Genomic DNA, 144,179 nt, shown 5'->3' with positions numbered 1-144,179 from the left:
CAAGAAACTTAGCATATAGCATGTTATGACTCGGACATAACTCGCTATGCTCGCGCGATGGTACAATGCTTATTTTTCATATATATGTGTCTGAAATCCATTATATTGCTACTCGTTATTTTTTATTAGTTCAAATTCAATAAATATAGAGGTGTTGTGTGTTGTTTCTCCCAGTATTCCCTACCATAGAAAACATGAGCGCCTGACACGTCAATGACAGAATACGATACCTGGCGCGGGGGACCTTACCTGTTCTGACCACTTATAGACCATGGTAAGCCCTTTTTTCGTGATTTTCCTTCATTTCTCAACCAAAGCGGAAGTTTTAGCCAAAAAAAAAAAAAATTCCAAAAAGGCTCGGGACTGGGGGATGTCGGAGGTGCGGAAAACCTCGGGACGTGACGGGTTAAGCGTGGTATCCATCTTGTAACGGCCCTTTGAACTTTTTCAATCTTGTCTATGTGTTTTTTGAGATGAGGACTCCAGACTACTGATGCATATTCCAGGGTTGGTCTAATGAGTGATGTTATTATCCTTCTTATCATGTCTTCATTTATGTATGTGAATGCTATTCTCATATTTGCAAGCAGTGTATACATGTTCCGTACCCTCTCGCTGATGTGGTCAGCCGGAGATAGTCTTCGTTTCGTTTCATTTTCGTTTTTAAAGGCTCCAACATCCTTGCATGTGTCGGCCTTGGTCACCTAATGGCGGCTCTCCACGCTGCACGATCCATTGCAGCCTCCCTGTTCAGTCCCTTAACCCTAAGGTCACACTTAATGACCTCATCCCATGTCTTTCTCGGTCTACCCCTCATAACCCCACCCCCAATATTAACACTTCTCACCTTCCTCACCCAATTATCATCACCCATCTTCTCCACATGTCCAAACCACCTCAATCTACCTCTCCTCATCACAACACCAATACACTCCAGTCCCATCCTACCTCTCAACTCTTCCATTGTAAACCCAGCCCCTCCAGGCCTTGGACGCAGGGACGCACTGCACATCCACTTAATCATTGTCATTTCTGTATGTCTGAGCTGGCGAATGTCTTCCTCCTTCACTGCCCAGGTCTCACTGCCATACAGCATTACACTCCTAACACATGCTGCATACAAAGACCCCTTAGCACGTAGGGAGAACCCTCTCAATGTCAGGAGAGGCAAGAGCTCCCTGAACTTCTTCCAACCACTTCTCACCCTAGCCACAGAGCTAGCTCCAGCCCCACCTCCAGCACACAACACCTAGGTCCTTCTCTCTTTCTGATGTGTATAGGGTTTTATTTCCTAACTTATAATCCCAATCAGGTCTTTTTCCACTTTTACCAAACTTGATTACATGACACTTGTCCACACTGAATTCCATTTGCCATGTATTACTCCATTCATGAAGTTTATTTAATTCTTCTTGTAGCTCTTTACAAGAGTCTGTGTTAGTAATTCTCCTTTGTATTTTTGCATCATCTGCAAACATATTCAGATAGCTCTCATTTCCAGTGTTACTGTTTATATCATTTATATACACTAAAAACATGATTAGTGCCAGCACTGAACCCTGTGGTACTCCACTAGTCACTTCTTTCCATGATGAGTAGTTTCCTCTTAGTACTGTTCTCATTTCTCTTTTTATGAGAAAATCTTGCATCCAACAAAACAGTTTCCCTCGAATTCCTCCTTGATGGTACAGTTTCCATAAAAGTCTTTGGTGTGGTAGTGTCAACAGCTTTCTTGAAATCTAAATAGATACTGTCCACCCATCCTTCTCTTTCCTGTATTGTGTTTCTTACTCAGTCATAGTAGCTCAACAGATTAGTAACACATGATTTTCCTTTTCTGAAACCAAACTGTCTTTCTGTTATCATACTGTGTTCTTCTAGATGATTTACCCAGGCTTTTCTTATGAGCTTTTCTAATACTGTACCTTGCTTACAACACTGGTCAGTGATACTGGTCGGTAGTTGAGTGGATTTTGTCTGTTTCCTTTCTTGAATAAGGGGACAATATTTGCTTTTTTCCAAATATCAGGTAGTTTACCTTGACTCAAGGATTTCTTGAAAATCAAAAATAATGGTTTACTTAACTCCTTTGCACATTCTCGTAGTACCCAACATGAAATTTCATCAGGACCACTTGCTTTTCCTCTGTCTAATTTACTTAACTCCTCCTGTATTACTTTTTCTGCTATTTGTATATCTGGTAGTATGTGTGGACATGCATGTTCCACATAGTCCCTCTCAAAATTTTTGTCTTCTGTAAAAACTAATTGGAAATTCTTATTTAGTGCTTCACAAATATCTTTCTCTTGCGTATAAGTGATTCCCTCGTCCGTAATGGATTGTATTACATCTTTTACTTTGGTTTTGCTTCTGATGTAGCTGTAAAACAGCTTTGGTTGATCACTACTTTTATTTATTGTATCCTCCTCAAACTGTTTTTGGGCTTCCCTCTTTATTCTTGTATAATCGTTTCTTCCCTGTTTGTAATTATTATACGCCCTTTCACTATTGTGTCTTCTGTATCTATTCCACAACAAATCTCTTCTTTCTTTTGATTTTTTACATTCTGTATTGAACCATTTCTGTATTTTCTTATCTGCTTCTTTGTGCTGTGGGATGTACTTCTGGACTCCTATTTCATAAAATTCACAAAATTTTTTATATACAGTATTTAAATCATGTCCTCTAACCTTATTTTCCAAATCAACTTCTAAGAAATACTTCTTTAGGTCTTCATAACCCTTTTTATAGTTTAGGCTCTTTTTGTAACTTTCATTGCTGTTAACTATGTCATATGCTATCCTGAAGTTGTAATTTAGTACTGCATGATCGCTTTTGTCGAGTGGAGGGTGATATATTAAACTGTCAATATCATTTTCTTGCCTAGTAAATATTAGATCTAGCATTGAAGGTACATCGAGTCCTCTTTTTCTGGTGGTTTCCCTCACATGTTGCATTAGGAAAAACTCTTGCACGAGATCCAGGAGCTTTTGGTCCTAACAGCTTTCTTGGCTAATTACAGTATATCTAGAGTATTCCAATTTATATTTGTATTGAAATCCCCAGTTAGTATAATTCTTTCCTATTTCTCTTCCATTCTATGTAATAATGATCCTAAATTCTGAGTTGTACTGTCTGCCAGGTCCTCATATTCGTCTCTTTCCCATGTGTTTGATCTGGGTGGCATGTACAAATTGGCTACAATTACTTTCCCTTTAGATGTGTTGATCTCTACTGCAATCAGTTCTACTTGTGATGGTATATCTAGTTTTATTTCATTGACTTTTAGATTTTTCTTAGTTAATATTATAATTCCTCCTCCCTTTTTTAAATTTCTGTCTCTTCTCCATATATTGTATTCCTCTAAGTTTAGTATGTCATTGGATATCCTTGGTGTTAATTTTGTTTCAGTTAGGCATATTATTTGTGGTTCATTTTCTCTGACATAATCATTCATCTCTAGTAATTTTGATACTATTCCATCCACATTTGAGTACATCAACTTTATCATCTTGTTTATATACTTGTCATGATATGGTTTTACTACCTTCCTCCTTTTTATTCCATCCTGTTTGTGTACCACTTTCGTACCTGCAATCCTATTACAGTACCCTCGCGTCCAACATGGTAATATTGTCATGTATGGGTCCCGTGTTGGACCAAAAATGTGTTTGACAAACAATAGAGCTTATGGGGAAAAATAAATTATGTCTGCAACCCTAGGAAAAGTCACCCTAAATACCTACCATATACCTATACATATATTGGTACTATTGTAATTATAATAAATGGTACTGTGCTATGAATGATAACTATCCTTTTAGGATAGTGTTGGTGGGCTTGCTGGGAATGGAAGGTGGTATCCAAGGCTGTAGGTAGTCCTACTGGGTCCCCGGAGGATGGCTGCTGGCGTCACTAGCGGGTAATGGCTGCTGCTCCTCCTCAACCTCCCTCATAAATCCTTCAAAATCACAATCAGAATCACTATCTTCGTCCACAGCCATGGAAGGTCCTGCTTCTGCCTGTCCTAGCACTCTGTAAGCCTTCACTGCTGCCAGGATCTTGTCTTGGTTTTTTATTATGGTCCTCACGTTGGCTTCATTCCTGTCGTAGGCCTTGGCAATGTCAACTTTCCTCTCTCCTTTCTTCTTCCTCTCGATGCTTTCTAGCTTGGTGGCCTGAGGGATGTGCCAACGCTTCTTGGGGTTCTCAGAAGGCTTCCTAGGCATCGTGAGCAGGGTAAAATGCAGTAACAAGGGCAGAAAATGGAGCAAGAAAAAAGCACCTTCCAATGCGAATTATGTGACTGAGTGGCGGGAGAAATTTAAACAAAACATCACGTGACAGCAGAAGCGTTTTTAATTGGGCGGCATCACAATCACGTCACGATAGCGGGCGGGGAAGGCTACTTGATCAGAAGTTTTCGTTGGCTATCATCATCATGGGAATGTCCAGTATGACCATGTTGGACCTGGGGTGATCGTGCTAGAGGTGAACTCTGCGGATTTCGCCCACTTCTCGGAGCTCTTTGCGTGTTATGCTAACACACTCGTGTTGCAGTAATTAAATCATATTAAATAATATAATTATATGCTCTCCGTGCTGGATGTGAATCGTGCTGGACTAACGCGTGTTGGACGCAAGGGTACTGTACTTTGTAAGTGTTCTTCTCCTCTTCTGATCTTCCCTCATTTTTTGTTTTTGCTTCCTCCCTCTTCTCTTTCAGTAATTCCAGTTCCTCTTGTGTTAGGCATCTTTTTATCCATACATTTTTGAACTCCTCTTTTTCCATAAGATTCTTTGCATTTTTTACTATCTCCTCCACAGTGTTTACACTCTGGAAAGTCACCTTTAGGGGTCTTGTCTTGCTTTTCTCGTATTTCCCTAACCTTTTGTGTTCCTCTATGTCTTTACTACAGATTTCCTCTGATACTTCTTTCAGTAAGCTCATTACATTTGCCATCTCCTTTTTGTCTCTTGTGATCTAGTTTTTTACTTCTTCCTCTTCTATACCAGTGATTACTATAGATTTGTTTATATCTACTGAATATCTGACTAACTTTGGATTGTTTTGGATTATTCTTTTCACTTCCTGTTTAATGCTTTTTTCCTCCACCCTTGTTTCTAAGTCTTTCTTTACTTTCACCATTTCAGCATACGTGGTTTCCACATCATTTTTGTAGCTTTGCACAGCTTCATTCACCTGTGTTATCTTCTCCTCAGTATCACTGCTTTGGTCTATCAGACTGCTTACTTGCCTAATTGTCTCTGTATCATTTTTGAACTCTTCCATAACACTCTTGTGATTGACTACTGTACCTGTACTTGCCATTTCAATCATTTTCTTCCTAAGTGTACTCAATTCCACTGTTAGTTCACTGATGGTTGTGTCTTTCTTGTTGGCCTCCCTTCGTAGTTTTTCTATTTCTTCCTTTTGCAAGTGTATCTGCTTCTTTATTTCATCAATTTCATTTTTGAAAGCCATTTCTAATTTGTGTACACGTTCAACCAGTCTATTGTGAGTCTCCACTTCAACCAGTTCTTGGTAGAAATCATCATTTTGCTATACTAAAAGCACAGTGTACTTACTGTACATTCCCCGGGGCAGTTGTAGTCTAAACAAACCTCAGCTGACTGAGCGCATTCTTTCGCCTCTTGGTTCTCTTTTCTGTTTGAACAAGTCTTGTTTAAACTTATAATTTTTTTTTTCTTTTAATAATGAAAAATCATTTAGTCTAACCTGGTACAGAGCTTGACTCATATAAAGATACTAATTTAGGTAATGCCACTGGCCGTGCTGGTCGGTACGGAGCGCCAATGTCGCACGTCTGCTACCTCTGACTCCCACTATTTGTGTGTGTGTGTGTGTGTGTCTCACTAGTCAGTGTTTCCTGTGCATCCATTCTTTTACTGAATGAAAACTGGTTAAATGATCATAATGTTCACCCAGCTCAAGCTGGTCATTAAAATCAAAATTTGTTAAAAGAGGGTTCTCTATATTGAGGGTTTACTGTACCATGTCCTGCAAATAACAAAACTCCACACACATTCAAGAGACTGACCAGCAAGATCAATCCTTTCATACCTCTCAATCTCTACATCTCCAATCGACACACCACATGCACAAAATCAGCAATATTTGCCGCCTACCTCTAATACCATTACATCTCTTATGAACCCATTTATCACATGGACTGCACAAGATGCAGTTACTGTCCTTCCCACACACTTGTGGTAAACTGCACATGACCTCATTTCCTTTGCTCTGACAGTACCAGCACCAGCCCTAGGTATCATCAATTTTGTTTTCTCTATGTTTGTTCTCAAATCCTTGTGCCCCATTCCATCTCTCCACCTCCTAAATATTTCCTCCACTTCCCTTCCATTCTCTGCAATCAACATAAGTAATCAGCATATAACATCACCACTGGGAGTCCATTTCTGAATTCACATGATAGAGCTTCAAGCATCATTCAATAAGGGCTCAAGACTGACCCCTGATGCATGCCAACATTCACAAAGCTCATTACTCTAATCTCAATTCGCTCTCACCTGCATCCGAGAACCCACATACATAGCCATAACCACTCTAACCTGCCACTCCTTAATCCCAAGCCATATCATTGCCCACTTCGCCACTTCCCTAGTGTCTCTGTCAAAGGTCTCCTCCAAATCCATAAAAACAAAGTACAGATCCCTTTCCTTTCCTGCATATTTTTCCTAAAGCTGTCAGACAATGCATATGGCTTCAGTGGTCCCTCTGCCTGGCATAAACCCAAACCACATCTTGTCAATACATTCTAGGACTCTTTCCATTACCTCCATTATCAGGTCCAAAAGCTGTATGCCTGGATAAATATCCTCTTTCCAGGGCATTACCCTTCCCTGTATACACATTTACAATCACTCTCTTTAGCCAGTCATTTGGGCCATACTATCTATCTATCTATTGCCAGACGCCTCAATCCCGTTTGGGGTGGCCACAAACAAATTGCCTCCAAGTCGCCCTGTCCCCCGCCATTTCACTGCCCTGCTCCCAACTCACACCCCCCTCTCTCATATACCTCTCCACCCCATCCCTCCATCTCATTCTCGGCCTCCCCCTCCCACTTCCCCCCTCCACCTCACTCACATACACTCTCTTTGTCAATCTTTCACCCTCCATCCTCTCCACATGGCCAAACCACCTCAGTGTGTTCCTCATAACGCTTCCTATCACATCCACATCCACCCCACAACGCTCCTTTATATCCTCATTCGTCAGCCTGTCTCTCCACGTGACTCCACAGGCTCCTCTTAAATAACTCATCTCCACTGCTCTCACTCTTGACTTGTGTCCTTCCAACAATGTCCAAGCTTCACTTCCGTACGTTAGAGTTGGTATCACAATACTGTCATGTAGTAACTTTTTCACTTCCATGCTCACTTCCCTGTTTCTTATCACTGCTTTCAAAGAACCAGCAACCTTTCTTCCCTGCTGCACCCTCCAAACCTCCATCCTTACTCATCACGCTACCCAAGTACTTAAACGTACTCACATTTTCCAATTCCGCACCATCCAACCTCGCTGTACATTCACTAACTTCACCTCTCTCAAAGACCATCACTTTACTCTTCCCTACATTCACCTTTAGATTCCGTTTCTTACACACTCTCTCAAACTCATCCACCAAGCCCTGCAGCTCCCCTTCGTCTTCACTCAACAACACAGTATCATCTGCAAACAACAGTACAGGGAGTTTCCAAACACTATCCTCTCTCACCAGGGCCACTCCAACATCCACTACCCTACCTTGTACCTCTTTTATTACTCCATCCATGTACAGATTGAACAACCATGGAGACATGACACATCCCTGTTTCAAACCAACTTTCAAAGAGAAAAATTCACTTAGTTCACCATCCACACGCACTGCAGCCTTCGCACCATCGTACATACTCTTCACAGCATTCAACAACTTCCCATCTACTCCATATATTCTTAACACTTTCCACAATCCTTGTCTATCCACCCTGTCATATGCTTTCTCCAAATCCATGAAAGCCGCATACAACTTCTTTCCCTTCTCTAGAAACTTTTCCACTAAAGATCTAAGAATGAATATCTGATCTACACAACCTCTTCCCTTCCTAAAGCCTCCCTGTTCTTCTCCAACTAATTTCTCTGTTCTTTCTCTAACTCTGTCTATAAGTATCCTACCATACACTTTTCCTATTATACTAAGAAGACAAATGCCCCTATGATTACCACACACTTCTTTTTCCCCTTTTCCTTTGTACAAGGGAATAATTATACCTGACTTCCAATCCTCCGGGACTCTACCTTCCTCCCAGGCCAATCTGCACATCTTCCACATCCATTCTACTACTATCTCTCCCCCATGCTTCAGCATTTCACCACACACTCCATCAATTCCTGGGGCTTTCCCCGGTTTAACTTTCTTCATTGCTTCCACAACTTCTATCCTATTGATTTCTTCCTGTCTTCTCACCTCCCTCCTTCTCCCAGCCATTCCCCAGCCACTTATACTCGCATTACTTCCATCCTCTACGTTCAACAATTTCTTAAAGTATTGTCTCCATCTGCTCACTTTTTCTCCCTTCTCCACTAGTAATCTACCATTTTTATCTTTCACTCCCCTGCTAACTTCACTTCCACCCTGTCTTACTCTTTTCACTTCTCTCCAAAACATTTTCTTACAGTCCCTCCACTTTACACTCAAATTCCTTCCAAATTCCTCATCCACTCTCTTCTTACTCTCTCTTACTAATCTTTTCACCTCTCTCTTTCTTTCCACATATAACTCTCTCTTCCGCCTCTCAACTTCTTCCACGCCCCTATTTCTCATCCATTCCTTGTATGCTTTCTTCTTTTGTGCCACAGCCTGCTTCACCTCTTCAGTCCACCATGCTGTTCCTTGCACCCCCCTCCGTCTTCTCTTCCTTCCACACACCACATCACATCTATCTATCTATTGCCAGACGCCTCAATCCCGTTTGGGGTGGCCACAAACAAATCGCCTCCAAGTCACCCTGTCCCCCGCCATTTCACTCCCCTGCTCCCAACTCACACCCTCCTCTCTCATATACCTCTCCACCCCATCTCTCCATCTCATCCTCGGCCTCCCCCTCCCTCTTTCCCCCTCCACCTCACTCACATACACTCTCTTCGTCAGTCTTTGACCCTCCATCCTCTCCACATGGCCAAACCACCTCAGTGTGTTCCTCATAACACTTCCTATCACATCCACATCAACACCACAACGCTCCTTTATATCCTCATTCGTCAGCCTGTCTCTCCATGTGACTCCACAGGCTCCTCTTAAATAACTCATTTCCACGGCTCTCACTCTTGACTTGTGTCCTTCCAACAACGTCCAAGCTTCACTTCCGTACGTTAGAGTTGGTATCACAATACTGTCATGTAGTAACTTTTTCACTTCCATGCTCACTTCCCTGTTTCTTATCACTGCTTTCAAAGAACCAGCAACCTTTCTTCCCTGCTGTACCCTTTCAAGCACTTCACCCTCCAAACCTCCATCCTTACTCATCACACTACCCAAGTACTTAAACGTACTCACATTTTCCAATTCCTCACCATCCAACCTCGCTGTACATTCACTGACTTCACCTCTCTCAAAGACCATCACTTTACTCTTCCCTACATTCACCTTTAGATTCCATTTCTTACACACTCTCTCAAACTCATCCACCAAGCCTTGCAGCTCCCCTTCGTCTTCACTCAACAACACGGTATCATCTGCAAACAACAGTACAGGGAGTTTCCAAACACTATCCTATCTCACCAGTGCCACTCCAACATCCACTACCCTACCTTGTACCTCTTTTATTACCCCATCCATGTACAGATTGAACAACCATAGAGACATGACACATCCCTGCTTCAACCCAACTTTCAAAGAGAAAAATTCACTTAGTTCCCCATCCACACGCACTGCAGCCTTCGCACCATCGTACATACTCTTCACAGCATTCAACAACTTCCCATCTATTCCATATATTCTTAACACTTTCCACAATCCTAGTCACATGCTGCACATATTTCTTCTGTAAATATCTTACACACACCTTCCACGTCTCCCATCTGCTCCAATTCATATTTGCCCAATCGTTCCTCCACTTCTCTCTTATATTCTGCCTTTTTCTCATCCTCTTGTAACCTTTCCACTCTCCTTGCAACTACTCCTTCCTCTCATCTTTCCCTTCTTCTATTCCTCCATCTTACTTGCATTCTAATTCTGGCCACCACCAAGTAGTGGTCAGAAAGTCCACTCCCCCAACCTCTATACACTCTTACATCCTTTACACATCTTCGCATCCTTTCATCCACACACACATAATCAATCATTGCCTTCCTTTCATTCAGTTCACCACCCACCTTTCTCATCACTCGCCATGCATACCTGTGGATCATTTTATGCCTGAAGAGGGTATTGGCTATCACCAACCCCCTCCCAGCACAAATGTCCACTAATGCACTCCCATTCTCATCTATCTCAGCAGGCACACCCCACTCACCAACTATTCCATCCACCTTCACATTCCCAACTTTACCATTCATATCACCAATCAAAAACACTCTCTCATTCCTTCCAAACTTTTCCATACACACTTCCACATTTGTCCAGAACTCTTCTCTCACTCTTCTAGCACGATCTTGCGTTGGTGCATACACACACACAATCGCCCACATTTGTATTCCAACTTTCAACTTTACCCACACAATCCTTGACCCAACTGATCCATACTGTCTTATGCTCTTCTTCCATCTTTTACTCACAACTGTACATACTCCTTCCTTTGCCCTCTCATTCTCACCTACTCCTGCACATATACCCCATCCATACTCCCATTCTCTCACACTTTCTCCTCTCCATTTTGTTTCAGTTATTCCACATACATCCACTTTCGCACCCTCAAGCACCTGGACAATCTCTCTCTCTTTCACCTCATCATTCGCTCCTCTTACATTCCATGTACTCATTACCAAGTCCTTTGTCCAGTCCTGGGTCGTCATCGTTTGGTCAGTCCTTGTCCGAGGCTTCTTGTTTGTTTTTTTAGTTAGTTGTTTTCCGGGGAGGGGCACTAACCCTCCGCCAACACTTTTAATCGCCTTTTACGACAAGCAGGGATACTGGGGGAGTATTCTTGAAAACCTCCCTACCCCCATGGGGTACACTCATATATAATCCAATTTACCAAATCAATAACTACACCCATTCCTATATCTCCTGAGCCCACTCCTATATCTCCTAAGGCCTTCAACATTTCAGCAGTCAATCCAGACACACCTGCTGCCTTCCCAAACTGCATCCTGCCTATATTCTGCTTACAGCAGTGGCGTCAATCAAAGGTCAAGGGCTAAACAATGGATCTGCTGACTCCAAACCTTCCCTATTCTAGCCAAACTCCTCATTCAGCAACCAGTTATAATGCTCATTCCAGGTGTCTTTAACGTGTATGTCAGGTGAAAAAAATGTAACCAGGAATGCCATGTGGGGTCTTGAAAGACCCCAACGTAATTTCTGGATTTCTATCAAATACACAAAGTTACCAATGTTAAATTTTGTATTTATGTTGTCCAGGACACGGCACGTGTAGCCAATCCACCATGTGTAACTTTCATGTTTTATTTATTTCTTTTTTTTTTTTTGTTATCTATTTTTTTTTTCTTTAATGAAATTAAATATTCATGATTTTCTTCAGAATTTTTGAAAGTCTGCATACATAATGAATAATGTGGCATATATTTTTAGGTTACATCGTTCTTCTTCATTCGGCATGCTCTTAACATAATAAAATAATTGTATTATCAGTTATAATACCATAGAAAAAAACACTATCATGAAAATAAAATGACACGAAAATTTGGTTGAATCTACATTCAGAACATAAACAAAAATGACATTTATACTGTGTTCAGAAAACCCGTGAATTATTTTAACATCAGAGAAATCACTGCAGGTGTCATTATCAGCATCAAAAATGGGAGAATCTACAATTATCCCCCACTGAAAGTGGAACATATCAGATTCAGAGGCAGGGTCAGTAATATCTATCTATCTATTGCCAGACGCCTCAATCCCGTTTGGGGTGGCCACAAACAAATCGCCTCCAAGTCGCCCTGTTCCCCGCCATTTCACTGCCCTGCTCCCAATTCACACACCCCTCTCTCATATACCTCTCCACCCCATCCCTCCATCTCATCCTCGGCCTCCCCCTCCCTCTTCCCCCCCTCCACCTCACTCACATACACTCTCTTCATCAGTCTTTCACCCTCCATCCTCTCCATATGGCCAAACCACCTCAGTGTGTTCCTCATAACGCTTCCTATCACATCCACATCCACACCACAATGCTCCTTTATATCCTCATTTGTCAGCCTGTCTCTCCATGTGACTCCACAGGCTCCTCTTAACCCCTACACCGCGGGCATGTTTACCGATGTTTTGCGTGTGCCGCGGGGTTATTCGGGCTCCGACACTCTCTCAAAAAATATTTGCCAAAAATCAGTTATTAGTCCTAGAATATTAAAATTACATATGCTTATGGCACATACCTTCAGCTTTCTCCTGGAATGTTTGTTGAGCCTTCGTCGTTACCGTAGGACTTGTGGAGACCTCTGAAGTTGGGTAACGAAGTCTCCACTTTACACTTCCCGACAACCCGTAATATGATTACCACAGCCAGATATTAACACTATAAACACTACTCTATGATTTTCAAGTAGTTTGGGATCCATACTCCAAAAAAAAACCCACTGTGAAAGCAATGAAAATTATGAGCCGTCTGACCGTCGCACTTGCGCTAGTTCGCTCTTGGTACTCTGTCATTTATTATTCATAAAACCCCTCACACTTTATATTTCTATTACTATATAACACTTATATATATCTACAGTCTTTATCCATAAGTTTCCTTCAGTAGTATTAGTTTATTGTCACTGTAGGGATTCAATTTCTTTCAGTAAAATACGAAGCATTCACTTTCTCGTCCTGTATACTAGCATTAAGAGTGAATGTCACTTTCATCTTCACTCTCATAACTCATAGTATTCAGACATGCTAGAGTGAAACTTTCACTTTCATTACTCCTAAGGTATACACTCGTACTCTTATAATACTACTCATTTACATTTCTATTTACGTTCTCTATTTTATTTACGTTATTTACATTTCTATTTTATTTACACTGTGTTATGCACTGTCACTTGAAGTAACTTATAAAACTATTTTCCATTGTTCACGTATATTTACATTCATTACTACCCCCTGGGGGTAGAGGGGTTTCCAAGAATACTCCCCCAGTATCCCTGCTTGTCGTACGAGGCGACTAAAAGGGTTGGTGGTGGGTTAGTGCCCCACCCCATAAAAAGAACTAACTAAAAAAGCGAATAAAGTGCCTCGGACCCGGACGGACCATATGTTGATGACTAAGAAACGGACAAAGGACATTCTGAGGGTGGGAACATGGAATGTGAGAGGAGTGAATGATGAAGTGAAAGAGAGAGAGATTGTCCAGGTGCTTGAGGGTGCAAAAGTGGATATAAGTGGATTGACTGAAACTACATGGAAAGGTGAAAGCATGAGAGAATGGGAATATGGTGTAGGTATATGTGCGGGAGTCAGTGAGAATGAGAGGGCAAGAGAGGGAGTATGTCTGATGATAAGCAAGAAGTGGAAGGAGAATATAAGAGAGTATGGAACAGTGGGTGCAAGGATTGTATGGGTGAGGATGAAAGTAGGTATACAAGCATGGGCGATTGTATGTGTGTATGCTCCAACAGAGGATCGAGTGGCAAGAGTGAAAGATGAGTTTTGGGCGAGAGTAGAAGCATGTATGGACAAGTCTGAGAGGAGCGAGAGAGTGCTGTTGATTGGAGACATGAATGGCAAAGTTGGGAATGTACAAGTGGATGGAGTGGTTGGTCAGTGGGGTGTCCCAGCTGAAGTAGATGGGAATGGAAGTGCTTTGGTGGACATCTGTGCTGGTAAGGGGTTGGCAATAGCCAACACCTACTTTCGTCATAAGATGATCCACCGGTATACATGGAGAGTAATGAGGAGGATGGATGGTGAACTTGTTGAACGAAAGGCAATGATAGACTACGTGTGTGTGGATGAGCAAATGAGAAGACAAGTGTTGGATGCAAGAGTGTGGAGAGGGTGGGGGAATGGAGTCTCGGACCATCACTAAGTGATGGCCAAGGTAGAGCTGCAAAGAAAGTGGTTGAGGAGATGAAGGGGAAGACAGGAGGAAGCAGCTCCTGTGAGAAGAGTGGAGAAATTGCAAGATAGTGAGAAAATGACAGAGTATAAGAGCATAGTGGAAGAAAGATTGGGAAGGTATGAGCTAGAGCAGAAGGAAGGGGTGGAAGACGTATGTAAGATATTCACGGAAGAGATAAGCACAGCGTGTGAGGCGGTTTGTGGAGTGAGGAGGAGATGCAAGGGTGTGCAAGGGACAGCATGGTGGAATGATGAGGTGAAACGAGCTGTGGAACAAAAGAAGAAGGCATATGGTGAATGGTTGGCGAGTAGAGGTAGGGGGGAGATGAGAGAGAGAAGAGAGAGGTATATGTGAGCAGGAGAAGGGAGGTTAAGAGACTGGTGAAGGAGAGTAAGAAGAAAGTGGATGAAGAGTTTGGGAGGAATCTGAGTGTGAAATGGAGGGAGAGTAAGAAATTGTTTTGGAAGGAGGTAAAGAAAGTAAGGCAGTGTGAAAGGGGAAATAGTAGGGGAGTGAAAGACAGGAATAATAGATTGTTGGTGGAAAAGAGAAAGAAATTGAGGAGATGGAAGGAGCACTTTGAGGATTTGTTGAATGTAGAGAGTGAGAGCAGTATGAGTATAAGTGGTTGGGGAATGGCTGGGAGAAGAAGAGATGAGAGGAAGGAGGAAGAGATCAGTAGGTCGGAAGTAGTGGAAGCGATGAAGAAGATTAAGCTGGGAAAGGCCCCAGGAATTGATGGAGTGTGTGGTGAAATGATTAGGTATGGGGGTGAGATTGTTGTGGAGTGGATATGGAAGTTGTGTAGATTGGCTTGGGAAGAGGGAAGGGTTCCAGAGGACTGGAAATCAGGTATAATTGTTCCTCTGTACAAAGGAAAAGGGGAGAGAGAAGTATGTGGTAACCATAGGGGTATTTGCCTTCTTAGTGTGACTGGTAAAATATATGGTAGAATACTCATTGATAGGGTTAGGCATATGACAGAGGAGCTAGTTGGAGAAGAACAAGGGGGATTCAGGAAGGGAAAACGGTGTGTAGATCAGATATTTGTTCTAAGATGTTTAGTGGAGAAGTATCTAGAGAAGGGAAGGAAAGTGTATGCTGCCTTCATGGACTTGGAGAAAGCTTACAACAGAATAGATAGGCAAGGTATGTGGAAGGTATTAAGAATATATGGAGTGGAGGGGAAATTGTTGAGTGCTGTGAAGAGTATGTACGAGGGAGCTAGGGCTACAGTGCGAGTGGATGGTGAGCTGAGTGAGTTCTTTGATCTCAATGTGGGACTGAAACAGGGGTGTGTGATGTCTCCATGGCTGTTTAATATATATATGGATGGGGTTGTAAAGGAGGTGCAAGGTAGGGCAGTGAATGTGGGGGTGGCCCTAATGAATGAGGGTGAGATTTGGAAGCTTCCGGTGTTGCTGTTTGCTGATGATACAGTATTGTTGAGTGAAGATGAATGGGAGTTGCAAGGTTTGGTGAATGAATTTGGGACAATGTGTAGGAGGAGGAATCTGAAAGTTAATGTAAACAAAAGTCAAGTCATGGTGTTTGAGAGGAATGAAGTCACAGAGTGTGCAGTGAGGTTGGATGGTGAGGATATGGAGAATGTGAGTGCATTCAAGTACTTGGGTACTGTGATGAGTAAGGATGGAACTTTGGGGGATGAAGTACGTGAAAGGGTACAGCAGGGAAGAAAGGTTGTTGGTACACTGAAAGCAGTGATGAGAAATAGGGAGGTGAGTATGGAAGTTAAGAAGTCACTGCATAATGGTATTGTGATCCCTACCCTGAAGTATGGAAGCGAGGCGTGGACCTTGCAAGAGGGGAACAAGTGAAGAGTGAGAGCAGTGGAAATGAGTTACTTGAGAGGAGCATGTGGAGTGACGCGGAGGGACAGGTTGACGAATGAAGAAGTGAAGGAACGTTGTGGGGTAGATGTGGATGTGGTTGAAAAGATTAGGAGAAATACACTGAGGTGGTTTGGACATGTGGAGAGAATGGAGAATGAAAGACTGACTAAGAGGGTGTATGTAGGTGAGGTGGAGGGAGGGAGAGGGAGGGGTAGACCGAGGATGAGGTGGAGGGATGGAGTTGAGAGGTATATGAGGGAGGGGGGGGTGAGTTGGGGGGAGGGTAGTCAAATGGTGGGTGACAGAGTGACTTGGAGGCGTTTTGTCTGCAGCCACCCTTTGCGGGATTAGGGCGTCGGGCTATAGACAGATAGATAGATAGACTTTCACTTGCTGTTTACACATTATTTACACATTATTTACACATTATTTACAATTCCACTTGCACTGTTTTACTCAATAGAAAGATCGTAGTCACTCTTTTATCAATTGTCAGCCCTTTACCTCTTTCCACACAAGGTTTAGTAGGGGGTAAAGGTCACAGGGCCCTTTGCATGGGGGTGAAAAAGTCCCTGAAGTCAGCAAGAGGAAACAGACGTACCTCCACTTCTGAAGATGAGAGTAAACTGATAAGGGAGGGCCGGGTGGAGGCCTACTTAGGGGATATGTTAGCTCTTGAAACAGCTATGTATAGCACTGAAATGACTGGCAGGAAATCTAGACAATACATTATAAATTAGGTAGTTCCAGGTGAATGTAAATATCACTTAGGCTTCTCCCTTCCCTCCTTATATGTATATTTATTACAAAAATAGATTATACGGCATATTTCAAGGGGAAAAAAACAGCGAAAATTAGCGAACGAGTGCACGTGAGGTGTTGTCAGGTGATAATTAGCCAATTCCAGGTGTATGGCACTCTCACTTACCTTATTTCTTTCTTGTATATATTAATTCGTATAAGAATAGGGCATAGGGCTTATTTCAATGGATGAAATCAGTGAAAAATTCCAGGGAAGATTTACATAGCGTAGCACGGCCGGGCAGACGAGAGGATAGGTAATGGAGGGGGGTAGGGAGAGGAGTCAAGAATGGGGAGAAATGGCTAAATTGTCAACAATGGATGGGAGTACAGATGAGATTAGGAGTGCTGACTAGTGTTGGACATTGGCAGTACTGATAGATGATACAAGCCCCCACTTGGAAGCCCGGGTGAATTCAAAATAACACAGAATCACAAAAGCGACGCCCCGCGGTATGATCCCTTGCTTCCAGGCGTCACGAAAGTGACGCCCCGCGGTTAAGGGGTTAAATAACTCATTTCCACTGCTCTCACTCTTGACTTGTGTCCTTCCAACAATGTCCAAGCTTCACTTCCATACGTTAGAGTTGGTATCACAATACTGTCATGTAGTAACTTTTTCATTTCCATGCTCACTTCCCTGTTTCTTATCACTGCTTTCAAAGAACCAGCAACCTTTCTTCCCTGCTGTACCCTTTCAAGAACTTCACCCTCCAAACCTCCATCCTTACTCATCACACTACCCTAGTACTTAAACATACTCACATTTTCCAATTCCTCACCATCCGACCTCGCTGTACATTCACTGACTTCACCTCTCTCAAAGACCATCACTTTACTCTTCCCTACATTCACCTTTAGATTCCATTTCTTACACACTCTCCCAGACTCATCCACCAAGCCTTGCAGCTCAATAATATCCAATAAAAAAAAAAAGTTACACAAAATGCTAGGTGGGGTAATGGATGACTCCCAGTGAAATTTGTGTCCTCCTAACTCCTGACCTATAAGTCTTTCCACTCAAATGTTGTGTACTTATACACTGGCCAAAGGCAAACAAGGTCATGGTTTGCCAGATCCCTAAAACAGTAAGTGGATGAATGGCATCATTTAAAAAATGTGTTGGGGTCAATCTGACCCCACATGGCATACGAACAGTTAATATCCTCACTGACACCGCTACCTCTCCTTCATCATTCTTCACATACTGCTCATCTATGATGGTTTACACTCGTCATCTGATCAGCCATCTTAAATACCATGTTCTTCCTTTCAGTGCTCTTTAGGTTATCCAGTAAATGTTGCTGAGACTCGTATTTTGTCCTGTAAATCTTTCTAGCCCTAAGCTTGGCAGCCAAGTACAGTATTCCTCTCTATTACCACCTCTTTTTCATTCCCAGAAAAGTATATCAGGGACGTTGGGGAAATGATGTCGTGTGAAATGATACAGGTTGACTGAGGAAGAGCATGAGGGGAATAATAATGACACCGCCAGCCTGCCACCAACCAACACACGAACACACAAACTGCTTGCCATGTGATTAAAGCTTGATGTCTTAAATATATACCTGTATTAATATTAATATTAATGTTAACCCATTTTCTAATTTTTTGGCATTTAGAAAGTATTTTATTGGTATAACTTAATTTTAAACACTTCAAATACTGTACTGTACACTTTATGCACCTTACTACTGTATTTACAATTTTACAAACTAAAGACATTCACTTTGTATATTTCACTTATCACTCGTCACCCTCGACCAGTACATCAGGGACTTCCAGAAAAATCATGTAAGTCAGACTGAGGCCTGAGCATGGGGGAACAATAGTGACGCGGCCAGCCCACCACCAACCAATGCACGTACACACAAACCACGCGGACAATATGGCCGCCCTGCCCTGAAGTTAGGCAGTCCGGACCACTTCAAGCTTTTTCGGAGTTTTCCTGATATATAAGAAATAATTCCGGTTGGCTCCTTGACTCCGAAAAAAGCGAATTCCGGTCTACTGAAGTCCATTGTAGTGAGGTCATACTTTGTATATATATTTATCTATCTATCTATATATATATATCTATCTGTCCATCTATATCTATCTATCTATCTATAAATATCTATCTATCTATCTATCTATATATATATATGTGTTTCACGTGGAGCTATGTTGAAAATTATGAGATTCTATGGTATACCAGAAATGTTTGTAAATATTATTAGAAGCCTGCATGAAGGTATTTTCTGTAAGGTAATGGTGGGTGGTTCTTTGAGTGATCCATTTCAAGTTAGGTCAGGAGTGATTCAAGGAGGAGTTCTTTCGCCATTGCTGTTTGTTTTGGTTATGGATTATGTTATGAAAAAGGTTGTAGGGAGAACAGGTGCAGGAATTAACTGGAAAGAAAATAAGAAGCTGATGGATTTGGACTATGCTGATGATATTGTACTGATTTGCGGAAGTATTTACGAGATGCAGAGGGTGCTTGATTGTCTGGTAGAGGAAGGACAAAAAGTGGGATTGGTAATAAATTGTGGAAAGACTGAAATTATTAATATGAACGTGGAGAACCAAATCAATTGTGTAATTGGGAATAATGTGGTGAAGAATGTAGAAAACTTTAAATATCTGGGAACGATTGTATCATCTAATGGATCATTAAACAATGAACTTGAGGACAGAATTAGACAGGCTTGGCGAGCAGTTGGAATGTTGAAATCTGTTTGGAATAATAATATGCTTTCGGTACATACTAAAGTGAAAATTTACAAGTCCATGGTTAGACAAATTTTAATTTATGGGCATGAGTCATGGTACAGTACAATTGCAACAGATCAGAAAGTATTAGGATTTGAGAATAAAATACTGAGAAGGATTCTTGGGGTAAAGTGGCAAGACAGAGTTACAAATGCAAGAGTAAGGGATATTACGAGAGTGGAACCAGTTAATGAATATGTGGGACTGTCTCGCTGGAAGTGGCTGGGGCACATATACAGAAAAGAAGGTAGTTTAATACAGGATGTGCCTGAGTGGACTGCTAGAGGAAGAAGAGGTAGAGGTAGGCCGAGGGAAACCTGGTTAAGGACAATGAAAAAAGAAGCAGGAGAGGAGTGTTGGTGGGACATGAAGGAGATGGCAAGAGACAAATATTGGTGGGTAAAGTTCATTGAGGCCCTATGCATCCCGTGGGGTGCCACAGGAAATGACTGATTGATTGATATATATATATACACAGTAACCTCTCAAATAACGTGAGGGTTAGGTTCCTGGAGAGGTCGCGTTAGTTAAAAACGTATTTTTTTAACATAATTTTCCCATAAGAAACAATGGTAATATTGGGGGTTACGTTCCTGGACTCTGGGAAAGTCTACCCATTTGGGGAGTTATGCTACTCTTAACTTAAAAGCAACAATATTAATTTGAAGGAAAATCCATGTAAAAAACAAAATCAGTATATCTGGGGAGAAATAAACAACATTTGAGCCCTAGTTGGCCCGAAGCGTTGTTAACTTCTCCCCAAATACATACTGTTTTCATTTTTTTACGTGGATTCTCTTTCAATTCTGCTTCATTCACGGCATTGTGAAAGTTCCTCAACATTATTAATGCATTAGTGGGTCATAAAAACACTACAGAAAAAGCAACATTTTCATTACAGTAAGTAGGTCACAAACAATAACAACACACAGCTTCACTTCATTTATGCATTACACATCGTCTGCTGCTGTCCTTCCTTACCTCGCTACCCCACCTCCCGCCGCTCCCCACCCTAAATTTGTTGTCCCTCCTCACTCTGCTGTCCTTCCTCTTCCTCTGACTTCCGTGCTACTGGTGATGAAGATAACTCCCTTAAGTTTTCTGTCTTCTTCATAAAGAACTGCTCTATCTTGGTCTGAGTGGTTTTCTTCTTTCTGTTCTGCAGCATCAAGTTGTAACAATGTAGATCTACCATCACTTTCCTGGCCAAATTTTGTCCGAAAATAGCCAAATTGCTCAGAATGGGGCCAAACTTCATTTTCAAATATTATAGTTCAAATAAAACCAGTTTAAGCAAAAGACATATAAAAAATTGTATTTATGCATAAACTGCCACACACGGTCTATCAGCTCGGGACTGTCAAAGGCGCGCGCGGCTAATCTGAAACCATCACGTACGTGTAAAGCCGCGTTAAATCAAGAAACCCTTGTTAGTTAAACATATCTCCTTAAATATTTGCTCGTGTTAAAATGAAAACGCGCTTTTTAAACTCGCATTAGTTGAGAGGTAACTGTATATATATTTACTGTACCGATGTAATTGAACTCTCACCAATTCCAGTCACTCTCCAGTCACTGTAATGTTGCACTGTGAGTCACCTTCTCTCTCAATAACCATATATATATATATTTATGTGGTAGGTGGGGACACTCACCATCCACTCACTTGATGTAGTGCTGCTCTCGGGTGTCTGCCCTTTCCTCTCCTCCATCCTTCTTTCCATCCATCCTCTTCTATCTTTTTTTCCTTCATTCTTTCCTCTTTCTTCTGCCTGCGGGTGATTTTTTTACACTCCCTCTTGTGTCTTTCTTTCCTTCATTCTTTCCTCTTCCTTCTGCCTGTGGGTGACTCTACACTGAGTGACAAGCCAAATAATTTCCTGGACACCAAGAAACCATTTACTATGCTGGGTGGTAACCATATAGCCAAATTTTGGCTCCTGGTGGTTTAGTGGGTAATAAAGGTGCTCCAATCGGATTGAGCTGGTGAAGGTTTATAACCAAGGGGTGGTTGGGGTTTATTGCTCCCATAATGCCACTCAGGGATGAGTGAGGCAGGTCACTCTCATCTTAAATGCCAGGACCAACTTTCCTAGCCCCAGGCTCCTAAGCTCCTCATGGGGCAACGTAGGATTGGATGATGGATGGATGAATGGATATATATATATATATATATATATATATATATATATATACAGTAGAACCTCTCTCATTCGGACTATATGGGAGGAAGGGTTGTCCGAATTAGCAGATTGTCCAGACCATCAGGGTAATCTTCAGTTCATACCAAACTCTATCTACATATGGTATGTTTGTTAATTATTAACATATGTGGCATATGTCAACCCTACGTAACTGCAAAAGATGAAAGGATACCGGTACTAAAATAACCAAACTAATCATGTACAATAGTTTTGTATTGCATAATTTACAGGTAAGGCCATGACAAGAAACTAGCCTACATTTTAAATTGTAGTAAGTGACTAAGGCCCGTGTAGGCAAAAAAATAAATTAATTAACTAATATTTGGATTAAAAATAAAACTTATGTAGGCAAAAAATACATTGTCATCTTTGGCATATTGATAACGCCCATATGGGCAAGAAGCTAATGTTTGATGTACAAGTAAAGCACATTTAAGTACAAAAAATAACCTACAGTAATCACTAAACACTGCAGAATATTCTGACCCATTTTTGTGTAAGCAAACTCCTCCTTTTAACACCTTTATTCATTACAGAAGCTACACTTGCATTAAGGGGCATGGTAAGGAGGATTAACTTTTGAAATACAGCGTAAAAATATAAATGGTTGGTGAACTAGTTGATGGAACGAATGCTAGCGTGTGTTTAAACAGGCGCCCATGTAGCGACCTAGCGTGATTCGAGACTAAACGAATGACGATCGCTTTCCACGCCGATACTGAAAATGCCCTTAGAATTACTTTCAACATATTTTTGGAGCTTATTATTTTTAAATTTTGTCCGGATTAACAGAAATCCGGATTAAAGGGGTCCGGACTAAAGAGGTTCTACTGTATATATATACTGTATATATATATACTGTATACAGAAATCCCCGTACTATCCGAAGGTCCACTTTCCGGATACCCCACTTACCAGACATTGTGGGCCTGGACCTTCATAAAATGGCAAAAAAAAGGAAAAAAATTCCAAAAAAATCCGAATTTTTTCCCTCCCGTAATTTGAAATTGCCACACAGCACCGAACAGCTGTTTACACCACGGCCCCTTCACCCCTTCCTTCCTCCCTCCTCCTCCCTCCCCTGTCAGGGATGCCATTTGGTATTTTTCATTACCAAATGTGGGCCAATTTGGTAATGAAAAATTCGTTTGGTAATTAATCAGAATAATGCATTATCAAATGGATTTTTCACATGTATGAGGATACACAGGATGGAGATGGTGGATTGTTTGCTCTCTCTGATTAACCTGCTAGCCTACATAGCGTGAAAATAATCTATCTATCTATCTATTGCCAGACGCCATAATCCTGTAAGGGGTGGCCACAATAATCAACATGCTGTTAATTATAAGGAGAGTAATTACATGTATTTCCACTTGTATATATAATTAGCGAAGAATAAATGCCAGCTTTATAAATTTGGTAATGAAAATTGGGGAGTTAGGTAATGTGGCTGAGTTGCGATCTGGCAACCCTGCTTCCCCTCACCAACAGTTACTGCCTAACTGTGATCACGAGTAGATGCTTATCGCAATGAATGCCCCACGTGCTCGTTTTTGTGAATAAACAGTGAATAAACTGCAATACCTCGCCATTAGACCACACGGAAATTTACAGTGTTGTGCAGTGTTAGGAAATTAGAATTTAGAGTGGAGAGGATTAACTGTGGAGTGCAGACTGGCGGTAGAAACTGGCGTGGTGCAATTAACAGAATGTGCTCTGTTAAACAATTGTAACTCAGTGCAAAGAATTCCTGTAAGTGCAGCACAATACTGGATTACTGTATGTGCTTCAAGAGCATTTTCGCCACTGCCAAAGCCTTAGAGAAGGCAGCCACAAATGCGCTGTAAGTACCCTGGCTAAGGTAGTCACTTCTAATTCCTCATTCTTTGATTCCTTTTCATTTATTTCATGCTTTATGTCCATTACTGGTGTGAATAGGGTCTTAAATAGGTTTAAATAGGTGCTGTGCATGTCCGGTAGGGAGTTATTTAGGTGGCTTTCAAAGTTAGGCTGGGTTAGGGTCTGCAAGTACAAGTACAGAAGGCTGGGACCCACTATCCGGACGGGACCACTTTCTGGACATTCCTTTGGCTCTATTATGTTGGATAGCAGAGGGATTACTTTATATATCTTTCTCTCTCTCTATATATATATACTGTACATATACATATCTATCTATCTATCTGTCTATTGTTAGACGCCTCAATCCCGTTTGGGGTGGCCACAAACAAATCGCCTCCATGTCGCCCTGTCCCCCGCCATTTCACTGCCCTGCTCCCAACTCACACCCCCCTCTCTCATATACCTCTCCACCCCATCCCTCCATCTCATCCTCGGCCTCCCCCTCCCTCTTCCCCCCTCCACCTCACTCACATACACTCTCTTCGTCAGTCTTTCACCCTCCATCCTCTCCACATGGCCAAACCACCTCAGTGTGTTCCTCATAACGTTTCCTATCACATCTATGTCCACATCCACACCACAACGCTCCTTTATATCCTCATTTGTCAGCCTGTCTCTCCATGTGACTCCACAGGCTCCTCTTAAATAACTCATTTCCACTGCTCTCACTCTTGACTTGTGTCCTTCCAACAACGTCCAAGCTTCACTTCCATACGTTAGAGTTGGTATCACAATACTGTCATGTAGTATATATATATATATATATATATATATATATATATATATATATATATATATATAATATATATATATATATATATATATATATATATATATATATATATATATATGTACATACACTCAACTCTCGGCTATCACGGGTTCCGCTATAGCGTATCTCGCTATCACGCCCATATAAAAAACTACCCAAATACCTTTATCATGCACTAAATGCCTGCTATCCCGCACCGCAAATGTTTGAAAATTTCAAAAAGGCCAGGCTCCAGTGCTCCGCTCAGCCAACAAAAGCTTCACTCCATGATTGGTCGTGTGACGTCAGCGCCAGCCGAGCGCTGATTGGCTGCCTGACCGAGTCTCCTGCCCGCCAAACCATTCAAGTGCGCGCCCTCAGACAGAACAGTGATAGCGAGAACAATAACCTTTTTTATGATATGACCATGGCCAACGTACCCCCTCCCCGTCCCCCTACTATCACCCAACATAATGCTGCGGCACCTGGCAGGGAAATAAAGAAGAGGAAGAACCTAAGTTATGCAGATAAACTGGAAATGTGAAACTTATAGAGCATGGTGAGACCAAGCGAAGTGTGGAGAAGAAACATAACATCAATGAATCAACTGTGAGGGGTATTTATAAGAATTGTGATCACATCATAAAACATGCTCATTTTTAGACTATTATATTAATATGTGGTACAAAAAGGGTATCTTAGGGGGTAAATATTGAGGTCATGGCACCAATTAGAATTATTACCATAAGTTCTTCAATTCGTCTATCACGGTTTCGGCTATAGCACAGCCATAGCAGGACCAATTGGGAGTGATAGCCGAGGGTTGAGTGTATAAATATATATACTGTATACATACAAATACAGTGGACTCGCAAAGTGCGCGAGAGATTGGGCTGTCCACGACCTCGCGCACTGGAAATTCGCATACTAGGAATACATAATCTTATGGGAATAATTACATATGGGCGGTACCCCCTCATACCTGGACATTTTTTGGCCCTTAGAAACATAATAAAGGTCATATGTTTCAGACATTGTACTAAAGCTATAGCTACAATAACAAAAATATGGGTAGTCACCTTAACAACAGTAGACAACAGGCCTGATGACCTTAAATAACAGGGGTTCCGAGGCGCGGCAACACTTACAACGCCGCACTCCCCACCACACCTCCCACCGCACCAACACTTCCCTCTACAGACTCCTCTTGATCACTTTCCCCAGGAGCATCAAAGTCACTCACTTCGGCCATAAACCCTTCAAAGTTCAATGCCGACACTTCTGACATTGCATCCTCTTCATCCTCAACAGGAACAGGAGCAGACGATGTCGATGGTTCCACAATTTCACCAACTTGAGCCCGCTGTGTGTAACTTGTTATGAGCATCTGTCTTCTCCTGTTTATTTCTTCCCTGTGCCTGTCTGTGTAGAAACGGAAGAGTTTGTCGATACCAACCAGAAGTTCCTCCGTTCTTAGGCTGCTCACTTCCTGTTCCTTCACCTCTTCCTTGAGCTTATCCACGGCAGCATGGATCTTGTTAATGTTTGACATACACAGCTCAGTCCTGCCTTCCATCACGCTAGGCTGCTCAACTTGACTCTGTCTGGCGTCGGGCTCTGCGTCAGCCTCGTCTATCCGTTGCAACACTTTCTCGGGAGGCTGTTCCTCATTAGCAGTGTGCACTTCTTTTATGTCCGACTATGTAACGTCCTCAAAACCTGGTACAGCTTGTGCTGCTGTCAATGTTGCTGCCTCAGCCTCGGCCAGTGGTTGAATGGCCGTCTCCTGGGTGATGCATAAGTGAGGCACGAGCATTCGCCACACATGGTTCACTGTTGCAGGTGTAATCTGGTGCCAGGCTTGAAGGAGAAATTCAACTGCGTCCCTCACCGTAAAGTTACGCCAAAATGCCTCAACAGTCATGGCATCTGTGGCAGGTCAGGATACAGGTGCTGGTGAAGATGGAACGGGAGCAGATTGCTCATCAAGGTCTTCGTCGTGATCTTGTAGGGCATGAAGCTCCTCTTGTGTGTCGGTCTTCCTGCATAGGTAGTCGTACACTTGCTTATGGTAGAAATGCTTCACTGTGGCGATTAGTTCTTGATCCAGTGGCTGCACTAGTGACAACATGCAGGGCGGCAGAAACACAACACGACAATCCTTATGAAGATCTTCCAGGTATTGAGGGTGATTTGGTGCGTTATGAAGCACAAGGAGCATCTTAAATGGAATGCCCAGTTCCCGACACTTGGCCCTCGCATCAGGGACACACCGCCTTGTTAACCAGTCTGCCATAATGTTCCCGGTCATCCAACCATTTGCGGACTTGTACCAACATACGCCACTTGCATCCATGTTTGTGAGGTTTTTGTAGCACCTTGGATGTGAAGCTGTGTGTACAACAACTGGCCTCATCTTGTGGCTCCCAGACAGGTTTACAGCGAACATTACCATCATCTTACACTTCTGGAGCTTGCGACCAGGGGCTTGTTTCTGTCTTTTAGCGATGTAAGTTGATTTTGGCATGGCCATGTAATATAATGACGTTTCATCGATGTTGTAAATCTGGTCCTTGGTGTACTGTCCCTCTTCAATAATCACTCGAAATATCGTAGGATAGTCTCTCGCGGCCAGCTCATCGGCAGAGGCACTTCACCAGACACTTTCACGTAACGGAGTTCCTTGCGCTTGAGAAAATGGTCCAGCTATCCAACTGATGCCCTGAAAGGTTTTTCCACTTTTAACCTTCGAGATGCAGCCTTGTAAAAGAGCTGGGCTTGGTTCCGAATAAATCTTCCATTGAGTGGAACACCTTCCTTTTCTTTCCGCATTATGAAGGTGGCAAGATAGTGCTCCATTAGTATCATAGCACGATTTCCCATCTGCGAACGGCCGTCTAGGTCAGAGGCACCGTACGTCTTCACTAAAGCCTTTATGGCTTCACGGTTCTTCCACACAGTTCTCACTGAAGATTCAGCCAGTCCCAGGGTTCTCCCGATAGCCGTATTTCCTTGACCCTCCTCCTTCATCTTAATGATCTTTAACTTGGTGGCGTGCATCAGAAGTTTCTTAACTCTTGGGTTGGAGCCATGGTGCGGCGAAGTACAGGCAGCACAAAAAACACCACACGTTGTACACGACAGGTTAGCTGTAGAGAGCGGATCCGCACAGTGCACAAGCCAGGACTGTTATGGTGCGCCCGCTCCCTTGCACTCCAAGCTGCGCAGTAGAATGCCCGGGAATTTTTGCGCATCAACATGACGACACGCGACGCGCTGTGTGAGGGGTGGTCGCACACTAGTAGAAAATGGCATTTTTGAGGCACTCCTTGCCTCTGCCTCGCGTTCTGTGAGGTAAACTCGCACATTGAAGGGTTTTTGGTTATGATTTTTGGTCACTCGCGCACAAGGCGAATCGCGCACTGCGATGACGCGCAATGTGTGAGCCTACTGTATATATATATATATATATATATATGAAGCCTCTGTGGTACAGTGGTAAAGTGTGCATTTTCGTACACTGGAGAGCGAGGGTTCACACCCCACCAGGGTAAAAAACTTTGGAAGCGTTCGCCTGGCCAAGTACTGCTTGGTGGACATCAGGGGTGCTGTGGTTGAACCAGTGTCGCATACTATAAAGTATGCTTGCACCCAGTCGGCTTGCGCGGGCTGATTACACTTGGTTCATAGACTACACACACACATCCAAAGCCACTCCAACACTACAATTACACTTACAAGCACTTCACACCCTACATACAATCACTACTAGACAGCCTAAGTCTCCTCTCCTCTCCTTTCACTGATCCACCTCGTGAACAAGCCCACATCTTTTCTACCCTTAATTACCTACAGCAGCTTGTACAGCACCCTACCCGTATCCCAGACCGCCTTGGAGAAAGCTTCAACATACTTGACCTCTTCCTTACAACTAATCCTTCTGCTTACACTGTTAATCTTTTCTCTCTGTTGGGCTCCTCCGATCACAAGCTTATCACCTTAACCTGTCCTATCACTCCGGTATGGCCTGTGGACCCTCCAAAGAAACGTCGTTTGTTGCACTTTGGAGCTGAGGATTGGGAGGCCCTCAGGCATTACTTCTTTGATTTTCCCTGGAATGATTATTGCATCCATGGCCGGGAGCCATCTGAGTGTGCCTTACGCATTACGGAGGTTATTCTCTCGGGCATGGAAGCATACATTCCTTTCTCGTATCCTTTGTCTAATGCAAAAAAGCCTTGGTTTAATCAGGCGTGTTCAAATGCTGTCCGCAACAAGGACAGGGCCTACAAAAGGTACCGGAGCCAACCCACCCCCGAATCACATCATCTTTATATTTCTGCCCGGAATCATGCTAAGTTTGTTCTTCGCTCTCTTAAAATAATTTCATACATACTAAATGCTCTCAACTCTCCAACTCGAATTCTTCCCGCTCCTTCTGGCACCTTGCCAAAAACCTTCGTAAAAACTTTACCTCATCATCCTTCTCTCCTCTTTTCTACTCCGATGGTTCTGTAGCTATTTCTTCTACTGATAAAGCAGATCTCTTCGCACAGACTTTCTCCTCCAATTCCACCTTAGATGATTCCGGTGCTGTTCCTCCATCACTTCCCCCCCTCTGACTTTTTCATGGTTGACATTAAAATTTCTTCAGCAGATGTATTTTCTGCCATTACAGGCCTCAATACTCACAAGGCATATGGGCCTGATGGGGTCCCTTCTGATGTTCTCAAGAACTGTGCTTCTGTGCTTACACCCTGCCTAGGCAAACTCTTTCACCTTTGTCTGTCAACTTGTACCTTTCCTTCTTGCTGGAAGTTTGGTCTCATTCAGCCAGTCCCAAAGAAGGGTGACCATTCCCAATCCTCTAACTATCGTCCAATTGCTTTAACGTCCTGTTTTTCAAAAGTTTTCAAGTCAATTCTCAATAGAAAAATTTCAAGGCATCTTTCCTATCACAATCTTCTTTCTGACTGTCAGTATGAGTTCCGTCATGGACGCTCCATTAGCGATCTTCTCACCTACCTTTCAGACTCTTGGTCATCTTCCTTTCGGGACTTTGGCGAAAGCTTTGCCATTGCATTTGACATCTCAAAGGCTTTCGATCGAGTCTGGCATAAATCTTTAATTTCCAAACTGCCCTGTTACAGTTTCTATCCTTCTATCTGTGCCTTCATCGCTAGCTTCCTTTCTGGTCCTTCTATAGCCGCTGTTGTAGACGGCCATTGTTCTTCTCCTAGATCTATCAACAGTGGTGTCCCTCAGGGCTCTGTCCTATCACCAACTCTCTTCATTTTATTCATCAATGACCTTCTAAACTGTTCATCTAACCCTATCCACTCATATGCTGATGACTCCACCCTTCACCTTTCCATTCAGTTCCCGCAGCGCTCATCTCAGCAGTTACTTCAACAAACAAGGGATGAGGCTATGGCACACCTAATGTCTGACTTGGCTTGTATCTCTGACTGGGGTAAAAATAATATGGTTGTTTTTAATGCATCTAAGACTCAGTTCTTACACCTATCAACCCAACAAAGTCTTCCACAGGTATACCCACTAATGCTTAATAATATTCAGCTTAATCCTGCATCATCCTTGAACATGCTTGGGGTTTCATTTACTAGGGACTTATCTTGGAAAGATCATATTACATCTCTTGTAAAATCTGCTTCCAAGAGATTAGGTGTGCTAAGCCAACTTTGTTCTTTCTTTACCCCTGCACAATTGTTGACTCTATACTGGGGTTTTATCTGCCCCTGTGTGGAGTACAACTCTCATGTGTGGGGAGGCTCCCCACATACAGCTCTTCTCAATAGGGTTAGCAGGGGAGTGAAAGATAAAAATGGTAGATTACTAGTGGAGAAGGGAGAAAAAGTGAGCAGATGGAGAGAACACTTTAAGGAACTGCTGAACATAGAGGATGGAAGTAATGTGAGTATAAGTGGCTGGGGAATGGCTGGGAGAAGGAGGAAGGTGAGAAGACAGGAAGAAATCAGTAGGATAGAAGTTGTGGAAGCAATGAAGAAAGTTAAATTGGGGAAAGCCCCAGGAATTTATGGAGTGTGTGGTGAAATGCTGAAGCATGGGGGAGAGATAGTAGTAGAATGGATGTGGAAGAAGTGCAGATTGGCCTGGGAGGAAGGTAGAGTCCCGGAGGAGTAGAAGTCAGGTATAATTATTCCCTTATACAAAGGAAAAGGGGAAAAAGAAGTGTGTGGTAACCATAGGGGCATTTGTCTTCTTAGTATAATAGGAAAAGTGTATGGTAGGATACTTATTGACAGAGTTAGAGAAAGAACAGAGGAATTAGTTGGAGAATAACAGGGAGGCTTTAGGAAGGGAAGAGGTTGTGTATATCAGATATTCATTCTTAGATCTTTAGTGGAAAAGTTTCTAGAGAAGGAAAAGAAGTTGTATGTGGCATTCATGGATTTGGAGAAAGGATATGACAGGGTGGATAGACAAGGATTGTGGAAAGTATTAAGAATAAATGGAGTAGATGGGAAGTTGTTGAATACTGTGAAGAGTATGTACGATGATGCTAAGGCTGCAGTGCGTGTGGATGGTGAACTAAGTGAATTTTTCTCTTTGAAGGTTGGGCTGAAACAGGAATGTGTCATGTCTCCATGGTTGTTCAATCTGTACATGGATGGGGTAATAAAAGAGGTACAAGGTAGGGTAGTGGATGTTGGAGTACCCCTGGTGACAGAGGAAAGTGTTTGGAAACTCCCTGTACTGTTGTTTGCAGATGATACTGTGTTGTTGAGTGAAGATGAAGGGGAGCTGCAAGGCTTGGTGGATGAGTTTGGGAGAGTGTGTAAGAAACAGAATCTAAAGGTGAATGTAGGGAAGAGTAAAGTGATGGTCTTTGAGAGAGGTGAAGTCAGTGAATGTACAGCGAGGCTGGATGGTGAGGAATTGGAAAATGTGAGGTAAGCCCTTAATTCACGCGAGGGTTACGTTCCCAGATCCTTCGCGTATGTGGTAAATTCGCGTATATGTTCTGCCCTTGTGTGCACATAATTACGCATGTCTACTAATTATATTACATCTGAATAATACTGTTTATGCACTACATACACCTTTTAAACTAGCATAAAGTATGAAAAACAACAAAAATGTTAAGAAATTTAACACTGAAACCTGACAAGCACAGGCGTAGGTGGAGACACTTCAGCAGTCTGGTGCACAAGCCCTCACTGCCTCCCATATGCTACATTCTCCCTTCTTTAGTGTCCAAACAGTTGACTCATTCACCCCAAACATACGGTTCCAAGCCAGTTCACAGGCACAGGTGGAGACACTTTTGCACAGTCTGGTACACTGGACCTCACTGCCTCCCATATGCTACATTCCTCCTCCTTTATTGTTGGAATAGTTGACTCACCCCAAACACACGGTTCCAAGACAATTCACCATGAAGTCAATTCTCCATCAAATCATGGACAATTCCCTGTTATTCTAAAAATATATTTATTATTGATTAATTAATACTTTAATAACTAATCTTCAGGGGGATTTTATAACTCATATAAGTAAAAAACTAGTGTACTGTACTTGCTAAATAAACTGGTATGTAAATAAATGACGGGGAATCGTCCTGATGGAGAATTGTCGCCTACATTCCTCCTTAAGTTTGTCCAACACAACTTTCTGTCAGCAACATCACGTTACAGTCCGTTTTGGTGTGTTACCACATGCATCACTAGCACAACGCTTAGGCCCCATGTTGGCAGACAAGTCATGCAATCACTGGAAGGCAGAAAAATAAGCCACAAATAACGATTCACAAGTCACGCATGGTTCGACCGTCGGATTCAAACTGACTGTGTGGTGCATTGGTAGACCGACCTCCCACACAAACACATACACACACACACACACACACACACATGTATGTATGCACATGGGCAGCAGGTAGGCATTTTTATATTTTATTTATTTCTCTTGTATATTAAAATTATTTAATTGAATACTATAATTTTGTTTTAATTATTGTACGAAAAATTCGTGGATAACCGAAATCGCGTGAAAAAAGTTCGCCTGAATTAAGGACTTTACGTTTAAGTACTTGGGTAGTGTGATGAGTAAGGATGGAGGTTGGAGGGTGAAGAGCTTGAAAGGGTACAGCAGGGAAGAAAGGTTGTTGGTTCTTTGAAAGCAGTGATAAGAAACAGGGAAGTGAGCATGGAAGTGAAAAAATTACTACATGACAGTATTGTGATACCAACTCTAACATATGGAAGTGAAGCTTGGACATTGTTGGCAGGACGCAAGTCAAGAGTGAGAGCAGTGGAAATGAGTTATTTAAGAGGAGCCTGTGGAGTCACGTGGAGAGACAGGCTGACGAATGAGGATATAAAAGAGCATTGTGGTGTGGATGTGGATGTGATAGGAAGCATTATGAGGAACACACTGAGGTGGTTTGGCCATGTAGAGAGGATGGAGGGTGAAAGACTGATGAAGAGAGCGTATGTGAGTGAGGTGGAAGAGGGAAGAGGGAGGGGGAGGCCGAGGATGAGCTGGAGGGATGGGGTGGAGAGGTATATGAGAGAGGGGGGTGTGAGTTGGGAGCAGGGCAGTGAAATGGCGGGGGACAGGGCGACATGGAGGTAATTTGTTTGTGGCCACCTCAAACGGGATTGAGGCTTCTGGCAACAGATAGACTGACAGAACTCTCCTCCTCTCACTGACTCCCTTCAACCTCTGTCTCTTCGTCGCACTGGAGCATTTTTATCTCTTTTCTATCGCTACTTTAATGGTTACTGCTCCTCTGAACTGTCTGCATGCATTCCTCCACCTCTACGACGGGCACGTAGCACCCGTCTAGCAGCAAACTCTATTCCCTTTTCTGTCCAACTCTCTAATGCAAGAGTTAACCATTACTCCCAGTCCTTCATTTATGCAACAGGTCAACTCTGGAACTGTCTCCCTCTGTCTGTATTTCCTGCTGCCTATGATCTCCAGTTTTTCAAACGCAGTGTGTCCAAGCATCTCGAAATGATCGGATCTTGAATTTGGCTCTCTCTTGTATTTTGTTTTTCTCTTGGAAGGAACTGCTATTGCGGGCTCATGGCCTTTGGTTCCTTCTTCCTCGCATAAAAGAGAAAAGACTTGGTAGAGATACATAGGCTGTAACGTCTCCACTTCGGTTGGGATAGGCCAGTCCTGCAGTGGACACTCAAACGGCGGTGAGATGAGAGAGGAGAGGAGATATATATATATATATATGTATATACAGTAGACCCTAGTTATCTGCGGGGGTTAGGTTCCAGAGACCCCCGCGGGAGGCAAATTCTGCGGATACTCAAGTCATCACAAAATGGCATATTATTTCCACATAAGCTAAACACATCCCTGAAAAAATAAAAACATACTTTAAAATATTATAAATACTTACAAACACACACCAAAAGACTGTGTGTTCTGTTCATAACCTTCGTACAATGATGACGATTGCTGTATGACGATGATGATTGCTGTATAGATGACAATGACTCGTGTATGACGATGATGATGACTGTAGTGTAGTTCCTACAGTGCTAATGTGGTGAGGCAACAAGATGTGTGATGGCACTGTAGGTTAGCTGTGAGTCTAGTCTGACCCTTATGACAGGATGCCAGATAACACCCTACGCTCTCTCTTTGGCTTAGAAGGATTGCTTTTATCCTTTACTTGTTTCTTGGGAGCCATTTTCACTTACACAATGAAATACAGTAGAGTTGTACACACGAGAAGGGCGACAACAACGTAAGTAACAAACTGATTGGTGTTTACAATAAAACTGGCAGAGTGGCAGAAATGCCCATGGATGCGGGTATGTTAAGTGTTGCTACAAAAGAAGTGCAAGTTGCGCGCCAACTTCAAATTAAGTTACTGTGTATAGAACAGTATTGAAATAGTCTGATCCACGGAAACTTAAATCCACCAATGCAAATTCCACGGATAAGAAGGGTCTACTGTATTTCGTTTTCATTTCGTTTTTAAAGGCTCCAACATGCTTGCATGTGTCGGCCTTGGTCACCTAATGGTGGCTCTCCACGCTGCACGATCCATTGCAGCCTCCCTGTTCAGTCCCTTAACCCTAAGGTCACACTTAATGACCTCGTCCCATGTCTTTCTCGGTCTACCCCTCATAACCCCACCCCCAACATTAACACTTCCCACCTTCCTCACCCAATTATCATCCCCCATCCTCTCCACATGTCCAAACCACCTCAATCTACCTCTCCTCATCACAACACCAATACACTCCAGTCCCATCCTACTTCTCAACTCTTCCATTGTAAACCCAGCCCCTCCAAATTTGGACGCAGGGACGCACTGCACATCCACCTAATCATAGTCATTTCTGTACGTCTGAGCCGGCGAATATCTTCATCCTTCACTGCCCAGGTCTCACTGCCATACAGCATTACACTCCTAACACATGCTGCATACAAAGACCCCTTATATATATATATATATATATATATATATACAGTAATCACTCCAATATCCGGATCAATAGAGCCATCGGTAGGTTCGGATATTGGTTTTGTCCGGATATTGGGCCCCAGCTTATGGACTTGTACTTACGGACCCTAACACAGAGAAACACCTATACAACTCCCTCCGGACATGCATAGCACCTATTTAACACCCAAATCACACCAATAAGGCACATAAATGACTGAAATAAATGCAATAGACACATAAAATGTGGGTTTAGAAGTATGTTCATACATTAATAAACATTCTGGTACTTATGGACTCTAACCGAACCTAACCTAACCGAACCTAACCGAACTCTGAAAAACCCATTCCTACTGCACATGCATGAGGTAAGTTTAGTATGGAAAGAAGTACAGTATGACACTTTCTGGTAAGTATAGTATGGGAAAAAATACAATATGAAACATTCTGGTAAATATAGTATGGAAAATAGTACAACATGAAACATTTTGGCTACTTACAGCAAGTCCCTGGCCACCTCGATGAATAACCGCCTCCTCTCGGACTCTGACAGTAAGAACGATTTCCTGAAGCACTTGCACTACACTCTTCCTGAAGTCTTGCACTGAACTTAGTCACTAACACACAGAAGTCCGTTCTTTTCACAGTGTTCACTTTAGTCCAAATAATGTTCCATTAAATTTAAGTGTTGCACATTAACTTTTCCCAAGTTTTTTTAAGTTTCCAAAGCCAAAACAAAGAAGGTTAGTTACGTTAAATTTCTTTTCTACTTAGTCTTTTCTCCCAACTTGAAAACCTTAACACAACACACCGTTTTTTTCACTGCACAACACTCAAAATTCCCGTGTGGTCTAGTGGAGAAGTTCTTGCTGTTTATTCACTGTCAGAGCCCGAGTATCACTGGCAGGCGTCCAAGGGGTGCATCGGTGGGTAGTGGTGATGGCGTACCGACTACAGAAGACTCTGAAGACAGCCGCAAACTCACGTCGAGCGGTGACTCCACTGTAGCTGATGTGCTGGGCTGTGGCTCGGAGCATGAGGGCCTGTCTTGGGGAGGCAACGGAGTGGAACCAGGGCTTGGCACAGCGGGGGTCACGGGCCTGAAAAAACTGTCAATCGTTGACTGACGCAAGGACCGACGATTCTGGCGATTGATGATGCGCTGCCGGAAAGCACGCACTTCCTCCACGAGTCCCAAGGGCCCCATCTCCCCTGTCGCAGTCCGGGTGTTCCAGGTAGTCTAGGACGAACTCTAGATGTTCCCGGAGTGCGCTCAGCTTGGGATGGCTGGAGTAGTGTCCTGCTGGGCGGAGTCTGCATCATCATCGCCTTCGTCGTCGGAATCTTCAAGTTCGGGACTGACACCAGCAACCGAAGACGCGATCTCGATATCAGACAACGTCTGATACCCAGGATCGCCCTCGTCGTCGTCCAACCACTCACGAACATCGTCCACATCAACCTCGTGTGCGTTCTTTCGTAGCCGTTCTTGGAAGTCTTCCACTTCATACGCTAGGAAATCTTACTCCACATCTGTTCCGAGTAGCAGACGAGACCAACCATTTTCAAGAGTTTTCACAGGGACTTCCTTCCATGCACTATCCTAGTTGTACAGCTAAGACTTGAAGTTGTAGCGGCGAAGGTTTTCCAAAGTCCGCTTGCCTCGAGTGTCACGTCCTTCCCTGCGCTCGTCCTCGTCCTCGAGAACCACCATCACCTCGTCCAGGAACTTCCGACGGTACAGGCGCTTTGTTGCCACGATCACTCCTTGGTCCATTGGTTGAATGAGAGCAGTCGTATTAGGTGGCAGAAACATGCACCTAATACGGCCATTCTCAGCAACCAAGTCCTTGTCGCACGGGTGGGCAGGTGCATTGTCGAGGAGAAGGAGAGCCTTTACCTGGTCGCGAGGAATTCCCAGTGTCTTCGTCTGGTAATGTATGACCTCCTTGACGAAGTGATGGTGAAACCAGTCTTTGAAAATCACAGCTGTGAACCATGCTTTCAAAGAATGGTACCATACGACAGGAAAGACATCCATCACCCCACGAAGGCACCGAGGCTGCTTTGCACGGCCAACAATAACGGGCTTAAGCCGGTGCATGCCGTTAGCATTGGCACAACACAAAGCAGATATCCGTTCCTTAGAAAGCTTGCGGCCAGGTACACGCTTCTCCGTCTCATCGGCGAGAGTGTTCGTTGGCACCGAGCGATAGAATAGGCCAGTTTCGTCAGCGTTATAGACTTGACCGAGAGTGAGGCCCTCCCTGTCGATCAAGCCTTTCACCTTGTGCCGAAACTCGTCCACTCCATCCTCGTTAGCGTCCAATGCTTCGCCATGTGCTTTACGGTTAGTAAGGCCATGTCGCAACTTGAACACGAAGAGCCAACCCTCGGATGCCTTGAAGTCTAGGGCGTCGTGAAGCCTTGCAAACTTCTCAGCAGCAGCCTTCAGCTCCGTTCCACGTACCATCACACCAGCTGCACGTTGCTGTCGATACCAAATCAACGTGGAGCGGTCGATCTCTGCATACTTGGGAGTAAACATAACCTTCCTCTCCACGTTGCGTTTGCTTCTCGACGAGAAGTCAGCCGTGTACTGCATGAGCTTGTCTCGAACGCTTGATATCAAACAAAGTCGACCGGGCCAGGTTGAACTCGCGGAGAATGCGAGAGGACTACCAACCCCGCATCAACCTTCTCCAATATCTCCCGTTTCTTCTCCAGAGTCAACACCACTCTCTTCCTTTTCTCAGGAGGCGGGGCCATCATCACACACACTAAGAGTAGGGCAGAGAGCAGCAGGAGGCCTTGCAGCAAGTACGGCACCACCACAAAAGCGAGCACGTGGGCAGCCATTACGAAGAGCGCAGGTCCAGTCGCGGTGAGAGACAGGCGGGAAGTGGGGAGGATGCAGCGGCGCTCTATCGGACGTCGGAGGAATGACGAACCAAAACAATGCTCTCACGCGGCGCGCGCGGCAAGTTCAAATTACGGACGGCAAAAAATCGGTTTTTTTTCCAATTTTTTTGGATTTTCGGACCATTTTGGGAATGTTTGATCCCAGGACGATAAGGTTCGGTTAGTGGGGATGTTCGGTTATTGGGCGTCCGGATATTAGAGTGATTACTGTATATCTCTCATCCATCATCCAATTCTACGATGCTCCATGAGAAGCGTACAAGCACGGGGCTAGGCAATTTGGTCCTGACATTTAAGATGAGAGTGACCAGCCTCACTCATCCCTGAGTGGCATTACATGAGCGATAACCCCAACCATCCCTTGGATATAAACCTTCACCGGCTCAATCTGATTGGAGTGCTGTAATTACCCACTAAACCACCAGGTGCCATAATTTGGTTATATGGTTACCACCCAGCATAGTAAATGGTTTCCTGGTGTACAGGAAACCATTAGGCTTGTCACTCAGTGTAGAGTCACCCATTGGCAGAAGGATGAGGAAAGAACGAAAGAAAGAAGACAAAAGAGGGAGTGTAAAGTCACCTATAGGCAGAAGGATGAGGAAAGAATGAAGTAAAGAAAAACAGAAGAGGAAGCAAGGAATGGAGAGAGGAGAGGAAAGGGCAGACACCCGAGAGCAGCACTACTTCGAGTGAGTGGATGGTGAGCACCCCTACCTACCACAAAATATATATAAAATATATATATATATATATATATATATATATATATATATATCCATCCATCCATTGCCAGACGCCATGTATCCCAAATGGGGTGGCCAAGGGCTTAGAGTTAATTGTTTTACAGGGAGGGGCACTAATCCTCCACCAACCCCACTTGACGTAGGGATGATATACATATATAAATACTATATATATATATATATATATATATATACAGTATATACAGTATATGAAGCCTCTGTGGTACAGAGGTAGAGTGTGCGTTTTGTACACGAGTGGACCAGGGTTCTTGCCCCGCCAGGGTAATAAACTTTGGGAGTGTTCACCCAGCCACGTACTGCATTGGCGGACACAAGGGGTGCTGTGGTTGAACCAGTGTCGCTTACTGTAAAGTATGTTTCCACCTAGTCGGCGTGCGCAGGCCGATTACACTTGGTTCATAGACTACACACACATCCAAAGCCACTCCAACACTACAATTACACTAACAAGCCTTTCTCACCCTACATACAGTCTCTACTAGACCGCCTAAGCCACTTTGTAGAGATACATTGACTGTATCATCCCGACTTCAGTCGGGATATGCTGGTCCTGCAGTGGGTACTCAAACGGCTGATGATGATATATATATATATATATATATATATATATATATATATATATATATATATATATATATAATATATATCAATAAATATATATATATATAAATATAAATATATATATATATATATATATATATATATATATATATATATATATATATATATCTATCTATCTATATATATATATATATATATATATATATATATATATATATATATATATATATATATATATATATTGATGTGGATGTGATAGGAAGCGTTATGAGGAACACACTGAGGTGGTTTGGCCATGTGGAGAGGATGGAGGGTGAAAGACTGACGAAGAGAGTGTATGTGAGTGAGGTGGAGGGGGAAAGAGGGAGGGGGAGACTGAGGATGAGATGGAGGGATGGGGTGGAGAGGTATATGAGAGAGGGGGGTGTGACCTGGGAGCAGGGGAGTGAAATGGAGGGGGACAGGGCGACTTGGAGGCGATTTGTTTGTGGCCACCCCAAACGGGATTGAGGCGTCTGGCAATAGATAGATAGATAGATATATATATATATATATATATATATATATATATATATATATATATACAGTATATATCTATATATATATATATATATATATATATATATATATAATATATATCTATATATATATATATATATATATATATATATATATATATATATATATATAGTACCCTCGCATCCAACACACGTTAGTCCAGTACGATTCACGTCCAGCACGGAGAGCAAATAATTAGTATTATTTAATACGATTTAATTACTGCAACACGAGTGTGTTAGCATAACATGCACAGAGCTGCGAGAAGTGGGTGAAATCCACAAAGTTCACCTCTAGCATGATCACCCCTGGTCCAACACGGTCATACTGGACATTCCCATGATGATGATGGCCAATGAAAACTTCTGATCAAGTAGCCTTCCCCGCCCGCTATCGTGACGTGATCGTGATGCCACCCAATTAAAAACGCTTCTGCTGTCACGTGAGGTTTTGTTTAAATTTCTCCCGCCACAGTGCCACTCAGTCGCATAATTCGCATTGGAAGGTGCTTTTTTCTTGCTCCATTTTCTACCCTTGTTACTGCATTTTACCCTGCTCACGATGCCTAGGAAGCCTTCTGAGAACCCCAAGAAGCGTCGGCACCTCCCTCAGGCCACCAAGCTAGAAAGCATCGAGAGGAAGAAGAAAGGGGAGAGGAAAGTTGACAATGCCAAGGCCTACGACATGAATGAAGCCAACGTGAGGATCATAATAAAAAACCAAGACAAGATCCTGGCAGCCGAAGGCTATCACACGGCACTTCATACCAGGTTTGCCGAGGATAAGATGGTAAATCGGAACGGTAACATGGTAAAATTGCCGACAATACCACGAGCATTTGGAATTCATCTGGATGGATTCCTGCCGAGGATACGACGGGCAAAACAGTGTGACCAAAACCCAGGCGAACCGACAGAGAATGTATCGTACTACAGCATTGAACATTTAGCCTGACACTGAATACATATTAATATTTTAGAATAAATATCAATCGTTTTGAAACCCTTCTCATTGGCGTGTGTACCAGTTTATAAACATAGTTGCTTCTCCTTATTCTCTACCGAGTCAGCGACAGCGATCACTTTCCACAGTCACGAGACGGGGCTCTGGCAACAGTGTGAGAAGCATGCCCTTTGCCGAGGATTACAAAGTGCTAGGACAGGCAGCAGCAAGACCTTCCATGGCTGAGGACGAAGATAATGATTCTGAGTGTGATTTCGAAGGATTTATGAGGAAGGTTGAGGAGGAGCAACAGCCATTACCCACTAGTGACACCAGCAGCCATCCTCCGGGGACCCAGTAGGACTACCTACAGCCTTGGATACCACCTTCCATTCCCAGCAAGCCCACCAACACTATCCTAAAAGGTTAGTTATTATTCATAGCACAGTACCATTTATTATAATTACAATAGTACCAATATATGTATAGGTATATGGTAGGTATTTAGGGAGACTTTTCCTAGGGTTGCTGACATAATTCATTTTTCCCCATAAGGTCTATTGTTAGTCCAACATGCTTTTGGTCCAACACGTGACCCATGCATGACAATATTACCGTGTTGGACGCGAGGGTACTGTATATACAGTATATATATATATATATATATATCTAGATATATACTGCATATATATATATATATATATATATATATATATATACATATATATATATATATACTGTATATATATATATATATATATATATATATATATATATATATATATATATATATTGTTACGGAACAGAGAAAGATAATGTACACTTTAAGTGAGAATACTAAAAATCACTACTGTCCCGTAAAGTTCCAGGTTCAAAACAAAAGAGTTAGGTAAAATTACAAGTTAAAGTTTAATGCTCAAACTAACAACAATACATTCAGGACTCATAAGGATAATGTAATGGCAAATAAACAGGTTAAATATATGGTTAACTGCAATAGCCTCTATTAACACGAAATTAGCAAGAGTAAATTTATCTAAGTCAGCCCTGATAAAATGAAAATACACCTGGTAATGCTCAGTTAATGCCAGATAAATTATTACAGATACAAACTATTATCAAAAATAACTGTCATAAAACCCAACATTAATCACAAAGACCTCACTAGGCCTAAGAACTAACCCTATGCTACACAGCACAAGAAAAAATACAACAGTTATAATCAAATTACACACAGCTGCTAGATGTTTGGAGATTTCTTGAGCACTCACAATAATAATATCTGTACAGGGGAGGACAGAGATGTGAACAAAATGAGGAGCAGATCTAAGTGGCCATGATGCAGAGACTGAGCTCATTATATAGGGGCCAGCAGAGCTTGATACAACTTGTAAGAAGGACGCGCAAATGAAGCCATGGGGACAAAGAGCTGAAAATCCCGCTCTGAATAACAGAGAGAACGACTCTACTATAACGGTAGAAGGGGGGGACTGAGGCAGAACACGCTTGTGATCAAACATGCAGCAACTGTGCGTTAAAATTACACAAAGGATGATGAAATCATAGGCTATGTAACACCTCCCCACAAAGAAAAAGAAATTTACAAAGGAAATTTCTTATTACTCTAAAACAATCTGTCTAAAGCATTACAGAACATGCAAAAGTCTTTCCTAATGTTACGAAACATGAGATCTCCCTAGCACGTTCAGTCATAGGTACTTCCCAGTATCCCTTTAACAAATCAAACTTACTTATGTACCTAGCCTTTCCGATCTTGTCTATGCAATCTTCCACACGAGGGAGAGGGTAAGTGTCTGTTTTAGTAATCTGATTAACACGTTTGTAGTCGATGCAAAGCCTCTGTGACCCACCTGGCTTAGGGACTAGAGTGACAGGAGAACTCCACTCGCTCTGACAGGGCTCAATCATCTTGTGGTCCAACAGGTAGCCAAGCTCCTTCTGGATGAGAGGAACTTTCACTGGGTTCACACGGTAAGGAGGCAATTTAATTGGCTTTGCGTCTCCAACATCGACATCATGCATCAACACAGTGGTTCTTCCTGGAGTGGCACGGAACACTTGCGGGTACTCCTGCAGTAATGCCGAAAACTCCTGCCTTTCCTTGGGAGGTAGATGAGAAAGCTTAGTCTGGAGATCATTCATGATATCAGGATTCTTCCCCAAACTATCACTCAGGCTCATACTGCATGGGAGAGCTTCACTTGCAGACTCGGGTGGAACAGCTACAGTGCAGATTGGATTATTTTCGTCCCGCCTGTGATATAACTTTAGCATGTTGATGTGGCATAGTTGCTTGCTCTTTCTACGATCTGGTGTGGCGATGACATAGTTGACATCACTGAGTTTCTTCTCCACGAAATAAGGGCCACTAAACTTGGCTTGAAGAGGTTGCCCATGAACTGGTAGCAGAATCAAAACCTGATCTCCTGGCTGAAAGTGGCATAACCTGGACTTCTTATCATACCAAGTCTTCATCTTCTCCTGAGCAGCTCCTAAATTCTCTCTCGCCAGCTGTAAAGCAGTGGACAGCCGTTCTTTGAACTTCATCACATACTCCAGCAGGTTGACGTCATCTTCCTCCGACAGCCAGCATTCCTTGAGTAACTTAAGGGGTCCTCTTACTTCATGGCCAAACAGTAGTTCAAAAGGTGAGAAGCCCAGTGATTCATTTGGAGATTCTCTTGCGGCAAACACAACGAATGGAAGACCCTTATCCCAGTCTTTCTGATGTTCCAAACAGTATTTCTTGAGCATCGATTTGAGTGTTTGATGATATCTCTCCAACGCTCCTTGGGTCTGGGGATGGTAAGCTGAAGACGTGATCTAGGTGATGCCCAACTCTTTCAGAGACTGCTTGAAAACGTTTGACATGAAATTACTTCCCCGGTCTGACTGTCCCTCCTTGGGCAGACCAAAGTTTGTGAAGAACCCTAGCATTTCCTTAACTACGTTCTTTGCTGAGATATTTCTAAGTGGAATGGCTTCAGGATAACGAGTAGCCATATCAATCATGGTCAACACATAAGAAAATCCTGAAGAAGTCTTAGGAAGAGGGCCCACAATATCCACCAACACACGGGTGAAAGGCGCCTCAAAAGGAGGAATGGGAACTAGAGGTGCAACCTTTTCGGTCTGATTACACTTCCCCACAACTTGACAGGTGTGACAAGACTTACAATACCAGGAAACATCCCTGAAGATACCTGGCCAGTAGAAGTGTTTCAAAATGCATGCCACAGTCTTCCTCACTCCAAGGTGTCCTGCCAAACTGGAATCATGAGCCACTCTAATGATATCCTGCCTACAAACACGAGGGATGACAACTTGATGCACAACCTCCCATTCACAGTCGGCTGATACTGCTGGGGGTCTCCACTTCCTCATAAGTACTCCTGACTTTACATAATAACAAGTAGAAGCACTGGCTGACTCTTCTTCACTGTAAGCAGAGTTAGCTAGACCTTTCAACTCAGGGTCAGCAACCTGCAACTCAACCAACTCTTGACGAGACAAATTATCAACACTACGGGGTACTGCCTCATCTGGTGAGTGGTCCAAATTAGCAAGAAAAGTGTCAGCTAGGATAACATCATCATCATCATTATCCTCTAAATCACCAGTAACTTTAGACTTAGCCCTAGTGACAGCACATGCAGGGAACACATCAGGGACATCACAATCCTGGGACACAGCCACTGGCTCACTAGACAACTGAGGAGCTGGACACACTTGACTTCCACCAATATCATTTCCAAGTAAGAAAGTTACACATGACATTGGGAGTGTCTCAACCAACCCAACCATAACGGAACCATTAACAAAACCAGACTCTAAATTCACTCTGCACAGAGGGACAGAGAAGTAATTATTCCCTACACCTTGTAAGATTACAGTTTCATCAGAGGAATTAACATTAGAGCCTAGAACACTGGTCAGCATAAGGGATTGGCAAGCACCTGTGTCACGATATATTTTAACTGATTTCCTGTCATTACTGTCCAGAGGACTGACAAAACCATCAGACAGGAAATTAGCACATGAACTCTTGAGAGTGTCACCCACGTTACTGCTCAAAAGAGGAGCTCCATCATGAGAATTTAAGTTACCCCTCAAAGCAGGTTCAGTTAACTCAGTTAAAGAATTCTGGGAACTCTCAAGAGTGGACACTAGACCAATTGACTGAATATTTAAAGACTCCTTTTTGTTCACATCACGCTGTCTCCTGAAACATCTCTCCGTAGTATGACCAAGCTTACTACAATAAGTACATTTACTTTTCTGAAATCTAGAGGTGAAGCTGGTATTTACTTCCTGAGAAACATCATCTTTATTCTCTTTCCTGTTACCTGTACTCTGAGTAGAGGCAACGTACTTACTCTCAGCTTTCCCTTTTTCTTTAGAATATCTCTTGTGAGTGAGAACATACTCATCAGCTAAAACTGCAGCATCAGACAAATTATCTATCCTTTTCTCATCAAGATATAGGCTTACGTCTTTATTAACACACCTTTTGAAGTCCTCCAGCAAAATCATCTGCTTAAATTTGTCAAAATCAGAATCCACATTCTTAGAATTTAACCACTGCTCTAACAGATCTTCTTTGATTTTTGCATACTCAACATGGGATTGCTTATCTTGCTTGTAAGTTGTCCTAAATTTTACTCTATAGGCTTCAGGAACAAGCTCATAGGCCTTAAGAATCAAGCTCTTAACTACATCATAATTATCAGATTGATCCTGAGGCAAAGATGCATAAGTTACTTGAGCTTTACCGGTGAGAACAGTTTGAAGGAGTACTGGCCAATACTTTTTAGGCCAATTAAAACCTGTAGCTACCCTCTCAAACAACTGAAAATACTTTGTTAAATCAGATTCATTAAAAGGAGGGACAAGTTTAACATTTTTAGCCACATCAAAATCATCAGAGCTAGATGATCCAGTTCCACATTGTTTCATGCGATACTCATGGTCTGTCTGAATCCTAGCAAGTTCAACTTGTGCGTGAAACTCAGCCTCCTTAGCACGGGCCTCCTGCAGGGCTAGCTGTAACTTAGCTAATTCAATCTGCGTTTGCTCATTTGGAGGAGTTACATTAAACAAGCTTTCATTAATCATGTCAACAATTTGATCTTTAGAATGATGAGAGCGAACAACAATTCCCAATTGTTGAGCAACAAGCTTAAGTTCATACTTTGTTCTGTTTTCTACATCACACACTGTTTGCACATTTGACAAAAAATCTTTGGCTTCATCAAGTGTAGTAATAGTAGACATCATGAATAAATCACAGTCACAAAATATCAAGCAATATCCTTATGATAATATCCTGAATATCCTGATAAGAGGTCGCCAAATTTATGTTACGGAACAGAGAAAGATAATGTACACTTTAAGTGAGAATACTAAAAATCACTACTGTCCCGTAAAGTTCCAGGTTCAAAACAAAAGAGTTAGGTAAAATTACAAGTTAAAGTTTAATGCTCAAACTAACAACAATACATTCAGGACTCATAAGGATAATGTAATGGCAAATAAACAGGTTAAATATATGGTTAACTGCAATAGCCTCTATTAACACGAAATTAGCAAGAGTAAATTTATCTAAGTCAGCCCTGATAAAATGAAAATACACCAGGTAATGCTCAGTTAATGCCAGATAAATTATTACAGATGCAAACTATTATCAAAAATAACTGACATAAAACCCAACATTAATCACAAAGACCTCACTAGGCCTAAGAACTAACCCTATGCTACACAGCACAAGAAAAAATACAACAGTTATACTCAAATTACACACAGCTGCTAGATGTTTGGAGATTTCTTGAGCACTCACAATAATAATATCTGTACAGGGGAGGACAGAGATGTGAACAAAATGAGGAGCAGATCTAAGTGGCCATGATGCAGAGACTGAGCTCATTATATAGGGGCCAGCAGAGCTTGATACAACTTGTAAGAAGGACGCGCAAATGAAGCCATGGGGACAAAGAGCTGAAAATCCCGCTCTGAATAACAGAGAGAACGACTTACTCTACTATAACGGTAGAAGGGGGGGACTGAGGCAGAACACGCTCGTGATCAAACATGCAGCAACTGTGCGTTAAAATTACACAAAGGATGATGAAATCATAGGCTATGTAACGTAGAGGATGGAAGTAATGCGAATATAAGTGGCTGGGGAATGGCTGGGAGAAGGAGGGAGGTGAGAAGACAGGAAGAAATCAGTAGGACAGAAGTTGTGGAAGCAATGAAGAAAGTTAAATCGGGGAAAGCCCCAGGAATTGATGGAGTGTGTGGTGAAATGCTGAAGCATGGGGGAGAGATAGTAGTAGAATGGATGTGGAAGATGTGCAGATTGGCCTGGGAGGAAGGTAGAGTCCCGGAGGATTGGAAGTCAGGTATAATTATTCCCTTGTACAAAGGAAAAGGGGAAAAAGAAGTGTGTGGTAATCATAGGGGCATTTGTCTTCTTAGTATAATAGGAAAAGTGTATGGTAGGATACTTATAGACAGAGTTAGAGAAAGAACAGAGAAATTAGTTGGAGAAGAACAGGGAGGCTTTAGGAAGGGAAGAGGTTGTGTAGATCAGATATTCATTCTTAGATCTTTAGTGGAAAAGTTTCTAGAGAAGGGAAAGAAGTTGTATGCGGCTTTCATGGATTTGGAGAAAGCATATGACAGGGTGGATAGACAAGGATTGTGGAAAGTGTTAAGAATATATGGAGTAGATGGGAAGTTGTTGAATGCTGTGAAGAGTATGTACGATGGTGCGAAGGCTGCAGTGCGTGTGGATGGTGAACTAAGTGAATTTTTCTCTTTGAAAGTTGGTTTGAAACAGGGATGTGTCATGTCTCCATGGTTGTTCAATCTGTACATGGATGGGGTAATAAAAGAGGTACAAGGTAGGGTAGTGGATGTTGGAGTGGCCCTGGTGAGAGAGGATAGTGTTTGGAAACTCCCTGTACTGTTGTTTGCAGATGATACTGTGTTGTTGAGTGAAGACGAAGGGGAGCTGCAAGGCTTGGTGGATGAGTTTGAGAGAGTGTAAGAAACGGAACCTAAAGGTGAACGTAGGGAAGAGTAAAGTAATGGTCTTTGAAAGAGGTGAAGTTAGTGAATGTACGGCGAGTTTAGATGGTGAGGAATTGGAAAATGTGAGTACGTTTAAGTATTTGGGTAGTGTGATGAGTAAGGATGGAGGTTTGGAGGGTGAAGTGCTTGAAAGGGTACAGCAGGGAAGAAAGGTTGCTGGTTCCTTGAAAGCAGTGATAAGAAACAGGGAAGTGAGCATGGAAGTGAAAAAGTTACTGCATGACAGTATTGTGATACCAACTCTAACATACGGAAGTGAAGCTTGGACATTGTTGGAAGGACACAAGTCAAGAGTGAGAGCAGTGGAAATGAGTTATTTAAGAGGAGCCTGTGGAGTCACGTGGAGAGACAGGCTGACGAATGAGGATATAAAGGAGCGTTGTGGTGTGAATGTGGATGTGATAGGAAGCGTTATGAGGAACACACTGAGGTGGTTTGGCCATGTGGAGAGGATGGAGGGTGAAAGACTGACGAAGAGAGTGTATGTGAGTGAGGTGGAGGGGGAAAGAGGAGGAGGGAGGCCGAGGATGAGATGGAGGGTGAGGGTGGAGAGGTATATGAGAGCAGGGGGTGTGAGTTGGGAGCAGGGCAGTGAAATGGCGGGAGACAGGGCGACTTGGAGGCGATTTGTTTGTGGCCACCCCAAACGGGATTGAGGCGTCTGGCAATAGATAGATAGATAGATATATATATATATATATATATATATATATATATATATATATATACAGCATATATATACTGCATATATATATCTTGCCAGATGCCTCAATCCCGTTCCGGATGGCCACAAACAAATCACCTCCACGTCGCCCTGTCCCCCGCCATTTCACTGCCCCACTCCCAAATCACACACCCCTCTCTCATATACCTCTCCACCCCATCCCTCCATCTCATCCTCAGCCTCCCCCTCCCTCTTCCCCCCTCCACCTCACTCACATAAACTCTCTTCGTCAGTCTTTCACCCTCCATCCTCTCCACATGGCCAAACCACCTCAGTGTGTTCCACATAACGCTCCCTATCACATCCACATCAACACCACAACGTTCCTTTATATCCTCATTCGTCAGCCTGTCTCTCCATGTGACTCCACAGGCTCCTCTTAAATAACTCATTTCCACTGCTCTCACACTCGACTAGTGTCCTTCCAGCAACGTCCAAGCTTCACTTTCATACGTTAGAGTTGGTATTACAATACTGTCATGTAGTAACTTTTTCACTTCCCTGCTTCTTATCACTGCTTTCAAGGAACCAGCAACCTTTCTTCCCTGCTGTACCCTTTCAAGCACTTCACCCTCCAAACCTCTATCCTTACTCATCACACTACCCTAGTACTTAAACGTACTCACATTTTCCAATTCTTCACCATCCAACCTTGCTGTACCTTCACTGACTTCACCTCTCTTAAAGACCATCACTTTACTCTTCCCTACATTCACCTTTAGATTCCGTTTCTTACACACTCTCCCCAAACTCATCCACCAAGCCTTGCAGCTCTCCTTCATCTTCACTCAACAATATATATATATATATATATATATACATTATATATATGTGTGTGTGTGTGTGTGTGTGTGTGTGTGTGTGTGTGTGTGTGTGTGTGTGTGTGTGTGTGTGTGTGTGTGTGTTCTTACCTAACTGTTCTTACCTAATTGTATCTTTACAGGAATGAGTCAAGCTCGTACTGTCCCGTGTCTTAAACCATATTTATCGTACATATCCTTAAATTTGTGAATTGTTTTGGCACACACTATTTCATTCGGTAGTGCATTCCATTGGTCAATTGCTCTGTTTGGGAAACTGAATTTCCTTATGTCTTTATCACCTCTCTTCTTATGCAGTTTTTTGCAATGTCCTCTTGCTGATGCTTCTCCATGTGTTAAGTAATCATTTATGTCTATTTTCTCCTTCCCTGATATGCACTTATATAGCATTATCATGTCACCTCTTTTCCTTCACTCCTGTAATGTTGGTAGATTCAGTTTATTTAGTCTTTCTTCGTAGCTTAGGTCCCTTAAGCTTGGTATCCATCTTGTAGCGGCCCTTTGAACTTTTTCAATCTTGTCTATGTGCTTTTTGAGATGAGGACTCCAGACTACTGATGCATATTCCAGGGTTGGTCTAATGAATGATGTTATTATCCTTCTTAGCATGTCTTCATTTATGTATGTGAAAGTTATTCTCATATTTGCAAGCAGTGTATACGAGTACATGTTCCGTACCTTCTCACTGATGTGGTCAGCCGGAGATAGTCTGTTATTGATGATCACACCTAGGTCTTTCTCTCTTTCTGATGTGTATAGGGTTTTATTTCCTAACTTATAATCCCAATCAGGTCTTTTTCCACTTTTACCAAACTTGATTACATGACACTTGTCCACATTGAATTCCATTTGCCATGTACTACTCCATTCATGAAGTTTATTTAATTCTTCTTGTAGCTCTTTACAAGAGTCTGTGTTGGTAATTTTCCTTTGTATTTTTGCATCATCTGCAAACATATTCAGATAGCTCTCATTTCCAGTGTTACTGTTTATATCATTTATATACACTAAAAACATGATTGGTGCCAGCACTGAACCCTGTGGTACTCCACTAGTCACTTCTTTGCATGATGAGTAGTTTCCTCTTAGTACTGTTCTCATTTCTCTTTTTATGAGAAAGTCCTGCATCCAACAAAACAGTTTGCCTCGAATTCCTCCTTGATGGTACAGTTTTCATAAAAGTCTTTGGTGTGGTACTGTGTCAAAAGCTTTCTTGAAATCTAAATAGATACTGTCCACCCATCCTTCCCTTTCCTGTATTGTGTTTGTTACTCTGTCATAGTAGCTCAACAGATTAGTAACACATGATTTTCCTTTTCTGAAACCAAACTGTCTTTCTGTTATCATACTGTGTTCTTCTAGATGGATTACCCAAGGTTTTCTTACAAGCTTTTCTAATACCTTGCTTACAACACTGGTCAGTGATCCTGGTCGGTAGTTGAGTGGATTTTGTCTATTTCCTTTCTTGAATAAGGGGACAATATTTGCTTTTTTCCAAATATCAGGTAGTTTACCTTGACTCAAGGATTTCTTGACAATTAAAAATAATGGTTTACTTAACTCCTTTGCACATTCTCGTAATACCCAACACGAAATTTCATCAGGACCACTTGCTTTTCCTCTGTCTAATCTACTTAACTCCTCCTGTATTACTTTTTCTGCTATTTGTATATCTGGTAGTATGTGTGGACATGCATGTTCCACATAGTCCCTCTCAAAATTTTTTTCTTCTGTAAAAACTAATTGGAAATTCTTATTTAGTGCTTCACAAATATCCTTCTCTTGTGTATAAGTGATTCCCTCATCCGTAATGGATTGTATTATATCTTTTACTTTGGTTTTGCTTCTGATATAGCTGTAAAACAGCTTTGGTTGATCACTACTTTTATTTATTATATCCTCCTCAAACTGTTTTTGGGCTTCCCTCCTTATTCTTGTATAATCGTTTCTTGCCTGTTTGTAATTATTATACGCCCTTTCACTATTATGTCTTCTGTATCTATTCCACAACAAATCTCTTCTTTCTTTTGATTTTTTACATTCTGTATTGAACCATTTCTGTATTTTCTTATCTGCTTCTTTGTGCTGTGGGATGTACTTCTGGACTCTTATTTCATAAAATTCACAGAATTTTTTATATACAGCATTTAAATCTTGTCCTCTAAGCTCATTTTCCCAATCAACTTCTAAGAAATACTTCTTTAGGTCTTGATAATTTCCCTTTTTATAGTTTAGGCTCTTTTTGTAACTGTCATTGCTGTTTACTATGTCATATGCTATCCTGAAGTTATAATTTAGTACTGCATGATCGCTTTTGCCGAGTGGAGGGTGATATATTAAACTGTCAATATCATTTTCTTGCCTAGTAAATATCAGATCTAGCACTGAAGGTACATCAAGTCCTCTTTTTCTGGTGGTTTCCCTCACATGTTGCGTTAGGAAGAACTCTTGTACGAGATCCAGGAGCTTTTGGTCCCAACAGCTTTCTTGGCTAATTATATCTAGAGTATTCTAATTTATATTTGTATTGAAATCCCCAGTTAGTATAATTCTTTCTGATTTCTCTTCCATTTTATGTAGTAATGATCTTAAACTCTGAATTGTACTCTCTGCCAGGTCCTCATATTCATCTCTTTCCCATGTGTTTGATCTGGGTGGCATGTACAAATTGGCTAGTTACTTTACCTTCAGATGTGTTGATCTCTACTGCAATCAGTTCTACTTGTGATGGTATATCTAGTTTTATTTGACTTTTAGATTTTTCTTAGTTAATATTATAATTCCTTCTCCTTTTTTTAAATTTCAGTCTCTTCTCCATATATTGTATTCCTCTAAGTTTAGTATGTCATTGGATATCCTTGGTGTTAATTTTGTTTCAGTTAGGCATATTATTTGTGGTTCATTTTCTCTGACATAATCATTCATCTCTAGTAATTTAGATACCATTCCATCCACATTTGAGTACATCAACTTTATCTTCTTGTTTATATACTTATCATGACATGGTTCTACTACCTTCCTCCTTTTTATTCCATCCTGTTTGTGTACCACTTTCGTACCTGCAATCCTATTACTTTGTAAACAAATTTCTTCTTCTCCTCTTCTGATCTTCCCTCATTTTTTGTTTTTGCTTCCTCCCTTTTCTCTTTCAGTAATTCCAGTTCCTCTTGTGTTAGGCATCTTTTTATCCATACATTTTTTAACTCCTCTTTTTCCATAAGATTCTTTGCATTTTTTACTATCTCTTCCACAGTGTTTACACTCTGGAAAGTCACCTTTAGAGGTCTTGTCTTGCTTTTCTCATATTTCCCTAACCTTTTGTGTTCCTCTGTGTCTTTACTACAGATTTCCTCTGATACTTCCTTCAGTAAGCTCATTACATTTGCCATCTCCTTTTTGTCTCTTGTGATCTTGTTTTTTATATCTTCCTCTTCTATACCAGTGATTACTATAGATTTGTTTATATCTACTGAATCTCTCTGACTAACTTTGGATTTTTTTGGATTATTCTTTTCACTTCCTTTTTAATGCTTTTTTCCTCCACCCTTGTTTCTAAGTCTTTCTTTACTTTCACCATTTCAGCATACGTGGTTTCCATTTCAGCATACTGCTTACTTGCCTAATTGTCTCTGTGTCATTTTTGAACTCTTCCATAACACTCTCGTGATTGACTACTGTACTTGCCATTTCACTCATTTTCTTCCTAAGAGTACTCAGTTCCACTGTTAGTTCACTGATGGTTGTGTCTTTCTTATTGGCCTCCCTTCCTAGTTTTTCTATTTCTTCCTTTTGCAAGTGCATCTGCTTCTTTATTTCATCAATTTCATTTTTGAAAGCCATTTCTAGTTTGTTTACACGTTCAACCAGTCTATTGTGAGTCTCCACTTCAACCAGTTCTTGGTAGAAATCATCATTCTGCTTTTTACTTTTATCCCTTTTCTTTTCCAGATTTGCTTTACTAAAGTATGTATCCATTTTGCAATACTAAAAGTGCAAAGTATATACTTACAATCCCCGTGTTGTTGTAGTCTAAACAAACCTCAGATGACTCAGCATATTCTTTCGTCTTGTTTTTCTTTCCTGTTTGAACAAGTCTTGTTTAAACTTATTATTTTGTTCCTTTTAATAATGAAAAATCATTTAGTCTAACCTAGTACATAGCTTGACTCATGCAAAGATACTAATTTAGGTAATGCCACTGGCCGTGTTGGTTCGGTACGGAGCGCCGATGTCACATGTCCTACTCGGTTGAATCCCTCTACGTGTGTGTGTGTGTGTGTGTGTGTGTGTGTGTGTGTGTGTGTGTGTGTGTGTGTGTGTGTGTGTGTGTGTGTGTGTGTGTGTGTGTGTGTGTGTGTGTGTGTGTGTACACTGTGGACACTCAATAAAAACAAATCATGAAAAAGACATAATGAAGGTTTACTATATAATGAATCAAAGCTTAAACTCAGTGCTGAAGGACTAAACATCTTCATAGATTTTCAGCAGTGATATGTAAATCAATGGAAAAAGCACATAAAAGTACCTGCCTTGCCACGTTAACAGCTGGGCTGAAGCGGGCGCCACCACGTTGTAGGGTAGTGGAATTTAAGCAGATCGATGTCCTCACGTGGAGCTGGCATGGTGAGAGGTCCAAAAGGTCGTGATGGCAGTGGGGCAGCAGCCAAGTTTGGTGGGAAACACTGCAGACTAGGGTGTGCATCACAGTCGGGGGGCAGCACCCTTCGCCGCCAACCCACTCGCCTAAACATGAACACTCTCTCGTCTTCCTCAAACAACACAACTCGTACTGTTGGCGCCTCAAATTCCACTGGCAAAGAAGATTTATTTCTGATGGTGTATTGGCCTTCTGCAGAGCTGTACTCCAAAGCCAGTCCTTGCCTTCGAAAAGCTCTAAGTAATTCTGCTTCATCATGTATGGCAACCTTTTCATTGAGTGCACACAAGTGTGCATGAGCATCCCAAGGTAATGGTCCTGACTCTTGAACAGCTCCCCACAGAGAATCAAAACAAAGAAAATGAGTAATAGAGAGTTTTGACAATATTGCAGAAACCATGGACAACAATGAGTACAGCACCTGCCTCTGTTCTTTGGGCACAATGCATGAAGGTTGTTCGTGAGTTATATTGTGCTGCTGCTGTAATATGAACTTGACAGTTAGGATGACCAACATCAAACACACCAGCAAATAAACCAATCTTCTTCTTTGACTCCATGACCTGCATTGTCGACGAACTGAAACTCTGCTTAAATTCATTGTGGACGTTCTTACTCGATCATATCAGTACCTTCACTCAATAATCACTTGCCTGTGAAATACTGGCTCTGTATTTTTCCCTGCTAATGTCAGATGATTCCACTCAGAGAAACCCACACTGGCAGGTTGAAGACTGTCTTGAACATTTTGGCCAAGAATAAAGAACTATGTATGGTACACTAATGAACTGTATTTAATTTCAGTTTATGACTAATGATTTTATAAAAGTCCCAGAACTCACTACAGTCCAAGGATCAAATATAAATATTGAAGACTGCTGTACAGAAGCATAATCACAAGTATACGATCACTGAACAGAACCAACATTTAGGCATGTTCACAATTTTTTCTTAACTGTTTCTGCAGGCCACTGAATACAATTATTTCTTGGCAGTATTTTAGTTGGATATCTACACTCTTTTCATTTCCAATTTTCCTTTCACTAGTGCCTCATCAGCTTCTGAAATAAAATAAAAGGACATCAGTAGAGGATATACAGTACACAGATACACATTTAATACAAGCAATCTTTGTTATATGTTGAGTACAGTAGTTTCCCAAAATCACATTTAGCCCCAGGCTCACCTCAAGTGTGAACCCTGTGGAATGCAGGTTGAGGATGCTCCTCACCTGCAGTCCAATATCCTCCTTTCAGTGGATAGAGGGGAAGTTTGTATAACAGCAGCAATGCCATCCAATCATATCACTGCCACCAGGTGAAGGCATTCCTTCCCTGCACCTGGTAAGTTTGGTGGGTAAGGTATGCCAGTAATATTCACTACAACAGAGATCTGTATTGAAATATTAAGTTTTCCCATACAACAGCTACTGAAGTTAGAAACTGTTAAATCAGCTTTCAAAGTAACAAGAGTAGGTTGGTCTCCTACTGTTATATTTTCTGGACTATGACAGCATGGCCATGGGATCCTACACTACACAGGAAGCAACATGGGATTGGTAATCATTACTAATACCAATGTCTAATTTGCCAATGCCCAAATTTACAGTAGCTGCTATATGGGAAAAAATTGTGATAGTAAAGACCACAACTGACTAATCATGAGAACTGTCTATAAAACTGAATAACTGGGCATTTTCTCTGCAGTTCCTACCTTAAAAGTATGGTTAATAAAGTTTCATACAACCACGACATAAAACTAAAGGTGTGGAAGAGGCTCAGTTCCCTCCGGGGAAAACAAACCAACTGTAGATCTCATTTATTTTTCTCACTGTTAGGAGTTTTCTCAGCAGAATAAAACCGTCTGGTGCTGGGTTGAGGAGAGAACCTATTTGGATCCATGGCTTACAAGGTCAATCAAGATGAAACAATTTGACAGCTCAGTCTGAGATTAACCTTAATAAAATAGCCAAGTACAGGCATACCTCAATGTACGAACACAATTGGTTCCAAGAGGCTGTACGCAAGTTGATTTTGTTCGCAAAATGAAAATCCCTTACAGTACTATCTATCTATCTATCTATTGCCAGACGCCTCAATCCCGTTTGGGGTGGCCACAAACAAATCGCCTCCAAGTCGCCCCGTCCCCTGCCACTTCACTGCCCCGCTCCCAACTCACACCCCCCTCTCTCATATACCTCTCCACCCCATCCCTCCAGCTCATCCTCGGCCTCCCCCTCCCTCTTCCCCCCTCCACCTCACTCACATACACTCTCTTCGTCAGTCTTTCACCCTGCATCCTCTCCACATGGCCAAACCACCTCAGTGTGTTCCTCATAACGCTTCCTATCACATCCACATCCACACCACAACGCTCCTTTATATCCTCATTCGTCAGCCTCTCTCTCCACGTGACTCCACAGGCTCCTCTTAAATAACTCATTTCCACTGCTCTCACTCTAACGTACGGAAGTTACAGTACTACACGTACAAAATAAAAACCACTGTACTGTTCACCGATCTGTCAGTAGGGTTTTAATTGTTCTTAAGCAGTTTACATTGTATTATGAAATTTAAATGCGTAAATCAACACAAAAAATACCCAAGAAAAACATACAGTATAAGACACAACTCTGTTCCTGCTATTGGCCAATGCCTATTTACAACTGACGAAAGATGATGGAACGTTTAACACCTGCGAAGATGTGGATGTGGCAAGCATTTCATTTTGTTTCGTTAGTTGTAAATATACATCGGATATAAGCAATACCAGAGTTATTTTACATACATTACTGCACCTCACCTGAGGGTAGACATAGCAGGACTCGAGGAAGTGAGAGGAGGCAGGTGGAGGAGTGGAGTTAGTTGGAAGATGCAGGTGAGGAGAGAGCAGTGGGTGAGTCAGGATTTTTGGGAGAGGCAGGCTGAACACAGTTTATCAAGTTTTTATTCCATAGAGATGGCACGTGGCTTCCTAGATGAGCCAGAAGCACCACTATCAACACGCTTGCATTTATCAGCCATGTTAAATGAAGTGCAAGTACTGTACTAAAAGCACAATGAGCAGCGATCCTCTCTCCTCCAAGTGAACAAAACAAAAACAACAGATGGCAAGTTAGCCACCTAGCGACCCACCTTGCAACTACTGTCACCCACCACTTTCCAAAGTGGTCGCAACGGGCCGCTATAAGCTAAATCAGTTTTTCATGGTTATGTTCGTACCTGTGAAATGTTTGTTCTTTTTTTTGTGTTTGCATCTTTGAAATGCTCGGATCTTGAATGCTCGTAAGTTGAGGAATGTCTGTACATCAACAGCAGTGAAAGGGTGAAAGATACTGGTATTTCACTTCAGACTGTTTCATAGTTCAGTGGTGTTGATGAAGAACCTCTGAGTGGTGGTGCTGTGCACTCTGAGTAGAGCAGCTGCACCCAGGAGCCAAACCTCATATTTCCCTTCACTTCTCTGAGGGAAGGACCCTGGTGAGGCACTGTACACCAAAAGGGGGTGCTGAATCCCTACATAATTTATGCACTGTCCTGTACTTCATCTGCAGTTATCTTATTTTATATTCATTACTGCAGCTCACCTGAGGGCAAACATAGCAGGACTTGCAGGAAGTGAGAGGAGGCAGGTGAAAGAATGGAGTTAGTTGGAAGATGCAGGTGAGGAGAGAGCAGTGGGCTTACCTGTAGCTGACGGGTCTGCTCAGCCAGACAGACCTGGGTTAAGCAACAACAATAACTTACATTTTGCATCCACTTCCAAATCTAAGCCACAACAGAGGACGACCTGATGGATGACACAAAGATGTCAGAGCCACATGATTCTGAGGCCCATCAGAAGTCAGGTCATTCAGTGATCATTTGTGCCTCTGTCCTGCAGTTTCATATTTTCCTATTATTTTTGCATATTTTCCTTTTTGCTCCCTCCATGTACAAGCATATTCTGTACTCTCGCTCTAGAAAGTATCGGTGCAGAATATGTGTTAAATATTATGACAGACGGAACAAAGGAAACTGGAAATTGCGGTTCTGTCCTCCCACACGCGGGGATCCCAGACGATAGATGACTGCTATGTCAGTCGCCTCTTGTGTCCTTCATAATGCGTAGGGAATGGCCGTAAATGTTATAATATATGCAGGTATTAACAGGCTGTCATTGCCACATGGCTGAATCATTCCAGATGGTATCGGACCCACTGTGCACTGATACTTTCTGGAGCGAGTGTACATCTAGCCAGGGCCAGATAGCTCTGTGTCCAGTATTGTGCAGTACTCACCACATAAGCATCTGCCTAGTACAGTAATCCCCCCACTAACCAATGTACTGTAATAGAGCCAAAGGCATGTATGGAAATTGGGTTTGTCCGGGAATTGGGAAAACCCCCTGGACAGGTACTTATGGACCCTAACCCACCCTAACTCAGAAAACCACTTACATAACTCCCTACCAGACATGCATAGCACCTATTCAAGCCCCTATTCACACAAATAAAGGACAGAAACCATGAAATAAATGAAAAGGAACCAGAGAATGAGGAATCAGAAGTGAGTATGGAAAATATTTAGCAGTGTACAGGGTACATACAACACGTCTGAGGCTGTTACGAAGATTAATCCGCTTCCTCTAAGGCTATGGCAGTAGTGAAAATGCTCTTGAAGCATGTACAGTAATCCAGTGTTGTGCTGCTCTTAATCCATTGCACTGTGAATTATAACTATTTAACACTGCACATTCTGTTCTTACTTGCACCAAGCCAATTGCAACACGCCAGTTTGCACTCTGTATTTAATCCATTGCACTCTGAATTCTGATTTCTTAACACTGCACAACACTGTAATTCCCATGTGGTCTTGTGGGAAGGTATTGCAGTTTATTCACTGTTCATTCACAAAAACGAGCACGTGTGACAGCCATTGCGACAAGCGTCAAGTCATGATGGTAGTTAGGCAGGAACTGGGGAGGGGAGGAAGCAGGGGGCCCCTCTACTACACGCGAAAACACAGCTGCTCGGTGCCGCGGGCCAAGGTCAAAGTACAGTTGAAAAAAATGTCGGATTTTTTGTTGCTTTTTTATGTTTTTTGGCCATTTTGGGGTTCTGAAGGCCTGGGCCCAAAATGTCCGGAGATTGGGGTGTCTGGGAATTGGGTGTCCGGTTATTACAGGGATTACTTTATAGTCCTTTTTTATTGCTCGTGTGCTGCTTTTCCAGTACAGGTACAGTACCTGTATATTCTTAACACATTTGTCTAGGATACCTGACATATTCCTCCTGTCTTTAGTAATTCATCATTCCCTGCTGGCTTATCATTAGCAGGTAGTACTGTATGCCTGAGGTTAATACTCAGCATGGAGGTGTGTGTCTGACATATACAGCAGGCTTGTGAGTTGTGTGTGGGTAAGCGCTCAGCTCTCCATCTGTCCCTGGTGCAGCCATGATAGGCATGTCATTCTATATACAAATCTAAGTTTATTTTCTATGATGATCACATAGGCACACGTATGTACTCAGCTTTGAGCTGTATTGCTGACCAGTTTTGTCTATGATTTCTTCAGTTCTCCTAAAGAACCCATAAGTGAAACTACAGTAGTTGGGAACACAGTTAACTCTCTTTCACTCATACTGTGAATTCTCAAGTATCTGGCATAATTCAGCTGTGCCCTATGCCTGTTGAAGTAAAATGCTGGATATTGCACAGTACCCCCCCATTGGCTCAATATTCGGCATCAAGCCAGATTTTGCCTATTCATCTTTCAACCTCTATCCTAAAAAGTTTCCCACAAGTAAATGATGAAAATTCAGCATAAAATACTATAAAGTAATGATACAAAACACTAATACAGAACTGGTTGGCTACCGTTTACGAGCCAGTTGATACACCATATTGCACAGAACTGACGGTTATGTTACGTTTTTGCATCGCATATTGCATAGTTTTGCTAGATATTGCTTTACTAGGCACCAGATACTGCATTGGGCCTGATATTGTGACGACAGATAATTGAGAGTTTACTGTATTTTCTTCCACCTTCTTCCCATACCCGAATCAAAATGCCTCTTCTCAGTATCATGATCACAACTTGATCACCCGCCATTTACCTCCCCTCCCCCCCCCTCTGTGCTTAGCTAGGATACACAAGTCCTCATTATCAGCCAGGGATGGTCCACAATCTCACACATTTTCCACATAAATGGTACAACACATTGGGATCAGCTTTATACACAGTGTCAGAACCTTAATGAACAATTTCCTGCAATTTACTATGCACATTACACCAAAGAAGAATGTAATAATAATAATGTATCAAGTGTCACAGCTATGTTAGTACAGGTTCCTTTCATTACTATGTCTCTATACTGGTCCACCACTATGAGGCCACCCTACCATTATTACCAATGTTGTCCGGTGAAAGTACTGCCCTGGAAGTGAACTGATCAGAATCATGAGGTTGTGAACTCTGACATAAAGCCCAGCCACACCTAAGGCTGTTAACTTGGTGCTGTAGATAGCTGGTGGTGGCCAGTGCTGGTCCTGGACCTGTCCCCTTGTTTGCCAAACTATAGTTTTGGCATCACACCACATTAACCCTATTACCCTCATACAATTTTTGGATGCCTGATGATCTATTAAGGCACTCCAATTGAATATGACCCATAAAGGTTTCATTCTGTGAAGTGGCCAGGCTAAACTGATCATGTTATGCCACGGAAGCACAAGCAGCTGATCCCTCTCATCTTAAATGTATGGACTGGGTAGCCTAACCCTAGGCTTCTACATTCCCTATGGACAATACTGGACTAATGGATGACAAGCCTGGGACCAAGCTTCTGTCAGATCAGAGGCTTTAGATAACAGCTTCATGGCTGGGTCAGCACTAATCCACTGAAATGTATTCCAGTTAACACAAAACAATTTTACTCAGCTGAGTACAGGATCCTGAGCATTTTAATAAGTACTCCTACATCAACCCTCTCAAGGTTAAGACAAGGTCAGTACTGTATTTCAGCTACAGCTAGATGATTTAAATCAGCTGAAAGGTAGTCATGAGAACCTGAGAGTGTTAATGTTACTACCGGTAACCATCCCATGGTTAGGAAAACAAACTATCTATCTATTGCCAGATGCCTCAATCCCGTTCTGGGTGGCCACAAACAAATTGACTCCACGTCGCCCTGTCCCCTGCCATTGGGTTGGAACAGGCATACCTCCATCTTGATAGCTGATTAATATTAGATGATGATGCTAGTCACAAAGAAATACTATGGAAAGGAAGCAGAACTGCAGTACTATATTTACCTTTTGTGCAACAGAACTTCCTGAAATTAGCTGCAAAATGATGAAAATCTAAGCCAAAGTGAAAATAGTATATTATTCCAGCTATGCTTTTTGATTTAATCAGCTATGTGGGTTAAGAAGTCCGATTGTTAACTAATGGACATCAATTTAAGGTATTTCTTTCTATCTATCTATCTACTGCCAGATACCTTAATCTTGTAAGGGATGGCCACAAACAAATCGCCTCCATGTTGCCCTGTCCCCCACCATTTCACTGCCCTACTCCCAACTCTCACCTCCCTCTCTCAAATACTTCTCCACTCCATCCCTCCATCTTATCCTTGGCCTCCCCCTCCCTTTCCCCCCTTCCACCTCACTTGCAAACATTCTTTTCGTCAGTCTCTCGTTCTCCATCGTCTCCACATGGCCAAACCACCTCAATATGTTTCTCCTAAAGCTTCCGATCACATCCACATCCACACTACAACACTCCTTCTCTTCCTCATTTGTTAGTCTGTCTCGCCATGTGACTCCACATGCTCCTCTCAAATAACTCATTTCCAGTGCTCTCTCTCTTGACTTGTGTCCCTCCAACAAGGTCCAAGCTTCACTTCCATACAGTAATCACTCTAATATCCGGACGCCCAATAACCAAACATCCCCACTAACCGAACCTTATCGTCCTGGGATCAAACATTCCCAAAATGGTCCGAAAATCCAAAAAATAAAAAAAAAAAATTGATTTTTTGCCGTCCGTAATTTGAACTTGCCGCGCGCGCCGCGTGAGAGCATAATTTTGGTTCGTCATTCCTCCGACGTCCGATAGAGCGCTGCTGCATCCTCCCCACTTCCCGCCTGTCTCTCACCGCGACTGGACCTACGCTCTTCGCCATGGCTGCCCACGTGCTCGCTTTTGTGGTGGTGCCGTACTTGCTGCAAGGCCTCCTGCTGCTCTCTGCCCTCCTCTTAGTGTGTGTGATGATGGCCCCGCCTCCTGAGAAAAGGAAGAGAGTGCTGCTGACTCTGGAGAAGAAACGGGAGATATTGGAGAAAGTTGATGCGGGTTAGTCTTCTTCACGCATTCTCCGCGAGTTTAACCTGGCCCGGTCGACTTTGTTCGATATCAAGCATTCCCGAGACAAGCTCATGCAGTACACGGCTGACTTCTCGTCGAGAAGCAAACGCAACGTGGAAAGGAAGGTAATGTTTACCCCCAAGTATGCAGAAATCGACCGATCCACGTTGATTTGGTATCGACAGCAACGTGCAGCTTGTGTGATGGTACGTGGAACGGAGCTGAAGGCTGCTGCTGAGAAGTTAGCAAGGCTTCACGACGCCCTTGACTTCAAGGCATCCGAGGGTTGGCTCTTCGCGTTCAAGTTGCGACATGGCCTTACTAACCGTAAAGCACATGGCGAAGCATTGGACGCTAATGAGGATGGAGTTGACAAGTTTCGGCACAAGGTGAAAGGCTTGATCGACAGGGAGGGCCTCACTCTCGGTCAAGTCTATAACGCTGACGAAACTGGCCTATTCTATCACTCGGTGCCAACGAACACTCCAGCCGATGAGACAGAGAAGCGTGTACCTGGCCGCAAGCTTTCTAAGGAACGGATATCTGCTTTGTGTTGTGCCAATGCTAACGGCATGCACCGGCTTAAGCCCGTTATTGTTGGCCGTGCAAAGCAGCCTCGGTGCCTTCGTGGGGTGATGGATGTCCTTCCTGTCGTATGATACCATTCTTTGAAAGCATGGTTCACAGCTGTGATTTTCAAAGACTGGTTTCACCGTCACTTCGTCAAGGAGGTCATCCAGTACCAGACGAAGACACTGGGAATTCCTCGCGACCAGGTAAAGGCTCTCCTTCTCCTCGACAATGCACCTGCCCACCCGTGCGACAAGGACTTGGTTGCTGAGAATGGCCGTATTAGGTGCATGTTTCTGCCACCTAATACGACTGCTCTCATTCAACCCATGGACCAAGGAGTGATCGTGGCAAAAAAGCGCCTGTACCGTCGGAAGTTCCTGGACGAGGTGATGGTTGTTCTCGAGGACGAGGACGAGCGCAGGGAAGGACGTGACACTCGAGGCAAGCGGACTTTGGAAAACCTTCGCCGCTACAACATCAAGTCTACGCTGTACAACTGGGCTAGTGCATGGAAGGAAGTCCCTGTGAAAACTCTTGAAAATGGTTGGTCTCGTCTGCTTCTCGGAACAGATGTGGAGTACGATTTCCTAGGGTTTGACGTGGATGACTTCCATGCAAGGCTACGTATGCACGGCAACGATGTTGATGTGGACGATGTTCGTGAGTGGTTGGACGACGACGAGGGTGATCCTGGGTATCAGACGTTGTCTGATATCGAGATCGCGTCTTCGGTTGCTGGTGTCAGTCCCGAACTTGAAGATTCCGACGACGAAGGCGATGATGATGCGGACTCCTCTCAGCAGGACACTACTCCAGCCATCCCCAAGCTGAGCGCACTCCGGGAACATCTAGAGTTCGTCCTAGACTACCTGGAACACCCAGACTGCGACAGGGAGATGGGGCCCTTGGGACTCGTGGAGGAAGTGCGTGCTTTCCGGCAGCGCATCATCAATCGCCAGAATCGTCGGTCCTTGCGCCAGTCAACGATTGACAGTTTTTTCAGGCCCGTGACCCCCGCTGTGCCAAGCCCTGGTTCCACTCTGTTGCCTCCCCAAGACAGGCCCTCATGCTCCGAGTCACAGCCCAGCACATCAGCTACAGTGGAGTCACCGCTCGATGTGAGTTTGCGGCTATCTTCAGAGTCTTCTGTAGTCGGTACGCCATCACCACGACCTACTGATGCACCCCTTGGTCGCCTGCCAGCGATACTCTCGGACTCTGACAGTGAATAAACAGCAAGAACTTCTCCACTAGACCACACGGGAATTTTGAGTGTTGTGCAGTGACAAAAACGGTGTGTTGTGTTAAGGTTTTCGAAATGAGAGAAAAGACTCAGTAGAAAAGAAATTTAACGTAACTAACCTTCTTTGTTTTGGCTTTGGAAAATAAAAAAAACTTGGGAAAAGTTAATGTGCAACACTAAATTAAAATGGAACATTATTTGGACTAAAGTGAACACTGTGAAGAGAACGGACTTCTGTGTGTTATTGACTAAGTTCAGTGCAAGACTTCAGGAAGAGTGTACTGCAAGTGCTTCAGGAAATCGTTCTTACTGTCAGAGTCCGAGAGGAGGCGGTTATTCATCGAGGTGGCCAGGGACTTGCTGTAAGTAGCCAGAATGTTTCATATTGTACTTTTTTCCATACTATACTTACCAGAATGTGTCATACTGTACTTTTTTCCATACTATACTTACCTCATGCATGTGCAGTAGGAATGTGTTTTTCAGAGTTAGGTTCGGTTAGAGTCCATAAGTACCAGAATGTTTATTAATGTATGAACATACTTCTAAACCCTCATTTTATGTTTCTTTTGCATTTATTTCAGTCATTTATGTGCCTTATTGGTGTGATTTGGGTGTTAAATAGGTGCTATGCGTGTCTGGACGGAGTTGTATAGGTGTTTCTCTGAGTTAGGGTCCATAAGTACAAGTCCATAAGCTGGGGCCCAATATCCGGACGAAACCAATATCCGAACCTACCGATGGCTCTATTGATCCGGATATTGGAGGGGTTACTGTACGTTAGAGTTGGTATCGCTAAACTGTCATGCAGTAACTTTTTCATTTCCATGCTCACTTCCCTGCTTCTTATCACTGCCTTCAAGGAACTAGCAACCCTTCTTCCTTGTTGTACCCTTTCAAGCACTTCACCCTCTAACCTTCCATCCTTACTCATCACACTTCCCAAGTATTTAAATGCGCTCACATTTTCCATGTCCTCATCATCCAACATCACTGTACATTCACCGACTTCATTTCTCTCAAAGGCCGTAACTTTACTTTTCCCTACATTCACCTTTAGATTCCATTTCTTACACTCTCTGAAACTCATCCACCAAACCTTACAGCTCCCCTTTGTCTTCACTTAACAACACAGTATTATCTGCAAACAACAGTACAGGGAGTTTCCAAACACTGCCCTCTCTCATTAGGGCACTCCAACATCCAGTGCCCTACCTTGTATCTCTTTTATAACCTCATCGATATACAGACTGAACAACCATGGAGACGTGACACACCCCTGTTTCAATCCAACTTTCAACAGAAAAATTCACTCAGTTCACTACCCACAAGCACTGCAGCCTTAGCACCCTCACAGAGAGGAAGAGAGAAGTGAAAAGATTAGTAAAAGAGAGTAAGAAGAGTGTGGATGAGGAATTTGGAAGGAAAATGAGTGTAAAGTGGAAGGAATGTAAGAAAATGTTCTGGAAAGAGGTAAAGAGTCAGAAAGGGTGGCATTGAAGTTAGCTGGGGAGTGAAAGATAAAAATGGTAGATTACTAGTTCAGAAGGGAGAAAAAGTGAACAGATGGAGAGAACACTTTAATGAATTGTTGAACACAGAGAATGAAAGTAATGCGAGTATAAGTGGCTGGGGAATGGCTGGGAGAAGGAGGGAGATGAGAAGACAGGAAGGAATCAGAAGGATGGAAGTTGTGGAAGCACTGAAGAAAGTCAAAATGGGGAAAGCCACAGGAATGGATGGAGTGTGTGGTGAAATGCTGAAGCATGGGGGAGAGCTAGGAGTAGAATGGATGTGGAAGATGTGCAGATTGGCATGGCAGGAAGGTAAAGTCCCGGGTGATTGGAAGTGAGGTATAATTATTCCCTTGTACAAAGGGAAAGGGGAAAAAGAAGTGTATGGTAAATCATAGGGGCATTTGTCTTCTTAAGGTAATAGGAAAAGTACATGGTAGGATACTTATTGACAGAGTTAGAGAAAGAACAGAGAAATTAGTTGGAGAAGAACAGGGAGGCTTTAGGAAGGGAAGAGGTTGTGTAGATCAGATATTCATCCTTAGATCTTTAGTGGAAAAGTGTCTAGAGAAAGGAAAGAAGTAGTATGCAGCCTTTATGGATTTGGAGAAAACATATGACAGGGTGGATAGACAAAGATTGTGTTAAGTATTAAGAAAATATGGAGTAGATGGGAAGTTGCTGAATGCTGTGAAGAGTATGTATTAGGGTGCTAAGGCTGCAGTGCATGTGGACAGTGAATTAGGTGAGTTTTTCTATTTGAAGGTTGGGCTGAAACAGGGATGTGTCATGTCTCCATGGTTGTTCAATCTGTATATGAATGGGATTATAAAAGTGATACAAGGTAGGGCACTAGATGTTGGAGTGGCCCTAATGAGAGAGGGCAGTGTCTGGAAACTCCCTGTACTGTTGAATGCAGATGATACTGTGTTGTTAAGTGAAGACGAAGGGGAGCTGCAAGGCTTGGTGAATGAGTTTGGGAAAGTGTGTAAGAAACGGAATCTAAAGGTGAATGTAGGGAAGAGTAAAGTTATGGTCTTCGAGAGAGGTGAAGTCAGCGAATGTACTGTGAGGTTGGATGATGAGGAAATGGAAAATGTGAGTATGTTTAAGTACTTGGGTAGTGTGATGACTAAGGATGGAAGTTTGGAGGGTGAAGTGCTTGAAAGGGTACAACAAGGAAGAAAGGTTGCTAGTTCCTTGAAGGCAGTAATAAGAAACAGGGAAGTGAGCATGGAAGTGAAAAAGTTATTACATGACACTATTGTGATACCAACTGTGACGTATGGAAGTGAAGCTTGGACCTTGTTGGAGGGACACAAGTCAAGAGTGAGAGCAGTGGAAATGAGTTATTTGAGAGGAGCCTGTGATGTCACATGGAGAGAGATACTGACAAATGAGGATGTGAAGGAGCATTGTGGTGTGGATGTGATAGGAAGCATTAGGAGAAACACACTGAGGTGCTTTGACCATGTGGAGAGGATGGAGAGTGAGAGACTGATGAGGAGAGTGTATGTGAGTGAGGTGGAGGGGGAGAGAGGGAGGGGAAGACCAAGGATGAGATGGAGAGATGGAGTGGAGAGGTACTGTATATGAGAAAGGGGGATGTGAATTGGGAGCAGGGCAGTGAAATGGCGGGGGACAGGGTGATGTGCAGGTGATTTGTTTGTGGCTACCCCATATAAGGGATTAAGGCGTCTGGCAACAGTAGACAGATAGACTTTCCACAATCATTGTCTATCCACCCCGCACATGCTTTCTCCAAATCCATGAAGGCCACATACAACTCCTTTCCTTTCTCTAGAAACTTTGCCACCAAAGACGTAAGAATGAATATCTGATCTACACAACCTCTTCCCTTCCTAAAACCTTCCTGTTCTTCTTCAACCAATTCCTCTGTTATTTCCATAACTGTGTTAAGGTATTTAATCATATTAAAACAAGGTTCATTTTCTGATACTGTATTACAATTCTTAAAGTTGTTGTTATACATTCCATACAGCTTACTTGTAAAAATAACACTCAAATATATTCTATATATCATGGTAAATGGAAGACAACAGCCAGCATGTTCTTTGATTTTTTGGGTGGTGGTGGTATGAGATCAAAATCCCATTGAATTTGCAAAAATCATAAGTCCTCTTTCTCAGCTCTATATTCTGCACATTGCAACTTAATCCTCTTTTCCACTACTAGTACAAACTATGTCAATATATTAAAAATAAATAACAAGTTAATAAACACTGTAAATAAATGAATAAATCTGAAATATTTAACATGCTATAATCAGTTCTCACTTAATCTGGCTTGAGTGCTAGTGAAATGTTAAATTAAGGTCTGTTTGGTTATGGAAGATGTAGTAAGCAGTCTCCAAGAGCAGTGAAAATACAACTGACGATGATGAATGACTTGTACTGATGATCCGATGATAATGATGATTTGTGTACAAAACCAAACACCTGTACATTTCCTTGACATTGATATGACACTGATGATGACGATAGGATGATAATGTGATGATATGATGAGTGTACACAACCAAACACCTGTATACAGTAGTCCCTCATTTATCCGGATGTGCAGTATCTGGACATGATCATTATTTGGATGCTGGACTCTGGTTCTATTAAATCATTATCCAAATTTGCTATCTATTATCCAGACATAAAATTCCCCGAGAATTTCAGCCAGCCAGCCAATGCGTTCAAAAATTCGATATTGTGGCTGCTAGGCTTGAGCCACGCGCAAGAAGTAGACCGTAACCCACAACCAGAGCTAAAATGTCAGTCTGCCCCTGAAAGAATGGTCAAAGTCGTGTGCTCATCTGATCACTCCCATCGAACCTCCAGCACCTGAGTAATATGACTGTAACCCACAAGCAGTGTCAAAAAGTCCGTACACATCCCCACCCAATGTCCAAAGTCACACGGCCACTGGGCTAAGTTTTTCCTCACTGCCTCTGAGACCGTAACACAGGCTGCGAGCCACGAGTATACGTTTGGTGACATCGGCTGTCTGCCTCTCTACCAAACGTTGAAAGTCCCCCAATCACCGTGAGTTGTGTTTCCGCATGGCCACTGGATGTCTAACAGACCGCAAGCCACAAGTAAATGTAAAAGCACCCATCCACCTGTCGACAGAAGGGGGAGAATCCTGCTCACAGCCTCGTTTCTCCCCCCTCCTGTCCCTCCTCCATATCCTCCCGATGTCTAGATATGGCAGAATGAACAGAAAACAATGCCAAAATTAGGAGGGGTACTATATATAAAGTAGTGTATAGGTGGGGTGTTTTTGGCTTTCAGTGTTTTCTTTTCATGGTTTTCTTGGAGTTAAGCATTACTTTGGATATTCCTATGTGTGTTTTGGAGTCTAAATATGGCAGATTCACCTGAAAACAGTGCCAAACTTAGGAGAGTTACTGAACATACAGTAGTGCATAGGTAGGGTGTTTTTTAGTTTTCATTTCTTTTTTCATGTTTTTCTTGGTGTTTAGCATTACCTTGGATATTCCTATGTGTGTTTTGATGTCTAAATATGGCAGACTGACCTAAAAACAGTGCCAAAATTAGGAGAGGTACTGCACATACAGCAGTGTACAGGTAGTTATTTTTTTTTTCATGGTTTTCTTGGTGTTGAAAATTATTTTGGATAATCCTATGTATGTTTTGATGTCAAAATATGGCAGAATGACCAGAGAACACTGTCAAAATAAGGAGGAGTACTGTAAATACAGCAGTGTATAGGTAGGGTATTTTTTGCTTTTCAGTGGTATTTTTGCATGGTTTTCTTGGTGTTTAGCATTACTCTGGCAATTCCTTTGTGTATTTTGATGTCTAAATAGCCTATGTTTGAATGACTGGAAAATACAACCAAATTAAGCACAGGTACTGTACAAATAGGTCAAGTCTAGGTTGGAGGTTGGGTATAGGTAGGGTCTGGGTATGGTAGGGGAATAAAGTTCATTATCCGGATGCTGCCTCCACCCGGACATGCCTTTGGCTCTAATACGTCCAGATAAATGAGGGATTACTGCATTTCCTTAATAATGAAATGATAGTGATGATAATGATGATGATGATGAGGATGATGGATGTACACAACTAAATACAGCATCTCCATATTTCCTTGATGATGATCTAACGATGAACACAACAGTGATGGTAATGATAGTTTTCGTGTCATTTATAAAGGCTCCAATATGCTTCCATGCATTGGCCAGTGTCACCTAATGGCAGCTCTCCATGCTGCTCAATCTCTGGTAGCCTCCCTATTCAGTCCCTTATCCCTGAGGTCACACTCAATGACCTCATCCCAGGTCCTTTTTGGTCTGTCTCTTGCAGGCTTACTCCCGATGTCAGGTGTGAAAGGATCATCTTGCTGGAGAGTCTCTTGAGTGTGGGGAGGAGTTTTATTATTTAGGGGACATGTTATGTGCTGGAGGTGGGGCAGCAGCTAAGCTCTGTGGCCAGGGTATGTACTGATTGGAGGAAGTTTGGGGTGCTGTTGCCTCTCCTGACATTGAGAAGGCTCTCCATCCATGCTACAGGATCTTCAAATGCAGCACGTTAGGAGTGTAATGCTGTATGGTAGCAACACAGGCAGTAAAGGAAAAGGATATTCATATGCTCAAATGGACAGAAATGACAATTAGATGGATGTGTAGTACATCCTTTAATGCTTAGGGGGCAAAGACTGCTACTGAAGAGTTGAAAAGAGAATTGGAACTTGAATGTATTGGTGTTGTGATGAGGAAGGGTAGACTGGGATTGTCTGGGCATGTTAAGGGGACAAAGGATGACAACTGGGTGTGGAAGGTGAGAGGTGTGAATGTCAGAGGTAGGGTTGCAAAAGCCAGACAAAGACCGGGGACTAGCTCAGAGTATAACATCAAGGGTAAGGGATTGAATAGAGAGGCTGCCAGATATCAAGCAGTGTACAGCCACCATTAAGGGACCTAAGCCAACACATGCAAGCATGTTGGAGTCTTTATAAACAACACGATACAACAATGCTTAACCTTTGCCGAGCTGCAGACATCATATGAGGCACAATGAAGGTCTGCACAGACCACACAGCAAGCCTCATATAAGGTAAAATTTACCTTGGTTAACAGTGACTCAGTGGAAGTACACTACCTTACAAAGAATCAGCATGGCAAGGGTTAATATGTTTAACTACCTACCTACCTACCCTTTATCATTAATCTACCTCCTTATCTATGGGTATCTATCTATTGCTTAGTTTGCACTACTTCAATTATAAAGACTCCAACATCCACACATGCATTAGCCTTGATCGCCTAATGGTGTCTCTCCATGCTGCTCAATCTCTAGCAGCATATCTGTTCAATCCCTTATCCCTGAGGTCACACTGCATGACCTCATCCCAAGTTATTTTTGGTCTCTACTGCTGCAAAGCATCACCATACATTACAATCTATTTCTATCTATCTATCTATTGCCAGACGCCTCAATCCCGTTTGGGGTGGCCACAAACAAATCGTCTCCAAGTCACCCTGTCCCCCGCCATTTCACTGCCCTGCTCCCAACTCACACCCCCCTCTCTCATATACCTCTCCACCCCATCCCTCCATCTCATCCTCGGCCTCCCCCTCCCTCTCTCCCCCTCCACCTCACTCATATACACTCTCTTCGTCAGTCTTTCACCCTCCATCCTCTCCACATGGCCAAACCACCTCAGTGTATTCCTCATAACGCTTCCTATCACATCCACATCCACACCACAACGTTCCTTTATATCCTCATTCGTCAGCCTGTCTCTCCACGTGACTCCACAGGCTCCTCTTAAATAACTCATTTCCACTGCTCTCACTCTTGACTTGTGTCCTTCCAACAATGTCCAAGCTTCACTTCCGTACGTTAGAGTTGGTATCACAATACTGTCATGTAGTAACTTTTTCACTTCCATGCTCACTTCCCTGTTTCTTATCACTGCTTTCAAGGAACCAGCAACCTTTCTTCCCTGCTGTACCCTTTCAAGCACTTCACCCTCCAAACCTCCATCCTTACTCATCACACTACCCAAATACTTAAACGTACTCACATTTTCCAATTCCTCACCATCCAACCTCGCTGTACATTCACTAACTTCACCTCTCTCAAAGACCATCACTTTACTCTTCCCTACATTCACCTTTAGGTTCCGTTTCTTACACACTCTCTCAAACTCATCCACCAAGCCTTGCAGCTCCCCTTCGTCTTCACTCAACAACACAGTATCATCTGCAAACAACAGTACAGGGAGTTTCCAAACACTATCCTCTCTCACCAGGGCCACTCCAACATCCACTACCCTACCTTGTACCTCTTTTATTACCCCATCCATGTACAGATTGAACAACCATGGAGACATCCCTGTTTCAAACCAACTTTCAAAGAGAAAAATTCACTTAGTTCACCATCCACACGCACTGCAGCCTTCGCACCATCGTACATACTCTTCACAGCATTCAACAACTTCCCATCTACTCCATATATTCTTAACACTTTCCACAATCCTTGTCTATCCACCCTGTCATATGCTTTCTCCAAATCCATGAAAGCCGCATACAACTTCTTTCCCTTCTCTAGAAACTTTTCCACTAAAGATCTAAGAATGAATATCTGATCTACACAACCTCTTCCCTTCCTAAAGCCTCCCTGTTCTTCTCCAACTAATTTCTCTGTTCTTTCTCCAACTCTGTCTATAAGTATCCTACCATACACTTTTCCTATTATACTAAGAAGACAAATGCCCCTATGATTACCACACACTTCTTTTTCTGATTATTTAACATCAAATTTCATTAAATCATCCCAGAGTAGAGTAAATCTTTAAATGGTGTAGTCTAATAGTTTACTCACTCAGAAATACGTGCAAATCAGCAAAGATGATGCTGCAAAAAACAAGAATGCCTGTACTTCATTTGGCTACCCAAACAATTCTATTAGCTCACAATGGTCCAACACAAAAAATTCATTCCTTTTTTTCATTATACTGAGCCTACTGCCCTACAATATTACTCAGCTTAACCCCTTCAACCACATCATGTATCTTTTGTTTATTCTTGCCATGTCCAAATGATAACATTCCGTCTAGCAGGGCCTCCATGTAGCACAGGGGGTTAACAAAGGCTGTACAGTCAGGTCCCACAATTCGCAGGGGTTATGTACCAGAACACCTCGCAAATGTGGAATTCCGTGAACAGCCCAAAGCAAGCTCAGAAGTCATTACTTCAATGTCTTTGCTATTCCTGCTACCTACAAACCCTCTATAACACCTGTAAATGCATTTTATGGCACATTAATACATGATAAAAAAGACAGTACTGTACATAATGATACACAAGCCTTTCTGCATACAGTGCACTGTACTGACCAATGTGATGATGACAATGAAAGTTTGTTGTGCAGTACATAATGGACGATGAACGACGAATAGTTTGTACTGAAAAAAAAAAAAAAAAAAAAAAAAAAAAGATGCTGCCTGAGAAGCAGGAAATATCTTCTTATGAATTTTTAAAATGTTTTCCCAGGAAAATCAGTGAATGTACAAACCCATGAATGGTGGGGGCTGACTGTACTAAACCTTCTCATTCACAAAACCACCTAAGTATTTACTGTATTAAAAAAAAAAAAAAAAAAAAAAAAAAAAAAGGCATCTGGAGACAGCACAAATAAGGTTTAAAAATACCTTACCACAGTGATGGGGTTATGGGAGACTCCTTGAGCTAATGCAATTACAGACAATCTTCATTAACCCATTTAGTCTGAGGTCTTTTCAGGCCTTGCATATTAGAAGGGTCATTCATGCCACAAAAGCCAAAATATATACGGTACATTTTTTTACATCAATTGCTATTTCAGGACTTCCTCTATCATCATGTACATGCTTTCACCTTCATTTGGAAGTAAAAATGAATATTCTTTGTCAATAAACAAAGAGGTTATGTTTGTTTGAAAGTAGTATATTCTGACATGGTTCTATATATTTTTGGATAGTTTTTCAAACTGGATGAGTTAAACTATATTTCATTAACCCTTTCCCTAAACTGAAAATAAACAGTCAGTATTTTTTTTTTTTTTTTTTTACATAAGACAAAAAAGTAGAAAAACTGAGTCTGAAAATACATAATAATAGGTTGCTCGGCCCACAAAAAAGCAAATATGTACAGCAAAAGTCCTCTAATCCGGCCACCAATAATCTGAAAATCCCAATACTCTGAATCTGTCGAGACATTTTTTTTTTTTTTTTTTTTTTTTTTAATGGGTGTTATCTAAGGATTTATCTGGCTTGGACTTGTTCTTGGACTTGGATGTACATGTCTGGAACTATTCATCTACTTTCCTATGCATTTCCAGTGAGTAAAACAATAACCCATATCATTGTATGTGTTTATTTAATGATCATGTACTCTCAGGATCACTGATTTCTGCTCAGGGGTGTCTCCTTCATACCCCTATATACCCAGGGAAGACGGGAGGGGGGAATGAACAAGCCCCACCTGCCTCTCCCCCAGCTCCCAACCCTCCCCCATACCCCTACCTCACCCAACCCCCCACTTGTCATTCTTAACTGGCTGTTACATCTCAAGCTAAACTCATACTTGATACTCATAATCACATTACAAATGCACAAACAAAACACTAGGATATGTAAAAAGTATATAATATAACTATGAACACACTGCAGCAAGAAATTAGTGCATTATAACGTTGCAAGAAATTAGTGCATTATAACGTTAACAAAAATGTTAAAAATGTTAACAATGTACAGTACTTGGGTAGTGTGATAAGTAAGGATGGAAGTTTGGAGGGAGAAGTGCTTGAAAGGATACAACAAGGAAGAAAGGTTGCTGGCTCCTTGAAAGCAGCAATAAAAACCAGGGAAGTAAGCATGGAAGTGAAAAAGTTACTACATGACAGTACTGTGATACCAACTCTAACGTATGGCTGTGAAGCTTGAACGTTGTTGGAAAGACACAAGTCAAGAGTGACAGCAGTGGAAATGAGTAATTTGAGAGGAGCCTGTGGAGTCACACGGAGAGACAGACTGGCAAATGAGGAAGTGAAGGAGCATTGTGGAGTGGATGTGGATGTGATATGAAGCGTTTGGAGAAACACACTGAGGTAGTTTGGCCATGTGGAGAGGATGGAGAGTGAGAGACCGAAGAGGAGAGTATATGTGAGTGAGGTGGATGGGGAGCGAGGGAGGGGGAGGCCAAGGATGAGATGGAGGAATGGAGTGGAGAGGTACATGAGAGAGGGTGATGTGAACTGGGAGCAGGGCAGTGAGATGGCAGGGGGCATGGTGATGTGGAGGCCATTTGTTTGTGGCCACCCTGTATGGGATTAACCCTCCTCCTGCAGAAGTTGGTCTGTGTTGCATAGAAAGTAGACGTGGGTCTCTTGAACCCACAAATATAAAAATTTGGAAAAAATATTTATGTTTCGTTTATTCCAATACTGAAAACAGAATAACATATTTAATGTTTCCGCAACACAAACATGTAAAAGAAAATGAACTGTTCTTGTCTTTTTATATTTTTAACAAATTTTTGAAAGAAAAAACTGTAGAAAAAACAGTAAATAAATTATGACCTATAAGAAAATAAAAAATTTGAATGGTTGCTTGAGTGGTCCCGTAGCATGGTACAGGATGGTGCTTCATTGTGTGAAGAGGAGATGCCAGACTCTGCAATTTTATCTGCAATCAGGGAGAACAAAAACCCCACACACCTCAGGTAGACATGGGCTTCACAGACCCTTAACATATAAAACCACCCTTATACTGGGGAAACGGAGAGAGAGCTTGAAGTAACTCCATCTCCCCTTGCATGGAGACAAAAAGTTAGGAAGCTACTGAGAAGGACAGGGCTCCTGCGTATTTAGAAGTTAGTGAACCAGACAATGGGACAGGGGGTGGGTCTCACAGATCCATGTCTACCTGAGCAGGGTTAAGGCATCTGGCAGTAGATAGATAGACAGAATGGCCATCCCTGGCCTCACACACTTGGTGCTTGCATATGTGTGCGTGCGTGTGTGTGTGTGTGTGTGTGTGTGTGTGTGTGTGTGTTTGCAAAACAGTGCACCCAACACATACTGTAAGGCCTGAGGTGGCCATTGTTAACATTTCTGTTTTACTGTCAATGTCATTAACTTCCTGATGCAGCATGTTGATAGTTATATTATGTTATATACAGTAATACCTCGATATATGACACCTCGGCTTAACGATGGGGGTAGAAATACCACCATACCCTGCCTAACGATGGCCAAACCCCGGTTTAATGTTGGGCTTTGATTTTTTTTTACCAATTTTGATGATATTTTAGACTAAAATTGTGTGTTTAGGTTGATTTATAAACTGTTTTTAGACTTAGATTAATGTGTTTTAGCCATAGGTGAGGGGAACATTGTCATTTAGGGGTACAATTTAATAAGCTTGATTTTTTTCCAGACTTATATTTGATGATTTTCAGATTCTATTTGTTGGTTTTAGCAGTGGGACCAAAAGTGTTAAGCATGAAATCAGCTTGAAATGTAACTGCCAGTTAGGAATGACGGGTGGGGTGGGGGGTTGGGTAGGGGAATGGGGGAGGGTTGGGAGAAGGGGTAGAGATGGGTGGAGCTCATTTTGTCCCCCCCTCCCCTATTCCCTGGGCATACAAGGGTAGGAAGGGGACACCCCTGGGCAAAATTTTGTGATCATGAATGTACATATTTCTCATGTTTCCACAGGTCCCTCCCAATTGTCAGGAAGACACTTAGTACCCTGCCATTTGGATTACAGGACTTTCACTGTACTTGGGTTGAAACAGTTGATCAAAAAATGATATACAGGACACACACAAAAAAACAAAAAACAAAAACACACAAGCAAATTAAATATGAATCCAATATGGCATAGAATAGCAGGAAAAAAATAAACAAAGGCAAATGAAAAATAAAACCAATATTGAACATAACTACTGAAAAAAACTAAGGAGTCAAATAAAATATCAATCAAATATGACACAAAACAGAGGAATACAATGAACACAGGCAAATGAAAATAAGAAATAAATAAGGCACAGAACTATGGAAAGATAAAACTGAACAAAAGGCAAATAAGAAAACAATATGATAAAAATAAACTGAAATAAAGATAAATACAATATGAAGTAAATATAACAAGACACCACTATGATAACCATAGCAACTGCAACACTCCATACAGTAAAGTCCTCTCATTCGGCATCTTTGGGGCCAAGCAGGTGCCAAAAGAGCAGAAACTGCTGAATGACCAGGAAAACCTGCCAAAAAGTTTCTAGCAATCATGGTTGGTCACCCCAATGCAATCACAGTGTCTAGCAGGTATTACTGGTCAACCCCATGCACTAAACATTTAATAAGCAGTTTATAATTAACATATTTAATGATACAATACAGATGAACTTACCTTTACCAAGGTGTATTTACATATGGACACCATAAAATAGCACGACAAAGTTTCCAAACTTTCGAAAGGTCCCGCTCACAAAGCCAGACACTCACGTGTCATGATGGTCAACAACGCATACTGTGTTGGCAAGCAGAAATAATCAAAAGCGCTGCAATCAACTTTAAACTGCATTAAACTATAGGTGAACTGTTTAAATGTTTGTGCTAAATTGGACTTCAAAACATGCTAGATATTGAAGAAAATCTATTATTTACTGGTGCTTTATTATTATAAAAAGAGCTAAATTATTATGAAAAGCGCTTGATCTAGCACCAACAGTGTCAAATTGTCAACCATGGGTGCACGGGTACCACTGATGAGCTGGCGACCCCATCGCAGGTGCTGATCGGCTCAGCATATGTGCGGAAGGGCAGATGACTTTTGTAATGGGACTCTTTTATAAAAAAACACAAAAGACTGGAAATACCGTAAAACCATATGCCAAATGAGAAGACTTTTCCTGTACTACGTCAGCCTTAACATTCTGTAACATGTACATAATGTCCCTTAACTACATTAACCTGGTAACATACATTATTGAAATATTATTGCTTCCTCCAGGTGAGTTATTCAGCTTTGAGGACAGCAGTAGTGGTAGTAATAGTGAACTGTGAACCCAGTGCACTGCAGGCTGCAGTTGCCCACCGTTTTCCTTTGGGAGATGGGGAGGAGCTAAAGAGACATTTATGTACTGATTAGCTCCACCAACCAATGACAGTATATCAGTGCCACTACATGACATCATCCCTCCCCAGTACCAATAAGGGAGTAAATGAAGACTATTTCTAATCCTTTTAGTTAAAAAAGCTGACTAAAGCTATCTAATTACAGTAGCATGAATAAAATCAATAATACTTCATCAGATTCAAGAGGTTAAGTGTGAAATCAATGGGTAAAATAAGTAAAAATATATCAATAACATAGGGTACAGAACAATAGTGTAATAGCCTTTCCAGTAAAGGACATTCAAATTTGTGGCATCTCAGATGATTTTACTAAACTTAGAGAAGTTAGAGGACACTAACAGCATACATGAAGGTATGTCAGCAAAACATCTCATAAATGCATGATTAAATTTAACTTAGAGGGTAAAGAATGCCCTTCATTTATGCCTTCACAATTATGAATCTTATAAAAAAAATGAATAAATAAATAAAAAAAAATGAAATATAGATATCATAGTACTGAAACAGCTTGAAATAACAGAAGCACAGTAATTTGCTGTGAATGTTATCTCCCTGATGATTCCTGACCTCCACTCAGTATACTTTACTGTAATGGAACTAAAAACAGTTAAACTCATACCAGCTGAATTATACAGCACTCTATACCAAACTGTTGAAATGATGATGGAACATATGGCAGACAATTCATTTTCTGAATGAATTATATTCACACAGTATATACCACATGTGAAAATGTTTTGTAGTCAAATACAAAAGGTTGTCTGCTGTCTCTCCTGTCTCCTTCTCTCACTGCTGGATTCATAGATGCTTGAATGAGATGCAGTGGGCAAAAGAACACAATCACCCCAGATGGATGATATTTAGCACCTCAGTTTACAATGTCATATTTCAGTTTATGAATCCAGCAATGAATGAGAGGCGGGAGAAGCAAACAAACTTTTATATCTGACTGACGCTTTACAATAAACATCATTTCCATAGATGGGTATTATTCTTTCATCTGAACAATTCACAGCACTTTGATACCAAGATATATTAATTTCTTCCCATATTTTTGAATTTGCTGTTTCCAAATATAAAAACCCTGTTATGGTTATTAACTGGATAGACATTGGATTCATTTGTTCATTTTTGAAGGCTCTAACATGCTTGCACGCATCAGCCTTGGTCACCTAATGGCGATTCTTCATGCTGCTCAATCTCTGGTAGTCTTCCTATTCAGTCCCTTATCCCTGAGGTCACACTCAATGACCTCGTCCCAGGTCTTTTTCAATCTACCTCTCACAACTCTACCCCTAACATTAACACTTCTCATTTTCTGCACACAATTATCATCCCCCATCCTCTCCACATGGCCAAACCATCTCGATCTACCTCTTCTCATCACAGCACCAATACACTCCAGCCCCATCCTACAGAAGGATCCTGCCAATAACAACCTACGACAATAATGTTTTCGGCAATAACGGTCAGTTGGAGCAGATTCGCAGCTTCTGTAATAATGCCTGGATTTACTTGAATAACAGTTATTTTGCAAATGCCAAGTTATTATACTGCAAACATGTCCAATACAAGATGAGGAATGAAACAAACAAACAAGAAGAGATGAAGGAAAGTGCCAAAAATGTGAGCAGTAGCGAGGAAGAGATGGAGGATCCTCCCCTCGCCACCACCCCTGACTCGCCCGCTACTATCCCTTCCACCTCCACTGCCCCACCTGACACACCAGCTGCCTCCTCCTCCACCTCCACAGTCCCACCTGACTCACCTTCTCCACCTGGCATACTTACAATCCCCACCATCATGACTGTTGCTGCATTATGGAAGAAATACAGTATAACATTCGACAGGCCATAAATTTCTTTGTCAAAGCCTGGAATAATACAATAGTGGCAACCATTAAACACGCCCAGTCGGCACTCCTGCCACAACTCAAGTCTGCTCAGACGCACAGTGAGCGGCCATCAGAATTAATGGCTAATGATTGGACTTGTAAATCAAATTTCACAAAAGTACCAGAAACAGTATCACAACTGAGTGAATGCCCGCCATCAGTCACTCATCACTCACTTCTTTTCACAACGCTGGCCAATTGAGGAAAAGCAAGAGAGAGAGAGGTTGAGTAGACGATGACAATGATGACAATGAGGACTTTCCTGAAGATTTTGACTTTGTGGGGCTTGAAAAAGTGTAGATGAAAGTGGGTGACCCTGGCACGAGAGGCAGGAGTGGGGACAAGGACAGCGAGGGGTCAGGGGGTATGCCGCAGTAGTATCCATGCACAAGCCTCGGAATAATCATCACACCAAACATCTCATTAATTCCTTTAAGGTGAGTTTTATATTACAGTACTGTACTCATAATGATTAAATAACTAATCTTATCATTTCAGCTAAAAAAAGTAGTGATAGGAGGGCCTGAAATGGGAAAAATGGGGAATAGTCCTGGAGTGGAGGCACCAATATACACTTTATATATGTATTTTAATGTCATGCAAATAAAGGCATTTTTCTGGCACCAATCAGATGCTATTGGTGAGATCCTACTGTACCCCTCAGCTCTTCCATCATAAACCTAGCCCCTCCCAGCCCTCACACTCAGGGATGCGCTGCACATCCACCTAATCATCGTCATTTCTGTACATATGAGCCTGTGAATATCCTCTTCCTTTCCTGCCCAGGTCTCACTACCATACAGCATTACACTCCTAACACATGCTGCATACTGTACAAAGATCCCTTAGCACAGAAGAAAAGCCCTCTTAAGAAGAGCTCCAGCCCCACCTCCAGCATATAACATGTCTCCCAAATAACAAAACTCTTCCACACACTCAAGAGACACACCAGCAAGTTCAATCTTTTCACACCTGACATCTCCACCTGCTCTCCCCAACACTCCGTACACATGAAATCAGCGTTATCTTGCAGTCTACCTCTGACATCATTACATCTCTTATGCACCCACTTATCACAGAAAATGGAAAGAAATTGGATGGAAGAGGAAATATCACAAAGGCTGGGAGATCTAAATAAAGTATGATAATAAAGTTTTAATTATATACTGTACTCAAATTACACTGTCATAGATGGATGGCTACTACTGACCCTGGGAAATACTTCCATAAGAGTGAAATGTGGCTACAAGCTTGGAAATTAGCCACACAGTACTCTTGGGTTGGAAACAATCAGCCACAAGTAGTCACACAATGATCTTTCTTCTAAGTGATTGTACAGTGTCAATATCCAAGCTGAGACTCTCTTACAAATTTTATAACAAATCTCAAATTTCTTATCATTCCCCTACAGTTTCCTGCAACTGCTGTTAAGTAATTAGCTGGTTTTGGTACTTGGTTTAGTATCCAGCCCACAGAAAACAGCAGCTATACCATGGTCAACCCCAATACCAGGATTCCTTAAGAGGAAATATGCAATCAATTTTAGATTAGATGAGATTAGGCAATGCCTACATTATTTACAAGATATTCAACTATTCTTCCTATTTTGCTGGATGAAGTGTGTCTACCTACCTATCCATTTATCTACAGTATTCTCCAATCCTACATCACTCCATCATAAAACAAAAGTTAAAACATTTATACTGATAACAAAAGTTTATAAATGGGTAAAGTGTGCCAATATAATATCTGATTAAATAATGCTGAGCAATTAAGGATTCAGTGCATTATCATCAGAAAATGTGCTGTTGTTCCTGCTGGGGTCCCAGGATCATCTATACATGGCCCTAAGACTTATGTGTCATTGTAGAGAGACTGAGAAACATTCAGTTGATTAATAACAACGATAACTCTAAAATTTGTGAAATTTGACAATGTCATCAAATACTCCAATGAACTGTACTAACGTTGAGAAACCCTGGACAAATACAAAAACAAACTATAACAGAACAAAGAAAATGATTCACACAACAAGTTCTTCAACACTCAGCTCTTATTATACATTAGAAATGTGTTCCAAATTATCATCTGAAAACAGGGGATCATTACAACCTTTACAGCCGATTTACTCACTTCTCACAATTTACAAGTACTGTACCAGTCTGGGTAAACGATCAGAGCATGTATCCAGCTCAGGGAAGATGGACACCTTTGCCCTGCATAGTTCCAGGTCACCAAGAGTCAAAGTGTAACCACTGTTAGTCCACCAAAAAGGCAGTAGGTGGGTGGTTCTGTTTGCCCAGGAGGTACTACCGTAGGAGTGACATGGGGCCGTGGCCCAGCAGCTGGCCTTGTACAACACTCCCAGGTGGGGAACTGAATTAAACTTACCATGCAGTCAAAGTCTGGGCTGAGACTACTATGGTACTCATATATATCTCCTACACACAGCTCCTTCTCTGAGGGGCTATGCCTCTTCCATCTTCCTGCACCTTGCCATGTGATAGAACCCTGTTCCATCCCTGGCAAGGCACTGTCTGCCACAGGAAGGTGTCTGTCTGTTTGTAGCTCATGGCTCTGTTCGGTCTGACAGACCAGGGTAGAGCAACAACATCGACTGTTCCAGTTGTAGCTATGGACAAAGTTGTCATAAACTGGATGACATTCATGACATAATAAGGACTGTTTGCACAGAAATTCCTCACTCAAAACTGCATACATATTATGAGAAACTACCATGCTAAGCTCAAATTGCTTTAAGACAATGTTTCTTATCAGCAAGAAAAATTATCATCTCAAATATCCAAAAAATATATTCTATCTATCTATCTATCTGTCCGTTCTCCCCTTTGGGGCTAAGATGCGAATGAATGTGTTTGAATGGATGAGTAAATGGGGAGTGTGTCGTCCTGTCTCGGCTGCCTCCCTTTCCTAGGGGGAAGCAGCCTAGGTATATAGATAGATAGATAGATCTACTGTATCTACTGCCAGACGCCTCAATCCCGTTCAGGGTGGCCACAAACAAATCGCCTCCTGGTCGCTCTGTCCCTCGCCATTTCACTGCCCCGCTCCCAACTCACACTCCCCTCTCTCATATACCTCTCCACCCCATCCCTCCATCTCATCCTCGGCCTCCCCCTCCCTCTCCCCTCCTCCACCTGACTCACATACAGTACTCTCTTCATCAGTCTTTCACCCTCCATCCTCTCCACATGGCCAAACCACCTCAGTGTATTCCTCCTAATGCTTCCTATCACATCCACATCCACACCACAACGCTCCTTTATATATCCAAGGATGCTAATTTGCATCAATATATAATGACACTGTAACTGACATACAGTAATCCCTCGATTATCCAGATGTCCGTTATCCAGATGCTGCGATCTGGCTGTTCAAAACCATTACAGGCAAGTCCCGGTTAACATGCAATCGCTTAACGAGAATTTGCTAATACGAGGTCTTGAAATTTGCACCACCGCCTGTTTAATGGGCAAGTACAATCCCCAAAATCCCAACTTATGAGAATCAAGATGAGGGTCGTGCCGCAGCTGTCCATTTTCTAATGCTATTTCTTGTACTTCATGTGTATTTACCCTTTATTCCTGCTTAAAATTGTCGTCACAGGTGTTGGTGGTCGGTGGAAGTTACCTGGCTGGTTGTTCACCCCAGTCCTATTTTACCAATAATTTATGTTATTCTGCTTATATTAATGCTGTTTTTTACATTTCAGGTGCATTACACTCTTTTATTAGCCCCTTATTCCAGCTTAAAATGATGAGAAAGTTTTGGCAATTTGGGGGGAGGTTACTCGGAGGCCTTGCTCCCTAACCCTATTTTTCCCATAAGTTCTTCATTTCGTTTAACGAGAATTCAGCTAATGGGCAAAATCCTTGCTCCCAATCAGCTCAGAAGATCAGGATCTGCCTGTATTCAAACATTTTTCCATTTTATCTGGACAAAATGCTTGCATCCAGGTGAAAATTATGGCCGAGAGAACATTTTCACCAGGCAGGACCTTTTTTTGTTTCATGTCATTGTAGGGTATGACTCTGCAGTGGTGACTGCTTGTCTGTGGTTGATGGGTCTACTTGATCAGGATAATTGCTTGGGTGTGGTTTATAGGTCTGTTTGACCTGAAAGAGTACAGTAGTGTAAAACACCAGGAATAAGTGTCGTATGATGGAATGTACTGTAGTTGTCTTTCAAAATGGCTTTCAAAGTCAGGGTATGTATGAAGGAGGACCAGGGAAGAAGTCCATTATCCAAACAGATCCACTGTCCAGACATGCCTTTGGCTCTATTACATTGGATAAATGAAGGATTACAGAATTTGTAAATCTCATAAGTAAAAATCCACACGCAACTGAAAAAAAAACATGAGATGCACTCTGAGAAATGGTAATGTGAATTACACCAGTTCTGTACATGGTGAGCGCTTAATTATGAACAAAAGACATGTTACGTAGTGCTCCAAGTGAACGTGTTGACAGAGGAATTACAGTAATACCGTACATCCCGGTACTGACTGTTTAACTATATTATGTGACAAGTATTTCTACATTAAGAACTTTATAAAGGAAAAAAGTGCCAAGTTAGTGTTAGAAGAGGAACTGCAGTATTGTGCATTACCTAAAATACAATATCATGCTACCAGTATGCAAAGTTTTATATACAGTACAGTATACAGGTGGTTCCCTACTTATGAACAGGTGACTTACAACTTTGCGAATTAGTACTTTCAGTACAAAATTCAATAAATTAAATGAGATATTCAAATCTTCATTATAAAATAGGCTTTGTGTTAATGATTTTACTCAACTGTAGGGTAACGTAAGTGTCCTAAGCATGTTTAAAATGGTTGGTAGGTTTGGCTAAGCTATGATGTTCAGTTGGTTAGGTGTATTAAATGCATTTTCGACTTACGAAAAATTCCACTGACGAGCAGTTTCTCGGAAAGTAACCCGTTCGTAAGTAGGGGACCACCTGTATATATACAGCATATGATTTACTAGTAAATAATAAACAAAATTCTGATATTAAACTCAACACATAAGTTGAAAGCAGATATTCATTTCACATATCCCTAAGGGATATGTACCTGTTACTACGTTACATACGAGAAATTTAATTAAAACAAGTCAATACATAAACACTGCATATATATAATTGCTGTCAAGAACATCTGTCAACTCTTTGCCATAGAACATAACCACATTCCAGCCTCATATTGTGCAGGAATGGCTGAGGGGAATTTCTGCTGTCAACTGCACACTGTAATTACAATAGTAAGCCAAGAAAGTTCTCTCTCATCTGCTAAATTAAGTCATATATTAGATTCTTCAACAGCTCAGTGTGATAAAAATATTTCAATTTTACACAGCTTCTAAAATAACAATATTCAACAGGAAGATTTTAAGAATATTTTACACGCTTTCATCAACTGTGCTAACCTTCTCAATCTTATGACATATTGCTCAAGATTAAGATACTACTGATTTTTTTTTTTTTTTTTTTTTTTTACTTCAATACTGAAAGGGTTACTGAAGGTTATATCTAACCCATCCAGTTTCAGGTCCCCCAAATCTGATTACAACTGTCTGGAGAAAACAAAAATACAGTATAAGGCAATCAAAACTACATCATTGTATTTAACCTATTCTCTTTATTCAACCTTGGAGAGACGTTTCAAGCACGGTGAGTCAGACACAGCCTTTAGTAATCCTTTCACTAGTATAAGTCTGCCCTACACTAAATAAACTAGTCTACCAAAAATAAAATAATGAACAGGGAAAAGTAAGCTTTCCTGAGAATGGAAAAGGGACGATAACTGAAAGAAATACTTGGCTGCCAAATGCTAGGCTAGAAAAACGGTATACAAGACAAAATATGAGTCTCAGACACTTTTACTGAATAATCTAAATAGTACTGAAAGGAAGAGTATGGTATTTTTGGTGGTAAATCAGATGAAGAGATAAAACAGGGGTATTACAGTGAGCAATGTGTGAAGAATGCAATGGTCGACAGTGGGGATATTAAAGATGTTTGGAGACAATGCAGTAAGACCTCACTATAATGAACTAATTGGGGCCCAAGCCATTCCAAAAAATGCCAAATTCCAATAAATGCGACATCCAGACTTCTCCCTGCTAATCTGGACTTTTTTCTGATGTATCAGATATTAGTCCGGATTGCATGAATGGTTTTTAAACTGTTTTGAGTACCATTGCTGTACTGTACTGTGTTAAAACTTCACTACATTAATCAAATGGTATAATATATATAATAATACTGTACTGTACACTGATAAACATGTCTTTTATTTGCCTTATTGTGGTGAACATAGCTGAAGTGGTCACAAAGTCCGGACTGCTTCAGGCTTTATCGGACTTTTTCCAATTTAAAGGAATATAGTCTGGTAGCTCTTTGATTCTGATACAAACGAATTCCGGTCTATTGAAGTCCGTTATATTGAGGATTTACTGTATTATAACTGATTACTGAATGAGGAGTTTGAATGAACAGAGAAGGTTTAGTCAGCAGATCCAGTATTTGGCCCTTCATTTTTTGATTGATGCTGCTGCTGTGAGCAGGACAATAGGCATGTTGCAGTTGGGGAAGCCAGCAGATGTGTCTAGGATGACTGCTGAAATGCTGAAGGCCTCAGGAGATACAGGAGAGGGCTTAGTTACTAAGCTAATAATTAAATTACAGTATTGTATATGAGTGTGCTGTCTCAGATGACTGGCTGAAGTGTGTGACTGTAAACGTGTACAAGGAAAAGGGTGATGTCCTGGCAATAGGAAATTAAAAGAGGCATAAAATTTTTGGACCAGGTAATGAAAGTAATCGAGAATCCTAAAATGTATGATTAAGGAAAGAGTGAATACTGTTGAGATGCAATTTGGGTTTTTACCAGGCAAAGGGACCATTGATGCCATATTCATTGTCTGACAGCTTTCTGAAAAATCTACAGAAAGGAGAAAGGAGGTGTATGAGGTCAGTCAAAAAAATATATATATATATATATAAATTGCACACCAATTAATTGGCATGGTATGATTGCAGTGGGAATGCTGTGTAGTGGTAACTTTGAGCTTTAGTCTAATATTTGCTGCATCATGCCACATCACTTAGTCATCGAAGTACACACGCTTGACTGAACGTGCATTTAATGAACCTGGTGAATTTTCTTGTCTCTTCTATCGTCTGAAATCGGTGACCTTTCAGGGTGGATTTTAACTTGGCGGGGGAGGAGGGGCGCGGGGAGGACTGCAAGGGCCAAATGCAGATATTAAGGCAGCTGGGGGAGGATAGTCATCCTGTGTTTCACCAACATCACAGATATGGAGTGATGCACGAGCTGGTGTACTGTCATGGTGCAGCATCCAGGTTTTGTTTGTCCTCACCTCAGACCTCTTCCTTCGCATTGCCTCCCTCAAACACAGCTGGACCTCCAAGTAAAACTCTATATTGACTGTCTGACCATGTGGAACAAACTCAAAATGAACGATGCCCTTCCAATAAAAAAAAGATGATCAATATCACCTTCACATTTGGGCAACTCTGATATGATTTATTTGGTTGTAGTGATGTTCCAACTCACTGCGATGGCTGCCTTTTTGTTTGACATTGTAGCCATGCACCCACATTCATCACCTGTTATGACATTTTTCAGAAAGTTTTCATCAGCATTCAAACAATCAAACAGCTCCTGACTGACAGACATAATTCTCTTTTTGCTCACTGGTCAGCAGACGTGGAACAAATTTTGTGAAAACACGATGCAATTTCAGTTTTTTGTTTAAAATCGTGTAAACACGAACTTTTAAAGAGGTCTACTTCTTTGGAAACTCCATGGATAGTCAGACGACAATTTTCACGGATCACAGCACACACTTTCTCAACATAATTGTTGTCTCGTGACGTGGATGGCCATTTTGATTTGGGATTCTCTTCAGTGGATGTTCTTCCTGACTTGAACTGCTAGAACCACTTCAGACACTGCATAAAGCTCAAACAATCCTCCCCACAAGCCTGTTGCAACATTGGAAAAGTCTGAGTAAAAGTTTTCCAATTTGATACAGAATTTCATGCAATCACATCACTTTTCAAGATCCTTCACTATTGAACTTGCAACATATCAACAAGTGCACTAAGCACATGTTCACATAAGCACATGTACCTTGATCACTACATAACGTGGCATGATGCAGCTAGTGTCAGACTAAAGCTCAAAGTCACTGCTCCACAGCACTCCTGTCGCAATCATGCTATGCTGGCTAGTTGGTGAGCTATTTAAAATGTTTGGTTTCTTTTGGGACAGATCTCAGACAGGTAAACCCTAATATATGATACCCCCATATGTGATACCCCAGATTAGCGATGGGGCTAGAAATACTACCCTACCCTGCCAAACGATGGCCAAACCCCAGTATTACGATTCTTCTTTTTTTTTTTTACTGATTTTGATGATATAGTATTTCAGACATAAATTTTGGGTTTAGGTTGATTTATAAACTGTTTCTAGACTTTGATTAATATGTTTTAGTCATAGGTGGGGTGAACATTGTCATTTGGGGGGACATTACTAAGTTTGATTTTTTCCAGATCTATTTTTAATGATTTTCAAATTTTATTTGGGTTTAGGTGTTATAAACTGCTTTTGTGCATAGTTTAGCTTGTTTTAAAGCTATCTGGGGGTTTGAGTTAGCTAGAAACTTGTTTTTGGACTCATTTGGGTGGGTTTAGGACTTATCTGGGGGGGGGGGGGGATTCCCAAGGCTAAAAAATGCACACCTATACTTTACGTGTTAAATCTACCCCAACACTGTATAAGATACCCCACCCAACCATAGGTTTTTTCTTAGTGTATCCCATCATTAAACTGAGGTGACCTGTACTTTGTTTTTGCTGATTTGGAGAAGGCCTTTGACAGAGTCCCAAGAGCGGTGGTCAAGTGGGCAATGAGAAAGCTTGGGATTGAGGAGTGGCTGGTTAGAGTGGTTAAGGGTATGTATGTGGATGCTTGCACCCAAGTGAGAGAAAATGGAGATGTGAGTGATGAGCCTCTGTGAATGTTGGCGTGCATCTGGGTCAGTCTTAAAGCCCTTATTGTTTGTCATGGTGGATGAAGTTCTCTCAAGTGACTTCAGCAACTGATTCCTATGGGAGACGATGTATGTTGATGACTGCAAGAAATGAAAGGGATGTGGAGGAAAGATTGGGAAAGCAGAGGGAAAGCATGGGGTACAAGGGTTTAACAGTAAATGTGGATAGAACGAAAGTGATGATAACCATGGCTGGTGGCAGTACCGTCAAAGCAGCAGGAAAGTGGACAGGTGTGGTTTGCCACAAGAGCATGGGAAGTAGTCTACCTCTTGTTACTTGTGCAGTATCTGTGATAAGCTGATGCATAAGTAACGTAATGGTATTAGAAGCACACCGCAAGATAATGCTGATTTCACATGTGAGGTGTGTCAGGGACAGCAGGTAGCTAAAGACTGTCAGGAATGAAAGGATTTATCTTGCAGGTGAGTCTCTTGAATGTGTGGAAGAGTTTTGTTATTTGGGGGATTATGTTACATGCTGGAGGTGGGGCTGGAGTTAGTTCTATGGTTCAGGTAAGAAGTGCTTGGAGGAAGTTCAGGGAGCTGTCGTCTCTTCTCTGTTCTAAGGGATCTTTGTCTGCAGCATTTGTTAGGAGTGTAATGCTGTAAGGTAGTGAGACCTGGGCAGTAAAGGAAGAGGATATTTGTAGGCTCAAACATACAGAAATAACAACCACGTGGATGTGCAGTGCCTCCTTGGATGTGAGGCTTGAGGGAGCTAGGTTTATAAATGAAGAGTTGAAAGCAAGGATGTATTGGTGTTGTGATGAGGAGGGATAAAGTGACAACGTTTGGACATATGGAGAGAATGGAGGATGACAACTGGGTGCGGGGGATAAGAAGTGATATCGCTGGGGATGCGGTTGCAAGAGGCAGACCGAAAAAGACTTGGGATGTGGGAGTGTGACCTCTGGGATAAAGGACTGAATAGCAGGGCTGCCAGAGAAGGAGCAGCATGGAAAGCTGCCATTAGATGACCAAGGCTAACACATGCAAGCATGTTGGAGCCTTTATAAATGACAAGAAATACAAAATGTCACCAGATTGATGGTTACAATTTTGTATTTTAAGAGACTATGATCATTTACTCTGTTATGACAACATTAAGTAGCTACTTCATTGTACAACCATCCGAAGTAGCACATACTGTCCCAATTTATACAGTCTACTGGCCTAAATTTTTATCCTTTATTGATCCACCATGAGTTCAGGGGGCCAAGGGCTAGGTTACTAAGCCCATACACTTAAGGCTCAAGTGACCAGTTGCTTTCCCCTCATGGACATTATGTCAGCATTATGTCCCAACATCCTTTTGGACTTAAACCCTTATAGGCCACATCCAGCTGGAGGTCCTCCTTCAATTGACTGACAAATTTTTTGTTTTATTTTTGCTGCCACCAACTGATTTTTTCAAGTTAATAGTGATCTGCAGACATGAATGGATTTGATAATAATATATTTATCCCATTAAAATAAAGTCTCCATTCAGCAGAATAAAACTGCCTGGAGGCAGCAAAACTTAAGCTAACATATACTTATAAACACACTACAGTATACACTATATATATATATATATATATATATTATATATATATATATATATATATATATATATATATATATATATATATATTATATATATATATATATATATATATATATATATATATATATATATATATATATATATATATATATATATATATATATATATATATTAGTGTGCTTATGTTAGCTTTATTTTTGCTGCCTCCAGGCAGTTTTATTCTGCTGAATGGAGACTTTATTTTAATGGGATAAATATATTATTAGCAAATCCATTCATGTCAGCAGATCACTATTAGCTTGAATAAAATCAGTTGGTGGTAGCAATAATAAAATAAAGAAAATACTATTCTGATCATTCTCCACCTTATCCTTTTCCCACCTGAACTTATTAAACATCCAGCTGGAGCACCTTAACCCAATGGACCACTAGGCACTATCAAGGCACAAAAATAGTACGCTCATCCTCCTCCACCATGTCTTCTCCCCATCTGCCCTTCTTAAACACTTTGGTCCTATGTATGTAACAGACAACTGAGATCAAAGACACAACCAACAGAATAACACCAATTGTCAATGGCACAGCATCAAAAATTTGGCGAGTTTTGATTTTGTGACCATACAAACTAAGGAACTTCATTATCACTCCATTAGTCCAACCAAAACCAACCTGTGTGGGATACTCGCCTCCCTCGCCACTCGTTCCAACCTCCGTTACTTTATACTTCTCCAGCAATTCGTGTGGGATGAGATTGAGGTAGGTCTGGTACACGTTCAACACCCACTCACGGGCAAACGAGAATGCCAAGTCTTCAGCACGTAGGTTGTGTCTCCCAGCTTTGTGTAGGCCTAGCACAATAAAGTACTGCAAGGGGGCCCAGCCAAAAGGAAGATCCCACTGCTCACTGGAGTTCAGGCGTGAAGTAGGTATGCCACCAGGAAAACTGGTGATATTATTGCGATCCAGGTAAGCAATGACTTGCTCAACTACGAATTTGGGAGATCTCTCCATACCATATGTATCTGTCCAAAGGGGCATCAGGTTTGAGGCATAGAACCCTGGGATAAGCTCCTTTTTAACCAAGTTGTAATCCATCCACACTCCATCACGGTCACTCCAGAACACACGGCTCAGGGTTGTGTTTATCTCTTTTGCTAAGGACTTGTATGTTTCACTCTTTGATTTATTGTCTAAAAGCTCAAAAAACTGTGAAAGTAGATGAGCACTGAGACCCATCAGGCTATTAAGGCACACTGGGGCAACAGACATTGTGTTTATGTCTGTCAGGCTTTCTGTCCGTTCTCCATTGTCAAGAAACCAACGTGATGAAAAATCCCACCCACTCTCTGCTGCTGACTTAAGGCCCGAGAAAACCCTGACTTTGTCCTCTTGGCTGAACCCTTTGACCAGCATCTCATCATGGTAATACGATTCAGGACGATGTTCGCTGGAAGTCACATTGTACAGGAATAGCTGGTACTTTTTGTTATCTATGTTTACTATTACAGACCTATTTTCCTGCCAGAATCTGTATTCTTTTTCTAAAGATCCAACTGCCTCACTCAAAAATGTAAGATCTTTTGTGTATTTCCAGTACAAGTTGACCATGGAGGTTAGGAAAGGTGGCTGAGATCTTCCAATGTAATATTTCCTTGTACCATTGGGCACATATCCAAATTTATTAACTAGGTACAGGAAGTTTTGTATCATTCCTTTGGCAGTGTCGTACATCTCACAAAGCAGCAGCCCCTCAATTATCCAGTAGGAATCCCAGTAATAAAGTTCCGTGAAACGTCCTCCAGGAATAATGAAAGGATTGGGAATGTATATATGTGAGTAGAGATCACCATTGGCTCTAACATCTGAGGACAGTTTCCGGCCAAGAGTTTTCCACCTGACAATTACTTTCTGTATCCACTTCTTTAAAGACATATCATAAACATCATTAATAAATTGTGGTTGTGGTTTCCAGTCTCCAGGGTTCCAGGTAACAAATTCAGTACCTGACTCTTCAAAATTTTCCTCAACAAACTTCCTAACCTCATTTTTGCTAGGATTATTTTTAGTTTCACTGAGAAAATCTGTAAATCTCCTCTCCACTTCCTCAGGTGATTTTTTCAGTTTCATGTCTACGAAGTGTTTGCTATCATTGAAAATGAGTGACATCTGGACAGTGTGCAAAATTTTAGAATTACAAAATACCTTGCATGCATCACTGGAGTTGTGTGGAAGCATACCACTGGTTGTGATAGACTGCTGGCCTGAGTATATTGCAGCACACTCTGCCACCCACATCACCACTACAACCAACCAAAGTGACCCATTATGTCTATGCAACATTCTCTGAGCCCCTAACTGCTTACACTGCCCAACTCCTTAATCTGCAACAGAAGGAACATCAATATAGCAGCTGCACTTTCACTCAAAAGCACTGTACAGAGCTTCAATTGTTTCTGAAATGATATTTCACTAAGCTGCTTAAACATAATACAAGTACAGGCATACCCTGGTTTAATGATGCAATTGGCTGGGCAAAAACCCATCGCTAAGTGAGGTAACGTATCTCAGGGTAGATTTACTGTGTAAAGTATAGGGATGCATTTTTGAGCCTTGGGTTTCCCCCCCAGCCAAGTCCTAAACCCACCCAAATGAGTCTAAAAACAAGTTTCTAGCTAACCTAAATCCCCAAAAGCTTTAAAACAAGCTAAACTAAGCCTAAAGAAGTTTATACCTCACCAACCCAAAAATAAAATCTGAAAATCATCGAAAATAAGTCTGGAAAAAATCAAACTTGGTAAACTGTACCCCAAAATGACAATGTTGACCCCACCTATGACTAAAACACAATAATCTAAGTCTAAAAACAGTTTACAAATCAAACTACACAAAAAACTTAAGTCTAAAACATCAAAATCAGTTTAAAAACAAAATAAAACCCATCGTTATACTGGGGTTTGGCCATCGTTCGGCGGAGTATGGCGGTACAGGTATTTCTACCCCCATCACTATGCTGGGATATCGCATCTAGAGGTATCGTATCTCAGGGTCTGCCTGTACTCCAACCCACAGTTAATTCTTTTTTTCCATTAACCTCTTCAGTCAGAGAACATCTTAAACTGAATAAAACCATCTGGTGTTAGAGGACATAAGTAGCCATTTAGGTCCGAAAAGTTAATATAACATGAAACACTGGCTCAAAACACATGAAAGATGGCCTTCCCCCTTTCCACAGCATGAGGCACCAATCACTCCCATACTCACCTGGTCTCCCGTTCCCCTCCCCCATACTCATGCAGCCACTATCTGGCTAGCTCTCCATGTTTTGGGATAGATTTTTCAAACTGGAGGGGTTAGATATAGTACTTCATTACCCTTTGTCTATCTTATGTTGAATAAAATCATCTAGAGGTTGCAGTTTAATACAATCTTTTATCGTTTGGCAGGAATGACTCCTCTGGGGCATTTTTCAGCCTTAATCCTGGCACCTATCAATCCTAACAATGCTACCTTTTAGTCCTATGTGTAGCCCTAGAATTACAAAATAGTATTGGGTACTAACAGAAATCAAACACACCATAACAGAAGTCATATACATCAGACTTTTATGGAACCTATCAATTTTGGGTAAGTTTGAGCTGTTAAAAAAAAAAAAAAAAAAACAATCCTGGGAGCGATGAAATACCGAATCAGCACTTTTACTTGGAAAAAAATATAATTTTTATAACCATATAGACCTAGGTTCATGCCAGGTATGCACTTAATTATCTGATCTCTGGTCAGAACTTTATGTTTAATTTCACTGTTAGTAAATGATCAGGATTCAGGGCAAAAACTGGCTAAAGTTAGCAAAAGTGTATCACCTTTAGCCTGACAACTCGTCCTGACAGACTTGTAGTTTGTAAAGAAACTGACGATGTGCAAAATACAGTAGGTACCCACAGTATGCGAATTCCGAGCACGCGATCCCGCTTGTACACGAGGACCTATTTTTTTTTTTTTTTTTTTTTTTTAGTGTATATTTTATTAATACGTGAATTGAACTCCTTGTAGGCGAGACGGGCAGCACAGAGTGGCCCAAATTCAGGGTTACCCCAAGTACGCAACATTGCCCCCCCAAGAAGTGATAACGGTAGCCTACACTCCGCCAATCTTGTGACATCAATGCTGTGCACTCATCACGTGATGTCCATATGCGCCACTTGGAGGGTGGTGAGAGTCCCAGCTGAGGAAACACATGCGCACAGAGGGTACACTCGCTGTTCCAGCTACGTCCTCGTTTACTCTGAGGCTGTTATTTTGTGAGCCAGGGTGTCTGCCCCCTCCTTGAGAAAGAAGAAGTGCAACACCCATGCCATGAAGATGGAAGTCATTATGAAGAAGGAGAGTGGAAATGGTAACACGGCCATTGGGAAGGAACTCGGCTTGGCGGAATCGTCCGTACGAACAATATGGGCGAACAGGGAGGCCATAAAGAAGACTATTAAGACATATGGGATGGGGGCATTGGACGGGGGGAGCAGGCTGACTAACTGGGCAATAATTCTTATGGAGCGGTACCTGGCTACATTTATCCTGAGGAAGGAGAAGGAAGGAGTTCCACTGAACGGGCGCTACATCAGGGACCAGGCCAAGATTTTCTACAAAGCTGCAGCTCTGAAGATTGCTGCCAGGAAACCATTTAAAGCCTCCGTGGGATGGCTTTGCCGCTTCCTGAAGAGGAAGGACCTACGTCACATTTACCTCACCGGGGAGCGTGTGTCAGCGAATGAAATGGCAGCCAGGGATTATCCAGCCATCCTAAACGTGATAATCGACGAGGGTGGCTACAGCAGGGACCAAATTTACAACACTGATGGAAAGGCCCTATACTACAAGGCTATGCTGGTCTACTTATATCAGTAAACAACAGCGCCGGGCCCGGGGGAGAAAAATGGACAACAGCAGCAGAATAACGGTCATGTTCGCCGTGAACTTATCAGGCTCACACAAGATGCAGCCTATTGTGGTTCATACCACAGCACACCCCACGTTTTACAAGAATCTTCGCTGTATGGATGATAGCGGGGTGTACTGGTACAGCAACACCAACGGCTGGATGACGAGTAGCATCATTTCCGAGTGGCTGTTGCGGCACATCATCCCTGACGCCAAGGCTAAATCCTGGGAACTTGGTATCCCCTTCAAGGTGCTTCTCGTCCTCGACAATGCCCCAAGTCATCCAACCTGGCTAGCAGACCTCAGCAAGGAATGCAAGATCATTTTTTTGCCCCCAAGAACGACCTCTCTCATCCAACCGCTAGACCAGGAGTTGATTGCAACGGTCAAGCAGCTATACCACCAAAGCCTCTATAATCACTTCTGCAGGAAGATTGACAACTGTGAGGAACTTCAGGCAATTCTTAACTTGGACACAGTTGGGAGTGATGTCATGGATGCCAAGGATGGTTTGGACTTGCCACCCACTTCACCTGCTTCATCTGCTCCATACACAGCACCCACACCACCAGCTTCAACTCCAGTTGAGACTGTTACGGCTTTTTGGCGGTCATTCGACCTCAAGGATGACATCACCTTCCTGTTGTCTTCTTGGGCAGATATAACCAATGCAACAATTAACTGTGCTTGGCGCCTCCTCGTACCGCACCTGTGTGAAATTGCACCAGGAAGCAGCTTTCAGTCCATGGCCGCTGCTGAGGCAGCCACTCTCACAACTGCACAAGCTGTGCCCGGGTTTCAGGCCGTCACACTGGAGGAGATCAGGGTTTTACAATCGGCAGCAGCAGAGCAGGATCCCCAGGAATTCATCCAGCAAGTGGATGAGGCCAACGGAGAGCAGGAGATAGCAACAGAAAAGGCAGCATCAGTGATCGAGAGAGAAGCTTTGACCATGATGGAGGGTACTGAGTGCCCTTGATAAATTCAAGGAAGAATTCAAGGACACTGAACGTTCTCAGTTGCGAGTGGAGGAGGTGATGTCTTCACTGAACAGAACCTTCCACTACTACACTGACAAGCACAACCAGGAAGTAAACAGATGGAAGCAAACACTCATCATCCGTTTCCTTCGGCTTGAAGAAAGTGAGGAATCACTCCCTTCAACATCAGAAGAGCCATATCCCGAGGAGGATCAAGAGGATGATGCGATGTCTGAGGTGTAACAAATAGACTTTGAAAGGTTTATGAACGAAGTGAGTGCATTACGTGGTGAAAGTGTCAAAAGTGCTGGTGACGAAAGTGGTGAGGAAGGTGGTGTGTCGGGTGGTGTAGTGGGTGATGCACGAGATGCACACTAGGTGCCTCATTCTGCCTCAGATCCTCTTCTTACCTCCATCATGTCTGCTGTCCTCTTGGGTTGAGGAAAGCAGCCATATTCTTGTTGGTTTAGTTATGCCATTTCCTTGTTGATTTACCTAGTAAAGCCATAATCTTGTTGGTTTACTTTATCTCAGGTAATATGTCTTAGATAGTTTCCCTGAACAGTACAATACTTAGGTCTGAAAGGCATCTCAAGGGTTCCCCATGAAGGGGGGTGCCGCCCATATGTAATTTTTCCCATAAGTTCATGTATTCACAGTATGCGAATTCCTAGTACGTGACGTCCGATGCCGCCCATAAACTCGTGTACTGTGGGTACCTACTGTGTCTTTGTTTGCACTTTCAATCAATACTTATGCAAGACAGCAGTCTGTCAAGGCATGCTGGCGATCTAAAGGGGAAATATCCGCTAACTTTAGCACGTTTTCGCTCTGAATCCTGGTTCTTCTATCAATCAATCTATCTATCTATCTACTGCCAGACGCCTCAGTCCCTTAAGGGATGGCCACAAACAAATCGCCTCCTTGTCGCCCTGTCCCCCACCAATTCACCGCCCCGCTCCCAACTCACACACCCCTCCCTCATATACTTCTCCACTCCATCTCTCCATCTCATCTTCAGCTGCCCCCTCCCTCTCCCCCCCTCCACCTCACTCACATACACTCTCCTTGTCAGTCTCTCACTCTCCATCCTCTCCACATGGCCAAACCAACTCAATGTGTTTCTCTTAAAGCTTCCTATCACATCCACATCCACACTACAATGCTCCTTCACTTCCTCATTTGTCAGTCTGTCTCTCCATGTATCGCCACATGCTCCTCTCAATTCCACTGCTCTCACTCTTGACTTCTGTCCCTCCAACAAGGTCCAAGCTTCACTTCCATATGTTAGAGTTGGTATCACAATACTCTCATGCTGAAGCATGGGGGAGAGATGGTAGTAGAATGGATGTGGAAGTTGTGCAACTTGGCCTGGGAGGAAGGTAGAGGCTCGGAGGATTGGAAGTCAGGTATAATTATTCCCTTGTACAAAGGAAAAGGGGAAAAAGAAGTATATGGTTATCATAGGGGCATTTGCCTTCTAAGTCTAATTGGAAAAGTATATGGTAGGATACTTATTGACAGAGTTAGGGAAATAACAGAAGAATTAGTTGGAGAAGAACAGGGAGGTTTTGGGAAGGGAAGAGGTTGTGTAGATCAGATATTCATTCTTAGATCTTCAGTGGAAAAGTTACTAGAGAAGGGAAAGAAGTTGTATATGGCCTTCATGGATTTGGAGAAAGCATATGACAGGGTGGATAAACAAGGATTGTGGAAAGTGTTACGAATATACGGAGTAGATGGGATGTTGTTGAATGCTGTGAAGAGTATGTATGAGAGTCCTAAGGCTGCAGTGCATGTGGATAGTGAACTGAGTGAATTATCTATTTGAAGGTTGGGTTGAAACAGGAATGTGTCATGTCTCCATGGTTGTTCAATCTGTACATGGATGGGGGTAATAAAAGAGATATAAGGTAGGGCAGTGGATGTTGGAGTGGCTCTAGTGAGAGAGGGCAGTGTTTGGAAACTCCCTGTACTGTTGTTTGCAGATGATACTGTGTTGTTAAGTGAAGATGAAGGGGAGCTGCAAGGCTTGGTGGATGAGTTTGGGAGAGTGTGTAAGAAATGAAATCTAAAGGTGAATGTAGGGAAGAGTAAAGTGATGGTCTTTGAGAGAAGTGAAGTCAGTGAACGTACAGTGAGGTTGGATGATGAGGACATGGAAAATGTGAGTACGTTTAAGTACTTGGGTAGTGTAATGAGTAAGGATGGAAATTTGGAGGGTGAAGTGCTTAAAGGGGTACAACAAGGCAGAAAGGTTGCTGCTTCCTTGAAAGCACTTATAAGAAACAGGGAAATGAGCATGGAAGTGAAGAAGATACTACATGACAATATTGTGATACCAATTCTAACGTAGGGAAGTGAAGTTTGGACGTTGTTAGAGGGATACAAGTCAAGAGTGAGAGAAGCGGAAATGGGTTATTTAAGAGGAGCCTGTGGAGTCACATGGAGAGACAGGCTGCCAAATGAGAATGTAAAGGAGCATTGTGGTGTGGGTGTGGATGTGATAGGAAGTGTTAGGAGAAACACATTGAGGTGGTTTGGCCATGTGGAAAGAATGGAGAGTGAGAGACTGATGAGGATAGTGTATGCGAGTGAGGTGGAGGGCGAGAGAGGGAGGGGGAGGCTAAGGATGAGATGGAGGGATGGAGTAGAGAGGTATATGAGAGCTGGGAGCAGGGCAGTGAAATGGTGGGGGACAGGGCAACATGGAGGCGATTTGTTTGTGGCTACCCCATATGGGATTAAGGCATCTGGCAATAGATAGATAGACAGATAGTAACTTTTTCACTTCCCTGTTTCTTATCACTGCTTTCATGGAACCAGCAACCTTTCTTCTTTGTTCTTTCTTACTGATAGTTAAACTGTCACAATTTTTTGACATGATTTCTGATTATTAGATGTGTATGAACCAATATGATGAAAAGCGATAATTCAGTATTTCATCAAACCGAGTAATCCTTTAGGAAATATAGGGCCACCTCATTTTCCAATTTTTTGACCTGATTCCTGGGGGTAGGGTTTTTTTTCAAGAATACTCCCCCAGTATCCCTGCTTGTCATAAATGGCGGCTAAAAGGGTTGGCGGAGGGTTAGTGCCCCTCCCCGGAAAACAACTAACTAAAAAGACAAACAATAAGCCTCGGACAAGGACTGACCAAAAGATGATGACCAAGGACAGGACAAAGGACATGGTATTCGGAACTTGGAAGGTAAGGGGAGCGAATGATGAGGTGAAAGAGAGAGAGATTGTCCAGGTGCTTGAGGGTGCGAAAGTTGATGTATGCGATATAACTGAAACGAAATGGAGAGGTGAGAGTGTGAGAGAATGGGAGTATGGATGGGGTATATGTGTAGGAGTAAGTAAGAATGACAGGGCAAAAGAAGGAGTATGTATAGCTGTGAGTAAAAGATGGAAGAAGAGCATAACACAGTATGGATCAGTTGGGTCAAGGATTGTGTGGGTAAAATTGAAAGTTGGAATACAAATGTGGGCGATTGTGTGTGTGTATGCGCCAACGCAAGATCGTGCAAGCAGAGTGAGAGAAGAGTTCTGGACAAGTGTGGAAGTGTGCATAGAAAAGTTTGGAAGGAATGAGAGAGTGTTTTTGATCAGTGATATGAATGGTAAAGTAGGGAATGTGAAGGTGGATGGAACAGTTGGTGAGTGGGGTGTGCCTGCTGAGATAGATGAGAATGGCAGTGCGTTAGTGGACATTTGTGCTGGGAGGGGGTTGGTGATAGCCAATATCCTCTTCAGGCATAAAATGATCCACAGGTATACATGGCAAGTTATGAGAAGGGTGGGTGGTGAACTGAATGAAAGGAAGACAATGATTGACTATGTGTGTGTGGATGAAAGGATGCAAAAATGTGTAATGGATGCAAGAGCTTATAGAGGTTGGGGGAGTGGACTTTCTGACCACTACTTGGTGATGGCCAGAATCAAGGTCCAATCAGAATGGAGAAATAGAAGAAGGGAAGGACGGGAAGAAGGAGTATTTGTAAGGAGAGTGGAAAAGTTACAAGAGAATGAGAAAAAGGCAAAGAATATGAGAGACGTAGAGGAACGATTGGGCAAATATGAACTGGAGCAGATAGGGGACGTGGAAGGTGTGTGCAGGATATTTACAGAAGAAATATGTGCAGCATGTGATGTGGTGTGTGGGATGAAGAGAAGATGGAGGGGTGTGCAAGGAACAGCATGGTGGAATGAAGAGGTGAGAGGCTGTGGCACAAAAGAAGAAAGCATACAATGAATGGATGAGAAATAGGGGCATGGAAGAAGTTGAGAGGCAGAAGAGAGAGTTATATGTAGAAAGAAAGAGAGAGGTGAAAAGATTAGTAAGAGAGAGTAAGAAGAGAGTGGATGAGGAATTTGGAAGGAACTTGAGTGTAAAGTGGAGGGACTGTAAGAAAATGTTTTGGAAAGAGGTGAAAAGAGTAAGACAGTGGAAGTGAAGTTAGCAGGGGAGTGAAAGATAAAAATGGTAGATTACTAGTGGAGAAGGGAGAAAAAGTGAGCAGATGGAGAGAACACTTTAAGGAATTGTTGAACATAGAGGATGGAAGTAATGCGAGTATAAGTGGCTGGTGAATGGCTGGGAGAAGGAGGGAGGTGAGAAGACAAGAAGAAATTAGTAGGATAGAAGTTGTGGAAGCAATGAAGAAAGTTAAATTGGGGAAAGCCCCAGGAATTGATGAAGTGTGTGGTGAAATGCTGAAGAATGGGGGAGAGATAGTAGTAGAATGGATGTGGAAAATGTGCAGATTGGCCTAGGAGGAAGGTAGAGTCCCGGAGGATTGGAAGTCAGGTATAATTATTCCCTTGTACAAAGGAAAAGGGGAAAAAGAAGTGTGTGGTAATCATAGGGGCATCTGTTTTCTTAGTATAATAGGAAAAGTGTATGGTAGGATATTTACTGACAGTTAGAGAAAGAACAGAGGAATTAGTTGGAGAAGAACAGGGAGGTTTTAGGAAGGGCAGAGGTTGTGTAGATCAGATATTCATTCTTAGATCTTTAGTGGAAAAGTTTCTAGAGAAGGAAAAGAAGTTGTATGCGGCTTTCACGGATTTGGAGAAAGCATATGACAGGGTGGATAGACAAGGATTGTGGAAAGTATTAAGAATATATGGAGTAGATGGGAAGTTGTTGAATGCTGTGAAGAGTATGTATGATGGTGCTAAGGCTGCAGTGCGTGTGGATGGTGAACTAAGTGAATTTTTCTCTTTGAAGGTTGGGTTGAAACAGGGATGTGTCATGTCTCTATGGTTGTTCAATCTGTACATGGATGGGGTAATAAAAGAGGTACAAGGTAGGGCAGTGGATGTTGGAGTGGCCCTGGTGAGAGAGGGTAGTGTTTGGAAACTCCCTGTACTGTTGTTTGCAGATGATACTGTGTTGTTGAGTGAAGATGAAGGAGAGCTGCAAGGCTTGGTGGATGAGTTTGGAAGAGTGTGTAAGAAACGGAATCTAAAGGTGAATGTAGGGAAGAGTAAAGTTATGGACTTTGAGAGAGGTGAAGTCAGTGAATGTACAGCGAGATTGGATGATGAGGAATTGGAAAATGTGAGTACGTTTAAGTACTTGGGTAGTGTGATGAGTAAGGATGGAGGTTTGGAGGGTGAAGTGCTTGAAAGGGTACAGCAGGGAAGAAAGGTTGCTGGTTCCTTGAGAGCAATGACAAGAAGCAGGGAAGTGAGCATGGAAGTGAAAAAGTTACTACATGACAGTATCGTGATACCAACTCTAACGTATGGTGGTGAGGCTTGGACGTTGCTGGAAGGACACAAGTCAAAAGTGGGAGCAGTGGAAATGAGTTATTTAAGAGGAGCCTGTGGAGTCACATGGAGAGACAGGCTGACAAATGAGGATATAAAGGAGTGGATGTGATAGGAAGTGTTAGGAGGAATACACTGAGGTGGTTTGGCCATGTGGAGAGGATGGAGGGTGAAAGACTGACGAAGAGAGTGTATGTGAGTGAGGTGGAGGGGGGAAGAGGGAGGGGGAGGCCGAGGATGAGATGGAGGGATGGGGTGGAGAGGTATATGAGAGAGGGGGGTGTGAGTTGGGAGCGTGGCAGTGAAATGGCAGGGGACAGAGTGGCGTGGAGGCGATTTGTTTGTGGCCACCCCGAATGGGATTGAGGTGTCTGGCAATAGATTGATAGATAGATGAACGTATATGATGAAAAAAATTATATTTTCCTTTTAAAGGTGCCAATTCGGTATTTCATCGCACCGAGCAATCCTTTAGGAGATATAGGACCACCTCATTATCCACTTATCTTGTTCTTTCTTTACCATTGTTCTTCATAGGTTTCTTTGTGTTTTCTGAGAGCATTTTCATGTTTCATTTTTATTCCCGATGTGGCGAAAAGAATGCGGTACTTGTTTATAATACCTAATGACACCAAAGACAGACAGATGCCATTTTAGTATGCCAATTCTGAATGAAATTACCCTTATTGGTGCCTATTTATCCAAACTTAACCTAAATTTCTGTAACTTAACCAACCTTATTTATCTAAACCTAACCTACTTCATGCTAACCTAACCAAACTTATCTTAATCAAATCTAACCTAGGCCTAACCCTTATGGAATCATATTTTCCCTGTTCACAAATGGATCCTCTTCATACTCCAAAATGCACTTCTGTACACCTTTAAAAAGTCACTGACTCAATTCAGTGGTGCCAAATATTGTTAGTTTTTAAGAGGTGGTCAATATGTCTCTTGAAGGCTTACCAAAAAATTAGTGTGTCATTTCACATCTTCAGGCCAAATTAGAGGGGATCACTACAACTTTTCCAGTGCAAATACTTCATTTAGCACTTGGTAAATATGGATGTGGGAAGGATGATTCTAGAGCTCCTTGTTCCATTTGCTACTGCATATACATTAAGTTAGGTTATGTTATTTAAATGTTGGTCTCTAGCCATGAAGTTTTTCTTTACAGTATGTTGGCCAGTACCATACCTTATTAATGACAGGATGCATTCATTCATTCATTGCCAGACGCCATGTATCCCAGACAGGGTGGCCAAGGGCTTAGAGTTAATTGTTTTACAGGGAGGGGCACTAATCCTCCACCAATCCCACTTGACGTAGGGATGCCAACAGCATCTGGTGTTCCCAGGCGGTCACCCATCCAAGTACTAACCCTGACAGAATGCAATATGGGAAAAAAAAAAAAAAAAAGTCTGCATCTTAATTACATCACCACTAAGTTTTCTCATAAAAACTTATAGAAATGAGGTTGCACTAGGGCTATCCAAGCACAGAAATTAAATCTATCTATCTATTGCCAAACACCATAATCCCCGTAAGGGGTGGCCATTTAACTTTGAGTTATATGTTTAACGGAGAGGGGCACTAACCCTCCACCCACCCACTTGTTGACACGTAGGGAGCACGTATGGTTTGGTTATATGGTTACCACCTTGCATTGTATATGGTTTCTTGGCTTACAGGAAACCATTTGGCTTGTCACTGAATATAAAGCCGCCTGTAAAGGAAAGAAAAGAGATAAGAAGTGACAGGAAAGATGGGAGAAACAGGAAGAGAGGAGGGCAGGCACAGAAAAAGAATGATAAAGGTTAAGGAAGAAATAGGTAGCACTGCATCAAGTGAGTGGATGATGGTCGCCACCACCTACCACTATAAAAATTAAATTACGCTGGAATATTACTGTTCATAGCTACTTGTTAAAATCTACCAGTATGTTTTTTAGCCTTGTATCCTTATTTGCATTTTCAAGCCTTATTTACTTAATTTAGGATCAATGGAAATGGCCACTGAGATCACATTATTTTAACATCCAAACACCGGGCTATCTTTAACCCCTTAAACGTGGCCGTGTACAGTCGCTCTCCCCCGAGTGGCGGGGTTGTATCGCGGTCTGAGTCAATCAATCAATCAATCATTTCCTGTGGCACCCTCGGGGATGCATAGGGCCTCGATGAACTCACACCACCACATCCTATCTTGTGCTAACTCCTCAAGATCTCCCCAACACTCATCTCCAGCTTCCCATCTCATTGTCCTCACCCACGTCTCTTTTGGCCTTCCTCTACCTCTCCTACCAGGTGCCACCCACCTTGGTGTACCTCGTACTATTCCCTGTCTCCTATACACATGTCCTAGCCACTTCCATCGTGAGAATCTAACATATTCATCGATCGGCTGCACTCCCGTTATTTCTCTAATTCTACTATTTGCATCCTTTTCCCACCACTTAACTCCTACTATTCTTCTAAGTGCTTTATTTTCAAACACCAAGAATTTATTTTCCATAGTCACTGTGCTGTACCAAGACTCGTGTCCATAAATTAAGATACTCCTAACCATTACCTTATAAAGTTTGATTTTTGTATGCACAGAGAAATTGTTATTATTCCAAATATTTTTAAGCATTCCCATTGCCTGATTAGCCTTCTTTAACCTTTCCTCGAATTCAAAGTTCAAAGAACCATCCTTGGCTAAATAAGTACCTAAATATTTAAACCTATCAACTTGCTTTACAACCATACCTCCAATTACACATTCCTGCGCATTTTCCATATTCATATTGATTATTTCAGTTTTCCACAATTAATAACCAAACCCACCTTGCGACATTCACTCACCAAACAGTCCAACACTCTCTGCATCTCTTCTGGCCCATCACAAATCAAAACTATATCATCTGCATAATCTAAATCCAAAAGTTTCCTGTTCTCTCCCCAAAGTATACCTGCACCGGTTTCTGTTCCAACACGTTTCATAATGTAATCAATGACCAATATAAATAGTAAAGGCGATAGAACACCACCTTGAATTACTCCGACTTGACTTCAAAACGAATCACTCAGACAACCATCAACCATCACTTTACAAAATGTGTCCTCATGCATGTTCATAATGACCCTCACAAACTCCTCTGGTATTCCATAATGTCTCATGATCTTCCCCATAGACTCTCTCGAAACACTATCAAAAGCCTTTTCAAAATCAACAAAACAAAGACTTAACGGTACTCTCATTTCATTAACTTGCTGCATCAAATGCCTAACTATAAAGATCTGATCATTGCAACCACGTCCCTTTCTAAAACCAGCCTGTTCATCCCTCAGAATACCCTCAACCACCGGCTCCAACCTATTTAACAACACTCTACTGAAAACTTTCAAAGCTATCGGTGACAAAGAGATTCCTCTCCAATTACCACATTCACTCAGGTCTCCTTTCTTCTCGAACTTTAACAATTACACCATTCTTCCAAACTGATGGTAGTAACCCCGTCACCCATATCTTATTGAATAGCTTGGTCAAGATCATTATTAATCTATCCCCCTCCACTTTAAACATTTCCTGAAATAAACCATCCTCCCCTGGTGCCTTATTATTCTTTAACTGTTTTACTGCTTTCTCCACTTCTGCAAGCCTCAAGTCTCCTGTTTCTATATTTAAATCTTCCTGAGCAGACGGTATATCCTCTTCTGGTGGTATTGGTCTATTAAGAACTGTCTCAAAATGCTCTTTCCATCTATTTTTAATATCTCCATCTTTGGTCAATAAATTTCCTTCCCTGTCTCTAATCGGTATTTCCTTGCGTTTACCTGCATTACCACTCAGTTCTCTAATCGATTCATATGCTATTCTTTGACTCTGTCCATCATTTTTGTTTATTAGGATTTCAGTCTCTGCAACCTTTTCATCCACACATCTTCTTTTATCTCTCCTAGCTAACCTTCTTACTTCTGAATTCAAACTCCAGTACGCAGCTCTTGCTAATTCAATCTCTCGTTCATCAACGCATTGCATCTCACTCCTCAATTTAGCCTCACCTCTCTTTTTTATCATATCCCACGTTTCCTCTGATATCCATTTCTTTCTCCTGAATCTATGTCTCCTTCCAATCGTACATTCAGCAGTCTCATGCAAAACTTTGTTCACATCCTCCCACATCTCATCTACACTTCTCTCCCCCTCTTCCAACGTTTCCAACACCAAAAACCTATTTCTGCATTCTAATCTGAATTCCTCCTTTCTGAGTACCTGTAGGAAAATATTCGCCAAAAATCAGAGATTAACCCTAGAACATTATACTTGGTATGGCAGATAGTACTTACATTCAGCTTTTTCCAGAGACAGGTGTTGAGCCTTCGTGGACTACCCAAGGACTTGTGGAGACCTGCAAAGTTGGGTAACCAAATCTTCACTTTCACACCTCCAGCAACCCGGTTTCCCCTCTACCACAGCCTCATTCTGTCACAGTAAACTTTATACTACAACGTAAAGGTAGTTAGGAATCCGTATTTGTACAATAAGCACTGAAAATAAGGCTAAAATCAACGGAGCGTACGGCCGACATGCAGTGCGGCGCGATCTTCCACGTCACTCAACAAACATTTCCATTTTCACAGCTAAAAACATGTATACTACATTATTTTCAATCATATTACTTCCCAAAAGATCACCACGGCGCGCTTTTTATTCTGCCTTACGCCCGTCACTTTATTCTCGTTCCTGTCGGCCGCTTGCACTGACTTGGAAGAGCTAGAACTCGCCATAATGTCACTTTGAAAGCCTGCGGTAAACTGACGCTAAACAGGGGCAAACCGTGAGAAAAAAAGCTAGTGTTACAACTGGGGAAACAAGCGTTTCCTATTAGCATAAACTGCTTGTGAGAGGAGAGTGTAGATTTACAGTTCTGAGCACTCAGAGCGCTGCCATGTATCACAGCCAGGCTGGCAGGGGCCGTGGTGGGGGGGGGAAAGGGGGAAAAACGCGATACTTGGCAACAACGGAGGTCAGTGGTACAAAGGTCAAGTGTGCTAAACGTAGCTAAAGGGTGGTGGTACTAACAGACAATACTAGCTGGAGCCTGCCTGCCCGCGGTTATTCAAAATTTACTAGAATCGCAAATGCGACGCTCCGCCGTTATGTCCTTTTTGCCGAGCATCGCAAACGCGATGATCCGCGTTTAAAGGGTTAACACAGTCATTATCTCACCACTGGCAATTTCTCAGAAACCGCTGAAAATTGCTTGTTTTCAAATCTTAATACTGTATCTCTGAAAGTATAGCACTTAGGGAAACGAATTAATGACCATTTTACTCAACAACTCTTCTCTCGTGAATGAAAGTATCCCCAGGTCTGTAGCTTGTAGCATTAATGAGTAATGACTTAAGGAAGAGACCTAATTTTCGGTGCGAGAGCATGAGGTGTTTGTGCGTTTGCCTGCGGAGCCGACAATGGTTTTGCTCTCAATGTGATAACTTACTCCACTACTAGATAAACTAGACACTGATGCATCCAAGGCATGCCTTATAGCACTATCACTGAACCCTTTTCTAGTATCCTTGGAAAAAGGCTTGGCAGGGTGGATGATGGAACTGACTAAAGACAGCGCTGACGGAATCAGACAAAGAGGAACCTGAAGAAAGCATTATACACCTGGCAAAGGCACAGGACAGACTGAATCTCACCCGTATGATTTAGAGGGACTCCCTCCCTACCCTTTGGAGGTGAGATGAAATGGCCACCAGTTCAAATGGTGGCGGGAAGACACTTGCATGTATACGTCACCCAGCAGCCCCAAAAAAGCCCGCTTTTGACATATGTCGGTATACACGTTGCCTGGCGGATGGGGGTTAAGAATTATACCTTTACTGCACCATTTGGAACTGAGGGCCTGAGGCCACGCTGCTCACTTCAGCCGGCTTACATAAGGAAAATAACAATAAAACTGTAGAAACAAAATTTTTGTAAAAAAAAACAAAAACAAACAAATCTTTGTAAAAAAAAACTAATCATTTCTTTCGGTAAAGGTATTCTTTACTTGAAGCGGCAAAAGGACCTTACCAATTCAAATCATATTGCTTCGGTACATTTTTTTGTATATTTCTAACTAGCCCTCCTGTATTTTCAGGGTGGCAAATTTCTCACTGTTTTTATCATACCGGTACATGGAAAATTATACAAGAAAAAGTTTAGAGCATCTAATTGCACCACCCAAGACAGAGCCCATCCTACCAACAGAACCACAAGAGGAAGCAAGAACTGAGAGAAAATGTATCCAAACTCACCTACCATTGGTATACCCTCCCAAAATCATGACTCCAGTACAATAACTTATCAAAAATGAGGGCATGACACTTAACTGCCTTCCTAAACACTTTAGAAACATCACGGGTGTGACAACACAGGTATTCAAGATGGAACTAGACAAGTTTCAGGCTACCATCCTGGACTAACCAGGAGTTTCGGGTTATACCTTGTCGTGCCCAGCAATTTAAAAAAAATAAAAAAACAAAAAAAATAATAATAATTGGTTTACACTTGTTCTAATGCTGTTCACAACAAGGAAAGGTCCTACAAAAGGTACCGGAGCCAACGCACCCCTGAATAACATCATTTTTATATTTCTGTCCAGAATCATGCTACGTCTGTTCTTTGCTCTGCTAAAAATAATTTCATCCATACCATACGTGCTCCCTACGTGTCAAGTGGGTTGGTGGAGGGTTAGTGCCCCTCCCTGTAAAACAAATACCGGTAACTCAGAGTCAAATGGCCACCCCGTATGGGATTATGGCGTCTGGCAATAGATAGAATAGATAGATAGACTAAACGCTCTCAACTCTCCAACTCGAATTCTTCCCGCTCCTTCTGGCACCTTGCCAACAACCTTTCTAACAACTTTACCTCATCATCCCTCCCTCCTCTTTCCTACTCTGATGGCTCTGTAGCTATTTCTTCTACTGATAAAGCAGATATCTTCACTCAGACTTTCTCCCCAACTCCATCTTAGACGATTCCGGTGCTGTTCCTCCATCACTTCCCCCCTCTGACGTCCTCATGGCTGATATTAAATTTTCTTCAGCTGATGTACTTTCTGCCGTCACTGGCCTCAATACTAACAAGGCATATGGGTCTGACGGAGTCCCTCCGGTTGCCCTCAAGAACTGTGCTTCTGTGCTTACACCCTGCCTAGGTAAGCTTAACTCTTTCGCCTTTGTCTATCAACTTGTACCTTTCCTTCTTGCTGGAAGTTTGCCCTCATTCAGCCAGTCCCAAAGAAGGGTGACCATTCCCAATCCTCCACCTATCGCCCAACTGTTTTAACATCATGTGTCTCAAAAGTCTTCGAGTCTATTCTTGACAGAAAAATTTCAAAGCATCTTTCCTATAACAACATTCTTTCTGATCGTCAGTATAGGTTCCGTCAGGGATGCTCCACTGGCGATCTTCTCACCTACCATTCAGACTCCTGGTCATCCTCCTTTTGGGACTTTGATGAAAGCTTTGCCATTGCACTTGACATCTCAAAGGCTTCTGATTGAGTTTGGCATGAATCTTTAATTTCCAAACTGCCCTCTTATAGTTTCTATCCATCTATCTGTGCCATCATCTATAGCTTCCTTTCTGGTCATTCTATAGCTACTGTTGTGGATGGCCACTGCTATCCTATATCTAACAACAGTGGTGTTCCTCAGGGCCCTGTCCTATCACCAACTCTCTTCCTTTTATTCATCAACGACCTTCTAAGCTGTACATCTTACCCTATCCATTCATACGCTGATGATTCCACCCTACACCTTTCCATTCAGTTCTCGCAATGTCGATCTCAGCAGTTACTTCAACAAACAAGGGATGAGGCTATGGCACACCTAATGTCAGCCTTGGCTCATATCTCTGACAGGGAGAATCTTGTGGGTTTTAATGCTTCAAAGACTCAGTTCCTACATCTAACAACCCAACAAAATCTTCCACAGGAGTACCCACTAATTAGTATTTGATATTCTCCAGCTCAATCCTGCATCATCCTTAAACATACCGGTACTTGGGGTCTCACTCTTTCGGGATTTATCTTGGAATGATCATATTACATCCCCTGTAAAATCTGCTTCCAAGAGATTAGGTGTGGTAACCTGACTCCATAATCCATACCTGCTTTACCCCTGCACAGCTGCTGACTTTAAACATGGGTTTTATTCGCCTCTGTGTAGAGTACAACTCTCATGTAAGGGGAGGCTCTCCACATACAGCTCTTCTCAACAAGGTGGAGTCAAAGGCTTTTCATCTCATTAACACTCCTCCTCTACCTGGCTCCCATCAACCTCTGCCTCTTTGCCAAACTGTGCATCTTAATCTCATTTCTATCGCTACTTCAATGGTCACTGCTCCTCTGAACTATCTGCTTGCATCCCTCCACTTCTACGATGTGCATGCAGCACCCGCCTAGCAACAAACTCTCATCCCTTTTCTGTCCAACTCTATAATTCAAGAGCTAACCATTATTCCCAGTCTACCCTTCATTATGCAACAAGTCAACTCTGGAACTGTCTCCTCTGTCTGTACTCCCTATTTCCTATGATCTCCAGTCTTTCAAACACAGTGTGTCCAGGCTTCTCGAAATGTACGAATCTTGAATTTGGCTCTCTGTTATATTGTCTTTTTTTTTCTTTTCTTGGAAGGAACGGTTTGCAGGCTCCTTGCCTTTGGTTCGTTCTTCCTTGGAGAAAAAAAAAAATCTCCACTTCCATTGTGGCCCAGCTGGAGTATCTGCAACAAAATAAAGGGTGCCAGCAATGCCACGGCCTTGCCTTAATAATACACAAGGGATCAACGTCCCCTACGGTAGAGGCAGAAGCACTTCAAGGTAAATATCATATTCCTTAAGCCGTACCTAGGTTGTTTGTTGGTGGTGTAATGGAAGAATCTTACTTGTCGTACTGAAAAGTGGATTTTGCTTCACAAAGTCCCAACTGAATGCTAGGTTAGATTAGGTTAAATTATTAGGTACAGTTAAGCTAGGTTAGGTTAGGTTAGTTAAACACTTATCGTAGGTTAGGACAGTCCCTTCTAGCCCTTCCACCATTACACATGACAAATCAAACCAGTTTACATAGTGGAACATAGCTAAAAACAATGGGGGAAATAAATTTTCCATGAAATGTTTATTTACCACCCCAGAAATAAGAAAAATATGACAATCACGAGGAATAATTTTATAAGGTGCGTCCACTGATTCAAATAAAGTGTACCTTAACTTTTCTTTCTGAACAACAGTCAAAATAAATATTATTCATATAAAATTACGCCAGCATGAGATATATACCGTATGCAAACCTAACACCTGCCTTATTACCAAGCAATGTCGGCTACATGCTCTGTCAACGCATAAATTTCTCGTTCAGAACTTAATATACGTACTACAGATACCGCGTACTCAGGAGTCACAGTGGACTAGACAAATATACCTATGGGTCAATCACAACAATAATCAATACAACAAATATTATGCAAATGCAAATATACCACTTTAAATGCTCACCTAACAAGACCGACGTCACGTCCTCTCACACATACAGTTTTCGTTCAGAGCTTAATGTATTTACTACACATGCTATATAAGCAACAGTCTGCACGAACTACACAAGTATGCCTATGAGTCAAGCAGATCAACACTAAACACGGCAAATATAAAAACTTCAAACGCTCACCCACCTCCGTGGGCGATGACGTCGACTGGTGTCTTATTATATCCCTATCGTGTAACAGAGAACTTATTATCACCTTAATATTAAATACATTTCTAACACAGAAGTGTAATATTATCTTTATTATTTTCTTCACTGTTTATATCTTCGCTACTTTCCTTAATAATTATTATTTGGCTCTCACCAATATCTCTGCTGCAACATTTTCAGTTCAAATATTTCAGTCAACTTGGAAGCACAGGATTTGGCAAGCGTGGGAATCCAAACGTTCTTCCCCTTTTTGCCTATCGACTATTATGCACTTCATAATTATTATAACCTAAGGGTTTACACTTGGCAAACGATCGTGAACAAGCAGTGCCGAACAGGCATTCACGAACATTCACGATTATGATCGCATATGCCATCCTGGGCGTTCGTTCATGTCTTGGGACCTCCGTAGTACAGTAGAAGTAGACTTCAGTATCCCACTGCAATCACTTAGATACCCAAAGGCCAAAGGAAGTGAAGGCAGTTGCATGTGCTTGCCGTCCATGAACTCTTGAAGGAAAAGATGTTCCGACACCCAGCCGAACATTCCCGTGACCTCGTTCAGGTTCTATTATGCTCGCACGATCGGCTGCCCATTACGTTCGCTAGCGTTTGTTAACGTTCGTTCGCCAAGAGTAATTCGACAAATATCTGTAGGTAATCACATTCTTTTCTTCTTTTTTTTTCACAGCCATAACAATAGTCGCGGCGCGCGACCCTGAGATTGGTATTATCGTGCCCTGGCAACCTACCCCTCAACAGTGCGTCTGATATCGTGTATAATATGAGACGCATGCGATTCGTGTATAATATGTTCGTGTATAATAATATTCGTGTATAATAATGCGTGCATAATAATATGATTCATGTATACTATGATAAGAAATCAGACGCACTTTTGAATGATAGGTTGCCAGGGTACGATAATGACATCCTCAGAGTCGTGCGCCGCGACTATAGTCAGATTGATTTTTAACAGGAATTTTCAGACATATTTATGTTTTTAGTCAATATTATTCCCATTTTTGTGGTGGGACAAGAGAGAGAGAGAGAGAGAGAGAGAGAGACGGGGGAGAAATCGCCCGAGCTGCAATGAGCTGCGGCAATATTGGCCTCTGAAGAAGGTATCGTCCCAGAGGATTGGAAGTCTATCTCCATCTGTCTATTGCCAGACACCTTAATCCCGCAAGGGGTGGCCACAAACAAATCGCCTCCATGTCGCCCTGTCCCCTGCCATTTCACTGCCCTGTTCCCAGCTCACCCCCCCCCCTTCTCTCATATACCTCTCCACTCCATCCCTCCATCTCATCCTCGGCCTCCATCTCCCTCTCCCCCCTTCACCTCACTCACATGCACTCTCCTCGTCAGTCTCTTACTCTCCATCCTCTCCACATGGCCAAACCATCTCAGTGTGTTTTTCCTAACGCATCCTATCACATCCACATCCTCACCACGACGCTCCTTCACTTCCTCATTTGTCAGTCTGTATATCCTTGTGACTCCACATGCTCCTCTCAAAAAACTCATTTCCAGTGCTCTCACTCCTGACTTCTGTCCCTCCAGCAAGGTCCAAGCTTCACTTCCATACGTTAAAATTGGTATCACAATATTGTCATGTATTAACGTTTTCACTTCCATGCTCACTTCCCTGTTTTTTACGAGTATCACTGCTTTCGAGGAACCAGCAACCTTTCTTCCTGGTTGTACCCTTTCAAGCACTTCTCCCTCTAAACTTCCATCCTTACTCATCACACTTCCTGAGTACTTAAACGCACTCACATTTTCCATTTCTTCATCATCCAACCTCACTGTACATTCACTGACTTCACTTCTCTCGAAGACCATCACGTTACTCTTCCCTACATTCACCTTTAGATTCCGTTTTTTACACACTCTCCCAAACTCATCCAACAAGCCTTGCAGCTCCCCTTCGTCCTCACTTAACAACACAGTATCATCTGCAAACAGCAGTACAGGAAGTTTCCAAACACTGCCCTCTCTCACTAGGGCCACTCCAACATCCACTGCCCTACCCTGTATCTCTTTCATAACCCCATCCACATACAGACTGAACAGCCTTGAAAACATAACACATCCTTGTTTCAATCCAACCTCCAAATAGAAAAATTCACTCAGTTCACCATCCACATACACTGGAGCCTTAGCACCCTCATACATGCTGTTAACGGCATTCAACAACTTCCCATCTACCCCATATATTCTTGATACTTTCCATAATCCTTGTCTATCCACCCTTTCATATGCTTTCTCCAAATTCATGAAAGCCGCATAGAACTTCTTTCCTTTCTCTAGAAACTTTTCCACTAAAGATCTAAGAATGAATATCTGATCTACACAACCTCTTCCCTTCCTAAAACCTCCCTGTTCTCCAACTAATTCCTCTGTTATTTCCCTAACTCTGTCAATAAGTATCCTACCATGTACTTTTCCTATTACACTAAGAAGACAAATGTCCTTATGATTACCACACACTTCTTTTTCCCCTTTTCCTTTGTACACGGGAATAATCATACCTGACTTCCAATCCACCGGGACTCTACCTTCCTCCCAGACCAATCTGTACATCTTCCACATCCATTCTACTGTTATTTCTCCCCCATGCTTCGGCATTTTACTACACACTCCATCAATTCCTGGGGCTTTCTCCATTTTAACTTTCTCCATTGCTTCCACACCTTCCATCCTACTGATTTCTTCCTTTCTTCTCACATCCCTCCGTCTACCAGCCATCCCCCAGCCACTTACACTTGCATTCCACTTCCACTTGCATTACTTTCATTATCTATGTTCAACAGTTCCTTTAAAGTGTTCTCTCCACCTGCTCACTTTTTCTCCTTTCACTTTTTCTCCCTTCTCCACCAGTAATCTACCATTTATATCTTTCACTTCCCAGTTAACTTCTTTGGCATCCTGTCTAACTCTCTTTACCTCCTTCCAGAACATTTTCTTACATTTCCTCCACTTTACACTCAAATTACCTCCAAATTCCTAATCCATTCTCTTCTTACTCTCTCTTACTAATCTTTTCACCTCTCTCTTCCTCTCTACATAAAACTCTCTCTTCTGTCTCTCAGCTTCTTCCACGCCCCTGTTTCTTATCCACTCACTATATGCTTTCTTCTCCTGCGCCACAACATTCTCCCACCTCTTCATTCCAGCATGCTGTGCCCTTCACTCCCTTTCGTCTTCTCTTCACCCCACACATCACCTCACGCGCTGCATAAATTTCTTCTGTGAATATCTTGCATACACCTTCCACGTCCCCCATCTGCTCCAGTCCATATTTATACAATCGCTCCTCCACTTTTCTCTTATATTCTGCCTTTTTTTTCCATCCTCTTGTAACATTTCCATCCTCCTTGGATGCACAACTTCCTCCTGCCCTTCCCTTCTTCTATTTCTCCATTTCATTTGGACCTTGATTCCTCTATATACTCTTGCATCCATTACACACCTTCTCATCTTGTCATCCAGACACACATAATCAATCATTGCCTTCCTTTCATTCAGTTCACCACCCACCCTTATCACTCGCCACGTGTACCTATGGATCATCTAGTGCCTGAAGAGCGTATTGACTATCACCAAGCCCCTCCCGGCACAAATGTCCACTAAAGCACTTCCATTCTCATCCATCTCTGCAGGCACTCCCCACTCACCAACTACTCCATCCACCCTCGCATTCCCTACTTTTCCATTCATATCTCCAGTCAAAAGCACTCCCTCATTCTTTTCAAATTTTTCCATGCACGCATCCATATTTGTCCAGAACTCTTCTCTCACTTTGCTTGCACGGTCTTGCGTTGTCGCATACACGCACACAATCACCCACATTTATAGTCCAAGTTTCAATCTTACCCACACAATCCTTGAGCCAACTGAACCATACTCTCTTATATTCTTCTTTCATCTGCTACTCACAACAATACACACTCCTTCATATGCCCTCTCATTCTCACCTACTCCCGCGCATATACCCGATCCATACTCCCATTCTCTCACACTCTCGCCTCTCCAATTAGTTTCTGTTCATCCACATACATCCACTTTCGCACCCTCAAGCACCTGGACAATCTCTCTTTCACCTCATCATTTGCACCCCCTACATTCCATGTAGCTATCCGTACCATGTCCTTTGTTCTGTCCTTAGTCTTCATCTTTTGATCAGTCCTGGTCCGAGGCTTCTTGTTCGTATTTTTAGTTAGTCGTCTTCCGGGGAGGAGCACTAATCCTCCGCCAACCCAGCGTTGTAAATGCTTTCCTGGTTTACAGGAAATCGTTTGGCTTGCCACTCAGTGTAGAGCTACCATCAAAACAGTACCACTACACTAAGTGGGTGGATGATGGGCGTCCCCACCTACCACCTAGTCAGGTATAATCATTCTTCTGTACAAAAGAAAAGGGGAAAAAGAAGTGTGTGGAAATCATAGGGGCATTTACCCTCTTAGTGCAATAGGAAATATATATGGTAAGATACTAATTGACAGAGTTACGGAAATAACAGATGAATTAGTTGCAGAAGAACAGGGAGGCTTCAGGAAGGGAAGAGGTTGTGTAGATCAGATATTCATCCTGAGTGTTTAGTGGAAAAGTTTCTAGAGAAGGAAAACACAGAGAATGCTGCCTTCATGGATTTGGAGAAAGCATATGACTGAGTGGATAGATAAGGAATGTAAAATATTTAAAACATGTTATGGAGTAAATGGGAAGCTGTTGAATGCCGTGAAGAGTGTGTGTGTGAGGGTGCTCTGGCTGCAGTGTATGTGGATGGTGATGTTGGATCGATGCAGGGATGTGTCATGTCAAGGTTGTTCAGTTTATATATGGATGGAGTTATAAAAGAGATACAAGATATGGCGGTAGATGTTGAAGTAGCCCTAATGAGAGAGGGCGGCGTTTGGAAACTTACTGCTCTGTTGTTTGCAGATGATACTGTTTTGTTAAGTGAAGAAGAAGGGGACCAGCAAGGCTTAATGTATGAGTTTGGGAGAGTATTTTAAAAATTGATTCTAAAGGTGAATATAAGAAAGGGTAAAGTTGTAGTCTTCGAGAGAAATGATGGCACTGAATGCACAGTGAGGCTGGATCGTGAGGAAACGGAAAATGTGAGTGCATTCAAGTACTTGGGTGGTGTGATGAGTAAGGGTAGAAGTTTGGAGGATGAAGTGTTTGATATGGTTCAACAGGAAAGAAATGTAGCTGGTTCATTGAAAGCAGTGATTAGAAACTGTGATGTGAGCATGGAAGTAAAAAAGTCGCTGCATGATAGTACTGTGATCCCCACTAACGTATGGAAGTGAAGCTTGGACCTTGTTGGAAGGACACAGGTCAAGAGTGAGGTCAGTGGAAATGAGTTATCTGAAAGAAAAATATGGAGTTACATGGAGAAACAGACTGGCAAATGAGGAAGTGAAAGAGCGTTGTGGTGTGGATGTGGATGTGACATAAAGCGTTAAGAGAAATACATTGAGGTAATTTGACTATTGGAGAGGATGGAGTATGAGAGATTATTAACAAGGAAAGTGTATGTAAGTGAGGTGGAGGGTGGGGGGTGAGAGGGAAAGAGAGACCTAGGATGAGATGGAGGAATGGAATAGAGAGATTTATGATGGGGGTGTAAGTTGGGGGGAGGGCTGTGAAACGGCAGGGGACAGGACGACATGTTTGTGGCCACCTCTTACGAGATTGAGGCGTCTGGCTGAAGACAAATAGAAAGATAAAATATTCCAAGATGTTTCTGAAAACGAAGTTCTTGAGTAAAGCGACATTCCACGCAAACCATCCATGTTCTTTTATGCAAACTTACAACGGTTGACTTTACTTTTTTTTTTTTCTTTTTTCGCATAGCTGAGTTCGAGCTCCTGCACTGCAAAACAAAACCTTAGCCTAGAACACCCCGAATAAGTGCACTGATCAAAACTTTTATTTGGTGTACTTCTGAGTGTTGTATGTCTACCAACGTTTCAGCGCCTGTCTTGGCATTAGTATACTGAAGATAATCTAGATATTTTATCTATTTTAGTGATATTACGTGAGTTTTAGCATTATTTCCTGTAATTTCTAGTTTCGCGTAGCTGGTGATACAGCAGCGCCTTCTAATTTGACAATTCCGTATTCCAGTGCGATTAAGATTCTTTCCTTGTTTACCGCGGCGATTTATCTTGCGTATTGCAGCATCCCTCGCATGTTATTTATATCGTCTTCATGTAAAAAAGATTGGCATATATAATATACAAGAATAATTAACCTGTTTTTTCATCTTGACTCATACAAGCCCCAACACACTAGGGAACGTTGTCGCTGGAGGCCATGCGGAAAGGGTACATGGGGGGCAAAGGGATGGACTTCATTGATGCATACATGGGACAAAAATTATCATACTGAATACTGTTACAGACACAGTAAATAAATACGGTACTACATGAAAATGTAAGTAAATACCACAGAAAATATATACAGTGCACACAAATGCAATATATAGGCAGAGGAACCCTTAACCACTGAGAGTCGAAACGGGCTGACGGGGTCGGTGTCTGCCGTCGGGGCGTAACTCCAGTGTACCTGTAGACTTGGCCGTGGAAGTACGGTGTTCTTTGCGCTCTCGACCATGACTGAAATTCTTTCTTATTTTTCCTAGACAAGGGAAGTGCGGCGTTCAAATACATACTGCGATCGTGTTGTAGACGTCCAAGTATGGCCGAACTGAGTGTATGACAGATCGACATAAATTTTGAATTTTTGTGCCAAACGTTCGAGCAAGCTTAGTCATGTATTTCAGTAGAAGAAATCTATATTATCAAAACTATCCTTACTTCTCAGCGTTTGGATATTCTCATCAGGTAGGTGATAATACAGATTTTAGTAATATCTACTGTCTGCTTATAACATACCAGTCTGTCCTCTGGTGTTATTTTTCTTTCTTTCTTCCTTTTTTTTTAAGTAGCCGAAAAACATTTATGTGCAGTTTTGGTTGTTGTTTTTTTCTGAGCAGTGAATGGAAACCTCACACACACACACACACACACACACACACACACACACACACACACACACACACACACACACACACACACACATACAGGTGAATGACTGATGTAACAAAATGTAGACCGATGGTGCATCTCGTCTACTTAAATTCCATTATAATATTATGTAGTTCTATTTATTTTTCCTCAAGGTCACATCGTCAAGTTATGAAATACGATATGTTTTGACGGTGACAGGTAGGCTATAGTTCTTTCACCCTGACATAGCCCAGTTTTCGTCCACTGGCAGCATACACCGCGTAGCTCAGTGGCAGAAGAAAATCTTGCTGCGAAACTACACTTCTCATGGAGCTTCGGGACTAGCCTGGTATTCTAGCATTAATCTACTGTCATAACGCAACATTCAAGATTGAGGTATGGTAATTTCACGCCACGTTAAAGTGAACAATGTGTAATAAACATGACGGATTCCTGAAGAGGGAGTGGCGTGGGAGATCCCCCCCATATTTTCGGCCGACCAGTAATTATTATGAAAGAACAGTGTTATTTACCAAAACATACGTAAAAAACTGTCTTATTGTACTTGAAGTGATCTAAACTATTGTGCCTCCATTATAAAACGATGAAATAACAGTGCATTTTGATTTTCTTACTGTCTTAATGCATAAAGTAACAAATCTACTTAGGAATCACCCCCCCCCCCCATTTCCAGTGCGAGATCCTGCCCTGATCGGCCCGCAGATTTTTTTTTTTTTTTAAGTTTAGTGAGAAGAGAGAAAAAATAGAGAAAGGGAAGTGTAGTAGTAGTAGTAGTAGTAGCAGTAGTAGTAGTAGTTGTTGTTGTTGTTGTTGTTGTTGTTGTCGTCGTCGTCGTCGTCGTCGATGTTACAGTAAACCCAGATTCACATGAAAAATGATTCCAGTGGACTTCAAGCTGTAAGTTGCCCTTCTTTGGCAACCCACCATCCTCCTTTCAGGTGATATGGAAGGAGAGCGACGTTTGCATCACCTGCTAATGAAGATGTTTGGTCATATGGATACTACTGTGTGAAGGCATTCCTCACTGACACATCGCATTGTTCATTCATTTTTATTTGGTGGATATTTTCGTTCTTCTGCAGCTGATTTCTTGTAGCTCTGGCTGAAAAATACGATACTAAGAGTCTGCATCCTTTCCAAAACTCTTTTTTGTGACTAGCACCACGTTCTAGCGTTAATCTACTGCTACAAGTCAGTATTTAAGGCAGCGAAATGGCAGTTTTAAGTTAACTTAGAGGAGTAGGTGTAGTAGGAGTACTCCCTTACGGTAGTTTTGGCCGCAAGTCCATCTGAAATGTAAACCCAGTGGACTGCAGGGTGAAGTTGCCAGTTCTCCTGCAGTCCACCATCCTTCTTAGGGGGAACAGAAAGGTACATGAAGGATGTTTGTATAACCAGGCAGTTGAGCCTCCTAATTATATCAGTGCCACTACATGAAGGCGTCCCTCTCCAGCATCCAAGACAAAGATAGTATTCAAGTGACGTCCTGTTCGACAAAGGGTTCATCTATCTATCTATCTATTTCCAGACGCCTTAATCCCGGAAGAGGTGGCCACAAACAAATCGCCTCCATGTCGCCCTGTCCTCTGCCATATCATTGCCCTGCTCCCAGCTCACACACTCCTTTCCCATATACCTCTCCACTCTATTCCTCCATCTCATCCTTGGCCCCTCCCTCCCTCTCCTCCCCCCTGCACCTCATTCACATACACTCTCCTCGTCAGTCTCTTACTCTCCATCCTCTCCACATGGCCAAACGACCTCAGTGTGTTTCTCCTAATACCTCCTATCACATCCACATCCACACCACAACGCTCCTTCACTTCTCATTTGTCAGTCTGTCTCTCCATGTGACTCCACATGCTCCTTTTAAATAACTCATTTCCAGTGCTTTCACTCTTGACTTCTGTCCCTCCAGCAAGGTCCAACTTGTGATATGCTGAAAGAAATATGCACAATAAACTACAGAGACTAAAGTACGATGTGTTGTGGGTTGCAGTGGCGTGGTGTGGTGGCATGGTACAGTGTGGTAATGTGGAGTGATGGTGTGGTCCTTGGTGTGCTGTCATGTGTGTGTGTGTCGGAGGGGTGGAGGCTGCACGGTTTGATGGATGGTAGTGTGGAGTGTGATGGTGTGGAGTATGATGCTGTAGTAGTGTGGAGTGTGGTGGTGTGGTATATGATGGTGTAATGTGTAGTGGTTTGGAATGTGGTGAATGATGGTATTATGTTTGGTGGTGTGATGTATGGTGTTTGACGGTGACTGGTGATGTGGTTTTTGGTAATGTGCGGTGGTGTAGTGTGTAATGGTATAGTGTATGACAGTATGGTTGTGTGATGACGTCTTATTTTTTTGATGGGGAGTGGTGTGCTTTGTGGTGGTGTGGTGGTGAGTAATAGTGTGGTTTATGGTGGTTCTGTGTGGTGATGTGGTGTGTAGTAGTTTGGTGTGTCGTGATGTGGTGTGTAGTGATTTGATGTGTGGTGATGTGATGTGGTTTGGTGTGTGGTGATGTGATGTGTTGTGGTTTGGTGTGTGGTAATGTGATGTGGTTTGATGTGTGGTGATATGATGTGGTTTGGTGTGTAGTGATGTGATGTATTGTGGTTTGGTGTGTGGTGATGTGTTGTGGTTTGGTGTGTGGTGGTGTGATGTGTTGTGGTTTGGTGTGTGGTGGTGTGATGTGTTGTGGTTTGGTGTGTGGTGGTGTGATGTGTTGTGGTTTGGTGTGTGGTGATGTGTTGTGGTTTGGTGTGTGGTGATGTGATGTGTTGTGGTTTGGTGTGTGGTGATATGTTGTGGTTTGGTGTGTGGTGATGTGATGTGATGTGATGTGTTGTGGTTTGGTGTATGGTGATGTGATGTGTTGTGGTTTGGTGTGTGGTGATGTGATGTGTTGTGGTTTGGTGTATGGTGATGTGATGTGTTGTGGTTTGGTGTGTGGTGGTGTGATGTGTTGTTGTTTGGTGTGTGGTGATGTGATGTGTTGTGGTTTGGTGTGTGGTGATGTGATGTGGTTTGGTGTGTGGTGATGTGATGTGTTGTGGCTTGGTGTGTGATGATGTATTGTGTTGTGGTTTGGGATGTGGTGATGTGATATGTTGTGGTTTGGTGTGTGGTGATGTGATGTGATGTGGTTTAGTGTGTGGTGATGTGATGTGTTGTGGTTTGGTGTGTGGTGGTGTGATGTGTTGTGGTTTGGTGTGTGGTGGTGTGATGTGTTGTGGTTTAGTGTGTGGTGGTGTGATGTGTTGTGGTATGGTGTGACACGGGATGATGTGACTTGGTGTGGCAGTGTTGTGTACTACGGTGATATGATGTGGTGGCGTGCTGAAGCGAACTGGTATGCTGGTATATACTGTTAGGTTGTGAAGTGGTATGGTGTGGCACGGTATGGTGTCGCAGTGTTGTGTGTGTAATGTAGAGTAGTGTAGTGTAACGTAGAGTAGTGCAATGTAATGTAGTGTAGTGTGCTGTTATAGTGGTGTGGTGTAGTGTAGTGTGCTGATATGGTGGGGCTGTGAATTGTAGTATGTTGATATGGTGGTGTAGTGTAGTGTGCTGATATGGTGGGGTGGTGTAGTGTAGTGTGCTGATATGGTGGGGTGGTGTAGTGTAGTGTGCTGATATGGTGGGGTGGTGTAGTGTAGTGTGCTGATATGGTGGGGTGGTGTAGTGTAGTGTGCTGATATGGTGGGTGGTGTAGTGTAGTGTGCTGATATGGTGGGGTGGTGTAGTGTAGTGTGCTGATATGGTGGGTGGTGTAGTGTAGTGTGCTGATATGGTGGGTGGTGTAGTGTAGTGTGCTGATATGGTGGGGTGGTGTAGTGTAATGTGCTGATATGGTGGGGTGGTGTAGTGTAGTGTGCTGATATGGTGGGGTGGTATAGTGTAGTGCGCTGATGTTGTGGGATGGTGTGATGTAGTGTGCTGATATGATGGGGTGGTGTTGTGTAATGCGCTGATATGGTTGGCTGGTGTAGTGTAATGTACAGTATAGTGTACTTGTAGATGTGGGTGTTGTTGACCCACACACACAACCAACCAACCAACCAACGGTACACCCGCCCCACATTGACCCACTTGGCTGACCCCGCCACGCAGCGTCTCTGCCTTGGAATCTACCTCCCACCACCATTGGCCTTACTTCAGTTATAACTTGGAACGTATTCATAATGATTCAGCAGATTTTGTAACACATCTTTCTTAGATATTTATTTTTCACATTACACCTCAACATTTTTTTATATGTTAGTAATGCAAACTGTCAATGCTACAGATATACAACATAAAATATCAAGTCGTAATTCACAAAATAAATCACTGAAAAAAGATGCTTCGAAGCCTCCAATGCAACTAACAATACAGTCCATAGGTTTATATTCTAAAGTGACTTTAAAGATGTTTCTCTGCGATTTGCTGTGCGCAATATAACTCATTACCCTGTTGTGTGTTTGTGAGGCAAACCTTGTCGATATTTAAACAATATATGTAACGTACGCAAGAACCCTAGGTGTAATTTGTAAAATAAATCGCTAAGGAATGCCTTAGAATACGGCCACGGTTATCTAAGTCACTGATGACGGTACCGTATATGATATACTCCTCTCTTGCAACACTTTAAATGTGCATAGTAGAATTGTTTGACCATGTCAGCTGTGTGTGTTTCAGTTGCAATCATACATTTAGTTCATACATACATACATATGCTTGTCAGCATATTGTACATACCGGTACCATACATACACTTGTTAGCATAATGTACATACCATACATGCATACATACATTTGTTAGCATACACAAGTTACATACAAACATACATACAAACATACCATACGTACATACATACAGCCATACAGTACATCCGCTGGTCAACATACATACGACACATACAAACATACAGTTGCCAGCTTACAAACAATACGGTACGGTACCTACATACACCTGACAGCATGCGTACATACATACTGTACAGTACCTACATACACCTAACAGAGTAAACAAATACATACTTACATACATACATACATACATACTGTACATATATATACTTGCCAGCATGAATATGGCACATACACATACTTACATTTGCCAAACACACACACACACACACACACACACACTTACCAACTCCTCCCCACCGGTTTCGCCACTGGGAAACCCTGTCCTTTGGGTCACCCGCCTACCCCACTTATTTCCTTCCTCTGTGTGTGTGTGTGTGTGTGTGTGTGTGTGTGTGTGTGTGTGTGTCGGCCGTTAACCTCTTAAATACGAGTAGATTTTATTCAGGCTACCTTCAGATAATTTTTTTTAAATCTCTTTGAAAATATGCTGTATCTTGCACGGGAATGGTTGCGAGTTTTAAAGGCCTTGGGGTGGGGGCAGGAATCCGAGATCTTGCATATAGTGTGAATAAATATCTTGTCCATTTCACAAGGTAGGGTGCTGGACAGGGTAGCTATTGTCAGTTCTCTCCTGTGCTTCATCTTTCCTTGTATTTGGTCCCCATCTCAACCCATTCATAGGTGGGAAAAAGGGTCAGGATGATGATGGTTAAATAACAGAACGCAGGGATGTATGCCACGCTGAAATACTCAGGGATGTATGCCACGTTAAAATACACAGGGATGTATGCCACGCTGAAATACGTAGTGATGTATGCCACGCTGAAATACGCAGGGATGTGTGTCATTTCGAAATACGCAATGATGTATGCAACACTGAAATACTCAGGGATGTGTGCCACGATGAAATACATAGGAATGTAGGCCACGCTGAAATACACAGGGATGTATGCCACACTGAAATACACAGGGATTTATGCCACGCTGAAATACGCAGGGATGTATGCCATTTCGAAATACGCAGGGATGTTTGCTACTTTGAAATACGCAGGGATGCATGCTGCTTTGAAATTACGATAAACATAAACACTTAAAGGCATTTTAAACGGAACTTAACCCCTTCAGTCCGACGATATTCTTTGTAGTTCTTGTCACCCCTTCCATTTCCTCCATATGCTCGGAGTTATTAGCCTAGTCGTGCCCCCTGTGGCGGGGGGGACACAACCTGGCCGCACTATGGGGTGGTACTACTACTCTGCGGCCAGGTTGTGTTAGGAAGAATACTGCCACCGTATTCCCTGCGTGTCGTAAAAGGCGACTAAAAGGGGCGGAGGGGACTAGGGACCCCCTCCTCTGTTTTGTAGTTCCTAAAAAGAGACAGGCCAGAGAAAGGGATGGGGGATGGAGTTATCCCCGTACCCTGAAGATTGGGTCTATGAATGTGCGTGGATGTAGTACGATTGAGGCTAAAAGGGAGGAGATTGGGAGAATGTTTGTGAGAAGAAAGTTGGATGTGTTAGCTTTGAGTGAAACGAAGATGAAAGGGAAGGGGGAATCTATGTTTGGAAGTGTGAATGGAAGATTGTCAGGTGTTGATAGAGGAAGGGCAAGAGAAGGTGTGGCCTTGTTAGTGAGTCCGGAAGTTCAGCAATGTGTGATTGAATGGAAGGAGGTGTCATCGAGACTGATGTGGGTGAAAGCGAAATTTGAACGTGAGTTGTGGGTGTTTGTGAGTGCATATGGGCCTGGTAGTGAAAGGGATGAACAAGAGAGGGAGTCTTTCTGGAATGATGTTGATGAGTGTCTGCAGAGTTTTGAAGCGAATGTGAATGTGGTAATGATGGGAGATCTGAATGCTAGAGTGGGAAATGTAGCAGTTGAAGGCGTAGTTGGTATGCATGGTGTGCCTGGAAGAAATGAAAATGGGGAACGAATGATAGCGATGTGTGTTGAGCGAGAGATGGTGATTGGGAATACGCTGTTTGAGAAGAAAGATATTTATAAGTATACATGGGTGAGACAGGAGGGTGGAAGGGTTGTTGATAGAGCCTTGATGGACTATGTGGTTGTGTCTAGGAATGTAATAGGAAGATTGTTGGATGTGAGAGTTCTGAGAGGGGAGGGTGGAGGTATGTCTGACCACTACCTGGTGGAGGGAAAGTTAAGAGTAGGTAAGAGATGGATGAGAGCTAGGAGGGTTAGGTGTGGCAGGAGGTTTTGAAAGTGAGTGAGTTCGATAAAAGAGAGAAAAAGATAGAGTATCAGGAGAAATTGAAAGATGAGTGGAACGCAGTGAAAGATCGGGAAAATGGCAGCGTGGAGGAGGAATGGCAGTTGTTTAAGAGTGCTGTGGTGGGGCATGCAGAAGAGGTGTGTGGTGTGAGACGTGTGGGTGGTGGTGTAAGAAAAGGAAGTGAATGGTGGTGCGAGGAAGTAAGTATGGCTGTGGCTGAGAAGAGACGTGCATATGAAGTGTGGCTGCAGAGGAAGGATGAGATGTCATATGAAAGGTATAAGGAGAAGAGGAATAGAGCGAGAAGGGCTGTGCGTGATGCTAAAGTGGCAGCAGATGAGAGGTGGGGTAGGCGGCTGACAGAGAATTTTCAGCAGAATAAGAAAATGTTTTGGAAGGAGGTGAAAAGGGTGCGAAAGGGAGAGTCTGGGAAGGAAGAACGAGTAAAAGCAGAGGATGGAAGGATGTTAATTGAGATGGATGCAGTAAGGAAGAGATGGGCAGAGTATTTTGAAAGATTGTTAAATGTAGAGGAGGAAAGGGTGGCTGAGATTGTGGCGGATGGAAGGGTGCAAGGAATAAATGTGTTGGGAGAGTTGAATGATTCTTTGATCACGAAGGAGGAAGTGGAGAAGGCAGTAAAGGAGATGAAAGCAGGGAAAGCTGCAGGTATGGATGGGTGTGCTGTGGAATGCCTGAAGGGTGGTGGAGTGACTATTGTTGACTGGTTAGTAAGATTGTTGAATGTGTGCTTTGAGAAAGGTATGGTGCCAATTGACTGGGCAAGTGCTTGTGTGGTCCCGTTGTATAAAGGCAAGGGTGATAAGTATGAATGTACTAGCTTTAGGGGTATAAGTCTGTTGAGTGTTGTAGGTAAGGTGTATGGTAGAGTGTTAATTATGAGAGTTAGAGAGGGTACAGAGGAGTAATTAGTGATGAACAGTGTGGCTTTAGGAGAGGGAGGGGATGCGTTGATCAGGTGTTTGCTGTGAGACAAGTGTGTGAAAAGTATTTAGCGAAAGGCAAGGATGTGTTTTGGGCATTTATGGATTTAGAGAAAGCGTATGATAGAATTGATAGGGAGGCTTTGTGGACTGTTTTAAGATTGTATGGACTTGATGGTAGGTTACTAAAAGGGGTGAAAAGTTTTTATGTAAATAGTAGAGCGTGTGTAAGAGTGGGAAATGCTGTGAGTGATTGGTTTCCCGTGAGAGTGGGGCTGCGACAGGGATGTGTGATGTCGCCTTGGTTGTTTAATATTTACATGGATGGTGTTGTAAGGGAGGTGAATGCAAGAGTTTTAGGTGGTCTGAGTCTGGTAAATGTTGATGGAGGAGAGTGGAATCTGAAGCAGCTGCTGTTTGCAGATGATACTGCACTGGTGACTGATTCAGAGGAGAGATTGAGAGAGTTGGTAGAGGAGTTTGGAAGGGTGTGTGAGAGGAGGAAATTGAAAGTAAATGAGAATAAGAGTAAAGTGATGAAGTGTACGAGGTTGATAGATGGTAGGGGGATGAATATAGTTTTGAATGGTGAGTTGCTTGAGGAGGTAGATTGTTTTAAATATCTAGGGTCACATGTTGCTGTGGATGGAAGAATAGATGCAGAAGTGAAGTTTAGAATAAATGAAGTAGGAAAGGTGCTGGGAGGAATGAAAAAGTGTTTAAATGTCGTTCGCTTAGAATGGATGTAAAGAGAAGGCTGTATGAGGGTGTTGTGGTACCGACTGCATTATATGGGTCTGAAACATGGAATATGGGTGTAGCAGAGAGGAAAAGTTTGAATGTAATGGAGATGAGATGTCTGAGGAGTATGTGTGGAGTGACGCGTATGGATCGGGTGCGAAATGATGAAGTGCGAAGGAGAACTGGAGTTGTTCGGGAGATGGCTGGTAGAGTTGAGCAGAGGGTGTTGCAATGGTTTGGGCATATGGAGAGAATGGATAATGAGCGATTGGTGAAAAGATAACTAGATCTGATGTGAGAGGTGTAAGGCTGAGAGGAAGACCACGAATAGGATGGATGGACAGTGTGAAGAGAGCGCTGGATGCGAGAGGGATGTCTGTTGAGCAAGGAAGAGTGGCTGTGCGTGACAGAAATAAATGGAGAGAAATTGTGAATGAATAAGTGATGACGCAGCCCTGAGGGGATATTCTCCCGCATTTGGTCTGATCAGCTAGTCAGGTCAGGTGCGGGTAAGGGGATGGGTCTGTTATGATGTGGCAGGGGTAAACCAGTTCTGCTGTCGGGCCCTGCTGCGGATGTCACTGATTGCATTGCCCAGTTGACCCTTGTGCGGTGTGGTGCGGTGAGGATCTGTCCGTTCTCCCCTTTGGGGCTAAGATGCGAATGAATGTGTTTGAATGGATGAGTAAATGGAGAGTGAGTCGTCCTGTCTCGGCTACCTCCCTTTCCTTGGGGGAAGCAGCCTAGGTATATAGATAGATAGATAGTTTCTCCTCAACCCTCCTTTGCTTATACATTTTTCCTCTCCTCTTGGAGTTTTTCTTTTCCTTCTTTTTCTTCAAGAATTCCCTCTTCCTGGCATCTTCTATCTCTGTTCACCCATCGTTTTTACGATTAATATATTTATCAATGCTGCATATAGAGTGCTTTAACCGTCTGTATACCTAATTTCTTTCACCATAACTTGGCCCAGGTTTTTGACCTTTTGTGGCTTTGTCAATAAGCTTAATGGCAGAACAGAATAAGACAATACTACGGCTCTACATCCTTTCCCTTCTCTAGCACCTTGTGACAAGCACCATGTGCTAGTGGTAATCTGTTGTTACAATTCAACATTAAAAGAGAAAAAAAAAAGTATTTTTATGATAATCTATTGTTCCCGTACGATTCAGCACTTAAAACTGACATGTGGCAATTCAAGGCTAGGTTGTCGTAAAAGAAGCCCACTAATCCAAAGTTACAAACTGAAAATACTACTTGACCAATAACGTGACAAACCAAGCTGCGTCTCTCTAATGGCTTGGAACCTTGACCCAGTAACGTAGCGGTAGGCTGCATTTGACCGTCCCCAGCCAGCACAGTGTCAACATATTTCCATGGGCGAATCTCATTTGTTAACGGAACCAAACAAGACTGACTCATTCTCTATAGTTCTGTCCTCTTTACCTTCATGACATCACATGGCCGTACTACCACCAGCATACTGAGAGGGAATAGCAGTAATAGCAGTAATAGAACATTAGTAGTAGGCTAGTAGTAGTAGTAATAGTAGTAGTGATAGTAATTGTGTAATAGTATTCGTAAAAGTTGCAGTTCCAGGCTCATCTGAACGTGAACCCAGTGGACTGCAGGCTAAAGTTACCTTTCTCCAGCACATCACCAACCTCTTTTTGGGGGACAGGGAAGGAACTGAGGGATGTTTGTATAACCTGGCAGAAGTGTCACCCGGGCATATCAGTGCCACCCGGGCATATCAGTGCCACCACGTGAAGGCTACCCTCTGCAGCACCATGTGAATGAATAAAAATGCCTTTGTTATTAGCGTCAGGAATAATCTTCATCACCATCATCATCAGTTAACAACAGGACAAAGGCCTCTCCCAGCTTCCTCTACTTAGGCTGTGTTAAATCCTTTGTCATCCCTCTTCATCGTGGTTTGCTGTACAAATCCTCTCATTTTTCACTGTTCCATCATATACTTTTGTTTGTGTTTTACTAAAGTAAGAGTAAGTATAGAAGCTGAGAGTAATAGTAATGTACCATTGACCCTTTTGTGATCCAGAAAACTCTAATGATGTGTTCCTGCTAATGCCAAGTAATTTTATTCAGCAACAGTGAGTCATAATAACCTGAGAGTGTTAACCGTAAGCGAACATGTAGCCTAACCAGAAGGGAATATGGTAATCGAAGCGTTGCGAAGCCTGACCAGCCACTGTAGCGTGAGGCAGCTGCTTGTACTAATGGAGGCAAGGAGGAATGGTGGAGGCAGAGAGGAATGGAGGAGGCAGGGAGGAATCATGGGGACAGGAAGGAATGGTGGAGGCAGGGAGGAATGGTGGAGGCAGGCAGGAATCATTGGGACAAGAAGGACTGGTGAAGACAAGGAGGAATGGTGGAGGCAGGGGGGAATGGTGGAGGCAGAGAGGAATCAAGGAAGCAGGGAGGAATGGTGGAGGCAGGGAGGAATAATGGAAGCAGGGATGAATGGTGGAGGCAAGGAGGAATCATGGAAGTAGGGAGGAATCATGGAAATATGAGAGTTAAGGGGCTCTGTTTTCGACGGCTGAGGATGCTTTATGTAACCCATTTGTTTTTATCTGATGAAACTGGGTCATTCTCACAGCTATTTACTCTAACTTCTAGGCAGATAACAAGGAAACAGGTAATACGAGGAGCTAAAGGAAAGAGTAAAAATTGAGGCCCATATTCTCGTTGGATAAGGAAGCCCCCTAACACCTCATCCTAATTTTGCTTATTACACCTTGCTGTCCACTTCTGTGTTATATAAATCATTCTTCTATCACAGTATTCTGCAAGTATATAGTGCAAAATCATAATAATTGGCCATATTAAAAAATAAGCCGCTAAAGAAAATGTATGAGGGAGCTTCCTTAACCTACGAGAATACGGGCATTAGAACGGGATGGTATGTGGCACAGGAGGCTTCGTAGCACCTCTTCCTTTGCTATATATTTTGCATGTTACACTTTAACCTTCTCGTGCACGTTATTTATATCGTCTTTAATACCGACATGTTTGCGTTCATAACATAGACGAGGATATTATAATGTGATGTGGAAAATAAATCGTCATGAAAGAGATGTTACAGAATCTCCAAAGACAGTTAAAATAGAACCGTAAGAGGGGAGATCTGATTCATGAATAAAAAGGGGGAGGAATGGTTAAATGCTTACAGGGAGGGGAGGGGAGGGGAGGGGAGGGGCTGAGGTGATGGGAAGAATGAGGAAGTGGGAGGGACGGGAGTAGGAGGATGTGATATACGGAAGGGAAGGGGAAGGAGGGAGGAGAGCGGAGGGGAGGGGTATAGAAAGCGAGGAGGGAAGGACAGTCATTGAATAAAAAGTAAAGGAACGGAAGAGGCAGGTACTGATAACACAAGGATACGGTGCTGGCCGGTGAAGGACACACACACACACACACACACACACACACACAGAGTTAAAAAGTTCTAGTTCGTCTACTTGGGTGCACAAGTTAATGTCTTCCGTGTTGGTTACCAGAGTTTCCTTCCTTTCTTCCTTCTTCCATCTCCCTCCTGACTATATTCTTCTCTCTCTCTCTCTCTCTCTCTCTCTCTCTCTCTCTCTCTCTGCTGCTTTTCTTCCTTCCTTCCCTCGTTCTTTCCCCTCATTGCTCCTTCAGAACTATAGTTATGGTGTTCGTATGGTATACCCACCTAAAGAAAAGCAAAATATTTTGGTATAATGGTATTAGCTTGATTATATATGGACAATATCTGATGATGAATATTGTCAGGCGTCACTATTTATTTACTTCTGTTCATTTGTATACTTATTCATGTACTTTGACACCTTACAGCCACAAATATTATGGTTGAAGTACGAACGTTATACTAATATTTACTTCCCCCAAACTCGGTTTATTGTCAGAATACAGTACTTTATTAGCTGAACACAAAGTTACTCATGATCCCCAAACTTCATTCCTAACGTTGGCCATCTCACTGTATCACCGCAATTCGTAACGTGCGTGAAGCGCTATCTTACGTCAGTATTTTCTGATGAAAGAAAACTTCGTGGATACAGTATAATGAAGGGCATCAGTAAAATGGATGTACACGGCGAATAACGACATCTGCAGCTCTCGTGTAGATATAACAATGTTCAAGAAATACGAGTAGGATTATTGGATTAACTATACAGTATGTAAACACTTCCCATCATGAATCGACCAAAGGTCACTCACTAGCAACTTATCGTTGTTAATTCTTACTTCCGAATCATCTCGAACAGTAAAACGCAACATTATGTTATTTATATAAACTTCCTGTCAGTGTCATTGAAATCACTAGTCAGTTTCGACCGCGTGCTATGAGTGACTGTAATTTCAGGAGTGACAGCAATGAAATTAGTTATCTGCGAGGTTCATGTGGAGTTAAATGGAGAGACACAGACAAATGAGGAGGCAAAGGAGCTTTGTGGTGTTGATGTGAATGTGACTGAAAATGTTAAAAAGAACTACCTACAGATAGTTTGGACATGTGGAAAGCATGGAGAATGAGAGACTGGCTAAAAGAATGTATGCGTTTGAGGTGGAGTGGAAGAGGAGGAGGAGGGGGAGACAAAAAGATGAGTTGGTGGGATGGAGCGGAGAGATTTGGCAGCTGTAGGGAGGGCAGCCAAATGGTAGACAGGGCTACATGGAGGAGTTTTGTTTGTGGCTCCCCCTTATTGGATTAAGGTGTCTGGCAACAGACAGAGAAATATCCCACTGGGCAGGGCGGGGTGGCCTGGAGAGTGAAAACGGGTATCGTACCTCTGCCGTTCACTGTCAAGTTCACGTTGAGCCACATAACCATTACCGCATCCATTTATTACCACCACCACATCCTTTCACCACCATAACATTCTTTCATTACACCATCACCACCACCAAATCCTTTCACCATACTATCACCAGCACGTCATTTCACCACACCATCACCAATACGTCCTTTGATTACAACCACTACCAGCACATCTCATCCCCACACCGTTCCCTGATCAGTGCATCCCTCTGTACTGTATAATTATGTGCTCTCTAACTCTGGTATTGTTTTTCTTGCTTTTGTTTTCTCTCTTGATATTCTTCCCATTTTGTGTCATCCTCTCCTTTTATTTTATTTATTTCTTTTTTTTGTATTTTATTCTTTTCTCTTTTTTTCCTACTAGCTCTTATGTTTTCCCTCTCTCTCTCTCTCTCTCTCTCTCTCTCTCTCTGTTTCAGCCCATCAGTCAAATGACGTCATCTTTATATCAGTCTTGGGACAACCAGACCACTGTAATCAACTCCGAGAACACACCTAGAATTAAGAGGGTCAGTGTAGGCTTTATCCAACCCGTCCAGTTCGAGAAGTTTCCCTTAAAATGAATTAAAATCGCTTATGGATGGAAAGAAGAAATTGGAAAAGAAGAAAAAAATAAAGGAATAAAATAGAACTTTCAAGGGTTTTAGTTGTTTCCACTGTCAAGTTCACGAGCATTCCAGCCTTGTCAGCCCCACCCTTTACTGTCTCATTACCACATTGCAATATTCTCTCTCTCTCTCTCTCTCTCTCTCTCTCTCTCTCTCATACATTTGTCAGATATTAGTAGAATTAGCCTTTTTTCCAAATAATATCCTCGTTATGGGTCAGTAGGCCTCCTGTTATCTGTACTTCCCATGTACTCCTATGTACACACACACACACACACACACACACACACACACACACACACACACACACACACACACACACACACACACACACACACACACACACACACACACAACCCCTATACTGCAATGGCCATCTCAATATCCTCGGTATTAACAGTGACTTCCTTAGTTAATTACCGGCAGTGCTTTGTAAACAGTTTACTATCACAGTGAAAGCCGGTGGTAGACGGACATATTGTTGCTTGACCTTCCTGTTCCGGCAGCAGGTCTGCCTCCTTGGTATTGCCACAGAGACTAAATCAGAGCGGATTTAGCCTACCGTAAGGAACCTCTAACACAAGAACACCCATTCTCTTTAGCTAGGTGGAAATTTTCATGTTTTTGCAGTTAATTTCCAGGAATTCAATGGCAGAATAATACAAAGTACAACTCTAAATCCTTTCCATAGCACTTCTTCGTGACCAACACCATATTCTAATGTTAAGTGATTGCTACATCTTAGCTTTCAAAAAGGAGATGGCGGTTTTACGCTCCTTTCAAGTGAACAGAGAGGAGTAACCAGGGAGACTTACTCCTCCCTTATAGCTAAAGTTCATCGAATTTCACGCACCCATAATTTAGTACTCAAGTGGTGGGAATGGCCCAGTTCTATCAAATGAAAGCAACGTCTGCAGTAGTAACGAAAATTGAAAGGATTAATGCTGTTATAACTGAAAGTCTCTATATGGGTAGTTAATTCACTTTAGCTAGGCGGAGATTTCGTCCTTTTGTTTATTGCGTGTAGCTTAGTGACAGAATACGTCAGTGCTAAAGCTGTATAACCTTTCCATAGGGTTTCTTCGTGATTAGCACCATATTCTAGTGCTATTCTCTGGATATACCTGGGCCTGCCAGGCCATATGGCAGATTTACGCCTAGTTAAAGTAAAAGAGAAGAAAACCAAGGAGGCTCATTCCTAAGTCATGGCTAATGTTTATCAAATTTCATACAAACTCAGCTTAATATTCAAGTTCTGGGACTGGTCCAGTTCTGTCAGATGAAAACAAACCGACTATAGAAGCAGCAAGAATTGAAAGGATAAAGGGTGGTCCACATATAACGCTCCTCTTCCACTCTGCCGGGCGATTTCTTGTGTTGCGGAAACTGATCAGTCAGCTTTTTTCAATGTCTATCCTGCAGAATTCATACCTTTTCTTATTCCCACACCAGCAGAGTTAGCCGTCATCACAGACTAATTTACAGTGGAGCGCTATTTATGGACCACCCTGTACAGGAATACAATAGTTGAAAAATCCTCAAGTAAACGAAACAGATCCAGTGAAAGACGCAGGACTAAGCTAAGTGTCTGTTCTGGCCTGCTACTCCTTCTTGCATGCTTGTGGGCTCTAACGGTGCACGACGGACATACTGACTGCAGGGAGAGGAGGAGGGCAGGGGGAGGGGATGAGAAAAGGGGGAATGGGTAGGGAAGGAGGGAGGGCAGGGGAAGGGGATGAGTAAATGGAAAGGGAATGGTAGGAGGAGGAGGAGGAGGAGGAGGAGGATGGGGAGGGCAGACCAGGGCAGTGAGAAGGGAAGGGATGAGATGAGTGCAATGGGGAAGGGGAAGGGAGGGAGGGAAGATGAGAGCAGGCAAGGGTAAGGCAGGTGAAGAGGAAAGAAGTGCAGCCCAGGATAGAGGAATGGAAAAGTGGAGAGGAAAGGATGGGGGAGAGGGAGTAGAGAGGAGAGCAAGCCTGAGGAGGGGAAACGTTGGCAGAAGTGGGAGCGATATGGGAGAGGGGGAAGAGGAATGGAAGGGAAGTACACTGAGGGTAGCGACTAGCGAGGTAGTGAGGAGAGGGAAAGATGGGGGTGTTGAGACGGGAAGCAGAGAAGAAACGATGGGGAAAGGGGAGGAGGGGAAGAGCAAGAGGAGAAGAGAGGAGAGGGAAGGATGGTGGTGGGGGAAGAGAGAGGAAAGATCGAGATAATGATGAAGGAAAGAGTGAGAGGCAGATGGAGGAATGTTGGAGTAGATGATTATAGCAATTACCACTTCTTATGAATATTTACTTAGGGGAGTCTCAGCCAGGTCGGAGGCAGGCATACTGAACAGAGTCTGTGCTTCCCACCCAGGTTAGGAAAGCTTCACTTTGATAACCCATTCACCACCAGGACCTTCCATTTTATTTTTGATACTATCTGATGATTTGATTTATAGCTTTTGCCTTTCGTGGCGAAGGAGTTTAATATGTCTAACTCTATAGCCAAACGCCTTAATCCAAGTGGGTGACCATGTCACTCTGTCCTCCGCCATCAGGCTGCCCTCTCTCCAACTAACAGTCCTCTCTCACATCCGATCCCTTCATCTCACCTGACGATTTTATTTAACTTTGGGGATGTCTTTGGGGATATCTTCACTGTAGGTGGTGCATTTGACAGTTACATTAAGGCTTATCCCAAATGATTTAGTTTGGCTGAGAGAAATCCTAGTAGGTCAAGGTTTCAAAAGCTATCTCGAGGAACCCTTTCTTTGCTCGATGCACCTATGAATTTTATAGTCTGATACCAAAAAATTTGTTCTGTAGAGGGAAATCCAAGCAATCTAAGGTCGCGTTCACACCAAACTCTCACTGGCGCGGGCGGGAGTGCTACATCACAGGCTCGCGTAGAAGTTCTCTTCAGCTCCCACCCACGCCTAATGGGACATCTGTATAGGTTGCACTGATGCAAAACTCCCGCCCGCACTCGCCAGTGCCAGGAAGTATTCTGTTTGGACATGGCCTAAGGGTTACTGAAGTTAAATACAATTGTCTGGAGTTAGGATGGATTAAGCAAATTCATCCTGTGTTGAAGGGTTTCACTGCAGGTCATTATGTTTCCATTCCTGGTCTACACTGTGACTTATACCACCTTTAGTTATTTCTCATAAATATCCTAGTTCAAGATCGAAATTCCGAAAGATTTTATTTTACTACTTTTCTTATATATATGGAGGGGGAGGCGGTGGCTGAATCGGTAGAAAGGCGGCCTACGGTCCTAATGGACCCAGGATCGAATCCCGGCTTGGGCAGGGAACAGTTTAAGGATTTGAATTTCCTAAAAAGCAGACTTTCCTGATCTACCAGATGACCCACCGACATGTCGTAAAAATACCCCCGCTAATACTAATACACCAGTCCTGTATGAGACAGCCCTGGCATTTATTCAATATGGACGGTGGGTGTTAGCGCCGAAGTGGTGACATGTGGAGGTGTAGGAGAACCAGTGGGCCTTGGGATAGGTCACTGCCCCCGAGAAATATGCCCTGAAGCCTTTGCCCAGAGTCGGAGACGTAATATATATATATATATATATATATATATATATATATATATATATATATATATATATATATATATATATATATATATATATATATATATATATATATATTTCTCTCCAGGGATGGCGGTAGGGGGTATTGTGGGGAGGGATAGAGAGGGCTGAGGGTGTTGTGGGGAGGAGTAGGTCGGGGTGGGGATGTTGTGGGGAGGAATTTTGAAGGGTAGGGGTGTGGGGAGGGTTAGGGGTATTGTGGGGAGGGGTGGGGATGTTGTGGGGAGGGGTGGGGATGTTGTGGGGAGGGGTGGGGGTGTTGTGGGGAGGGGTGGGGATGTTGTGGGGAGGGGTGGGGATGTTGTGGGGAGGGGTGGGGGTGTTGTGGGGAGGGGTGGGGATGTTGTTGGGAGGGGTGGGGGTGTTATGGGGAAGGGGAGGGATGATGTGGTGAGGAATTGGGAACGGTCGGGATGTTGTGGGGAGGGGGAGGGGTGTTGTAGGAAGGGATGAGGATGTTGTGGGGAGGGGTAGGGATGTTGTGGGGAGGGGTGGGGATGTTGTGGGGAGGGGTGGGGGTGTTGTGGGGAGGGGTGGGGATGTTGTTGGGAGGGGTGGGGGTGTTAGGGGTGGGGATGTTGTTGGGAGGGGTAGGGGTGTTATGGGCAGGGGTGGGGTGTTATGGGGAAGGGGAGGGATGATGTGGTGAGGAATTGGGAACGGTCGGGATGTTGTGGGGAGGGGTAGGGGTGTTGTGGGGAGGGGTGGTGTTATGGGCAGGGGTGGGGATGTTCTGGGGAGGGGTAGGGATGTTATGGTGTTGTGGGGCGGTGTGGGGTGGGGTGGGGATGTTGTGTTGTTGTGAGGATGCGTGGGAATGTTATGAGGAGGAATGAGGTGGGGTGAGGGTGTTGTGGGTAGGAGTGTGAGTGTTCTGGGGAGAGGGGGTGTTGTGGGGAGGAGTGGGGAGCGGTGGGAGTGTTATGGGGAGTGGTGGAGAGTAATGAGGTGATGTGGGGAGTGGTGGAGAGGGATGAGGTGTTGTGAGGATGGATGGGAATGCTGTTGGTAGGGGTGGGGAGGTGTGGGGATATTTTGGGGAGGGGTAGGAGTGTTGTGGGGAGCAGTGAGGAGGGGTGGGTGGGTGTGTGGTGCCCCTGACCTAAGGCAGTGGCGAAGGCTGCCTGTAAATTCCTTCGTAGCGGAGTCAACGGATCTCCTCTCCCTGTATTATACAGTAAACTCAGCCTCACCCATACCTCCACACGCCACACCACAGCACCACATACCACACCACACCAGCCACGCATCCTACACCGCAACAGCTTCCCATCCCACTACACTGAAGGAAGAGACTCGTCACACACATGGACAAGAGTTGTTTGTCTTAACTACATATAGACACACACAATTTGCCGGCCCTGCAGTAGGTGTGTGTAACGTAGGCACCGATTAGATAAATACTTACACGTAAAGATAATAAAATTATTAAAATGTACTGGCCTTGTCGCGTTAAGGTAATTTACGCAACCTAACACCTGACTACAGGAATTTTTTTTCCGGCGAAATGGTTAAGGTATATACAGTATAGTGAACAAGACCGTAAACACATTACAATCGACCAAAAATGTAGCTGACTTATCTGTAGACCTATGCCTATTTAACGCCTTTTATTGATTTATTCTTCATTTCTCAAGACGACTATATTATATTCAGTGTATTATCAAAACTACCTGGGTTGGGTGTAGCCATCATCAGCTCATCCAGTACCAGAAGCCTCTCCTGATTTGAATAATACTAATCTGAATAAACAATACTACTAGGTCGTGATAGCGAAGGTGTTAAATGGATGATACACTGTCAGATTGAAAATCACCTGATATTAAAGCAGTCTCCACCAGTCTTTAATTTTAACAGCCTCCATAATCTTGAGTCCCAGAAAAAAAAAAAAAAAAAAGAAGAAGAACAAAGACTAAAGAAAAGAACAATGATAAAAAAAAGTTTGAGCAAACCCAACCTTCAGGCGTGATCCATTCTCTCGTATTTTATTTCGCTTAGAGTCAGACGATTGTATTCGGCTGAGAGTGTTAATACTGGTATATAACATTAATCTCATGATCGAAATAACTCTAGTACCTTACTCCAGTTAACGCCAGACGATTGTATTCAGCAAAGTGAGTCATAGCAGCCTGAGAGAGGTAAATTGGTCTGGCATACAGTTAGGCTGAAAATCGCCTATAATCTAGCATCCCGCACGAGTCAAAGTTTTAACAAGCTCCATAATATTGAGTCAGCACCAGCGAGAGGAGGTATGGGAATAAAACTCGGCACTCCTTTCCTCCCTTTCCCTGTCAGAGTATTTTTTATTTTGTTGTAGTGGTGCTCTGAGGCTGAGGGGGAACCAGCTGTGTTGCAGGTTCAAGTTTCTATCTAGATCTTGTGTGTGATTGTAATTTGTAATTTTGTCATAATTCTCTCTCTCTCTCTCTCTCTCTCTCTCTCTTTCTATAGTTTGCTTTGTTCTTCCTGTAAGAGGGCACTGATGAGTCGGCCTTCCATTCAGGAGTGTTGCTGCACTCAGCGTACAAGCATGTATACCTCAGGTTGGTAACGATGCGCCAGATGATCCAAACAAAGATGAGATGATAAGCAGATAAATAATTATCTTGTGCTGATTCTCAATAAAATTGTATCCGTGTGTCGGGTGAATAATGCAGAATGATTTGTCAGTGTACTGTACAGTATATCCAAGCATGAAGGGCTACCAAACAGGTCATGGAATTATATGCTCATACGATTTACAAAACTGGTTTCTGTTAATTTCTTATGTTCCGTTCTTCACTCCTTCAAGCCGAGCACGTCTTTTTTATTTAATTCTTCCCGCTACCAGATGGTTTTATTCAGCTTGGGGAAAACTTTCTAAATCGTATGTATTAGATAACTGTAGCCTTCATTAACCGCTTCACAACTATAACTCTTTCATCTTAATTTGTCCCGGAGTTTTGTCTTTCTGCAGCTTACTTCGTGTAGCTCAGTGACAGGAAAAGACGATAGTACGGCTCTACATCCTTTCCATGGCACTTCTTCGTGACTAGCATCATATTCCAGTGCTTATCTACATTTACAATTCAGCATTCACGATGGAGAGGTGGCAATTTTAGGTCATGTTAGAGTACAGACATTAAAGACATCCACCCTTTATTTTTATAACAACTACACTTCTAAAGGGGTTAATTACCTCCGCCAAAGAAGTTGGAGGAGGTAATGTATTCACCCATGTTTGTCTGTTTGTCCACACGATATCTCCAAAAGTTCTCGCTGAATTTCAATGAAATTTTGTGGAAGTATGGGCCATGGGCCAAGAAAGAATTGATTAAATTTTGGGGTGTATCCCGATCCAGATTCGGCGCATCCCGAACAATATCTCCAAAAGTTCGCAATGAGTTTCAATGAAATGTTGTGAAAGGGTGGGTCATAGGCCAAGAATGAATTGCTTAAATTTTTGGGCGGATCCTTATCCGGATCCTATGCATCCCGCACAATATATTCAAAAGTTCTAAATGAATGTCAATAAAATTTTGTGGAAGAGTGGGCCATGGGTTAAGGAACAATTGATTACATTTTGGGACAGTTCCGGATCCTATGTATTCCACACAATATCTCCATGGATCCGGATCCTTTTTAATGGCAATGGCATTGGCGGAGGTATGCGCTCTCAGAATGCTTTCAAGTTATATGACTTGTTACCATTTACTGTATATTTCCTGTTAACCTATTTTTTCCCCTTGATTATATATATATATATATATATATATATATATATATATATATATATATATATATATATATATATATATATATATATATTTTTTCTCCTTTCGCAAGTAAGGTTGTATGTTTCTTCCTCCCTCCAGTTATGCGTACTGTAAGTCACTGATTCTGTCTGTCTGTCTGTCTGTCTGTCTCTCTCTCTCTCTCTCTCTCTCCGACCTACCTAATTACTGTATATTTTACATTCACTATTTAGCCTACTTTCACTGCCATCAATAATAATAATAATAATAATAATAATAATAATAATATGCTAGATTTCTGTCGGTGAGGAAGTAGACAGTAGAAGGCAGAGTCAAGGTGAGAGGACAAGCAAACACACACAAACAAGCATACCCGTAAAACACACACACACACACACACACACACACACACACACTGCTTTGTTACAGCTCAAGGTTGTTACGTGGCCGAAATTAATCAGGCTGGCAGACACATTAATTTTTCTGGCGGGATTCACGGACGCGACCACCTCTGCCTCGTAAATACCTGTATACTCGTTTTCATCTTCTGGAACTGGGTCACGCCTTTAATTTGAATACTTAGTTGTGCTTGCATGAAATTCGATGGACTGTAGTTATAAGGTAGGACTCAGGGTCGTACTTATAGAACCTACATCATAGTTATGTGAAAAGTCAGAAATGTGAGAGGAGCAGTTGATCATAACTAAGTCGAGACTTTGCTAGGTCGAAATCACCAGCTGCTGAGATAGCGGTTTCCTATATGTAGCACTTGGGAGTGTTGAAAAAAAGAAAGAAAGAAAAAAAAAAAAAGCACAGAAAAGACATAACAAAAAATCTCAAATTACTATAATATTTTTCTTAAATGTTATCGGAGAAAAGCTAACTGAATAATTCAAGTTAAAGGAATTATTTATTTACCATTTTGTTTTACTGTGGACGAAGACATGTTGTCACCACACCATCCTGTAAACAAACAAGACTGCTGCCACCATTGCATGGAGAACTCTAACAGTACGATAGAGGAACGCACAAATGGTCACCACCACTACAGAGTTGCATTTTTCCAGTTGAAAGGTAACGCAACATTAAAATAACTTTAGTTTCTGGCGTGAGAGCCTTGTTTCTTGCAGATGGTCTTGGCAGGGTCTCCCGCACCAGATCTGTCACAAAATAATGCCTGCACGGTCCAAGCAGTATCTCTTTACCAGTTCTGCATCACTTAGCTCATTAAGCACATCTTTTCTGTCACGAAAACGTCTTGGTTGATGGTGGCGAATTTGATGCGGTGTGGTGCGGCGGCGGCCATGTTTACCGTTATGATTCATTAGTAGCCGCGTCCTAACCGTTATTCCAACTCGAGAAGTGTCTTTAGCTATGACTCAGGTTAGGGCGAACATAAGGAATTATGACTCCTGTGAGTTTAGGACAGACCTGCGCCTTATTACTCGGTCCTAGTGTTTTATAAGTACGGGCCCTCTCCCGTAGTTACTAGTGATCAACACATTCATTGGTCTGGCTGGAGTAACACCGAAACTTAGGACCATCTGCTTCTCGTAACAATAGTCGGTTTGTTTTTATTTGACAAAAACCGCTCCAGTTGTGACAAACACCGTAAGGTCTGTAACTCATTTATCTGGCACTGTTAAAAAAAAAAAAAAAAAAAACGACGGAGGCAGCAGCTGGCTACACTGAGGGCTTAGGAGGCTTCGTAGCTTCTCTTCCTTAACGATTTATTTCTCATATTGCACCTTACCATTCCTTCATGTTATTTAATATGACCAACTCACAGCTGAGTAAAATCGCCTAACGTTGGCTGGAATAATATGCGTAAACAGCCTTCATGACTGTCAGTGCCATTCATACTCAAGTATAGCCTACTAATAATAAAGTGGTGGTGGAGTGGTTAAAGGAGTTGTCTGCTCTGTGAAGGGGCAGGAGCAGCTTGATTTGAATTTCGTAATAAACAGACTTCTCTGATCTACAAGACCCACCGGCATGTCAAAAACTCCCGTACTGCATGTAGGTCATTCACACTTTGTTGCTTATTTCACCTACGTCATTGTCAGAAAAAGACCGTACTGTGGTTCCACATCCTTTTCATAGCACGTCTTTATTGCTAGCATCATAGTTTAGTGTTAATCTTATTATCACTCAGCATTCAGGAGGGAGGGATAGCTATTTTAGGCCAAGTTAGAGTATAATACCTGCAGCCAGTTTTGAATGAGACAGCCGTAACATATAGTAAGTAAGGGTGATGGGTATTAGTTCCACAGTGGCAACATGTGAAGATGTGTGGCACGTAGGCCTAGGTGGACTGACGGACCCTATGGAATAGGTTGTCAAATTTATTTATTTTTTTTTTTTTTACGTGTCCGACTCTGGGGAAAGGCTTCAGGGCCTATTTCTTGGGGGCAGTGACCTATCCCAAGACCCAGTAGTCCTCCTACACCTCCACATGTCACCACTTCGGCGCTAACACCCACCATCCATATTGAATACATGCTAGGGCTGTCTCATACAGGACTGGTGTATTGGTATTAGCGGGGGTATTTTTGCGACATGTCGGCTGGTCATCTGGTAGATCAGGAAAGTCTGCTTTTAGGAAATTCAAATCAATCTATGCCTACAAAAAGACTAGTAAAAACAATACGGTAAAGGAGAGAAAAATAAATGACCTAGAAAGCATTCAAACAACACATACCTCTGGCATCCCCAATAAAATATTATTTACTGCTGTAATTCTTCCTTCTTACCAGACGAATACTTTACGGTCTTAGTCTGAGCTGTTACACAGTCTCAGTGACCGTAAATATCCTCCAACGCCAATAAAATTTATGATTACTAGCCGCGATAGCGAGGCTGGTATTGTTTTCGGTGTCTGTGTGTCTGTCTGTCAGTTTTTTTTTTAATGCGAGGAAGAAGGAACCAAAGGCTATGAGCCCGCAATAACAGTTCCCTCCAAGAGAAGAACAAAATACAAGAGAGAGCCAAATTCAAGATCCATTCATTTTGAGATGTCTGGACACACTGCGTTTGAAAGACTGGAGATCATAGGCAGTAGGAAATACAGGCAGAGGGAGACAGTTCCAGAGTTGACCTGTTGCATAAATGAAGGACTGGGAGTAACGGTTAACTCTTGCATTAGAGAGTTGGACAGAAAAGGGATGAGAGTTTGCTGCTAGACGGGTGCTACGTGCCCGTCGTAGAGGTGGAGGAATACATGCAGACAGTTCAGAGGAGCAGTGACCATTAAAGTAGCGATAGAAAAGAAATAAAGATGCAACAGTGCGGCGAAGAGACAGAGGTTGAAGAGAGTCAGTAAGAGGAGGAGAGTTAATGATACGAAAAGCCTTTGACTCCACCCTATTGAGAAGAGCTGTATGTGGGGAGCCTCCCCACACATGAGAGTTGAACTCCACACAGGGGCGGATAAAGCCCCTGTATAGAGTTAACATTTGTGCAGGGGTAAAGAAAGAACGGAGTCGGCTTAGCACACCCAATCTCTTGGAAGCAGATTTTACGAGAGATGTAATATGGTCTTTCCAAGATAAGTCCCGAGTAAATGAAACCCCAAGCATGTTCAAGGATGATGCAGGATTAAGCTGAATATTATTAAACATTAGTGGGTATACCTGTGGAAGATTTTGACGGGTTGATAGGTGTAAGAACTGAGTCTTAGATGCAGTAAAAACAACAAGATTATTTTTACCCCAGTCAGAGATACG

The 144,179-nt window shown here is 42.4% G+C and overlaps 2 protein-coding genes across 2 annotated transcripts; both read right to left on the bottom strand.

The window, feature by feature from the left end:
- Positions 1 to 53,915: 53,915 nt before the first annotated feature.
- On the bottom strand, positions 53,916 to 111,868 carry LOC145405230 (uncharacterized). Its single transcript, XM_080276657.1, has 3 exons — positions 111,849 to 111,868; positions 92,679 to 92,822; positions 53,916 to 55,103 (listed from the first exon to the last, which is right to left on the bottom strand). The coding sequence occupies exon 3, from the start codon at positions 54,641 to 54,643 to the stop codon at positions 53,924 to 53,926; it is 720 nt and encodes a 239-aa protein (XP_080132783.1). The 5' UTR covers positions 54,644 to 55,103; positions 92,679 to 92,822; positions 111,849 to 111,868; the 3' UTR covers positions 53,916 to 53,923.
- Positions 90,880 to 92,736, bottom strand: LOC145404823 (trehalase-like). Its single transcript, XM_080276321.1, has one exon. The coding sequence runs from the start codon at positions 92,734 to 92,736 to the stop codon at positions 90,880 to 90,882; it is 1,857 nt and encodes a 618-aa protein (XP_080132447.1).
- Positions 111,869 to 144,179: the final 32,311 nt, after the last annotated feature.

This window comes from Coenobita brevimanus, chromosome 7 (genome assembly GCF_032717465.1).
Source record: "Coenobita brevimanus isolate Jiangsu-jjx chromosome 7, ASM3271746v2, whole genome shotgun sequence".
NCBI classification, from domain to species: Eukaryota; Metazoa; Arthropoda; class Malacostraca; order Decapoda; family Coenobitidae; genus Coenobita; species Coenobita brevimanus.
Note: the sequence above shows the minus strand (reverse complement) of the source record. Positions and strands in the feature narration are given on the sequence as shown.

Coding starts and splice junctions, on each gene's coding strand:
- LOC145405230 (XM_080276657.1), bottom strand. CDS start 54,643: ATGAATTTAAGCAGAGTTTCAGTTCGTCGACAATGCAGGTCATGGAGT.
- LOC145404823 (XM_080276321.1), bottom strand. CDS start 92,736: ATGTGGGTGGCAGAGTGTGCTGCAATATACTCAGGCCAGCAGTCTATC.